Here is a 117,660-nt window from a genome sequence, read left to right as displayed (position 1 = left end):
AGTTCATGTTAACTAATGTAGTTAACTAATGTTAACTAACGAACCTTATTGTAAAGTGTTACCATTATTTCTAATACTTTTATTACAAGGTTTGATTAATCAGTTATCAGAGAATGATAAACAGAGAGGAGTTGTGGTGGCAATTTTATGATATTCATTGATCTTTAGTAAAATATAGATGATTCAAAGAATGTCATGTGTGTCTCTCACTTGTAGTGAGAGAAGATTCTGCGTATGTACCTGGGGAGGCAGAAGGGGGAGACACTCCAGAGAACAGACGAACAAGGACCTCTGACCTAGATGTCAGAAGGCCATTTGGTGCAGGGGGGCTTAATGGGCCAACTAATGACGTAAACTAGATATGGTTCCTGTGTCTATGGAAAACTACTGGGAGGAAGGCTCTGGGGGAAGACCACCTTGGAAGAGCTATAATAAAAAGGTGGGTCAGTCTGTCTGGGGGTGTGTCACTCTTCTGCACAGGGTAACAACTGTGTATTAGACTGCTCCTATTCTTGCAAGAATAAATACTTCTCTTTATATAATTTGACTCTGAGTGTCTCTTACGCAGTGATGTTTGTTTGATGAATTTTTGCCACAACAATAGTTTTTCTCAAAACGGTAAAATGCTCATGAAGTGACTTTCAGAGCGGCTCTGGAGATGAATTTCATCATGTCATCATATCGTGAGGCAGCAGAGACTGAAAACAGCGTGAGCGTCACTCGTCTTCAGTGTGTTTGTGTGTGTGTGTGTGTGTGTGTGTGTGGTAAATGAAACCGCGTGTCTGCGCCATTCATTCACACAGAGACAAGCAGAACATGCAGGGTTAATATTTAAATAGTCTTTTTGCAGTTTAATATACACAGACACTATATCGTGGTATCGGCTACATTGCTCATAGTAAAAAAGTTAGTCTGGAGCCCCACGCTTCGATAAACACGGGAGCGACTGAAAGCAACGCCTATTAGTGGGTACCGAATATACCCGGTACTACAGAAATGTAGAAGTAGAACCTCGGATTCAGGAGGAACAGTGCGATTTTCGTCCGGGCCGTGGAACACTGGACCAGCTCTATACCCTCTCCAGGGTGCTGGAGGGTTCGTGGGAGTTTGCCCAACCAATCCACATGTGCTTTGTGGATTTGGAGAAGGCATTCGACTGTGTCCCTCGTGGCGGCCTGTGGAGGGTGCTCCGGGAGTATGGGGTCCGGGGTCCTTTGCTAAGGGCTGTCCGGTCCCTGTACGACCGAAGCAGGAGCTTGGTCCGCATTGCCGGCAGTAACTCAGACTTCTTCCCGGTGTATGTTGGACTCCGGCAGGGCTGCCCTTTGTCGCCGGTTCTGTTCATAATTTTTATGGACAGAATTTCTAGGCGCAGCCAGGGGCCGGAGGGTGTCGGGTTTGGGAACAACACGATTTTGTCTCTGCTCTTTGCAGATGATGTTGTCGTGTTGGCCCCTTCAGACCAGGACCTTCAGCATGCACTGGGACGGTTTGCAGCCGAGTGTGAAGCGGCTGGGATGAGAATCAGCACCTCCAAATCCGAGGCCATGGTCCTCAGTCGGAAAAAGGTGGCTTGCTCTCTTCAGGTTGGTGTTCCTGCCTCAAGTGGAGGAGTTTAAGTATCTTGGGGTTTTGTTCACGAGTGAGGGAAGGATGGAACGTGAGATTGACAGACGGATCGGTGCAGCTGCTGCAGTAATGCGGTCGATGTACCGGTCTGTCGTGGTGAAGAAAGAGCTGAGTCGCAAGGCGAAGCTCTCGATTTACCGGTCAATCTACATTCCTACTCTCACCTATGGTCATGAGCTTTGGGTCATGACCGAAAGGACAAGATCCCGGATACAGGCGGCCGAAATGAGCTTTCTCCGCAGGGTGGCTGGGCGATCCCTTAGAGATAGGGTGAGGAGCTCGGTCACTCGGGAGGAGCTCAGAGTAGAGCCGCTGCTCCTCCACATCGAGAGGGGTCAGCTGAGGTGGCTCGGGCATCTGTTCCGGATGCCTCCTGAACGCCTTCCTGGGAAGGTGTTCCGGGCACGTCCCACCGGGAGGAGACCCCGGGGAAGACCTAGGACACGCTGGAGAGACAATATCTCCCGGCTGGCCTGGGAACGCCTTGGTGTCCCCCCGGAAGAGCTGGAGGAAGTGTCTGGGGAGAGCGAAGTCTGGGCATCTCTGCTTAGACTGCTGCCCCCGCGACCCGGCACCGGATAAGCGGAAGAAGATGGATGGATGGACTACAGAAATGCTGGTACCGTCACATTTTCAGTACCGACCTGATACCTAAGTACCGGTACTTTGACAACACTATTGCGAATTCTGTGAAGAGGTGGCGGTTTCGTCCTCCATTCTGCAATGTTTCGGTCTCCCACGTGTGTGTGGCGAGCTGTACCTCCGGGAACGGTGCAAAAAATAAATACATAAATAAATAAATATATAAATTAGTGTCGATGCAAAAATATGACGTCGACGTAATTTTGACGTTGAATCATTGACGCGCCACTACAGCACTAATTCTATATAATTACATGTCACTGTTTATAACACAGAGCGTTCCTCCTTTGCTGGGACGCTTAAAAAAAATATTGGGGGCCTAAATTAAGAGTATACCCACTTCTCCAGGCAACACTACATCACTGGTCATCATGTTTAACTGCTGCTGAAAACCTCTTTGTCTCCAAAAGTTCCTGTTTTCAGCTCATTCATTATGGAGATGTCTGAGATCTACTGTAAATTGGCACATTAAGCTCATTTTATTGGTGTCAAGAGGCCGAAACAAACGACAGCATCATTAGCCTACCTTTGAAATTTCACTTCAGTTCTTGTCTTTGCTCTTTCACTTCCATCGGGTCTGAAACATATTAAAACATTAAGTTGTTAGAATGAGTTCAAGGAGGATTAATGTGAATTTTCAAGTGAACCCTGATTTAATAACAGAAAACAAGTGAGATCCGCTGATTAAATATTATATTTTTGATGTACCAAAGTTTAGTTGTCATCCTCTTGTTAATAGTCAAAATGTGAACGACAAATGCTGTACAAGATTATGATACAAGTGCATTTATATTCCTAGATTTGCTAATTTTTCAGCTCTTATGATTGGCAGCTAACAATATATTAAGCAATTGAACTAATTGAAAAAGTTCATAAAATCAGCCATGATTTTTTTTTTTGTGTGTGTGTAGAAAGTAACTATAGAATTAAACAAGAGATTCTGGTTATTCAGATAATAGGTTAATGTTTTGTCTTTAAACTTTAATACAAATCTAAATTACACACCAGCGAATTTAGTCAAAAAATGTCTTGTAAATAATATATATAGCAGATCTCACCCAGCAACACAAATTAACCACATCTGCAGTTTATTGACAGAGGACAGACAATAAACACACACACCTTCAGATTCATTATCATCTAACAATAACTGTAATCTATACACAGGTCACACATATGGCTATTCTTTCCATCGGGTCTGAAATATATTAAAACATTAAGTTGTTAGAATGAGTTCAAGGATAAATGTGAATTTTCAAGTGAACACTGATTTAATAACAGAAAACAAGTGAGATCTGCTGATCAAATATTATATTTTTGATGTACCAAAGGTAAGTTTTGACATCCTCTTGGTAATAGTCAATATATGAACGATAACTGCTGTACACGATTATGATATAAGTGCATTTATATTCCTAGATTATTTTTCAGCAAAAAATAATAAAATCAGCCATGATTTTTTTAACGTTGAAAACAATGTTTTGTGTAGAAGGTAACTATAGAATTAAACAAGATAATCTGGTTATTCAGATAATAGGCTAAATGTTTTGTCTTTAAACTTTCATACAAATCAAAATTACACACCTGTGAAATTAGTCAAAAAATGTCTTGTAAATATATAGCAGATTTCACGCAGCAACACAAATGAACCACATCTGCAGTTTATTGACAGAGGACAGACAATAAACTCACACACCTTCAGATTCACTGTCTTTCAGCTGAAGATGCATGAGAAAATACACATTAATTATCGTCCTCCCTAACAATAACTGCAATCTAATACACAGGTCACAGATATGGCTAAAAACATACATTAACATCAAAATAAAAGCTAAACCCATTTAAATGATATTTCCACAGACTCAAAATTAAACTGTTGGCAGAAAAACACATACATAACCTTATTACGGTTTTATGGCACTTCCATAATATCAACTCAAAACTTGTAACGAGGCTTCAGCAAATGGAGGATTCATTTGCAGCTTTATTGTAATCTTGCTCGTACAATCAGGGTCAATAACCAGCAAACACAACATAGAGACAAAGCAACTCATAATCTGAAAACAGGCATAAAGTCAGACAGCAAACTTACATAAATCAGTCCACAATAGAAAGCAGTTCAGGACAGCAGCAAACAATCACGAAGAGAATAAACAGTCCAAGAGTAATCCACGGGAAGACTAAACAACGGGAAGAAACGCTCAGAGATGTTCACCAGGGAAAAACAAAACTTCACAATGAGGAACTTCTTCTCCTTCTTCTTCTTTTTAATTGGCGGTTTGCAACTATTTCTTGTGCATTACCGCCACCACTGGACTGGAGTAAGGCACGGGAATTACTTGCTATTCTTTACTGTTATAAACAAACTAAATATACCAGCAATTAAACTAATATAAAAAAACAATAAAAAAATAATAATAAAAAAAAACACTTATATCCTTTTTAACAGGCCTGTACTTTTCAAAAAAAATAAAAATAAACCAAAATTTTCCCTTAAGCTTCTGTTCAATAGTGTTTTAGTTTCTAAAGACATTTTCTTTGTTCTCAACTCATTAACAAGCCTTTGCCTTGCCTCATTGTATTTATGACACTGCATTATTACATGCTCTACTGTTTCAGGTATCTGGCAATACTCACAATTTCCATCTCCATGCTTTTTTATTAAGAACATTGTACTATTTAACTTTGTATGACCCAACCTCATCCTAGTTAGTACAATTTCTTCCTGTCTTGTTCCGGTTATGTGTGTGTCTTTTCCCACTTTCCCCTGTATCCTATAAAGATGTCTTCCTGTGTACCCATTATCCCAAATATGTTGCCACTTTTTAATAGTTTTAGCCTTTACTATACTTTTTAATAATAATAATAATAATAATTCATTACATTTATATAGCGCCTTTCTGGACACTCAAAGCGCTTTACATAGAAGGGGGGAATCTCCTCAACCACCACTTTTATTTCTGCTTTACTGTACTTTACATCTACATCTATATTGCTTTTGTCTGTTGCTCTCTTTGCATGCTCATCGGCCAGTTCGTTACCCTCTACTCCTATATGGCTCAGAGATGTTCACCAGGGAAAAACAAAACTTCACAATGAGGAACTCCTTCTTCTTCTTCTTCCTTGGGTTTTTACGGCAGTTGGTATCCAAAAAGTTACATTACTGCCATCTGCTATCCATTATCACGTCACATACTGTTTTATCCTTCTTTCCAGTCCTCTTCAAAAAATAAAACAAATATTTCTTTCCTTGTTCACTCTTTCCACATTCTAATATACTTTTTACATTGTAGGGGAGAGGCGGGACAGTTGAAACACTTTTCAGATAAACGTCATTTTCTACGATAAGGTTACAGATAGATTTTGTGTGTGTGTGTGATCAACAACTCACATATGTGTTCTCTTAGTATCATGTGTTATTCCGTACAAATATAGAATGATTTAAGTAAAAATTGACTTTGATCGGTAGTTGTGCTTTGTTTCAAACGTCCCGTCTGAGCGGGACAGTTGCAACACAGGGACGGATGAAACATAACAGTTTAAACGGTAACTATTTATCTAATGCTTGTTTTTATGAACAATACCTGACAAGTAACTTATGTACATATTGTTACAACCATATTTTGTAATTTATTTTAATTTAAAGGCTCATTTTAACCATTTTTGTTCTATCACCCATTAAACATAGGCGATAAGCCTATGCGCATTTTGTGTAATCTTTCTAATAGGCTATTTAGACGAAGACAGACAAATCCGTTTTACAATTAACTATCTTACACTTCTTCCTTGAGTCATATCGAGTGTTTACTAGTTGAATAGCCGTAATAACGGTTTTCCTATGACCAGGTTTAACTGGCAGGAGGCGCTGTTTCAACCGTCCCGACGGCGCCTCCCGCCAGTTAAACCTGTTTTGCCCTTAAACTAAAAAACGTTAATATTGCTCACTTAAGGGTGTGTTACAGTACTAATACACCTGCCGTATTATCATTACAATGGTACATGAAACCATAAATACAACTTGTCAGTCAAAAAAAGTACCGCATGAAAGAATTCACTTACTGCACTCAAAAACAGCTTTCCGGATTTAACGGCATGACGTAAAGAAGAAATGTTTTCGCGGGTCTGGTAGACATTGTGTGTTATACGTGCTGACGAAATTTGACGTACATGACGTGAGTGGTTTTCAAGGAAATCTCAATGTTTCATCCGTCCCGCGTTTCAATCGTCCCGGCTCTCCCCTACTGTCCTATACCAATTTTTCAAGCTATTTTTCAACTCTTGTCTTTCTTTTGAAAAATTTCCTGCATGATATAAAAATGTGACTAACTGTTTCCTCCTCTTGACATTCATCGCATTCATGGCCTGTTGGATGTTTACCTAACATGCGAAGAGTTCCATTTAACTTACAATGTCCAATCCTAAGTCTTGTTATTACCACTTGTTCTTTCCTTCTATTTGTCATCTCTCTTATACTGTCTACTTTATTTTGAATCATGTATAGTTCACAATGAGGAACTTCTTCATCTGTTGTTTTTATTGGCAGTTTGCAAACGAGACACATTACCGCCATCTTATGGATTGAAGTGTGAACTCATTGGGATGTTGTTACTAAACAAAACAAAATAAAATAAAATAATAAAACCTAAATCTTATTTGCAAGCTGAGTTTCTTTCATTAAGATCATCCTTAGTTATGGTGTGCCAGGCAAACTCCATAGGTTTTTTAAAACTCAATCCATTTTCCGTTGCCCTCTCTAGTTCTTTTCCGTTTGTTGAGTTAATCTAAAAAAATTATTTCATCTAAAAGATCTTGCTTACATATAGATTTTCCACTCTGAATACTTGATAGCGAGGACATGGAATCTGAGAAGATGACTATCATATGCGGTTTAACTTCCTCTAAAATAATGGCCATTATTTCAACTTTTTAGGATGTTAATGTTGTATTCTGGGATGAATACAGATGCACCCGTCTTGCCAGTTATTGGATCTTTGGGTCCGTCTGTGTAAATCTGTATTGAGTCATCATACCTGGTTTCAGGGGCGAAGTGGGACCAAAAAATCTACTGGGAAATTTCGTAGACCACCGATGGTCAAAAAAAAATATATATATATATATATATACACTAACGTCATATAACCCTTGCAAAATGATTTTAAATAGATTAAGAAAGCCACCGCTACTGGTCACATCTATGGTTAGATTGATTTGTTTAGATCCAGTGAAATTGCTACTGTGGCATTATTAATGAAATAAATAAATGTAATCACCACACGCATCATTTTGAAATATATATTAGGCTATTCGTCCGACTGTTTGCACTGTATTTTTATTTATTTTCTTTTAATTATTCTTATTTCTTTTGATTATTTTAATTTCTTCTATGTAAAGCACTTTGAATTACCACTGTGTATGAAATGTGCTATATAAATAAACTTGCCTTGCCTTGCCTATAATACATTTTAATTAAAATAAAACACAAGGCCTATCATAAAACTCAGAAGATTATGTATTTTAATATCTCTGATAGTCAATCTGAATGACAGTTAATGCGTGAACGTTAGGCATATTATATACCCAAGTCAATGCATTATTCTTTCCTTTTTGTATTAGTGTTTCAAATTTCAATCAGGTAGCAGAAGGCCGCATCTGCTTTAACCGAATACTCGAGCCAATCTCTTTTCTGAAACCACGTGTGTAAAAATGATCTATTTCTGGTGCCAAGTAAGTGTGTGGGATACGAACATAATCTGACTTGCAAAGGCCCATCCGTAGCTCGTCTGCCGTCGCTGGGCTGGGGCTCTGTCACTGGCGTGTCGACATCACTGGTGCTAGTGCTAGTGCTAGCCATGACAGTTTTCACTGTTGTCGAGGTGGTGGTAAACCATTTCCTTAAATCCATTATTGCTTTTGATCAAGCACGTTCAGTGTTTTAGACGAATACAGATTATGAATAAAGAGTAACGTTATAAGTTGCTGACTGAAAAAAATACTTAACCTCATGACGTACAGTCATAATCAACCAATTACATACAAGCTGCTAGTGACGTAATTTAGTTAATCGCCTGTCGCGAGTGCATGTGCAAAGTTGCAAAGCTGATTTAATCATGGTAAAACTAAATTAATTTACAAAATCGTTTTTTATTATTATTATTATATATATATGTAGTTAATTATAATATGTCAGGAATAAGAGGGCACAGTGGTAGCGTGCCTGTTGCTGAGTCTCAGCGGCTGAAGCCGCGTTCGGAGGCAGGGTGGTGTGCTGACCAGAGGTGAGGGGGCACAGTGACCTAGGTGGCCGGGCCGACCCTGAATTAGCAGCAAAAGATGGACAATTTGGTCTCTAAAGTTTGTTTCACACTATAAACTGCTTTGATTTGGAGTGAGAGATACAGGGGGAGTGGCTTTATTGTGTCAGATTCATGTCACTGCACTGATTGGTCCAGTTTTGGTCAGCGATCTCTAACCCAGAATAAAACTTGCTCCGGAGGACAGGTTAGCCGTGTAGCGCAAGTTACCATGGCGATGAACACAACTAAAAACCAATCCACTTTATTGTGCCTGAAAAAGCCAGAGTTTGCTCAAACTAATCTCGAACTTTACCTGTTAGCAACTGAAACCGGCTTTGTGCAACAGGCCACAGGACGTTTTTATTGTTTTACTAAGAACTGCCGTACACTGACAGCTAAATGACAAGTCAGAAAGTTACAACTCAAAAACAACTGTGTTTGCTCACTGTGACGCAGAACAATGCTTTCTAATACGATACACTAGATTACTTGATTTAGTGAAACTCTTTCCACACTGAGTGCAGTCGTACGTCTCTAGCCAGTATGAAGTCGCTCGTGTGATTTCAGAGATCCAGACCGAGTGAAACTCTTGTCACAATATGAGCACTTGTGAAGTTTTTATCCAGTATGAATTCTTTGGTGCAGTTTCAGATGATCCTCTGTAGTAAAGCTCTTCCCACAGTCAAAGCACATAATCTTTCACTTCATTATGTGTTTTCTGGTGCAGTTTAAAAGTGTTCAGCCTTGAAAAACTCTTTCCACAGAGAGAACACACATAAGGCATCTCGTCTGAATGAACTTTCAGGTGTGATTTTAGATCTGATGATCACAGTTAAATGTTTTTTCTCCAGAGTGACGGAGCAGATGACGACTGAGAGTTGATGCTTGAGAAAAACTCTTTCCACACTGAGTGCATGTATACGGTTTCTCTCCAGTGTGAACTCGCTCATGTGATTTCAGGTTTCCAGAATCAGTAAAACTCTTTCCACACTGAGTACAGTGATAAGGCTTCTCTCCAGTATGAAGTCGCTCGTGTGATTTCAGAGATCCAGACTGAGTGAAACTCTTGTCACAATATGAGCACTTGTAAGGTTTTTCTCCAGTATGAATTCGTTGATGCAGTTTCAGATTGTCATCTCTAGTAAATCTCTTCCCACAGTCAAAGCACATATAATCTCTCACTTCATTATGTGTTTTCTGGTGCTGTTTAAAACTGTCCAGCCTTGAAAAACTCTTTCCACAGAGAGAACACACATAAGGCTTCTCGTCTGAATGAACTTTCAGGTGTTGTTTTAGATTTGATGATGAAATAAAATCTTTACCACACTGATCACAGCTAAACTGTTTTTCTCCAGAGTGAACGCGCAGATGATGAGTGAGAGTTGATGCATGAGTAAAACTCTTTCCACACTGAGTGCATGTATACGGTTTCTCTCCAGTGTGAATTCTCATGTGTTGGTTAAGGTTTACTTTCTGTGAGAAACTCTTTCCACACTGAGTGCATGTATACGGTTTCTCTCCAGTGTGAATTCTCATGTGTTGGTTAAGGTTTACTTTCTGTGAGAAACTCTTTCCACACTGAGTGCAGGTGTGCAGCTTTTTGGCTTTTGTTCTTTGAATTGTAAAGTTACGATGTTCCTCCTCTTCATTCAGTTCTTGTCTTTGCTCTTTCACTCTCACCTGGTCTAAAATACACAGAAATACAGTTTCAATATCAGTTTAAGTGAACCCTGATTTAGAAAGCAACAGAGATAATGTATTAGATATTTAATGTGGCAAAGTTTTGTTCTGTCATTCACTTGTTTATGTAGTTAAAATATGTTTGACAACTGCTATATACAAGGTTATGATCATTTGGATGTATTTCTCTATCATTTATTATCCATATACTGCTTATTCATTTACATCTACCAAAGCAGTCAACAATGAAGAATCAAGAATGGACACCAACCTATTTGTTCCTCAGTATCTTCATGTTTTATTCTGGATGGTTCTGGATCCCTCATGTCTTCAATCTCCTCTTTAATAAACTCCATCTTTAACAGTCACACAGATTTCAGCTGCTACTCCTGGAGTTTGTCCTCTTGTAGGATGATGGGAATATTCCCAGTATTTATTGGTGAATTGTTGTGGGAGGGGCTTCACTGCAGGTGTGAACTGTGATCACTGTGTTTTTATCCAATCTGCAAAAGTACAGAGTCATCATCACTGGTGTAGTGCAGGGTATACCCACTTCTTTTTCAGTCAGCATTGCGTATTCCCTTTTCTAAATCCCCTCTGATGCGCATCATTTAGTAGCTAGTCCAATCTCATGTGAATAAAAAACACCCAGTCAGGGTCGTACCCAGTGGTGTAGTCTACGTGATACGCAGGTATACGCCGTATACCCACTATGAAATGCCAAGTATTTCCGTATGCCCACTTAAAAAAGCGTGAGGATACGCAACAACTTCGTTTTGTTTCAGAACTTTCACACTTTCATTCTTAAATTCACCGCGTCTGTGTTTGCGAAGCGACACGGATCGAATCGCGTAATCCACTCACATATGGAACTTACTGTCTAAAGAAGAACGTCACGAAATTTGGTCATTTTTTAATGATTAATCAAATCTCGATATGTCTGTGAATATTAAAGCTCAAAGAGACTGCAGCTGTTCTACGCGTCTCTGGGATGTTCGGTATAACTTGAAGAAATTATAACATAAATATATTACTATTGCACTGTGGAGTATACTTCAAGTAGGCCTAATAATAATAATAATAGTTTATTAAAACGCACAAACTCAAATGTCTACAACCCACCAAAATAAAAGTTCGGTCTAACTCAAAGAAATTATGAAAGAAATTGCACAGTAAAATGTAGCTACTTTAAAATATTAATAATAATGAAATCTAAAAAAATTTTTTAAAAAGGAATATCAAACAAGTTTTCATACTTGTTTTAATTTAAACAGTAAACTTGCCAAAACAAAAACACCATTTCTAAAAGTAAATATATTTGTGCCTATAATGTTTTAATTATTAGGCTATTTTTTATATATTTTTATTGTCAGCTGATAAAACCTGTGCTTCAGGGACCATATTCATATAGCATCTAAAGCCCCGTTCACACCGCCAGCGACACGCAGCGACAAAGCGACAAGATCCCATTCATTTCAATGGAGCGCTGGCGACTTCCGGCGACACGAGCGACAGTGACCGTTGGCGACAGAATGTGGGCGTGTCAAGCGACAGGAGACAAGCGACAAAAGTTCAGAAATTTCAACTTTATGCAAATGAGAAGCGATTTTCGCGAGCGACAACCAATAGGAAAGAAGACTTTCAGTGGAGCTCACGTTACGTCACCGTCTCGGAGTGCAGGCAAGACAGAGTTCGAGGGCGATTTCACTGTTTTATATGATTTGACTAACCACACTCATGGATATAATAAAATGATGCATGGAAAAGAAACTGTCGACAGTCTCAGTGAGTTTAATTCATTTATAGTTCGAGTGTTGTAAGTTTTTGATGCAAGTTTAGCACTGCTGCAGTTCACTTTACAGTTTCCCCTGCATTGTGTTGACTACTAGAGACAAGAAACTGTATTATTTGTAGGGATGGGACGATACACTTAAACTCACGATACGATGCACCTCGATATGCCAGGGTCACGATACGATACGTCACGATACGATATCAAAAAAAGGAAAAAAAAGGAAAAAATATTACTGTATAACAACAACTTTATTTATTTTTGTTTCAGCTGCACACAGGGAAACACAAGGCCTAACTGGCCAAACACAAACAAGAACAGTCCCTTAGTGCTGCTCTAATCCTAGGTTAAGTTATCTCAGGACTGGTTCTTCTTCAAAAAAACTAGCATATCAACATGTTCTGGTGTAATCAGTGATCTTTTAGCAGACACAATGTCTCCTGCTGTGGAAAAGACACGCTCACTGGGCACTGACGTAGCAGGAATGCAAAGGTAGGCTTTGGCAAGGGGGGCAAGTATGGGGTAAGCATATGCATTAACTTTCCACCACTCAAGTGGACTACTGTTGAGTGGGATAGGAATCCCATTTCTGTAGGAGAGTATCTCCATTTCAATCCCTCTGCTGGACTGCACTGTCTCAACAACAGTAGTGTAGGAGCTCCCAAGGAGATCTTCTAACGCTGTCTTTGTTGGTGGGGGAGGCTGTGTCACGTCCTGCATAGCCTTTCTCCTTCCACTGGCTCTTCCTGGCTCTGCTCTGCTCCCTGTGCTGCCTCAACCATGACCCTGGCCTGCTCTGCTGCTGCCCCTGATGTTGAAGCACTGGCCCTAGTGGTTCTTTCATCTATATCACTGGTCTGAAAAAAATAAAATAAAACTAGCTCAAACATTTCTGTCTTTAAATCCTTCACTCCCTCCCTCTCTTACAGACACACGCACACAGAGTCAGTCTCTCTCTCTCTCTCTCTCTCTCTCTCTCTCTCTCTCTCTCTCTCTCTCTCTCTCTCTCTCATCGACTAATAAAAAAACAAAAAAACAATATGATAAAATACGTTTTCGGGCTCTGGCCTACAGAGTTACACACACGCGCAGGGCACCTCGTTTTTTTTTTTTCAATAAAAGTTAGCCTACCTGGTTGCGTTGCTCATGAAGTGCTGAAGCTTTTTCACGTATTCGGGCATAGACGGACTCGCGTTGTTCATCATTCAGATGGGACAGGCTTCGGAATCGTGGGTCAAGCGCAGTGCACTCCTGCAGCATGTCATTACAGTCCCCAGAGTACCGGTCCGAGATGTCGAGTAGAATAGCGCTTTTCATGTTGGCGATGGTCTGTCTGTCATTTTCGTCTGGTGACATGCTTTGCTCGATCATGAACTTCAGTGGCATTATCAGTGAAACAGTGGGCTCTTTTTCATCACAGACAACTGTTGTGGCTGTCTTCAGTGGCTTAAGCAGTTTCACTATGTCCTCGACATCTGATATATCAGTGTTATCCAGAGTGTCAATTTCTCTCGCATTCCTTCGGATTCCTGGGCAGCTCAGCGCTGCTGAGACAGCTGCTTGTTGCTCCAGGTAGCGCGCCAGCATGTCGTAAGTGCTATTCCACCTGGTCTGGACATCGGTGATGAGTTTATGCCGAGGCAGCTCTAACTGGGTTTGCTTGTTGGTCAGGACGGCGGTGGCCGTGGTGCTCCTGTGAAAGAATGTAGTTATTCTTCGCACACGACCAAGAAGGCGCGCGACGCGGGATACAGCCAAGCCTCGCTTACTGGCCAGATTCACAACATGCGCTAAGCACTTGATGTGAGGATGGAGACCGCTCTCTCTCACAGCAATGTCCATGTTGCTTGCGTTGTCTGTGACACAAGCAATGGTTGTTTGTGGCCTCGTTAGCTCCCACTCACTCAGAGCATTTCTCAACACGTGAGCTATGTTAACACCAGTATGACTTTCACTCAGCTCACGAGTTTGCAACACAAAGCTTTTTCTCTCCCATTTCTCGTTGATGACTTCTGCCGTGATGGTTACATAACTCTGTGTTGCACGCGAGGTCCAGCTGTCGGTGGTCAGGGCGACACAGTCGGCATTTTTTAGATACTCTTTCACGCTTTGTTTGGTTTCATTGTAAATTTCTGGGATTACCTTCTCTGAAAAATGTCCTCGACATGGCATCTTAAACTTAGGCTCCAGCACATTGAACATTTGGATGAATTTTCTGTTCTCTACCATGTTAAATGGAGCCATATAGTCCGCTATGAATTCGCCAATGAGCCTGGTTATCTGTTTTGCACGCGGACTTGACGGAGGTAGAGTTGGTGTCAGCGCTTGTTTCATGGTCAGCTGTCCCTTCGGTAGGCTCGTTTTCTCCGGGGCCGTCTTCACATTTTTATGGTGACGTTGAAGGTGGTGGTTCATGTTTGATGTGTTGGATGTGGTGTACGGAATGACAGCATGGCATAGCTTACACACAGTCTTAGTCTTGTCAGTTACTCTATTGCCGTCTTTGTCTTTTTTAATGAGAAAGCCAAAAAATCGCCAGACATATGACTTGTATCCAGGCGGAGCATCCTCAATTTCGACCTCATTTAACTCCATGGTCGGCTGTTTGGGGGCAAGGCAGTTGGTGCTAATGATAATATTTGTTAGCTCGCTGTAGACTGCAGTATTGTTGTTGCAAGATGCGCTGTCTTGACGTGATGACGTACCGCACCGTACCCCGGATATAATTTTTTTTAATTTCGCGATCCATTTTTTTCGACCTCGATGCATTTCGTCACGTTTTGTATCGCGATATTTTGTCAAACGATATTTCGTCCCATCCCTAATTATTTGTCAAATACGAATGACGTTTTAGTCATTAATGACCATATGAGTGAGTTTAATTTGTTGCTTGATCGATCGTTAATCTAGTAAATGATTTAATCCACTGAATACTGCTATGGGAATGTAAAAACACTCTCCCAACAGCATACCGTTTCTTTTGAGCCTATAATTTCTAGTCAAATAAAATAATATAAAGTTAGTTATCACTTGTGATGGTATTTAGTATAGATATGGCCAGACGTCCAGTCAACCAATAACATTAGAGCGACAGCACTACCAACGCCCACAAGCGACTTCACAGTACAGAGACTAGCGACACACAGCGACAAAATCGCTGGCGGTGTGAACGGGGCTTAAGGCTAAATGTAGCTCTTAATTGGCTGAGTTAGATGGTGATTAACACTAAACAGTAGAAAATCAGTCCAGTCTGTAAATGTCATTGGCTGTTAAAGTCTTGTGTTGCTTATAATAAATTGACAGTATAGTACAGTATAGTATTGTACAGTATATGTAATCACAGTATACTCACTACAAAAAAATAGACTACACCACTGGTCGTACCCATCATTGAGGTACCCGAGGTCCGGACCGCAGTCATTTTTTTGAGTGTATATAAAGTTGTGAAATAACTCCCTAATATTAACTCTAATTTGGTGCTGCACTGATTCACTAATTGCTCATATGCCTCTGGACACAGAAGGATTGCATTGGAGTTTGTTTGAAATGTAACAACTATGCAAAATAATACTTGAATCATTTCTTATTTAAGGCCATTCCTGTTTCGAATATGTGATTGTGTATTTTCAACAATAAGCATAAACATTCAGCATTTCCATCTTGTAGAGTGGATCTAGAGTGGATATGCTTTTAAAGCTGCCGTTTTGCCTTCAAAACACCTTAAAATACTCATATCGAGATCAGGAAAATCTTGAAAAAAATCAGGAAAAAATGATATTGCTGGGGGGAGGGGGCGTCCCCGATAATGTATGGGACCTCAGTATTTATAAAACCCTGCGTACGGCCGATATGCAAGAATACTAGTAATTCTATATGTTCTATTTTATTAATTCTATATTCTTACATGTCACTGTTTATAACACAGAGCGTTCATCCTTTGCTGGGACGCTTAAAAAAATATTGGGGGCCTAAATTAAGAGTATACCCACTTCTCCAGGCAACACTACATCACTGGCCATCATGTTTAACTGCTGCTGAAAACCTCTTTGTCTCCAAAAGTTCCCTGTTTTCAGCTCATTCATTATGGTGATGTCTGAGATCTGCTGTAAATTGGCACATTAAGCTCATTTTATTGGTGTCAAGAGGCCGAAACAAACTACAGCATCATCACCTTTAACTTCAGTTCTTGCCTTTGCTCGTTCACTTCCATCGGGTCTGAAACATTAAAACATGAAGTTTTTAGAATGAGTTCAAGGATAAATGTGAATTTTCAAGTGAACCCTGATTTAATAACAGAAAACAAGTGAGATCTGCTGATCAAATATTATATTTTTGATGTACCAAAGGTTAGTTTTGTCATCCTCTTATTATAGTCAAAATGTGAACGACAACTGCTGTACAAGATTATGATATAAGTGCATTTATATTCCTAGATTTGGCTTATTTTTCAGCAAAAATTGTATCGTTGAAAATTATGTTTTGTGTAGAAGGTAACTATAGAATTAAACAAGATAATCTGGTTATTAAGATAATAGGCTAAATGTTTTGTCTTTAAACTTTCATACAAATCCAAATTACACACCAGTGAAATTAGTCAAAAAATTTATTTTTTATCAAACAATTTATTGTAAATATATAGCAGATTTCACCCAGCAACACAAATGAACCACATCTGCAGTTTATTGACAGAGGACAGACAATAAACACACACACCTTCAGATTCACTGTCTTTCAGCTGAAGATGCATGAGAAAATACACATTAATTATCGTCCTCCCTAACAATAATTGCAATTCATCTAATACACAGGTCACAGATATGGCTATAAACATACATTAACATCAAAATAAAAGCTAAACCCATTTAAATGATATTTCCACAGACTCAATCCACCAAAATTATATGTGGAGTTTTCTTTTTTTTTCTTTTTTATAATGAGCGTTAATTTAAGTCCAAAAATACATCAAACTGTTGGCAGAAAAACACATACATAACCTTATTCCGGTTTTATGACACTTCTATAATATAAACTCAAAACTTCACTTAATTGTAACGAGGCTTCAGCAAAGGGAGGATTCATTTGCAGCTTTATTGTAATCTTGTCGTACAATCAGGGTCAATAACCAGCAAACACAACATAGAGACAAAGCAACTCATAATCTGAAAACAGGCATAAAGTCAGGCAGCAAACTTACATAAATCAGTCCACAATAGAAAGCAGTTCAGGACAGCAGCAAACAATCACGAAGAGAATAAACAGTCCAAGAGTAATCCACGGGAAGACTAAACAACGGGAAGAAACGCTCAGAGATGTTCACCAGGGAAAAACAAAACTTCACAATGAGGAACTTCTTCTTCTTCTTCTTCTTTTGAATTTAATGGCGGGTCGCATACCAGCTTTATGATGCATACCGCCACCACCTGTGCTGGAGTGTGAAGTGATTTCATTCTAGTAGTATGTCAAAAGATGTCTATATTCTATTCTTAAGACCACTATGCTTAATGAATTTTAAAACTGCTCTTATACTTTCCCAATGTCCAATTCCCAGATTTAACATGTTGTTAATTGTTATTTCTTTGCATCCCATTTCCTGTATCTTTCTTATTAGCTCATTCCTTTCCTGTTCGTAATTGGGGCAAGATAATACCACATGTTCAACTGTTTCCTTTACTGGACAGAATTCACATAATCCAGTATCATGTTTTCCTATTATAAAAAGTGTGGAATTTAGTTTAGTATGCCCCATCCTTAATCTTGATAAAATAACTTGATCCATTCTACTTAAATGCATTGTTCTAGCTCTTTGTCTAACAAATTTGTGAATATTATAAAAATGCCTTCCGGTTTTGCATTCATTCCAGTATTTTTGCCAAATCTGGATGCAAGCTTCTTTTATAATACTTTTCCCTTCCATCCTACTTAATGCAACTGTAATCGTGGGAGTATTTAATTTCAGTGACTCTTTAGCCATTTTATCCGATCTTTCGTTCCCTGGAATATCTACATGAGCGGGTACCCAAACAAATTGAATTATTATTCCTGCTTGCCTTAATCTATACATTATATTCAATATTTCGAAATAAATATCTAATCTAACGGTTTGGTACGTTTGTAAGCTTATAAGTGATGCCATAGAATCCGAACAAATTACTACTTTGTTTGGCATTACTTCTTCCACCCAGCTAAGTGCCATCTGAATTGCCACCATTTCTGCAGTATACACTGAGGTCCCATCTGTTAGCCTACCATATTTTCCTATTTTAAATTCTGGGATATAAAATGCTGAGCCAGTACGACCTGTCTCTGGGTTTCTTGATCCATCTGTGTATATTGGTAAAAATGCAAAATACATAGTTTTAATATATTCGATTGTATGACTTTTAATGTCAACATTTCCGTTTTTAATACTTTCATGTATTATTAGATCTACATCAGGTTGACTAAATAACCAAGGGGGTATTGGGGAAGTGATTGTCGTTAGTGAAAATGATTTGTTATTTATTGACATCCCGGCAGCCCATTCCTCTACTTTCCAAGCAAAACCAGTTCCAGTTAAGTTTAAAGTCTCCCAACTCCCCTCTGCTATTACTTTAGTAAAATGTAATGAGGAACTTCTTCTCCTTCTTCTTCTTTCAATTTTATGGCGGTTGGCAACTAACTTGAATGGTGCATTACCGCCACCTGCTGGACTGGGGTGTGATACTGGAGTCTAATCTGTCCTATTATTGAAAAAAACAACAGCACCTAAATTATTTTCATTAGTCCTGTATTCTTCAGCAAGTTAAATATATATTTAAAACATATTTCACCTGAGCTTCTTTGTAGGATGTCTTCTAAATGTAATCTTAACTGGTTCCTTTGAAATTGTGAACTTAATCTTAGTCTTTCTTCCTGATATTTAGGACACTGTAGTATAACATGCTCAGACTCTGGAATATCACATAATTCACAATTACCATCAGCAGGCTTCTACATTATTACCAAAGACTTTTTTAATCTTGTGTGTCCATACCCAGCAAACACATTTACGTTGTGGCAACGTCTCTGGCACGTTGCATTTCTGCTATGGCAACGTCGCTGTCTACGTGCTCGCAACATTGTAACAACGTAGAATTGTAAGACGCGACAGAGCTGTAGCAACGTTGTTACGCGACATTTCAACAATACAAATTACCTCATTAGCCATGCATATATTAAAGGAGCAAGGAAATTAGTTTTTTCAGCGATCAGATTTAATCATTTACACCTTATCACATTAATCACATAATGAGTGATAGGCCTACATCCATTTAAGAATGGAAGTGAAAGAAATTAAATTTACGTACTTTCAGCATATAGTTCCTTTTATGTCCTTAAACTAAACATGTATCTTTAGGACCCATAATGGTGATTTAATGTTATTAAGTTGGCTTGAGAAAGTTGGCTTCAGAACTTACTGAAATCCTATGTAAACTTATTATTAATCTTCTTTTTCTTATTCTTCTGAGCGAAATTTTTTCAACTGTAACTCCTCCTAGAGCTTTAACTCTACAAACTCCAAACTCGGGTCAGACCTTCAGACTGTTCTGACTTGGTGTGCTATAAGCTGTAAATGTGCTATAAGCTATAAACTGATTTGACTTTCAGTTTTCTTAAAAATGAATATTAAAAATCATAAAAATCCCATAGACTTACATTGCAGAGTGTTCAAATTGAGCCAAGACTACGGTGGGCCATTAGTGTACAAGCCAAAAACTCACATCTAAACTCCCTGAAGCCCTATACTCAATTAAACTACCATTCTAAATATATCTATCTATCTATCTATCTATCTATCTATCTATCTATCTATCTATCTATCTATCTATCTATCTATCTATCTATCTATCTATCTATCTATCTATCTATCTATCTATCTGTCTGTCTGTCTGTCTGTCTGTCTGTCTGTCTGTCTGTCTAACTAACTAACTTATCTATCTTACTTTCTTTCTTACTAATCTATCTATCTATCAATCAAACTTTAACCTACTTTAAACATCAAACTACTTTAAACTTCTTCAAACTCTCTGGTCCGGCTTTCTCAAGCTAACTTAAAGTTTGTCTCAACAAACTTTTTTTTCTAGTTTGTATTTTTTGTTGTAACCGGGACCTAAGAGCAACTTGTAAATATTGTAAATATTGAAATATGTCAAACTTAATTTTGCCATTTTGCAAAGGGTTAATTCCCTTTATCCGCAGTCAGTTCCTCAACTGTTCCTCAAAATGTGCGTACGCATGGGTCAGAGTTTGCGTGGAGGTGCGCATATTTTCACGTCAAGTTTTTCTTTATAAATCCCACCTTTTGCGAAGGGACTGGCGTACGCATGTTTTCAGCCCCGTTTTGTGCGTACGCAAGCTTTATAAATGAGGCCCCAGGTCTACCCCAAAAACATTTCCAAATGTCATGTGACACATGAATACATGTATTATATTTATATATATTTAAAAGCAAAATGTAATATAACTTGTCAATTGATAAGGAAGCTAGCTGTCTTTGGTGGTGGTGTTTCCTTCACCGAGTGTTTTGCCGTTGGCACCTGCGTTTCCCTCACTTAGCGAGTGTGTGTGTTTGTGTGGAGTGGAATTTGGTGAGTGGTGTGGTTTTAGGATACTCACTGCCCAGCTAGCCGCCCTACTGGTAAGCCTCAGGGTGAAAGTCCTTTTTTTCTTTTCTTTTTTGTTGTTGTTGTCCGGTGCACACCGTAGTGTGTAAACTCTTGTGTAAACTTATTACATGAAGCAATAGCAAGGAGCAAAAGATGGACAATTTGGTCTCTAAAGTTTGTTTCACTATAAACTGCTTTGATTTGGAGTGAGATATACAGGGGGAGTGGCTTTATTGTATCAGATACATATCACTGCACTGATTGGTCCAGTTTTGGTCAGCGATCTATTTGTGTTACTTGATCTTAGTGCTGCATTTGACACCATTGACCACAACATCCTTTTAAATAGACTCGAACATTATGTTGGCATTAGTGGAATTGCACTAGCATGGTTTAAATCATATTTATCTGACCGTTATCAGTTGGTAGCAGTAAATGAAGAGATGTCTTATCGATCACAAGTTCAGTATGGCGTACCACAAGGCTCAGTACTAGGACCGCTGCTGTTCACTCTGTACATGCTACCATTAGGAGTTATCATTAGGAAACATTAAATTAGCTTTCACTGTTATGCCGACGATACTCAGCTGTATATTTCTTCAAAACCTAACGAAACTTACCAATTCACAAAATTAACTGCATAAAAAAATAATTTTTTATATCAGCATTGCTGATATAAAAAATTGGATGACTAGTAATTTCCTACTACTAAATTCTGAAAAAACAAGAGATTCTAATTATTGGACAGAAAACTTCCACACGTAATAACCTAGAATACTGTCTAACAATTAATGGCTGCTCTGTTAAGTCTTCGTCGGTTAGGAACCTGGATGTGCTCTTTGATACCAATCTTTCATTTGAAAGTCATGTGTGTAGTAACTGTAAAACCGCATTTTTCCATCTTAAAAATATATATAAATTCAGTGTTGGGGAAGCTACTCTGAAACTGTAGTTTGACAAGCTACAAGCTACTCGTAAGTTAAAGTAGTTAAACTACAGTCAAGCTACCCTTTTGGAAAAGTAGTTAGCTACACTACAAGTTACTATCAAAAAGTAGCTAGCTACATTGAAACTACTTTTGATTTTTTTGAACAACGTATATTATAAATAACTGAATAAGTGTCTGAGGAATGTTTTAAGTTAAATATTTAGTGTTTAAAACAATGCAATACAATTATGATTTCAAAGAGTATTGTTTTATTACACACTACACTCAAATATATCAGACTGTTTGTCAAAAGTGCAAAATTGCAACAAATATGAACTTGGAAAAATAAGGCCATGGGTAATAAACATTAGTTGTTTCTCCATCCTTCAAATCTGCCGCCACGTCTTGCTCCATCATGGATAATATGGGTGTGTCAACCCACTTCTGTACGTCAGTGAACCGTTAGCCGCAAGATGCGTGATCCGGATCTTGGCGATCTGTTTTTGGCTCTTTTTAAATATTTACCAGTAGTCAGTTTTAAGAAGTCAGCTTGGGGAAATCTCAGTTTAGCCTGGAAATAATCACTGGGAGGAATGATGAGGTGAGATTTGTAGTCAAATAATTAAAACTCAGATATCACACACCAATATCTGAGTTTGAATTATTCTGAAATATTGATTATTACCTAATTTGTCATATATGTGGCCATATAGGGTCGCACAACATCCCTCTGCTTAGACAGTGACATCACTATTTTGGATTTACCAAAATGTTATTTATACCTACTCACAAATAAACATCAAAAACAAAGCCGGCTGCAATGAATTTCTGTGCAAAACAGCTTTTACTAAAACACTTCCACACAAGAACATTGTTATCACACAAGAACATTTTGATAGAAAACAAAAAATATTTAAAGTTTTAAATATATACTGTAGATAAAATTAGAATAAATAAAATGGAACACAACTATCATCACACAACACCCTCTTATATACTGTCTATGCACAACACCCCTGCGCTGGGTGCGCCCCTCCCCCTATAACTGTTCTGTCTCGCGGAGGAGCTAATTTGTGTGCATCTGTGTGAAAAAAAGAACGACAGAAAGAACGGCTCCGCCTCCAGCCGCGACTCGGCTCCCATCGTTCATGTTTATGAGCCGTTCAAAAGAATCGGTTCGTTCGCGAACGTCACAACAACTCTAAAAGAAGAATATCCTGGCATCGCGCTGATTCGCGCAGGCTCGACAAAACGCAATGTAGCTTTTGCTCGCGCTACACCGCTACTTGCTGCAAAAAGTAGTTAGCTACTGGAAAAGCTACACTGTTTAAAAAGCAACTGAGTTACTGCCAAGCTACTGAAAAATGTAGTTAAGTTAGTAGCGTCGCTACTTGTAGTTAACTACTCCCCAACACTGTATAAATTACGCCATATGCTCTCATTGACAAATGCGGAACAATTAGTTAATGGGTTCATGACCTCAAGGCTATATTATTTTTAATACTCTACTGGGTGGTTGCCCTGCACGCTTAACAAACAAACTACAGCTAGTTCAAAAAACGCAGCAGCTCGAGTTCTTACCAGAACCAGGAAGTATGACCATATAAGCCCTGGACCCGATGACAACGCAGTGCTGAAGTGCCAACTATCCTCTCCCTATGGAGGATCCCTGTACCACTCTACAGATAAAGCATTGTGGAAAATTCACGTATCTACCCCGTAGTGATCAAATAAAATTCTGTATCAAATTTATAGGCAGGACAAGTAGTTTGTTTAGGCTTGGTTTGTAGAGAATTACAAACATGCGCACATATATTCAAACGCACATAACTATAGAATTAATTCTTGATGCGCATGTGAGCGCCATCAGCGTTTCTCACAGGTTCGAATTTAAAGTCTGTGTAGAGAGAACGGTGTCGTCTTAACGGCCCCTAATTTAATAACAAATTATCCTTTCGACCGAAGTGAATCAATCAAAACTAACTTTAGCTGCAAAATAACATTATTCAAGAACTGCTATAAAGACAAAACAATCTGTTACCTTATATTATACGTTTATCTCTATAAAGCAGCTTTGAAACAATCTACATTTTTAAAAGCGCTATATAAATGAAGATAACTTGACTTGATCTGTAGAAACCTTTTACTCACAAAATCACACATTGTCAGTGAAATTGTAATTTTATTTGTTGTTATTGTAGTTATTGTACTGGGGCCTGTTTCAATAAGCAGGTTCAACCAACTCTGAGTTAAAACTTGAACTCTGAGTTGACTTACCCTGAGATGGGAAACTCTGAGTTTTCGGTTACAGATCAGCTGAAATGAGTTAGTTCAATCAACTCTAAGTTGACTGACTCTGAGTTAAGCGCGTGCACCACAACTATAAAAAGCCATTATCAATGGAGCGCAGATATTATGAGTCACCATGGCAACAGCGCCAGACACAAAGAGGAATTACCGTTATACAGTGTTGGGTGTAATTAATTACCAAGTAATCTAAATATTGTAATTTAATTAAAGGGATTACTCTTAATTCTTCTGTAATTTAAAATAAAATATGATGTAATTACATTAAATAGGCTACTGCATAGACTATAGAACAATTCTGTATAAAACAACAGTGGATTTAACATACATTTTTAAAAGGTATATTTTGAATGTAACCTTCTCCCTCTACACACTTTGATCAATTCAAGAATAATTCATGCAATTGTATATTGTTCATTTTAAAAAAGCATTAAAAGTGCAGTTTCTTGTCTCTCCTTGTATTGTTCAAGTGGTTGAGGTTGATATGGGACTTAATAATTAATAATAAGTAGACCAATACTTTCTAAAGATAGTAATTACATTAATCTAATTACACTGTTGAAGATGTCATTTGTAGTTAGTAATTAATAACTATTTTAGAGTAACTGCTATAATATCAGGTGAAACTGGAAGAACAGTTATTCAACCTAATTTTAATTTTCATGAAGGCTAGGTGCAATCCTGCAGGCATTAAAAGAATGTGGCAGCAGCTGAAAATAAAAAATATATAAAAACAATTCAATCAGGTAAGGCTTGAGCATATCATGGGTAGGCTATCTGACTTTACAAACATTTGACATATTACATAACTAAATAGCATCCAGTGTCTAGCAGTGCAGCAGCATTTTTGGCTGAGGGAATTCCTTCATCAGAGCCGGTCACTCCCGGAGATCCAAGGGCCTTCATAAAATGTAAGAGGTCTTAGTGTTTTTTTTTTATAGGGTATTTTTGATATTTACATTTATTTTACTTTGGGTTGGGTTTTTCGTTGGTCCCACTCCCAATAGATTCTGATATCTATTGGGACTAATATCTATCTAGAGACTAATATCTGTCTTTTGGAGCCTCATGTCCCAACAGAACCCCAGACAGTTGTAAGTTGCCTACTCAATACACCAGAAATTATGACAAATAGTGTTATAAAGTGTACAAATGCTCATCTTCACAGGATGATGGGTATGAAGAAACAGTTTATGCGCCACAGAGAGGCCTACAGGGTAATGTTAATATTATGTGTCTACACATCAGACAATCTACACATTCACATTTGTATATGGCGTAGCCTATAGAATCGAAGTTTATATCTAAGTATAAAAGGACATTCTTATCCCCCAAGTGATTTTCAGTAAATGCCACAGTTTAATTCTGTAGAATTTGTTTAGAACTACATGATGTAACTCTAATGTACTGTATTTTCAGTTGCCAGTTAAGGAGTTAACGTTAAATATACTTCATCTTATTCATTTCTTTTTTAAAACAGCGGAAAAAACAGCAATAAATAAATGTACAGAAAGAATGAATGAAGTGTTTAAACACCACTTCCTCTTTAAAAAAGGGGAGGAGACCGCAAGAAACTCTGGGTTTACCGAAGAAAACCTGCTCCCGACCAGGTTAGGTTCACAGAGTAAGTTGCCATGGTAACTGACTCAGAGTATAAGTTACCCCTCTTTTAGAAACGGGCTTGACTTACTCTGCTTTCTCGGGTTTGACATACCTCCCATTCTGAAACGGATAACCCAGAGTTTCCCTCATTTCAGGGTTAACATACTCAGAGTTTTTACTTAACCTCCTTTCTGAAACAGGCCCCAGGTGTACGTCCTTATTGTGTATACATCTGTTTATGTAATAACAGGCTTCATGTAACTACAACAAAATAAACATTTTTTTTAAAATCAAATTCAGGGAATTGTTTCATATATTAACAAATAACTGATTGTTGTTGTTTTTCTACATTTGTTTCCAGTCTCTTTTAATTTTGGTATTTCTTTGAGTTATGAAATCGTTGAATTATTTTCTTTCTTGTTCTCGAACATGTAAAACACAAATCTTGTGGCATTTTACAGCAACACTAGTTCATTAGTTAAGTAACTACACATTTACTTAATGTGAATCTAACAAAACATTTGCTCACTGTGACACAGAACAATGCTTTCTAATATGATTCACTAGATTACTTGATTTGGTGAAACTCTTCCCTCACTGAGTACAGTGATACGGCTTCTCTCCAGTATGAACTCGCTCGTGTGATTTCAGAGATCCAGACCAAGCGAAACTCTTGTCACAATATGAGCACTTGTAAGGTTTTTCTCCAGTATGAATTCTTTGGTGCCGTTTCAGATGCTCAGATGTAGTATAGCTCTTCCCACAGTCAAAGCACATATAATCTCTTACTTCATTATGTGTTTTCTGGTGCAGTTTAAAACTGTTCAGCCTTGAAAAACTCTTTCCACAGAGAGAACACACATAAGGCTTCTCGTCTGAATGAACTTTCAGGTGTGATTTTAGATGTGATGATGAAATAAAAACTTTACCACACTGATCACAGTTAAATGGTTTTTCTCCAGAGTGAGTGCGCAGATGAACACTGAGATGTGATGCTTGAGAAAAACTCTTTCCACACTGAGTGCATGTATACGGTTTCTCTCCAGTGTGAACTCGCTCATGTGTTTTCAGAGATCCAGAATCAGTAAAACTTTTTCCACACTGAGTACACTGGTACGGCTTTTCTCCAGTATGAACTCGCTCGTGTGATTTTAGAGATCCAGAATCAGTAAAACTCTTCCCACACTGAGTACAGTGGTACGGTTTCTCTCCAGTATGAAGTCGCTGATGAAGTCTCAGATGATCATCTCTAGTATAGCTCTTCCCACAGTCAAAGCACATATAATCTCTCACTTCATTATGCGTTTTCTGGTGCAGTTTAAAATGATCCAGCCTTGAAAAACTCTTTCCACAGAGAGAACACACATAAGGCTTCTCGTCTGAATGAACTTTCAGGTGTTGTTTTAGATGTGATGAAGAAATAAAAACTTTACCACACTGATCACAGTTAAATGGTTTTTCTCCAGAGTGAACGCGCAGATGAACACGGAGACCTGATGCAAGAGTAAAACTCTTTCCACACTGAGTGCATGTATACGGTTTCTCTCCAGTGTGAATTCTCATGTGTTTGTTAAGGTTTGCTTTCTGTGAGAAACTCTTTCCACACTGAGTGCAGGTGTGAGGCTTTTTGGCTTTTGTTCTTTGAATTGTAAAGTTACGATGTTCCTCCTCTTCATTCAGTTCTTGTCTTTGCTCTTCCACTCTCACCTGGTCTAAAATACACAGAAATACAGTTAGAACCAGTTCAAGTGAACCCTGATTTAATAGCAGAAAGCAACAGAGATCAGATCTTTCATTTTTTGTTCTGTCATTCACTTGTTAATATACTAAAAATATGTTTGACAACTGCTACATACAAGGTTATGATAATTTGGATGTATTACTCTCATGTATCATCCATATACTGCTTATTAATTCACATCTACCAAAGCAGTCAACAATGAAGAATCAAGAATGGACACCAACCTATTTGTTCCTCAGTATCTTCATGTTTTATTCTGGATGGTTCTGGATCCCTCAAGTCTTCAATCTCCTCTTTAATAAACTCCATCTTTAACAGTCACACAGATTTCAGCTGCTACTCCTGGAGTTTGTCCTTCTCTTGTAGGATGATGGGAATATTCCCAGTATTTATTGGTGAATTGTTGTGGGAGGAGCTTCACTGCAGGTGTGATCATGTCATCATGTTTAACTGCTGCTGAAAAGCCTCTTTGTCTCTGAAAGTTCCTGTTTTCAGCTCATTCATTATGGAGATGTCTGAGATCTGCTGTAAATTGGCACATTAAGCTCATTTTATTGGTGTCAAGAGGCCGAAACAAACTACAGCATCATCACCTTTAACTTCAGTTCTTGCCTTTGCTCTTTCACTTCCATCGGGTCTGAAACATATTAAAACATGAAGTTTTTAGAATGAGTTCAAGGATAAATGTGAATTTTCAAGTGAACCCTGATTTAATAACAGAAAACAAGTGAGATCTGCTGATCAAATATTATATTTTTGATGTACCAAAGGTTAGTTTTGTCATCCTCTTGTTAATAGTCAAAATGTGAACGACAACTGCTGTACAAGATTATGATATAAGTGCATTTATACCTAGATTTGCTTATTTTTCACAGCCATTATGATTGGCATCTAACAATATATTAAGCATTTGAACTAATAATAAAAAAAAAATCATAAAATCAGCCATGATTTTTTTTTTTTTACGTTGAAAACAATGTTTTGTGTAGAAAGTAACTAAAGAATTAAACAAGATAATCTGGTTATTAAGATAATAGGCTAAATGTTTTGTCTTCAAACTTTCACACAAATCAAAATTACACACCAGCGAATTTAGTCAAAAATGTCTTGTAAATATATAGCAGATTTCACGCAGCAACACAAATGAACCACATCTGCAGTTTATTGACAGAGGACAGACAATAAACACACACACACACCTTCAGATTCACTGTCTTTCAGCTGAAGATGCATGAGAAAATACACGTTAATTATCATCTAACAGTAACTGCAATCTAATACAAAAGTCACAGATATCATATGGCTAAAAACATACATTAACATCAAAATAAAAGCTAAACCCATTCAGCTTTATTGTAATCTTGCTCGTACAATCAGGGTCAATAACCAGCAAACACAACATAGAGACAAAGCAACTCATAATCTGAAAACAGGCATAAAGTCAGGCAGCAAACTTACATAAATCAGTCCACAATAGAAAGCAGTTCAGGACAGCAGCAAACAATCCCGAAGAGAATAAATAGTCCAAGAGTAATCCACGGGAAGACAAAAACACGGGAAGAAACGCTCAGAGATGTTCACCAGGGAAAAACAAAACATAACAATGAGGAACTTCTTCTTCTTTCAATTTTATGGTGGTTGGCAACTAACTTGAATGGCGCATTACCGCCACCTGCTGGACTGGGGTGTGATACTGGAGTCTAATCTGTCCAAATATTGGGGGAAAAAAAACACCATCTAAATTATTTTCATTAGTCCTGTATTCTTCAGGAAGTTAAATATATATTTAAAACATATTTCACCTGAGCTTCTTTGTAGGATGTCTTCTAAAATTTAATCTTAACTGGTTCCTTTGCAATTGTGAACTTAATCTTAGTCTTTCTTCCTGATATTTAGGACACTGTAGTATAACATGCTCAGACTCTGGACTATCACATAATTCACAATTACCATCAGCATACTTCTACATTATTACCAAAGACTTATTTAATCTTGTGTGTCCATACCCAGCAAACACATTTACGTTGTGGCAACGTCTCTGGCACGTTGCATTTCTGCTATGGCAACGCCGCTGTCTACGTGCTCGCAACATTGTAACAACGTAGAATTGTAAGACGCGACAGGGCTGTAACAACGTTGTTACGCGACATTCAGCAACTGAGAGACAACGTTCTGACATTTTTTTAATATGCTGCTAGATATGCCTATATCCCCCATTTAGCAATTTGTTAGATAATTATATACTTTTAAAATATTGTTTATCCTTATTATTTAACGGGGCTATCAGTCAGCCTAAGTATAATCCACACTTGCAGGTGTACACTTTGAAGAGAAAAAATGACAGAAGGTTTCGCTAATTCAACTTTATTAAAAATGCAAATGGTAATCAAATTGCACTTCCAAAAGTCATACATTTTGTGAAAAAAAAGAAAAAAGAAATAAACGAATATAACCATTTATTTAAAGTATAATAAAAAAAACATAAAACCCCAGGGCAGTGACGAGTGACGAGTACATATGTAGTCCAGTGGTTGTCCAGACACCCCGCACAACCTTAAGCAATGGCCCTGAACGGTGGTTTAATGTCAATATTGTGACAACGTTGTAACAACCTTCACCACACAACGTAGTTAAAACAACCTTTTTTGTTGAAAAATGTCAAGATCAGGTCAATGAAGATGGCACTCTCAGGCTTTCCAAAACACCCAAACACCTTTCTCAGAGCAGCATCCTTCGCCCACCATCGTGTTTGCCCAATTGGACAAAGTCTTCTTTGACGGTTCCCGGATCCTGCAGTTATCTCGTGCCACTTCTGCATCCGTTTATACGACTCATGTAGGAAGACGGCAACATAATTTAGTAAACCGAACAGTGATGCACTCTGTAGTACAATGCCTGTTGTGTTCGACAACACTAAGTTCAGAATGTGTGCATAGCACCACACATTAATTTGGTTAGGGGTCTGCTGACTGAGAAAGGCAGAAAAACCTTTGTACAACTGTCTTTGTCCGTTTGGTGGTGGTGTTTCCTTCACAGAGTGTTTTGCCGTTGGCACCTGCGTTTCCCTCACTTAGCGAGTGTGTGTGTTTGTGTGGATTGGAATTTGGTGAGTGGTGTGGTTTTAGGATACTCACTGCCCAGCTAGCCGCCCTACTGGTAAGCCTCAGCCTGAAAGTCCTCTTTTTCTTTTTTTGTTGTTGTCCGGTGCACACCGTAGTGTGTAAACTCTTGTGTAAACTTATTACATGAAGCAATAGCAAGGAGCAAAAGATGAACAATTTGGTCTCTAAAGTTTGTTTCACACTATAAACTGCTTTGATTTGGAGTGAGATATACAGGGGGAGTGGCTTTATTGTATCACATACATGTTACTGCACTGATTGGTCCAGTTTTGGTCAGCAATCTTATAGTGTTACTTGATCTTAGTGCTGCATTTGACACCATTGACCACAACATCCTTTTAAATAGACTCGAACGTTATGTTGGCATTAGTGGAATTGCACTAGCATGGTTTAAATCATACTTATCTGACCGTTATCAGTTGGTAGCAGTAAATGAAGAGATGTCTTATCAATCACAAGTTCAGTATGGCGTACCACAAGGCTCAGTACTAGGACCGCTGCTGTTCACTCTGTACATGCTACCATTAGGAGATATCATTAGAAAACACGGAATTAGCTTTCACTGTTATGCCGACGATACTCCGCTGTATATTTCTTCAAAACCTAACGAAACTTACCAATTCACAAAATTAACGGAATGCATCGCTGATATAAAACATTGGATGACTAGTAATTCGTCTTTGGCTAAGCCACGCCCTAGAATGTAGATTGACCAATCACAGCGCAGCCAAGAACGAGCTCTCACAGAGGGTCCGACACTTTTTCACGGCGCTCCATTGACTTCAACGCAGGAGGCTCATATTTTGGGTCTCGGCAGGCTATTACGTCGTCGTTTTATAAAAAATATGGTTAAACGTTGTGCCTGGGGCATTTGTAAAACAGATACGCGTTTCCCAGAGAGGTTGGAGGGGGTGTCCGTTTTTTCCCCTTCCCAAAACCGAAGTTAAATACTGACAAGTGTCGTCTTTGGATTAAACTGTGTGGACGTCCTCAGTCAGCGAAACCCCTCAAGGATCAACAAGCTCACCTTTGCTCTAAGATACATTTACCTTTTAACCTTACTGTGTGTGAAGTTATACTAGTTAGACAGTTTTATGCTGTTTAGGTTATGATTTCGGTTCTCTACCCTAATTGTTGATACGCTAGCACACGCTGCTAATAAATACAACTTTATACTCGCGTAGTCCGTTTGCTTTGTAAATAATAACGATTATAGAAGTGAATAGAGACCTACCCAGCTTTGTATGAACAGTGTTTCTCCTGATATTGTGAGACACAGCCTCCGTCTCCATTAGGATATTCTGTGTTAATTTTTTGACTGTAACCGTTATGCTTTTGCCTGTATTTGGATGCCTTGTTGCTGCTTGCGTTTCACCGTATGTCTTGAATAAAGCCTTCAAACGCATACTGCAGCCCCTTTTGCCTACTTCTATCGGACACTTTATTTGCTGCTTTATAAAAGTTTGATAAAATTCCAGCAGGAAGAGCCGTCACAGCATAAGCCATGTTGATACCAAACCAGAGCCCAGATGAAGTTGTCGGAGGTAGCAACAGTAACTAAGGGGGGCGGGGCTTAGCCAAAGGTGAATTTCCTACTACTAAATTCTGAAAAAACAGAGTCTAATTATTGGACAAAAAACTTCCACACGTAATAACCTAGAATACTGTCTAACACTTGATGGCTGCTCTGTTAAGTCTTCGTCGTCGGTTAGGAACCTGGGTGTGCTCTTTGATACCAATCTTTCATTTGAAAGTCACGTGTGTAGTATCTGTAAAACCGCATTTTTCCATCTTAAAAATATATCAAAATTACGCCATATGCTCTCATTGACAAATGCAGAACAATTAGTTCATGCGTTCATGACCTCAAGGCTACATTATTGTAATGCTCTACTGGGTGGTTGTCCTGCACACTTAACAAACAAACTACAGCTAGTTCAAAACGCAGCAGCTCGAGTTCTTACCAGAACCAGGAAGTATGACCGTATAAGCCCTGGACCCGATGACAACGCAGTGCTGAAGTGCCAACTAGCCTCTCCCTATGGAGGATCCCTGTACCACTCTACAGATAAAGCATTGTGGAAAAATCACGTATCTACCCCGTAGTGATAAAATAAAATTCTGTATCAAATTTATAGGTAGGACAAGTAGTTTGTTTAGGCTTGGTTTGTAGAGAATTACAAACATGCGCACATATATTCAAACACACATAACTATAGAATTAATTCTTGATGCGCACGTGAGCGCCATCAGCGTTTCTCACAGGTTCGCGTTTAAAGTCTGTGTAGAGAGAACGGTGTCGTCTTAGCGGCCCCTAATTTAATAACTAATTATTCTTTCGACGGAAGTTAATCAATCAAAACTAACTTTAGCTGGAAAATAACATTATTCAAGAACCGCTATAAAGCCAAAACAATCTGTTACCTTAAATTATCCGTTTATCTCTGTAAAGCAGCTTTGAAACAATCTACATTGTTAAAAGCGCTATGTCACAGGTCAGGTGGGCCAAGCTAGACTGCACCCACCCCTGAACCAGGACCACCTCGAGGAACGTGTCAGAGGGAAGAGTCAGAGACAGAGAATAAAATTAACAAGTTTTATTTTGGAGTAAAAGCAAATTGGAAACCCTAATCTAAAATCTTCTCCCTTGTTGCCCTCAGGGATCGGGGGTGGCTGGTGCAGTGACTGGGGACTCTCCCGCCCTCTTCCCCAGTACAGACCCTGCAGCAGATGACCAGCGCACAGGTGGGGGCGGTGGGCAAACGAACGGTCGGGTAAGTCTCCTCTGGTAAGTAGGTAATTCCAACCTTCCTTCTCTCTTTCACAGGTGGGGGTGCGGTCAACGAACAAGCAGTCCGGTAAGTCTTCTCTGGTAAGTAGATAATTCTAACCTTCCTTCACAGGTGGGGGTGCGGTCGACGAACGAACAGTCCGGTAAGTCTCCTCTGATAAGCGGATAATTCCAACCTTCCTTCACAGGTGGGGGCGTAGTCGACGAACAAACAGTCCGGTAAGTCTCCTCTGGTAAGCAGATAATTCCAACCTTCCTTCACAGGTGGGGGTGCGGTCGACGAACAAACAGTCCGGTAAGTCTCCTCTGAGAAGCGGATAATTCCAACCTTCCTTCACAGGTGGGGGCGTAGTCGACGAACGAACAGTCCGGTAAGTCTCCTCTGGTAAGCAGATAATTCCAACCTTCCTTCACAGGGGTGGGCGTACGGTCCACGAGCGAGCAGTCCGGTAAGTCTCCTCTGGTAAGCAGATAATTCTAACCTTCCTTCACAGGTGGGGGTGCGGTCGACGAACAAACAGTCCGGTAAGTCTCCTCTGAGAAGCGGATAATTCCAACCTTCCTTCACAGGTGGGGGTGCGGTCGACGAACAAACAGTCCGGTAAGTCTCCTCTGAGAAGCGGATAATTCCAACCTTCCTTCACAGGTGGGGGCGTAGTCGACGAACGAACAGTCCGGTAAGTCTCCTCTGGTAAGCAGATAATTCCAACCTTCCTTCACAGGGGTGGGCGTACGGTCCACGAGCGAGCAGTCCGGTAAGTCTCCTCTGGTAAGTAGATAATTCTAACCTTCCTTCACAGGTGGGGGTGCGGTCGACGAACGAACAGTCCGGTAAGTCTCCTCTGATAAGCGGATAATTCCAACCTTCCTTCACAGGTGGGGGCGTAGTCGACGAACGAACAGTCCGGTAAGTCTCCTCTGGTAAGCAGATAATTCCAACCTTCCTTCACAGGTGGGGGTGCGGTCGACGAACGAACAGTCCGGTAAGTCTCCTCTGAGAAGCGGATAATTCCAACCTTCCTTCACAGGTGGGGGCGTAGTCGACGAACGAACAGTCCGGTAAGTCTCCTCTGGTAAGCAGATAATTCCAACCTTCCTTCACAGGGGTGGGCGTACGGTCCACGAGCGAGCAGTCCGGTAAGTCTCCTCTGGTAAGCAGATAATTCCAACCTTCCTTCACAGGGGTGGGCGTACGGTCCACGAGCGAGCAGTCCGGTAAGTCTCCTCTGGTAAGTAGATCATTTCAACCTTCCCTCCTTCACAGGTATGGGCATTGGGGCAAAGGGATATCAGTCAAGTACGTGTCCGGAGGGGACCCGGTCTTACGGGGGGTGGCTAGGGGAGTCTTCTGCGGACGTTGCTCCAGAACGAGGGGGTTTCAAAGTGGTCACGGACCCAACGCCGACAGCTAAACAGGGCTTCTTCCGACACAGACAGAATGGGTGTTCCAGACAGAGCGCGTCAACCTTACGTCCGTGACAGAGGGACAGTCACTTCTCCCAACACAGGTGGGCTATGAGGATACAGCAGACTCTGAGTCGACAGGCTGTACGGGGCTCCTGCTGAGACAGACAGAATACGTGCTTCGGACAAAGCACACAGTTTACATGCGTTGAGGGGAGCAAACACTTCTCACAATACAGATGGGCTGCGGAGATGCAGCAGACTCAAGTCAAACAGGCTGAACGGGACTTCTTCTGACGCAGACAGAGTAGGTATTTCAGACAGGGCGCGCCAACCTCACATTCGAGACAGAGGGACAGTCACTTCTCCTAGTACGGGTGGGCTACGAGGATACAGCAGACTCCAAGTTGACAGGCTGCACGGGGCTTCTACTCACATTCAGGGCAGGGGGACAGTCACTTCTCCCAGTACGGGTGGGCTACGAGGATACAGCAGACTCCAAGTTGACAGGCTGCACGAAGCTTTTACTGAGACAGGCAGTGAACATTACAACAGGGCATCTCCTCTCTTTTGACAGTAGACCAGCATAACACAGGGAGAGTGCACGGCAAAAAGGGAATGTATCTTCCACACACACAGCAATTCCACCTTGGGTCTCTGTGCGAGGGGACCGTGATCATCAATACTGCAGATAATATTTTGGGAGGTTTTTCTTCACATACACGGGCAGAGTTCACATCACCATTTCTCAATGGAGGGAGAGATAAGAGATCGGTAATGAATCAATACAATCCACTCAGTGACATTTATGATCGTGATCCAACACTCCAAGCCACATCCAATTCAGTGTCAAATGCATGCAATTACGAGAATCAGTTCTCAGTTACTTAGCTCCTCTCCAGTGCAAACGGGATATTTCACTCTTCCTCCGTTGTCCTCAAGTCCCTCATTAAGCCAGCACTCTCCTGTTCATTCACCAGTATTCCAATAACTGCAACCGCCCAATAAAACGACTCCTCACGGGGGAGAAAGACCACCCTTACTGACTCTGTCTCGTGCTTTTTATCCTCTCAAATGCTGACGGGGCTCCTTCCAAACTCTCAGAGTAAATTCCCCACACCTGTCGCCAATCTGTCATATGGGGTTGTCATGGCAACAGACGCATCCACAGACCTGGGGATGGAGTTTCACCCAAAAGTGTCCCACCTGAAACACTACTTCGGCGGAATTAAGTTCCATATGCTTTGTCACCTCGTGACAGCTATATAAATGAAGATGACTTGATCTGTAGAAACCTTTTACTCACAAAATCACACATTGTCAGTGAAATTGTCATTTTATTTGTTGTTATTGTAGTTATTGTACAGATGTACGTCATTATTGTGTATACATCTGTTTATGTAATAACAGGATTTATGTAACTACAACAAAATATATATATATTTTTTTTAAATAATCAAATTCAGGGAATTGTTTCATATATTAACAAATAACTGATTGTTGTTGTTTTTCTACATTTGTTTCCAGTCTCTTTTAATTTTGGTATTTCTTTGAGTAAGCGTTCAATCAAAAATAATTTTCTTTCTTGTTCTCGAACATGTAAAACACAAATCTTGTGGCATTTTACAGCAACACTAGTTCATTAGTTAACTAACTACACATTTACTTAATGTGAATCTAACAAAACATTTGCTCACTGTGACAGAACAATGCTTTCTAATATGATTCACTAGATTACTTGATTTGGTGAAACTCTTCCCTCACTGAGTACAGTGATACGGCTTCTCTCCAGTATGAACTCGCTCGTGTGATTTCAGAGATCCAGACCGAGCGAAACTCTTGTCACAATATGAGCACTTGTAAGGTTTTTCTCCAGTATGAAATCTTTGGTGCCGTTTCAGATCACCAGATGCAGTAAAGCTCATCCCACAGTCAAAGCACATATAATTTCTCACTTCATTATGTGTTTTCTGGTGCCGTTTAAAACTGTCCAGCCTTGAAAAACTCTTTTCACAGAGAGAACACACATAAGGCTTCTCGTCTGAATGAACTTTCAGGTGATCTTTTAGTTTTGATGATGAAATAAAACCTTTACCACACTGATCACAGTTAAATGGCTTTTCTCCAGAGTGAATGCGCAGATGAACACTGAGATGTGATACTTGAGTAAAACTCTTTCCACACTGAGTACATGTATACGGTTTCTCTCCAGTGTGAACTCGCTCATGTGTTTTCAGAGATCCAGAATCAGTAAAACTTTTTTCACACTGAGTACAGTGATACGGCTTCTCTCCAGTGTGAACTCGCTGATGCACTTTCAGGTGTGAAGACTGAGTAAAACTCTTGTCACAATATGAGCACTTGTAAGGTTTTTCTCCAGTATGAATTTGTTGATGCAGTTTCAGATGATCCTCTCTAGTAAAGCTCTTCCCACAGTCAAAGCACATATAATCTCTCACTTCATTATGTGTTTTCTGGTGCTGTTTAAAATTATCCAGTCGTGAAAAACTCTTTCCACAGAGAGAACACACATAAGGCTTCTCGTCTGAATGAACTTTCAGGTGTTGTTTTAGATCTGAGGAAGAAATAAAATCTTTACCACACTGATCACAGTTAAATGCTTTTTCTCCAGAGTGACGGAGCAGATGAACACTGAGACTTGCTGAACGAGAAAAACTCTTTCCACACTGAGTGCATGTATACGGTTTCTCTCCAGTGTGAATTCTCATGTGTGTGTTAAGGTGTCCTTTCCGTGAGAAACTCTTTCCACACTGAGTGCAGGTGTGCAGCTTTTTGGCTTTTGTTCTTTGAATTGTAAAGTTACGATGTTCCTCCTCTTCATTCAGTTCTTGTCTTTGCTCTTTCACTCTCACCTGGTCTAAAATACACAAAAATACAGTTAGAACCAGTTCAAGTGAACCCTTATTTAATAGCAGAAAGCAACAGAGATCAGATCTTTCACTTTTTGTTCTGTCATTCACTTGTTAATATAGTAAAAATATGTTTGACAACTGCTATATACAAGGTTATGATAATTTGGATGTATTTCTCCATCATTTATTATCCATATACTGCTTATTAATTCACATCTACCAAAGCAGTCAACAATGAAGAATCAAGAATGGACACCAACCTATTTGTTCCTCAGTATCTTCATGTTTTATTCTGGATGGTTCTGGATCCCTCATGTCTTCAATCTCCTCTTTAATAAACTCCATCTTTAACAGTCACACAGATTTCAGCTGCTACTCCTGGAGTTTGTCCTTCTCTTGTAGGATGATGGGAATATTCCCAGTATTTATTGGTGAATTGTTGTGGGAGGAGCTTCACTGCAGGTGTGAACTGTGATCACTGTGTTATTATCCAATCTGCAAAAGTACAGAGTCATCATCACTGGTGTAGTGCAGGGTATACCCACTTCTTTTTCAGTCGGCATTGGGTATTCCCTTTTCTAAATCCCCTCTGATGCGCATCATTTAGTAGCTAATCCAATCTCATGTGAATAAAAAACACCCAGTCAGGGTCGTACCCATCATTGAGGTCCCCGAGGTCCGGACCTCAGTCATTTTTTTGAGTGTATATAATGAAAGTTGTGAAATAACTCCCTAATATTAACTCTAATTTGGTGCTGCACTGATTTGCCCATCGCGACGATAACTGACCTTCTCATCTGAGCTGCTCCAGCACTCAAACACCCGCTCGTCAATGTCAAAATGTTTAAGACCAATCAAAGCAAGCAGGATTTTTGTCCACAGAAGCGCGAGCCGAGCGCGAATCCCAACGCGGCGCTTCACTTCAGTTAACGATCATACAGTGCGAGATAAGATGCAAGGAGCTAAACTAAACAGCTGTTCTTCGATAGAAGTTTTAAATGACCGACAGAAATAATCAGTTTGATCAAAGACAGTGGAAACTATCAGCTCAATTTAACAACACAAGCACCCTAATAAATATATTGGCATTATTATTGTATACAGTAGGTAGTCAACCAGAGTGCCTATTACTGCCACGCCAGCCACTGTAGCAAAACTACCGCGGTAAAAATAATCCAGTCGCATTTCAAAGTCATTCGCAAAATGACCGCCAGGTGGCGCAAAGGGACATTGTGCAAAATGGCAGCAATTGCCATATTTTGAAATGTAAGTGGGGTTAATGTCAATTAACAGATGAAATAGGCTTCTATAGAACATTGTTTAGGACAGAAAAATAGAATTATAATTTAAAAATAGAGACCAATATAGCCTTTATTTCATATTGTACGCTTAGACATCGGTGGGCGACAATAAGCCAATTGCGTGTTGGGAGCAGCGTGATAAAAAAAAAAACTTTTCATAATAATAACAAAAATAACAAACAAAAATAAATTAGGTGCAATGAAGCTGATTATTTTTGTACTATTCTATTGAGGAATGAGACAAATTAAGCTCTTCTCTGGAGAACACACACTGGAGAAACCGGGCATTTCTCAGTAAATTTCTGAGTAAATTCATGGCCGAGTGGCAGAACTTACTAGGGGTGTCACGATTCTCCAAATCCTCGATTCGATTAAATTTTCGATTCTAAGGTCACAGTTCGATTCTTTTTTTTAAAGCACAGGTTGCTATGCCATTTTTAGACCAAACTTTTATGCATAATATCTGACCTTTGTTCGCAATGTACCACAGTACATTGTCAAATTTAAAACATTTATTAAGAACATAATGTAACAATACATTTCCCCAGATATTTGTGACCGTAACATATATACACCCCAAAGCAAACACACAGAATGCTGCCGATATTATTCGCAAAGTGACTCAAAGACTACAATCTCTTTCTCCGGATGCCCCGTGTCTGCTTATGGGGGATTTTAATAACTGCAAATTGAGTAAAACCTTCAACCTTTATCAATACGTCACATGTCCAACTAGGAAAAATAAGACTTTGGACAAGTGCTATGGTTCAATTAAGGAGGCTTATAAGGCTTCCCCTTTGGCTCCGATAGGATCCTCAGATCACTGTACTATCAATCTCATCCCGGTGTACAGACCTGTGCTTAAAAGGGGAGAAGTTAAAGCTAGAGAGATTGAGACCTGGGAGGATGAGTCTGTTCTGAAATTACAAGGTTGTTTTGATTGCACCGATTGGTCTGTCTTCATTGACTCTGCTTCAGACATTGATGAGCTTGTTGACACTGTAGGTTGTTATATTTCTTTTTGTGTGGACTCAATTATTCCAAAAAAGTATGTTAAAGTGTATGCAAATAATAAGCCATGGGTCACTAGCTCACTGAAACAAGTGTTAATGAAAAAACATAGGGCTTTTCATAAGGGGGATGAGCGTGAAATTAGGGAGGCAACTAAGGAGGTCAGAGTAGAAACCAAGAAGGCTAAATTGCAATATAAAAATAAGATAGAGGAACGACTGGGCAGTAACAACTTGAAGGTAGCATGGGATGGTGTAAAAAGAATGATAGGTCTGCAAAAAACACAAAATAAATCAGTCCAATTGCCAATGTATAAAAATGATAGCGAGTTATCTGAAGCGTTGAACACCTTTTTTTCACGTTTTGATATTCATGATTTTTCAGACAAACTAAAGAAATTAACTGAGAAACAGGTTCAGGTAGAATCTATACCCTTCTCAATTACAAAGGAGGAGGTTAGGTCTGTATTTAAGAGAACTAAGGTAAATAAGAGTCCAGGACCAGATGGAATTACTGGGAGATTGTTGAAGTGCTGTTCAGAGCAGCTCTGTGGGGTGTTTGCTGACATTTTTGTGATGTCCTGGGAACAGGGAAGGGTCCCAACGGCTTGGAAGGAGTCTATCATAGTTCCGGTGGCAAAGTGCAACTCTGCAAGCACATTAAATGACTTCAGACCAGTGGCATTGACCTCACTGGTCATGAAGTCATTTGAAAGGATTGTAAAGCGGCTTCTGTTGTTCAGGGTGGGTGGGGCCCTGGACCCCAGGCAATTTGCGTACAGGGCCAGCAGGGGGGTAGAGGATGCCCAGATTACACTTTTAGATCTTCTGTACAGACATTTAGAGGGTCCTGGTACACATGCCAGGCTGTTGTTTTTGGATTTTTCTTCTGCTTTTAATACTATCCAGCCACATGTTTTAGTTAGTAAATTATTATCAGAATTTAATATTGAGAGCAATCTTGTGAGCTGGATTATGGATTTTTTAACAAACAGAACACAGCGAGTTAAGGTAAACGGTTGTCTCTCTGAAAGGCGTGTCTCTTCCACTGGCTCCCCGCAGGGTTGTGTACTTTCACCTCTACTATACATCCTCTACACTAACGATTGTAGGAGCCAGTATAGAAATAGACACATCCTGAAATATGCTGATGATACAGTTATTGTTAGTTTACTGCAGAAACATGAATCTCAGCATGGGCCAGTGGTAGACGAGTTTGTTAGTTGGTGCGACAGGTCTTTTCTCCAGCTTAACACCTCTAAAACTAAGGATATGCTCATAGATTTTAGGAGAAAACAACCTGGTTCTCCTCCACCCACCTATATAAAAGGAATCAGCATAGAGGTGGTGGAGCAGTATAAATATCTGGGTACTGTGATAGATAGTAAACTCAAATTTGACATAAATACAGAGATGATATGTAAAAAGGGACAACAACGACTGTACTTCCTAAGGAAGCTTAACTCTTTTAATGTTGATAAGGTTATCCTGTCTTTATTTTATAAATCCTTTATTGAATCTGTCCTCACTTTTGCTTTTATTGCTTGGTATGGGGGCATCAGCCTGAGGGAGAAAAATAACCTCAGCCATATTGTGAAAGTGGCTGGTAAGTTAATAGGGTGTCCACAGGTTTCCTTGACACATATTTATGAGAGGCAGGTTATGAGGAAAGCAGATGCCATATTGGACTGTGTAAAGCACCCCCTTCATTGTTCTTTTGAGGTCCTCCCCTCAGGCAGGAGATTCAGAGTCCCTGGTTTTAAGTCCAATAGGACAAAGAACTCTTTTATACCAAGTGCAATTCGGTTGCTAAATTTGCACAATTCGTTGACCTAAATGAGTAGTGGTGTAACAGTGTTTTAATTAGTAGTTTTTGTGTTGTTTATTTGTCTGTATATTTGGTGTTTACTTGTTGTGCTACCTTTATGTTTACCTGGCTGCAAGACAAGTTTCCCTTAGGGGACAATAAACTAAACTGAACTGAACTGAACTGAACTGATACTTACATCTTCAGTCAATAGGAAACTTAAGCAAAATAACCTGCATTCTAGTTTCTCTTTTGTAACTGCAGTCTTCTTCACAGAAGATGACATTCAAGTTCACAACAAAACAAACAAACAGTATAACAGATAAATCTATGCGTCGCGCATTCTTTAAAATTCTAACACTTTATTCTCTGAGAGTAAACACACACACACAGGCAGCGTCTGTCCGTGGCGCCCGCCACAGTTGAGTAAAAAAATATAATTCTGTAAGTCATTATTACGAGATGTTAAGTCATTATTACGAGATGTTAAGTCATTATTACGAGATGTTAAGTCGTTATTACGAGATGTTAAGTCATTATTACGAGATGTTAAGTCATTATTACGAGATGTTAAGGTTGTATTCAGACCAGGAAAGTCCGATAGTTCACTTGCTTTGGTCCGGACCAAATAATTTTTTTTGTTTTGTTTGGTACGGTTCGCCTTCACACTACTCTTTTTGCAAGTGAACCAAAATGTGTAAACAAAACCACACGTGTGCTAAGGTCGTCCATTCATTGGACAAGGATTCTCAAGTAGGGAAATCAGGAAGTGCAAAAAAAAAAACGGCTCGGAGATATAAATAAAATAAAATAAAAATAAAAATAAATTTGGAGATATTTCGTACTGCAATAATTGTTCTTTTACTGTTTTTGTGTTATTCTCTACAAACGCAATATGAAGAAACTAATAAGTATCATATGACACAATGTCATCTATACGATGTTACAATTCGGATTTTGAGAAGACGATGATGTGCTGCAAGAGGTTCAGGCGGAGAGAACATGCTCTCATGGGCGCCTACCATGGGATGCTGACAGTGGATATAAAGTATAAAGTTTAGATTCATAGAGAGGGGCTATGTTCACACATTCAAATAATGAGATTCTTATTGTATATACTGCTAACAAGTGCTGTCAACGTTAACGCTTGCGATTAAGTTTGACCAGTTTAACGTAAATTAACGCAGCACCCCCCCCCCCCCCCCCATCCTTGTATTGTAACTATCGTTACATTATATGAACTCGCTCGTATTCATGCAAATGCTTTTAAAGCATTCATGCACGATTAGACTAAAGAGAACGCTCTGTATGTGAGTGTCCTGATGCGCACACACATTCATTCATTCCATTCCAATGATGCACACACGACGCGCAGAAAGACGCGCAACAGTATCGTGTGGCCAGACAGCGCGCCGGAATGGAATTCTCTTTCGCACTTGAACGAACAATATTGGGTCGATATTGATATTGGGCCGATAATGGGTCGGTTCATGTTCACATCGTAAACAAACCGTACCAGAGTTCGTTTGGAACCGTACCTTGGTCCGCACCCGAGTTCGATTGCTGTATTCACACCTACCCAAAAGGTCCGCACCAAGGGGGGAAACGAACTAGAGTTCGATTCAATTGAACCAAACAAGGCAGGTGTGAATGATTATTATGAGAAAGTTTCTCATTATTAAGAGATACTAAGTCATAATTATGAGAAACTTTCTCAATATAATGAGATACTAAGTCATAATTATGAGAAACTTTCTCAATATAATGAGATACTAAGTCGCCCTTTCGCCAATATCATTTATGGGACCTCAGTATTTATAAAACCCTGCGTACGGCCGATATGCAAGAATAGGTAATTCTATATGTTCTATTCTATATTCATTCTTACATGTCACTGTTTATAACAGAGAGCGTTCATCCTTTGCTGGGACACTTAAAAAAATATTGGGGGCCTAAATTAAGAGTATACCCACTTCTCCAGGCAACACTACATCACTGGTCATCATGTTTAACTGCTGCTGAAAACCTCTTTGTCTCCAAAAGTTCCCTGTTTTCAGCTCATTCATTATGGAGATGTCTGAGATCTACTGTAAATTGGCACATTAAGCTCATTTTATTGGTGTCAAGAGGCCGAAACAAACTACAGCATCATCACCTTTAACTTCAGTTCTTGCCTTTGCTCTTTCACTTCCATCGGGTCTGAAACATATTAAAACATGAAGTTGTTAGAATGAGTTCAAGGATAAATGTGAATTTTCAAGTGAACCCTGATTTAATAACAGAAAACAAGTGAGATCTGCTGATCAAATATTATATTTTTGATGTACCACAGGTAAGTTTTGACATCCTCTTGTTATTAGTCAATATGTGAACGACAAATGCTGTACAAGATTATGATATAAGTGCATTTATATTCCTAGATTATTTTTCAGCAAAAATTCATAAAATCAGCCATGATTTTTTAACGTTGAAAACAATGTTTTGTGTAGAAGGTAACTATAGAATTAAACAAGAGAATCTGGTTATTCAGATAATAGGTTAATGTTTTGTCTTTAAACTATCACACAAATCAAAATTACACACCTGTGAAATTAGTCAAAAAATGTCTTGTAAATATATAGCAGATTTCACGCAGCAACACAAATGAACCATATCTGCAGTTTATTGACAGAGGACAGACAATAAACACACACACCTTCAGATTCACTGTCTTTCAGCTGAAGATGCATGAGAAAATACACATTAATTATCATCTAACAGTAACTGCAATTCATCTAATACACAGGTCACAGATATGGCTAAAAACATACATTAACATCAAAATAAAAGCTAAACCCATTTAAATGATATTTCCACAGACTCAATCCACCACAATTATATGTGGAGTTTTTATTTTATTTTAATGCACGTTAATTTAAGTCCAAAAATACATCAAACTGTTGGCAGAAAAACACATACATAACCTTATTCCGGTTTTATGGCAGTTTCATAATATAAACTCAAAACTTCACTTAATTGTAACGAGGCTTCAGCAAAGGGAGGATTCATTTGCAGCTTTATTGTAATCTTGTCGTACAATCAGGGTCAATAACCAGCAAACACAACATAGAGACAAAGCAACTCGTAATTAGGGATGGCTGACGCGAAACAGTCGTTCCGAAGCTTTGCGAGATCCCGAAGCGCAGATGATTCGAAACACTGATTCGAAGCGTGATTCAAAACACCCATGTCACGTGACTATGGCCAAACGAAGCCTCGAAATGTTTCACTAAGTGTTTCATCAGGTGTGATCCGCCGAATCAGCGTTTGATTGACAGGGTCGGGAACAGACCACACAAGCGCACATCTGTATAAAAGTGAAATTAACGCATATTGACCTCGTGGGTTTTTGTGAGAGGAGTTTGATTTTGAGATAGCGGATTTTTGGTGATATAGTGACATTTATAGTGCGATTTGTTTAGTTATATTTAGGCTTACATTTAAATTTACTCAACTCATTGACTGATAGGCTAGAGGCACAGAGTATACATATAGTGACACATTAATAGATACATAGATATAAATATAGACAGCTAGATTAATAGATAGATAGATACATATATAGATAGATTAAAGATAGGCTACATATATAAATACATAGGCTAGATAGATTATAGATACATATTATATATCTAAATACATAGATAGATTGTAGATACATATATCTAATTACATAGATAGATTGTAGATACATATTATATATCTAATTACATAGATAGATTGTAGATACATATTATATATCTAAATACATAGATAGATTAGAGATACATATCTAGATAGATTTGGATAGATAGATAAAATGGAGGCTCCCCAGAAGAGATGCCGTACATCTGTGGTGTGGGAGCATTTCCATTTAGAAACCCCAAATAAAGTGAGATGTGTGTATTGTGATCGGCAGCTTGCCTACTGCAACAATACATCATCCATGATGCACCATTTGAGGAGCTGATGCCACAGTGGAAGTGAAAAAATACATCAACGATGCGTATTTGCCCAGAACTCATGATCCACTAACTTACTGGAAAGAGAGAGCAGTAATCTTTCCTCATTTGTATGTCCTGGCTAAAAAATGTCTTTGCATACCAGCAACAAGTGTCTCTTGTGAGGATTTTTTCAAAGGCTGGAGAAATTATCTGTAAAAAAAGAAGTAGGCTAAGTCCTTCCACAGCAGAGAAATTAATATTTTTTAATAAAAATATCTAAAAAAGTGAGACATTGTGGCTTGATTTATTTTATTAATATTCATTTTGCAGGACCAAAATAACATTATGCACAGTGAGGAGCCTAGGTTACAAGCTTCACATATTAGAAAAATACAATAATAAAAAAACACCAAATTTTTTTTAATGGCTCGTCAAGGTTGTTTCAGGATCAACACCTGCAAGTGACCACTAGGTGTCACCGTGGAGACGGGTGTCGGATTGATTCGAAGCCTCGAAACAATATGAACCATTTGGTTCAACTGCTTCATTGCTTCACGAAGCCTCGATCTGCCCATCACTACTCGTAATCTGAAAACAGGCATAAAGTCAGACAGCAAACTTACATAAATCAGTCCACAATAGAAAGCAGTTCAGGACAGCAGCAAACAATCACGAAGAGAATAAACAGTCCAAGAGTAATCCACGGGAAGACAAAACAACGGGAAGAAACGCTCAGAGATGTTCACCAGGGAAAAACAAAACTTCACAATGAGGAACTTCTTCTTCTTTCAGTTTTTGATGGCGGTTGGCAACTAACTTGAATGGCGCATTACTGCCACCTGCTGGACTGGGGTGTGATACTGGAGTCTAATCTGTCCAATTATTGGAAAAAAAAAACAGCACCTAAATTCTTTTCATTAGTCCTGTATTCCTCAGGAAAATAAATATATATTTAAAACATATTTCACCTGAGCTTCTTTGTAGGATGTCTTCTAAATTTATTCTTAACTGGTTCCTTTGCAATTGTGAACTTAATCTTAGTCTTTCGTCCTGATATTTAGGACACTGTAGTATAACATGCTCTACAGACTCTGGAGTATCATATAATTCACAATTACCATCAGCATGCTTCTACATTATTACCAAAGTCTTATTTAATCTTGTGTGTCCATACGCAGCAAATACATTTACGTTGTGGCAACGTCTCTGGCACGTTGCATTTATGGCAACGCCGCTGTCTACGTGCTCGCAACATTGTAACAACGTAGAATTGTAAGACGCGACAGGGCTGTAGCAACGTTGTTACGCGACAGCAACTGAGAGACGACGTTCTGACATTTTTTTTATATGCTGCTTGATATGCCTATATCCCCCATTTAGCAATTTGTTAGATAATTGTATACTTTTAAAATATTGTTTATCCTTATTATTTAACGGGGCTATCAGTCAGCCTAAGTATAATCAACACTTGCAAGTGTACACTTTGAAGAGTAAAAATGACAGAAGGTTTCATTAATTCAACTTTATTAAAACTGCAAATGGTAATCAAATTGCACTTCCAAAAGTCATACATTTTGTGAAAAAAAAGAAAAAAAAAGAAATAAACGAATATAACAATTTATTTTAAGTATAATAAATAAAACATAAAACCCCAGGGCAGTGACGAGTGACGAGTACATATGTAGTCCAGTGGTTGTCCAGACACCCTAGGCACAACCTTAAGCAATGGCCCTGAACGGTGGTTTAATGTCAACATTGTGACAACGCTGTAACAACCTTCACCACACACCGTAGTTAAAACAACCTTTTTTGGCCATGAGCTGTGAGAGTGGTCTCGTATTTCAGGAGGCCCTCCATGAATCCTGTAGCCTTAACCCTAGCAGTTTTTTGTCCTCTACGATCGCTGCTAATGTCAAGATCAGGTCAATGAAGATGGCACTCTCAGGCTTTCCAAAACACCCAAACACCTTTCTCAGAGCAGCATCCTTTGCCCACCATCGTGTTCGCCCAATTGGACAAAGTCTTCTTTGACGGTTCCCGGATCCTGCAGTTATCTCGTGCCACTTCTGCATCCGTTTATACAACTCATGTAGGAAGACGGCAACATAATTTAGTAAACCGAAGAGTGATGCACTCTGTAGTACAATGCCTGTTGTGTTCGACAACACTAAGTTCAGAATGTGTGCATAGCACCACACATTAATTTGGTTAGGGGTCTGCTGACTGAGAAAGGCAAAAAAACCTGCACCGTCCGTTGCACTGCGTACACAACATGTTATATCTAGATTGAGTTTTTGCAGAATTTTTTTCAGCAGTTCCACAAAATACTGATTGTTAAAATACAGCCCTATGTGCCATATTACTAGAGAAGAGCGGCACCATCCCAGGAGGGATGAATACAATCTCTTCTCAAGAGGTCAGGTCTGCCCCAAAAACATTTCCAAATGTCATGTGACACATGAATACATGTATTATATTTATATATATTTAAAAGCAAAATGTAATATAATCCTGCACAGAGTGTTTTGCCGTTGGCACCTGTGTTTCCCTCACTTAGCGAGTGTGTGTGTTTGTGTGGAGTGGAATTTGGTGAGTGGTGTGGTTTTAGGATACTCACTGCCCAGCTAGCCGAGATATACAGGGGGAGTGGCTTTATTGTATCAGATACATGTCACTGCACTGATTGGTCCAGTTTTGGTCAGCGATCTATTAGTGTTACTTGATCTTAGTGCTGCATTTGACACCATTGACCACAACATCCTTTTAAATAGACTTGAACATTATGTTGGCATTAGTGGAATTGCACTAGCATGGTTTAAATCATACTTATCTGACCGTTATCAGTTGGTAGCAGTAAATGAAGAGATGTCTTATCAATCACAAGTTCAGTATGGCGTACCACAAGGCTCAGTACTAGGACCGCTGCTGTTCACTCTGTACATGCTACCATTAGGAGATATCATTAGAAAACACGGAATTAGCTTTCACTGTTATGCCGACGATACTCAGCTGTATATTTCTTCAAAACCTAACGAAACTTACCAATTCACAAAATTAACGGAATGCATCGCTGATATAAAACATTGGATGACTAGTAATTTCCTACTACTAAATTCTGAAAAAACAGAGATTCTAATTATTGGACAAAAAACTTCCACACGTAATAACCTAGAATACTGTCTAACACTTGATGGCTGCTCTGTTAAGTCTACGTCGTCGGTTAGGAACCTGGGTGTGCTCTTTGATACCAATCTTTCATTTGAAAGTCACGTGTCTAGTATCTGTAAAACCGCATTTTTCCATCTTAAAAATATATCAAAATTACGCCATATGCTCTCATTGACAAATGCGGAACAATTAGTTCATGCGTTCATGACCTCAAGGCTACATTATTGTAATGCTCTACTGGGTGGTTGCCCTGCACGCTTAACAAACAAACTACAGCTAGTTCAAAACGCAGCAGCTCGAGTTCTTACCAGAACCAGGAAGTATGACCATATAAGCCCTGGACCCGACGACAACGCAGTGCTGAAGTGCCAACTAGCCTCTCCCTATGGAGGATCCCTGTACCACTCTACAGATAAAGCATTGTGGAAAATTTGCGTATCTACCCCGTAGTGATAAAATAAACTTCTGTATCAAATTTATAGGCAGGACAAGTAGTTTGTTTAGGCTTGGTTTATAGAGAATTACAAACATGCGCACATATATTCAAACACACATAACTATTGAATTAATTCTTGATGCGCATCTGAGCGCCATCAGCGTTTCTCAAAGGTTCGCGTTAAAGTCTGTGTAGAGAGAACGGTGTCGTCTTAGCGGCCCCTAATTTAATAACAAATTATCCTTTCGACGGAAGTTAATCAATCAAAACTAACTTTAGCTGCAAAATAACATTATTCAAGAACCGATATAAAGCCAAAACAATCTGTTACCTTAAATTATACGTTTATCTCTGTAAAGCAGCTTTGAAACAATCTACATTGTTAAAAGCGCTATATAAATGAAGATGACTTGACTTGATCTGTAGAAACCTTTTACTCACAAAATCACACGTCAGTGAAATTGTAATTTTATTTGTTGTTATTGTAGTTATTGTACAGGTGTACGTCCTTATTGTGTATACATCTGTTTATGTAATAACAGGCTTTATGTAACTACAACAAAAAATTTTTTTTTTTTTTTTAAATCAAATTCAGGGAATTGTTTCATATATTAACAAATAACTGATTGTTGTTGTTTTTCTACATTTGTTTCCAGTCTCTTTTAATTTTGGTATTTCTTTGAGTTATGAATACGTTGAATTATTTTCTTTCTTGTTCTCGAACATGTAAAACACAAATCTTGTGGCAATTTACAGCAACACTAGTTCATTAGTTAATTATCTACACATTTACTTAATGTGAATCTAACAAAACATTTGCTCACTGTGACACAGAACAATGCTTTCTATTATGATTCACTAGATTACATGATTTGGTGAAACTCTTCCCTCACTGAGTACATTGATACGGCTTCTCTCCAGTATGAACTCGCTCGTGTGATTTCAGAGATCCAGACCAAGCGAAACTCTTGTCACAATATGAGCACTTGTAAGGTTTTTCTCCAGTATGAATTCTTTGGTGCTGTTTCAGATGAGCAGATGTAGTATAGCTCTTCCCACAGTCAAAGCACATATAATTTCTCACTTCATTATGTGTTTTCTGGTGCAGTTTAAAACTGTTCAGCCTTGATAAACTCTTTCCACAGAGAGAACACACATAAGGCTTCTCGTCTGAATGCACTTTCAGGTGATCTTTTAGACTTGATGATGAAATAAAACCTTTACCACACTGATCACAGTTAAATGGTTTTTCTCCAGAGTGAATGCGCAGATGAACACTGAGATGTGATGCTTGAGAAAAACTCTTTCCACACTGAGTGCATGTATACGGTTTTTCTCCAGTGTGAACTCGCTCATGTGTTTTCAGAGATCCAGAATCAGTAAAACTTTTTCCACACTGAGTACACTGGTACGGCTTTTCTCCAGTATGAACTCGCTCGTGTGATTTTAGAGATCCAGAATCAGTAAAACTCTTCCCACACTGAGTACACTGGTACGGTTTCTCTCCAGTATGAAGTCGCTGATGCACTTTCAGGTTTCCAGACTGAGTGAAACTCTTGTCACAATATGAGCACTTGTAAGGTTTTTCTCCAGTATGAATTCGTTGATGAAGTTTCAGATTGTCATCTCTAGTAAAGCTCTTCCCACAGTCAAAGCACATATAATCTCTCACTTCATTGTGTGTTTTCTGGTGCAGTTTAAAATGATCCAGCCTTGAAAAACTCTTTCCACAGAGAGAACACACATAAGGCTTCTCGTCTGAATGAACTTTCAGGTGTTGTTTTAGACTTGATGATGAAATAAAATCTTTACCACACTGATCACAGTTAAATGGCTTTTCTCCAGAGTGAACGCGCAGATGAATACTGAGACTTGATTCATGAGTAAAACTCTTTCCACACTGAGTGCATGTATACGGTTTCTCTCCAGTGTGAATTCTCATGTGTTTGTTAAGGTGTGCTTTCTGTGAGAAACTCTTTCCACACTGAGTGCAGGTGTGCAGCTTTTTGGCTTTTGTTCTTTGAATTGTAAAGTTACGATGTTCCTCCTCTTCATTCAGTTCTTGTCTTTGCTCTTTCACTCTCACCTGGTCTAAAATACACAGAAATACAGTTAGAATCCGTTCAAGTGAACCCTGATTTAATAGCAGAAAACAACAGAGATCAGATATTTCACTTTTCTGTCATTCACTTGTTAATATAGTAAAAATATGTTTGACAACTCCTATATACAAGGTTATGATCATTTGGATGTATTACTCTCATTTATCATCCATATACTGGTTATTAATTCACATCTACCAAAGCAGTCAACATTGAAGAATCAAGAATGGACACCAACCTATTTGTTCCTCAGTATCTTCATGTTTTATTCTGGATGGTTCTGGATCCCTCATGTCTTCAATCTCCTCTTTAATAAACTCCATCTTTAACAGTCACACAGATTTCAGCTGCTACTCCTGGAGTTTGTCCTTCTCTTGTAGGATGATGGGAATATTCCCAGTATGTATTGGTGAATTGTTGTGGGAGGGGCTTCACTGCAGGTGTGAACTGTGATCACTGTGTTTTTATCCAATCTGCATTTAAAAAGTACAGTCATAATGTTTAACTGCTGCTGAAAAACCTCTTTGTCTCCAAAAGTTCCCTGTTTTCAGCTCATTCATTATGGAGATGTCTGAGATCTTCTGTAAATTGGCACATTAAGCTCATTTTATTGGTGTCAAGAGGTCGAAACAAACTACAGCATCATCACCTTTAACTTCAGTTCTTGTCTTTGCTCTTTCACTTCCATCGGGTCTGAAACATATTAAAACATGTTTTTAGAATGAGTTCAAGGATAAATGTGAATTTTTAAGTGAACCCTGATTTAATAACAGAAAACAAGTGAGATCTGCTGATCAAATATTATATTTTTTATGTACCAAAGGTTAGTTTTGTCATCCTCTTATTAATAGTCAAAATGTGAACGACAAATGCTGTACAAGATTATGATATAAGTGCATTTATATTCCTAGATTTGGCTTATTTTTCAGCAAAAATTGTATCGTTGAAAATATGTTTTGTGTAGAAGGTAACTATAGAATTAAACAAGATAATCTGGTTATTCAGATAATAGGTTAATGTTTTGTCTTTAAACTATCATACAAATCAAAATTACACACCAGTGAAATTAGTCAAAAAATGTCTTGTAAATATATAGCAGATTTCACGCAGCAACACAAATGAACCACATCTGCAGTTTATTGACAGAGGACAGACAATAAACACACACACCTTCAGATTCACTGTCTTTCAGCTGAAGATGCATGAGAAAATACACATTAATTATCATCTAACAGTAACTGCAATCTAATACACAGGTCACAGATATGGCTATAAACATACATTAACATCAAAATAAAAGCTAAACCCATTTACATTATATTTCCACAGACTCAATCCACCAAAATTATATGTGGAGTTTTTTTTTTTTTTTTTTTAATGAGCGTTAATTTAAGTCCAAAAATACATCAAACTGTTGGCAGAAAAACATACATAACCTTATTCCGGTTGTATGGCACTTCCATAATATAAACTCAAAACTTCACATAATTGTAACGAGGCTTCGGCAAAGGGAGGATTCATTTGCAGCTTTATTGTAATCTTGTCATACAATCAGGGTCAATAACCAGCAAACACAACATAGAGACAAAGCAACTCGTAATCTGAAAACTGGCATAAAGTCAGGCAGCAAACTTACATAAATCAGTCCACAATAGAAAGCAGTTCAGGACAGCAGCAAACAATCACGAAGAGAATAAACAGTCCAAGAGTAATCGACGGGAAGACAAAACAACGGGAAGAAACGCTCAGAGATGTTCACCAGGAAAAAACAAAACTTCACAATGAGGAACTTCTTCTCCTTCTTCTTCTTTCAATTTTATGGCGGTTGGCAACTAACTTGAATGGCGCATTACCGCCACCTGCTGGACTGGGGTGTGATAATGGAGTCTAATCTGTCCAATTATTGGAAAAAAAAACAACAGCACCTAAATTCTTTTCATTAGTCCTGTATTCCTCAGGAAGTTAATATTAATATTTAAAACATATTTCACCTGAGCTTCTTTGTAAGATGTCTTCTAAATTTAATCTTAACTGGTTCCTTTGCAATTGTGAACTTAATCTTAGTCTTTCTTCCTGATATTTAGGACACTGTAGTATAACAAGCTCAGACTCTGGACTATCACATAATTCACAATTACCATCAGCATGCTTCTACATTATTACCAAAGACTTATTTAATCTTGTGTGTCCATACCCAGCAAACATATTTACGTTGTGGCAACGTCTCTGGCACGTTGCATTTTTGCTATGGCAACGTCGCTGTCTACGTTGTCACGGCCGGCTCACAAGCCGCGACAAAGAAGGAGATGACACGTTAATTCGTATGCAAAAAGGAATAACATTTATTAAAGTAAAAGTAAAAGACTAGACAGAAACGGGAATAAAACAATAACTAAGACGATGACGACGACAACATGGCACGAGAGGAGAGCGCCCCGTCACGACTGAAGGGAGCTGCTTTATCTGCCGGCATCAGCTCTAGCACAGGTGTAAACCCTCAGTCATCATGACGTCACTCACTCCAACTCCAACCTACAACACAAGAGACAAACAGACAACCAAACCCACACAATATGACCCATACTGGGGTCGTAACACCCCCCCCCCATAGAAAAAGGGTGGACATTTATGAAACCCGTCACCGGATAACTCCCCATACTGGAAAGACCCACCGCTCTGTAATACTCTCCAATATCCTCAGCAACCACGGGCCCTGTGGAAGCAATTTAAGAAAGACAAGTAGAGCAAAACAAAACAGTTAGTCAATCAGTTAAAAGGAATAAGGAGCTCTAGACAATGCGTCAGCAACCACATTGTCTGTCCCCTTGATATGCCGGATGTCAAGTGCGTATGATTGCAAGAAAAGACACCAACGAGTCAATCGTTGGTTTGGGCACCGCAAAGAGTGTAAATAGATGAGCGGGTTGTGGTCCGTATACACAACCAATGGGTCTGACACAGATCCCACATACACTTCAAAGTGATGCAAAGCCCAAATCAAAGCTAATGCCTCCTTTTCAACCACAGCATAATTCAACTGATACGAATTAAACTTCTTTGAGAAGTAGCTAACTGGACGGTAAACTCCTTCCTCATCAGCCTGTAACAACACTGCTCCAGCACCCACATTGCTAGCATCTACGCACAACTGAAAAGCACGATCAAAACGAGGCGCTGCCAACACAGGAGTGGAAGTAAGCAGTGATTTAGCTGCCTCAAAAGCGTCCTGACAGACAGATGTCCAAACAAAAGCTGCTTTTGCTTTCAACAAATCAGTTAGTGGGGCTACCACGGTAGAAAAATTCCTGCAAAATCCCCGGTAGTAACCTACTAGCCCCAAAAAACGCATTAACTCCTTCTTAGTAGTAGGAGAAGGAAATCGATCAATGGCCTCCACCTTGGCCCGAACTGGTCGCACACAACCTTGTCCAACTATCTTACCCAAGTAAGTCACAGTGGCTTTGGCAAACTCGCATTTAGCCAGATTGACGGTCAGACCAGCATCTACAAAACGAGAGAACAGGTCTGCAATATGCTTCAAGTGCTGCTCCCATGAATCACTAAAAACTACTACATCGTCTAAATAGACGGCCACTCCCTCCAACCCAGAAACAACCCTATTCATAAGCCGCTGAAAGGTTGCAGGCGCATTTCTGAGGCCAAAACTCATAACGTTATAAGAGAATAACCCCTCCGATGTAATAAAAGTGGAAATCTCTTGAGCTCTTTTGGTCAACGGGACTTGCCAATAGCCTTTAAGCAGATCGAACTTGCTTACAAATTTCGCTGACCCAACCCGATCAACACAATCCTCAATACGAGGCAGTGGAAATGAGTCTGGTTTTGTTACTCTATTTATTTTACGATAGTCGGTGCAAAACCGATAAGTACCGTCTGATTTATTTACAAGCAAACAGGGAGATGCCCAACTGGAAAATGAAGGTCGTGCAATATCATGATCCAGCATATACCGGACTTCAGCTTTAAGATGCAGGAGTTTATTTGGGGACACCCGATAAAAATTCTGGCGAATGGGCACCGAATCCCCGACATCAATATCGTGCTCCAACCAATGTGTACGCGAAGGTACATCACCAAATAAGGAAACATGATGATTAACAATATCAATCAAATCACCACATTTATCATCAGGCAAATGGGCCAACATTTTATTCAAATTTTTAAGAGTCTCTGAATTTTTTAGACGACCCAACAGAACTGTATCCTCTGGAAAAGAAACTCCCTCATCTATTCCCTCCCCCATAGGAATAAGCGAGACTCTCTCAACTAGTAATGCAGATTTTACCTCATCCTCTGGCATCTTGTGAGAACGGCAATAATATGGCTTCAACAAATTAACATGACACAACTGGGTGGACTTTCTTCTCTCTGGAGTGGCAATCAGATAATTTAAGTCAGTAACTTGTTTTTCTACCACATACGGACCTGTAAACCGAGCTTGAAATGGTGAGCCCTCCACAGGTAACAGAGCCAACACCTGATCACCAGGCATGAACTTACGTTCCTCAGTTCGTCGATCGAAAATGGTCTTCATACGCTTTTGCGAAGAATGCAATTGTTCTTTTGCCATCTTACCTGCTTCATATAATCTACGCCTAAAGTCATTCACATAACTTATCAAGTTTTTTGGTGGTGTACTTTCAACCCACTGGTCTCGGAGTACAGCCAGTGGTCCCCGAATTGTGTGCCCAAACACCAAATCATTGGGACTAAACCCAGTACTTTCCTGACATACCTCACGTGCTGATAACATCAACCACGGCAATCCTTGTTCCCAATCACCTCCCATCTCAGTACAATAAGAACGCAGTAAAGACTTCAGCGTCTGATGGAAACGCTCCAAAGCCCCCTGGCTTTGAGCATGATAAGCACTAGCTTTATTGTGCTTAATGTGCAGCAGTTTCAAGACCTGAGAAAATAAATGAGAAGTGAAATTAGAACCTTGATCACTTTGCACAATCTTCGGAATGCCAAAAATGGAAATGAACTGAGTCAAGGCTTTCACCACTGATCTGGCAGTGATCGTACGGAGAGGATATGCTGCAGGGTACCGAGTAGAGGAACACATCACAGTGAGTAAATAAATGCTACCTGACTTTGACCTAGGCAGCGGGCCTACACAATCAACAATCAGGTGCTCAAATGGCGGACTGACAGCAGGAATAGGAAACAATGGGGCAGGTTTGATCTTCTGATTTGGTTTGCCTGTTAGTTGACAAGTATGACAGGTCTTGATATACTGTGACACATCCTTCTTCAATTTTGGCCAAAAAAATTTACGAAGGATTCTGTGATAGGTCTTTTTTACCCCTAAATGACCTGCAAGTTTATCATGGGAAATCTGCAATACCAGTGAGCGATACTTCTCTGGAACGACCACCTGCATGATAGGATCCCCAGCAAAATCACTACCATGAGGAATCCATTTCCTCACCAACATTCCATCCTGCAAAAAATAACCATGAGCAACATTTCTAATTTCATCAGAAGACATCACACTCTCAAATAATTGCTGGAGAGAAGAATCAAGTTGCTGCTCCTGGAGCAACTCAGAAGGAGAAACAGAAAAGTCATCAGGCAAAGAGAAAGGTTTGACTACAGCAGAATCAGAGGTCACCCTGGGCTGAGCAGAGGTCATGGAACGAGTTACCGCACATGCCGTAAACACTTCCGGGTAGTTCTCGTGACTCTCGTCAGGACCTGAAAGGGGAACAGATAAAACCACAGGAGGTGAAAAGGTATCAGGCCACACCCTACCCCCTGCCAAATTATTCCCCATGATTATATCCACCCCATCCACGGGCAATGATGGACGCACTCCAATCACCACTTCACCACTCACAAGCTCAGATGACAACGTTACTCTGTGTAAAGGAACAGACACCACATCCAACCCAATTCCTCTAACAAGAACACTAGTACCAGTATCACTAAAAAATGAAAATGGCAACACATCCTCCAATATAAAAGATTCCGAAGCTCCCGTATCTCTTAATATTGTTACTGGAATTTTTATCTCCGTACCAGTCATCGACACATGTCCATAGGTGATAAAAGGCGCATAATCACCATTTTCTAAAAGGTTACCTGCCTTAGGAAATCCTTCACACAATGAATTAACAGGAGTTAACACGGGTGCCACAAGAGCCGCCGGTTTGATGCGAAGAGCCTTTCCGCCTTTACTCTTGGCTTTAAGCACTGGGCACTCACTTTTCCAGTGCCCTCTACCATGGCAGTAATTACAGATAAGAGACGAATTTCTGGACATACGATCCCCTTTATCTTCGAAAAATTCATCCCTTTTCCGAAACTCAAAACTCTTGTGTGTTAACACATAATCATCAGCTAACTCGGCAGCTTTAGCATCTGTGTCCGCTTTCTGCTCATTTATATACGTTGCAATACGAGCAGGTACAGAATTCTTAAACTGTTCCAGCACGATTAAGTCAGTCAACTCCTCAAATGTGGTTACGTCAGATGCCATACACCAGCGATTAAATGCAGTACTGAGCTCTCTAGCAAACTCAACATGAGCAACATTAACACCTCTGGACAATGTTCTAAATTTTTGTCTGTACGCTTCTGGTACTAACTCGTACGATTTCAAAACGGCTGCTTTTACGATGTCATAATCGTTACAATCTGAGAGGGGAAGAGAAGAATAAACTTCCTGAGCCCTGCCAGTAAGCACGCACTGTAAAAGTAGTGTACGTTCCTTGTTGGGCCAACCTCTCGCTTCCGCAATCCGTTCAAACAAGGTAAAAAATGTATCCGGATCTCGTTCATTAAATTTAGGCATTAAACGCAAGTTTCCCACCGTGTCAAACACTTTAGAAGTACCCTGAAAAGCATAATCTGAAGTTGAACCATCATCTATTTTGCCTTCTCTTAACATCTCCAAGCGGTATTTCTGCAGCTCTATATCTGACTGTTTAGTTCTATTTTTCTCACGCTCCGTTTCAAGCTGTAACAGCAATAACCTTTCTTGTTGTTCAAAAGTTAAAGTGCCAACAGTTGGTTTAATGTGAGCAGTAGCTGTATCAGACATTTCAGTCAATATAGCTTGTTCTATCAATTTTGCTTTAAGTGTTTCTCTAATTGTACTCTCTTTTAATCTCTTATCCTCAAAGTCGATTCCATAATGATCCGCAATCATAAATAACTGATCTTTTGTAAACGACTCAAGTAATGCTCCAGAGGGAGAAATAATGAACTTTTCTACAAGTTTAGACATACTTCCTCTAAAATATGTTACAATTAATATAAAGTGACTTACAAACCTCACGTGGTAGGAATAAAAGGTTCCCTTTCCCTATCTATAGGAAAAAACGACTAACTAACTCACCCCTAATCTTTGTGTGGTTACTGGCGAGGGGTATTTAAGCACCAACTCCCGCTGGTACAAGAAAAGCAACCAGCACGCTGGCGACTACCTCATACCACGGCCATGCTCCCGAGACAACTGCTCTACTCACGGTCACCACACAAAAATAAAAAAATTACATTACCTACTTGTTCCAAAAGGGACCAAGCAGCTACACCTAACAAGGGAACATCCACAAAATTCTCCCCACGATAAGATTTGCAAAGTCACTTACCTCTTAGAAACAGCATAGAATAGCTAACTGATGATACAGCAACATGTCCTCAAAACAAATAATTTCAACGCGCATTTCCTTCCAAACGACGAATTAGACACAATAGCGTTACCCAAACAACATTCTTCCGGTTTTACGTTCAGTTAATGAACGTGCCAAGTTCATTACAAAGTAACCGAACGCAACAAAAACGCTTCCAAATCATGCCGACAAATAACAGGAATTTGCACAAGTTAGCAAACGAGCGGCCGAGCCCCCATTTTGTCACGGCCGGCTCACAAGCCGCGACAAAGAAGGAGATGACACGTTAATTCGTATGCAAAAAGGAATAACATTTATTAAAGTAAAAGTAAAAGACTAGACAGAAACGGGAATAAAACAATAACTAAGACGATGACGACGACAACATGGCACGAGAGGAGAGCGCCCCGTCACGACTGAAGGGAGCTGCTTTATCTGCCGGCATCAGCTCTAGCACAGGTGTAAACCCTCAGTCATCATGACGTCACTCACTCCAACTCCAACCTACAACACAAGAGACAAACAGACAACCAAACCCACACAATATGACCCATACTGGGGTCGTAACAACGTGCTCGCAACATTGTAACAACGTAGAATTGTAAGACGCGACAGGGCTGTAGCAACGTTGTTACGCGACATTCAGCAACTGAGAGACGACGTTCTGACATTTTTTTATATGCTGCTAGATATGCCTATATCCCCCATTTAGCAATTTGTTAGATAATTATATACTTTTAAAATATTGTTTATCCTTATTATTTAACGGGGCTATCAGTCAGCCTAAGCATAATCAACACTTGCAAGTGTACACTTTGAAGAGTAAAAATGACAGAAGGTTTCGCTAATTCAACTTTATTAAAACTGCAAATGGTAATCAAATTGCACTTCCAAAAGTCATACATTTTGTGAAAAAAATTAAATAAATCAACGAATATAACAATTTATTTTAAGTATAATAAATAAAACATAAAACCCCAGCGCAGTGACGAGTGACGAGTACATATGTAGTCCAGTGGTTGTCCAGACACCCTAGGCACAACCTTAAGCAATGGCCCTGAACGGTGGTTTAATGTCAACATTGTGACAACGCTGTAACAACCTTCACCACACAACGTAGTTAAAACAACCTTTTTTGGCCATGAGCTGTGAGAGTGGTCTCGTATTTCAGGAGGCCCTCCATGAATCCTGTAGCCTTAACCCTAGCAGTTTTTTACGATCGCTGCTAATGTCAAGATCAGGTCAATGAAGATGGCACTCTCAGGCTTTCCAAAACACCCAAACACCTTTCTCAGAGCAGCATCCTTTGCCCACCATCGTGTTCGCCCAATTGGACAAAGTCTTCTTTGATGGTTCCCGGATCCTGCAGTTATCTCGTGCCACTTCTGCATCCGTTTATACAACTCATGTAGGAAGACGGCAACATCATTTAGTAAACCGAACAGTGATGCACTCTGTAGTACAATGCCTGTTGTGTTCGACAACACTAAGTTCAGAATGTGTGCATAGCACCACACATGAATTTGGTTAGGGGCCTGCTCACTGAGAAAGGCAGAAAAACCTTTGTACTGGCCCTGCATGTTGGCTGCACGGTCTGTTGCACTGCGTACACAACATGTTATATCTAGATTGAGTTTTTGCAGAATTTTTTTCAGCAGTTCCACAAAATACTGATTCTTAAAATAGGGCCCTATGTGCCATATTACTAGAGAAGAGCGGCACCACCCCAGGAGGGATGAATACAATCTCTTCTCAACAGGTCAGGTCTGCCCCAAAAACATTTCCAAATATCATGTGAAACATGAATATATGTATTATATTTATATATATTTAAAAGCAAAATGTAATATAACTTGTCAATTAATAGGGAAGCTAGCTGTCTTTGTCCTTTTGGTGGTGGTGTTTCCTTCACAGAGTGTTTTGCCGTTGGCACCTGTGTTTCCCTCACTTAACACGCACTGTGTGTTTGTGTGGACTGGAATTTGGTGAGTGGTGTGGTTTTAGGATACTCACTGCCCAGCTAGCCGCCCTACTGGTAAGCCTCAGCTTGAAAGTCCTTTTTTTCTTTTCTTTTTTTGTTGTTGTACGGTGGACAAAAGATGGACAATTTGGTCTCTAAAGTTTGTTTCACTATAAACTGCTTTGATTTGGATTGAGATATATAGGGGGAGTGGCTTTATTGTATCAGATACATGTCACTGCACTGATTGGTCCAGTTTTGGTCAGCAATCTTATAGTGTTACTTGATCTTAGTGCTGCATTTGACACCATTGACCACAACATCCTTTTAAATAGACTCCAACATTATGTTGGCATTAGTGGAATTGCACTAGCATGGTTTAAATCATACTTATCTGACCGTTATCAGTTGGTAGCAGTAAATGAAAAGATGTCTTATCAATCACAAGTTCAGTATGGCGTACCACAAGGCTCAGTACTAGGACCGCTGCTGTTCACTCTGTACATGCTACCATCAGGAAACATGGAATTAGCTTTCACTGTTATGCCGACGATACTCAGCTGTATATTTCTTCAAAACCTAACGAAACTTACCAATTCACAAAATTAACGGAATGCATCGCTGATATAAAACATTGGATGACTAGTAATTTCCTACTACTAAATTCTGAAAAAAACAAGAGATTCTAATTATTGGACAAAAAACTTCCACACGTAATTACCTAGAATTCTGTCTAACAATTAATGGCTGCTCTGTTAAGTCTTCGTTGTCGGTTAGGAACCTGGGTGTACTCTTTGATACCAATCTTTCATTTGAAAGTCACGTGTCTAGTATCTGTAAAACTGCATTTTTCCATCTTAAAAATATATATAAATTACGTCATATGCTCTCATTGACAAATGCGGAACAATTAGGTAATGCGTTCATGACCTCACGGCTAGATTACTGTAATGCTCTACTGGGTGGTTGCCCTGCACGCTTAACAAACAAACTACAGCTAGTTCAAAACGCAGCAGCTCGAGTTCTTACCAGAACCAGGAAGTTTGACCGTATAAGCCCTGGACCCGACGACAACGCAGTGCTGAAGTGCCAACTAGCCTCTCCCTATGGAGGATCCCTGTACCACTCTACAGATAAAGCATTGTGGAAAATTTGCGTATCTACCCCGTAGTGATAAAATAAACTTCTGTATCAAATTTATAGGCAGGACAAGTAGTTTGTTTAGGCTTGGTTTATAGAGAATTACAAACATGCGCACATATATTCAAACACACATAACTATTGAATTAATTCTTGATGTGCATTCATTGCTTTCTGTTTATGTGGTCGTGGTGTAACATTATACAATCTCAATTCAGTGAGGTAGATTAGATTATGGTAACTTTAGTGTCCAATTAACGTTAAAGCAGGATTAGACTACCGGTAGTTCAATTGGGACATTCAAGTAGCTTGGCTATAGTCTGATTACACTGTATTCAACAGGGGTGGGAGTGCAATGATAAAACGATTAATGATGCATATTTTTTTCAAATCATATACCCCTAAGTATGCTCTTTTTAGATATAATATTGTTTAAACAAAATAAAATATTTAAAAAAAATTCACCATAAAATACTGTGTTTGTTTTCACAGGATCCTCCACACCCAACCCCAGCCATCATCCTAAAGGACTGCGAGAATGGGAGCCCTTTAGCCAGTGGCAGTATTTCCATTAGGATGGATGGAGAGGACATGGTTGAAGATGATGAGGGCATTGACGTTTCCCTGGCTCTACTCGATGTATCAAATCTACAATGTTGCGTACCCAAAGTACCTGAGAGAGACAATGGCGTTTTTGGAGGCTTTTGTTTTTAAAAGGAGTGGACCTGTCCCTATTTGTGTGAAGAGAGTTTATAATTCCTGTAGTACAGTTCTGTCTTCTGCTGTTAAAGGGATAGCTTACAATTAAAGAGATAGCTCACCCAAAAATTAAAAGTGTCATCATTTACTCACCCTCAAATTGTTCCAAACCTGCACGTGATTCTTTCTTCTGTTGAACACAACAAATATTTTGAAGAATGTCAGTAACCAGGCAGTTGATGGTAGCCATTGACTTCAAGTATTTTTTTCTTTCTATTGTAGTCAATGGCTACTATCAACTACCTGGTTACTGACATTCTTCAAAATATCTGTTGTTCAACAGAAGAAAGAATCGCGTGCAGGTTTGGAACAACTTGAGGGTGAGTAAATGATGACAATTTTCATTTTTGGGTGAGCTATCTCTTTAATTGTAAGCGAAACAGAAACCAGGCATTAACCATGTTCTCTCCATCCATCCAACTATCTCTTTAACACTTTCATTTGCACTGTTTTCATTTGGAGTGGACTGTTTATTGTACAGTGGTTTGAGTCTGGTTTCTGCTGGTTTATAGTTTATAGTAGTGCTTCTAATGTTTTTATGTTTTAAATTAAAACGTCTGATTCATTGAAATTAAATATATAATGAAATGTTTGTCTTGATTCATGAAATGAAATGTTCGTCTAATTCATGAATTGTTCATCTGATAAATTAAATATATACATTTGGCACAATGTATGAAGGCCATAAAAATAAAATGGTTTACTATGGGTGTCATAAAGAACCTTTTCATAAATGGTTCTTAAAAGAACCTAATAAAGTGACATGAAGAACTGTTATAGGTTCTTTAAAGAACCCTTGATATGTGTTCTTTGCAGTAATGAAAAAGGTTTGTTATGGCACTAAAGAAAAATAGGTTCTTCATGGAACCTTTCAGTGAAAAGTTCTTTGAGGAACCAATAAAGGTTATTCTATGGTATCGCTGTGAAAAGTGTGAAAAATGTAAATTTCTTGAGTCTCACGGTACTGATCCACTTGTCCAACACGAATGTCGTGTGGTGTCGCGACGCCTCCCCACATTTGTACGTTGATGGGCGTTCTTCTAGTTTACCGCTATGGGCGTGGTTTTGAGCCAGCGGCCAGTCTAGAACAAAGGACACTTCTGTCGCGCTGCACTCCACTATATTCCTATGGGTGACGTCAAGCGACTTTGACGCGCTCGCAAAGAATTCCGGGAAGGCGGCGCTTCATTTGAAAAAATGCTGCGCGTCAAAAAGCTGGCCGATGCCCATCTTTATGCAAATGAATTCCGTTGAACGCGACGCGGCTATCCAATAGAAGCACGCACATGGAGACGGGGGGGAAGTCTCTCGCGGGTCCTTTGTTCTAGATTGGCCGCTGGCTAAAAACCACGCCCATAGCGGTAAACTAGAGGAACGCCCATCAACGTACAAATGTGGGGAGGCGTCGCGACACCACACGACATTCGTGTCGGACAAGTGGATCAGTACCGTCAGCCAGCTTTTTGACACGCGGCATTTTTTTAAATGAAGCGCCGCCTGCCCGTAATGCTTTGCGGGCGCGTCAAAGACGCTTGACGTCACCCATAGGAATAAAGTGGAGTGCGGCGCGACAGAAGTATCGCACGGACAAGTGGATCAGCGCCGGCACACTCACTCAATGCGTGAGTGTTGGCAGCCCTGCAATTGTTTGGCCTTCCAATATCTTAAAATGCACATATGTAGATCTGTGAAACTTTAGTAAGCTCAGATTTGGAACCTCAGTATATCTTATAATTTGAATTTTCATTCAGACCGAGCAGTGGATCGAATTATAGAAAAGTTTTAGAACATTTATTATAGCCTACTGAGTTTATGGATGACAATTTGTCATAACATTCTTTCATATAAATTTCTGAATTTAGAAATAAATTACATATAAAAAAAATCTTTCATGTATACATTGAAATGAAAGTGACAGCTAAATGACAATTAAGAAAGTTACAACTAAAAATGTTTCCATAAAATGAAAGCTTAAGCGTAAGTTCTGCTGGGAAGACTCAATTGTTGCGTCACTCATTATCTTCTCATCTATCCAATCACGTTTAATACTAGAAGTATAAAAGACCCGTGCTTACACTTGTCTGAGTTCGCAGATGCTGACGCTTCACTCACCTCCATCCACCCCACCACCACCACCAAGAAGATTTCTCCCCTCCATCAACGAGATGGGTTCCTCCGTCCAACCTCCCTATCACCATAGGATTTCCCCTTCAACCTCCCCACCACCAGGATGGTCCCTTCCAATACCGCACCAGGGGTCGGCTGCGCCCCCGCCATCTTCAGGCGGGAAATGCTGAATCCGTACCCTCGGATTGCGAGTGACGGACGGGGCCTACGCCAAAGAACTTATTGCATGTGGCTTGCTGGGCTGTTAATAAATGCGTATAATTATCGAGTATCTATTCTCCGAGTCTTTCTGGTAGAACTAATGTTTTTTTCACTTTACATTTGCTTTATATAAATCTCATTATTTATTTGAAGTATTGGATGTGTAGAATCTTTACTCACAAAATCACACATTGTCAGTGAAATGATCATTTTATTTGTTATTTTGCCGAGCTTAAATACAACATTTATGGTGCAGAGAAATGTGTACTTTTAAATAAATCTGTTTATGAACTGACAGGTTTTATGTAACAAAAGCTTTAAAAAAATTAAATTGAAGAATTTGCTTCATATATTGAAAAATATTTTTTTCTTACATTTGTTTCTAGTCTCTTTTAATTTAGGTATTTCTTTGAGTAAGCGTTCAATCAAATAGTTCAATAATTTTCTTGTTCTCCAACATAAAAAACAAATCTTGTGGCATTCACAGAAACATTAGTTTATTAGTTAACTAACTACACATTTACTTCATGTGAATCTCATAAAACATTTGCTCACTGAGACAGAACAATGCTTTCTAATATGATTCACTAGATTACATGATTGGCTGAAACTCTTCTCACACTGAGTACAGTCGTACGGTTTCTCTCCAGTATGAAGTCGCTCGTGTGATTTCAGATGTGCAGACTGAGAGAAACTCTTGTCACAATATGAGCACTTGTAAGGTTTTTCTCCAGTATGAATTCTTTGGTGCAGTTTCAGATGATCCTCTCTAGTAAAGCTCTTCCCACAGTCACAACACACATGATTTCTCACTTCATCGTGTATTTTCTGGTGCCGTTTAAAACTGTTCAGTTCTGAAAAACTCTTTCCACAGAGAGAACACACATAAGGCTTCTCGTCCCAATGAACTTTCAGGTGTTTTTTTAGATTTGATGACGAAATAAAGTCTTTACCACACTGATCACAGCTAAATGGCTTTTCTCCAGAGTGAACGCGCAGATGATACTTGAGTCCGGATGAAGATGTGAAACTCTTTCCACACTGAGTGCATGTATACGGTTTCTCTCCAGTGTGAATTCTCATGTGTGTGTTAAGGTTTTTTTTTTTTTGGAAACTTTTTCCACACTGAGTGCAGGTGTGCAGCTTTTTTGCTTTTGTTCTTTGAGTTTTAAAGTTACGATGTTCCTCCTCTTTATTCAGTTCTTGTCTTTGCTCTTTCACGCTCACCTGGTCTAAAAGACACAGAAATACAGTTAGAATCAGTTCAAGTAAATCCTGATTTAAAGAGATAGTTCACCTGAAAATAAAAAAAGCCTGTCATCATTACTCATCCTCAAGTTGTCCCAAACTTGTATGATTTTGTTTGTTCTGTTGAACACAAAGGAAGATATTTGGAAAAATGTTTGTAACCAAGCAGATCTCACCACCCATTGACTACCATAGTAAGAAAAATAATTACATTAATTCATTGGTTACAAACATTCTTCCAACTTGACATAGTTTTTCTCCATCACTTAATAGCAGAAAGCAACAGAGATCAAGTACCAGATCTTCCACGTTTTGTTCTGTCATTCACTTGTTAAAATAGTTAAAATATGTTTGACATCTGCTAGGTTATGATCATTCAGATGTACGTATATCTCCATCATTTATCATCCATATACTGGTTATTAATTCACATCTACCAAAGCAGTCAACAATGAAGAATCAAGAATGGACACCAACCTATTTGTTCCTCAGTATCTTCATGTTTTATTCTGGATGGTTCTGGATCACTCATGTCTTCAATCTCCTCTTTAATAAACTCCATCTTTAACAGTCACACAGATTTCAGCTGCTACTCCTGGAGTTTGTCCTTCTCTTGTAGGATGATGGGAATATTCCCAGTATTTATTGGTGAATTGTTGTGGGAGGAGCTTCACTGCAGGTGTGAACTGTGATCACTGTGTTTTTATCCGGAGCCATCATGTTTAACTGCTGCTGAAAAGCCTCTTTGTCTCCAAAAGTTCCCTGTTTTCAGCTCATTCATTATGGTGATGTCTGAGATCTTCTGTAAATTGGCACATTAAGCTCATTTTATTGGTGTCAAGAGGCCGAAACAAACTACAGCATCATCACCTTTAACTTCAGTTCTTGTCTTTGCTCTTTCACCTCCATCTGGCCTGAAATATACATATTAAAACATATTAAGTTGTTAGAATGAGTTCGAGGATAAATGTAAATGAAGAGCCAATTTTATATGTCAATAATGTTTAAATTATTATTGTTTGCTTAGAGTGGATTTAGCAGGTAATAACTGAAAGTTAATGTTTGTAACTTTGTTTGTAACTTTTTTTAGAGGCAATTCTGACATTTCCTGTATTTATATTTTTCAGTATAATTTCCTTTGTTTTTTTAATGTATAATATCTGTTCTGTTTCTTTAATGGTTACGCACACTTTTTGTGACGGAAGATTGAACTTGAACTGGTTTGCGCAAAACTTGTGTTCAAACGATTCAGGTAACACAAGATAAAGGTTTAATATCATAGGATACAGGATCCAACAGGAATTTTGTATATTTTTGTGTGTTTGATTAAACTTGCATTTGACTTCTGTGACGAGTAAGAACTCATTTGTTTCTGGACAATAACAAACTATCGCGGCTGAGATTCTACTATGGCATTTGGATTACGCGCTCTACAAATTTAAATATGGGACTTTGGTGAACTTTCACAGTCTTTTTGGACGTTTTGGGGATATTATTGGACATTGGATATTATTGAACTTTACTGCGTCATGAACCCGCCATGTTTGCGCCTTCACTCAGCATCGCAAGAGGGCGATCTCATCTGCTTTCATGAGGAACGCAATGCGCGCTTTGAACACGGACATTGATTACTATGTAAACAGAGGAATTGAATGCGACTACTAAAATAGTGCCGAAGATGACTGTTAAAGCACAAGAGGAACGCCTTAACCAGTTAATGGGAACTATAAAAGCCAAGCTGGGACATTTAACAAGACAAATGAGAGAAATATAATCTTTGCTTGAGGACTCTGGTAATGCTGACACTGTGTAATGCATAAATGGTGAGTTTGCACAGTCCTTTATTTCATTTTTAAGACATTAATAATGCAACCAGAGAACTTTTGGCAGATGATGAGGCATATTTGGATCAGTTACACTGGTTTGAACCAAAGTCTCAAGCAGTTAAGTACTTTGTAGACAAGGTCAATGACTGGATTGAAAGAGTTAAACTCCAATACAAAGAGGCAGAGCAATGTGATGTAGAGGTTGAATGTACTGACAGTGCCTCAATGGTTATTTCTTCTTCACAACTGCCTCTCTTTGGTAAAAAATCTAGTAGTCAAGTGGCCTCAGGTGTTTCATCTACAGCTTCTTCTAGGCTGAATTTTGAAACTGAAAGGGCAGAGCTGTTGGCGCGAGCTAATTCTTTGAAGCAGAAACAAGAGCTTGAGAGGGAGGAAGCTGAGCTCAAAGCAAAGCAAAGCAAACTGCTATTGCTGCAGCTGAAGCCAAACTTCAGCTTGTGTCCATGTATGAACCAGCTCGTTCCACTTTTGGCAATATTCAAGATAACAAAAGGGCACAAGACAATCTCAAATTCAAACCAAACAAATCAAGTAGCTTTCAGGTCAAAGAAAGGAAAACCACATTTGCTTGCAACAAGTGTGACACCTATTCCAGAACTCAAAAAACAAAGAACAAAGGAAAAGGATGGAACAAAAGCAAGCCATTGAACCCTCTGCTTTTACTGTAATAAAGACCATGGATTGGATGTTTGCAAAGTTCTGAAGCCACGGAAAGAAAAACTTGACTTTCTGAAATCTAAGGGCTATAATCTTGTGCTATGGTTGCTTATTACCAGGTCACATGAGTAAAGCTTGTGTGCAAAGACTTACTTGTCAAAAGTGCTCACTAAAGCATCCAACCATACTTCATCTCCCAGACAAGCCAGTGCTTCCAGGGTCTCAAAACCGAGACAGCTCCATTACTGTCACAGATTCATGTAACGTAACCAGTGAAACTTGTGGTTGTACTGGGGCTGGTAATTTAGTGTGGCCATTGTACCAGTTAGAGTTAAGTAAAAAAAAAAAAAAGTGATCATGAGGTTACGACCTACGCCTTCTTGGATCCAGGAAGTTCTGCATCATTTTGCACAGAACAGCTAATGAAGAATTTAAAGCTAACTGGTAGGAAAACAAACATCCTGCTTTGTACCATTGGACAGGAAAGGTCTGCAAGTACACGTTTTCCCCAAACTGGAAATAAGCGAACTGAATGAGAACAATATTGTTGATCTCCCTCAGGTGTTCTCACAAAAAGAGATTCCAGTTAAAAAAGAAAACTTACAGCAACAGAAGGATGTTAAGAAATTGAAAGGAGGTACATCTTCCTCAGATTGATGCAGGTATTGGCTTACTAATTGGAAAAAATGTACCCAAGATTCTTGAGCCATGGCAAGTCATCAGAGAAGATGGACCTTATGCTGTCAAGACCATCCTGGGCTGGATTGTAAATGGACCTTTGGAAAGAGAGGACATCCAAACTAACAGAAACACAGGATGGCCACAGGTGACGCAAACAGGATTTTAGTGGTAAGCCTGGAGAACTTAATTCAACAGCAAATAAGTAATGATTTTCCTGAATGTAAACAAGCTGAAAACAACGTTAGAAATTGCTGACTGAAAAAAAATACTTAACGTCATGACGTACAGTCATAATCAACCAAAAAAAAAAAAAAAAAATGGCTGAAATCGCGTTCGGAGGCAGGGTGGTTTGCTGACCAGAGGTGAGGGGGCACAGTGACCAAGGTGGCCGGACCGACCCTGAATTAGCAGCAAAAGATGGACAATTTGATCTCTAAAGTTTGTTTCACACTATAAACCGTTTTGATTTGGAGTGAGAGATACAGGGGGAGTGGCTTTATTGTATCAGATTCATGTCACTGCACTGATTGGTCCAGTTTTGGTCAGTGATCTCTAACCCAGAATAAAACTTGCTCCGGAGGACAGGTTAGCTGTTTAGCGCAAGTTACCATGGTGATGAACGCAACTAAAAACCAATCCACTTTATTGAGCCTGAAAAGCCAGAGTTTGCTCAAACTAATCTCGAACTTTACCTGTTAGCAACTGAAACCGGCTTTGTGCAACAGGCCACAGGACGTTTTTATTGTTTTACTAAGAACTGCCTTACACTGACAGCTAAATGACAAGTCAGAAATGTACAACTCAAAAACAACTTCCACAAAACTAACGTCACAGAACTAAAGGATATTTCACTATACATTTGCTTTATCTGTGTTACGTTATAATTAAGAAAACTGGGTGAGGACTCAAATGCAGAAAGAATAAAGATTTATTGTAAAAAAGGAAAACAAAGTAAAACAAAAACCCACAAGGGGGAAAAACAGAACCACAACTTCAAAAACAAACATACCAGAGAGTCACGGGAAAAGCAGGAGACGTATACAAGACAACGATCCGACACAGACTGCAAACATAAAGGAACTTATAAAAGGGACAAATCAGGCAGGTGATGAGGGAACAACAGGTTGGGCAAATTAAACCAATCATGAGATAACAAGGAGGGTTGGGATCGAGACAGAGACAGGAACACAAAAACCCACATGTGCTACACGAGTCAGGACAGGCATGTGACAATCTGAATCTCATTTATTTTAATTATTGGATCTGTAGAAACCTTTTACTCACAAAATCACACATTGTCAGTGAAATTGTCATTTTATTTGTTGTTCACGAGTTCACACTTACATATAATTTGAGGGGGTAAAGTTTAATGTGTATTTGGCGTGCTGTCCAGGGGGGTGGGGGGGGGGGGGGGACGGACAACCCCCATTGTTACTTTGTGAAGTCTTGTTTTGCCCTGCTGACATTACAGAGAGTTATTCCCTGTCTCTAGTTATTATCTGTCCCTTTGATCCCCGTCTGGACTCTGTTCTGTGAACCTTGCTTTCTGCCTCAACCTTCGTCTGTGTTTCGTTACGAGTTTTGGATTGTCCCTTAAACTATGTATGCTTCCCTCTGCTTTATTACTTGTGTGAATGAAATACTGCAAATGGATCTCCAAGCCTCTGACTCACCCTTACAGAAGACTTCGCCAACAAAGGATCCAGCAGATTTTCACCGCCTAGCCCACGAAGTTTCATCGCAAGCATCGGAGCTGGTCACACATCGCCAGCAACTGGTTAAACTGACTAATCTCACTGAGGAACTGGTAAAATCCGTTCAAGCACTCATCCCAGCAATCATGGCCGCTAATCAAGCTCTTGCACTTGCCGCGCCAGCTCTTCCTCAGCCTGTTGTGAGTACCTCTTCCAACAATCTCAGAATGTCACACCCCGAAAAATTCAATGGATCACCTATCACTTGTAAAGGTTTCCTGATGCAGTGTGAGATTTATTTTAACCAGTCACGGGAGCACACCACCGACGACAGCCGTATCTCCTTTGTGTGTTCGCTCCTCACTGGAAAAGCGCTGGAGTGGGCAACAGCGATGTGGTCAGGAGGCCGGCTCTCTACTTTCTCTTATGATGTGTTTGTTAAGCACTTCAGAGAGGTGTTCGAACATCCAGCGGATGGAAGGGATCCGGGGGAACTTCTTCTTTCGTTACGCCAAGGAAGCTCTACCGCGTCTGACTACACTCTCACTTTTCGGACACTCGCTGCTCAGACGAACTGGACCGAGGAACCTCTCAAGCTCCTGTACCGAAAGGGTCTCATCTCGTAGCTTCAGGGAGAGCTAGCCTGCCGCGATGATGGAAAGACTTTAAATCAGATCATGGATCTCGCCATTCGTCTCGACCACCTCATCCGGGCTCGTCGCTCATCGTACAAAACTAACCTCTTTGTTAATCCCTCTGTCAGCACAGAACCCGAGCCTATGCAGATCGGCTTCACACACATCTCTTCAGCCGAGCGTGAGAGGAGGAGGCGGAATAACCTATGCATGTATTGCGCTGAACCTGGTCATTTGAGAGCTTCCTGTCCAGTGAGACCTTCTAGGAGATCCACATCCACAGATTCTGTTGCGGTGAGTCCTCATGTTTCCACTTTAAATTCACTTGTGTTGGAGATTACCTTGCATTCTAATGAAGAGAGTGTTAACACTACCGCTTTAATTGATTCAGGAGCGGCAGGGAGTTTTTTGCTAAAACTCATCGTCTTTCTCTTGTTCCTTGTGAGCATCATATGGCTGTGGCAGCACTGGACGGGCGCCCCCTGGGGACAGGAAGAGTGCAGTACATCACGCAACCCCTCACTCTTAACATCGGTTCGCAGCACACAGAAACTATACAGCTTTACACCATTAATTCACCTCTACACCCTGTAATTCTAGGATTTCCCTGGTTGGAGAATCACAACCCACAGATTTCCTGGTCAGAGAGAGGGATTTCCCAGTGGTCTTCCTTTTGTCAGAAAAACTGCACACCCGCTGTCCAAGGTCCAAGGCCCCTTTATCATGATTTAAGCCTGGCATTCAGCGAGAGAGAAGCTGATCTACTACCTCCTCATCGAGCTGGCGACTGTGCCATTGAGCTCTTACCTGGGGCAGTACCACCTCGCGGGAGAGTTTACCCGCTATCTCAGCCTGAGACGGAGTCCATGAAAACTTACATCGACGAGCAACTGTCCAAGGGCTTCATCACTACCTCCACTTCCCTGGCTTCAGCTGGATTCTTTTTTGTAAAAAAAAAAGGACGGTGGTCTCCGGCCTTGCATTGACTTTCGGGGTCTAAATGAGGTGACAGTTAAATATCGCTATCCTCTGCCTTTAGTTCCTGCTGCCTTGGAGATGCTTCGCACAGCTCGGTTCTTCTGTCCCTTTATCTGGACTGTCTCCCCCATTGTTACTTTGCGAAGTCTTGTTTTTCCCTGCTGACATTACAGAACGTTATTCCCTGTCTCCAGTTATTATCTGTCTCTTTGATCCCCGCCTGGACTCTGTTCTGTGAACCTTGCTGCCTGCCTCGACCTTCGCCTGTGTTTCGTTACGAGTTTTGGATTGTCCCTTAAACTATGTCTGCTTCCCTCTGCTTTATTACTTGTGTGAATAAAATACTGCAAATGGATCTCCAAGCCTCTGACTCACCCTTACAGTTCCGAGCTCGGAGTTCAGAGTTTATGTAATAGCAGGCTTTATGGAACTACAACAAAAGTAAAAAACAAACAAAAAAACTGATCAAATTCAGGGAATTGTTTCATATAATAACAAATAACTGATTGTTGTTGTTTTTCTACATTTGTTTTTTACATCTTTGGACCGAGCCGCACAGAAATGACCAAACAGATTTTTGAAAGTTGCCACTGTTCCCAAGATATTCCTCTCTGAAGTTGACTTAGCCTGTGTTTGTTGCCTTATGCTAGTTAGCTTAGCATAATAATTGGTTAGCATGCTAACCAGATGCCATTCTTTCTAATGTGGCTCTTCAGCTATCAGGATAACCATAAGACTAATTGGCATTAAGCTAGCTTAGCATGCTAATCTCGTTAACATGATTTTGTGTGCTTATTCTTACACTGAAGCCTATCCTCTGCAGCTTTGAAATTTACGTCCTCTGAGTGGCACAATTTGATAAACCACGTGTCTCGAAAGTATACACATGTATACGGCATGTATTCGGTTTCGAATCCCGTGTGACACATGCCCAGACCGCAAGAGGTACTGTGGCCTTAAGTGGTGGAAAAGTTGTTTCAGTTCTGCACATGATGTGCATCTGAGAAAGGATCTCCATAAATATAAAATGCAGCAAATTTATATAAAAAAATCTTCATTTTGAGTACATTTTCATAACTCTCTGTAAAATTAAGCAAACCACAGTGTATGAGTATAAAGCAAATGCTGAGTAAAGCAAAAGGCTATAACTTTGAATATTGTTTAATCAAATCCGATGTGTAGCAAAGCATTAAACCATGTGAATTGTGGAATGTTCAAAAGATTCCTAGTAAAAAATAAATTAAAAATCATGTAGCCTATCCAAACCAGCCAAACATCCAGAAGGGCTTGGCCCCGGAAAGGCTGCTTGCAGCTTTAATAATTATTGGATCTGTAGAAACCTTTTACTCAAAAAATCACACATTGTCAGTGAAATTGTAATTTTATTTGTTGTTATTGTACAGAGTTATTGTACAGATGTACGTCGTTATTGTGTATACATCTGTTTATGTAATAACAGGCTTTATGTAACTACAAGAAAAGTAAAAAAAAAAAAAACTGATCAAATTCAGTGAATTGTTTCATATATTAACAAATAACTGTTTTTTTTCTTCTACATTTGTTTGCAGTCTCTTTTAATTTTGGTATTTCTTTGAGTAAGCGTTTAATTATTTAATTCATTAATTGAAATAATTTTCTTTCTTGTTCTCGAACATATTAAACACAAATCTTGTGGCATTCACAGCAACACTAGTTTATTAGTTAACTAACTACACATTTACTTTATGTGAACCAAACAAACCGTTGCTCACTGTGATGCAGAACAATGCTTTCTAACATGAGTCCCTAGATTACATGATTGTGTGAAACTCTTTCCACACTGAGTACAGTGATACGGCTTCTCTCCAGTATGAACTCGCTTGTGTGATTTCAGAGATCCAGAATGAGTGAAACTCTTGTCACAATATGAGCACTTGTAAGGTTTTTCTCCAGTATGAACTCGCTTGTGTGATTTCAGAGATCCAGAATCAGTAAAACTCTTTCCACACTGAGTACAGTGATACGGTTTCTCTCCAGTGTGAAGTCGCTCGTGTGATTTCAGATGTCCAGAATGAGCGAAACTCTTGTCACAATATGAGCACTTGTAAGGTTTTTCTCCAGCATGAATTCGTTGATGCAGTTTCAGATCACCAGCTCTAGTAAAGCTCTTCCCACAGTCAAAGCACATATAATCTCTCACTTCATTATGTGTTTTCTGGTGCAGTTTAAATTGATCCAGCCTTGAAAAACTCTTTCCACAGAGAGAACACACATAAGGCTTCTCGTCTGAATGAACTTTCAAGTGTTGTTTTAGACTTGATGATGAAATAAAATCTTTACCACACTGATCACAGTTAAATGGCTTTTCTCCAGAGTGAATGCGCAGATGAACACGGAGACCTGATGCATGAGAAAAACTCTTTCCACACTGAGGGCATGTATACGGTTTCTCTCCAGTGTGAACTCGCTCATGTGTTTTCTGAGATCTAGAATCAGTGAAACTCTTTCCACACTGAGTGCATTCGTACGGCTTCTCTCCAGTATGAAGTCGCTCGTGTGATTTCAGGTTTCCAAACCGAGAGAAACTCTTGTCACAATATGAACACTTGTAAGGTTTTTCTCCAGTATGAATTTGTTGATGCTGTTTCAGATCACCAGCTCTAGTAAAGCTCTTCCCACAGTCAAAGCACATATGATCTCTCACTTCATTGTGTGTTTTCTGGTGCAGTTTAAAACTGTCCAGCCTTGAAAAACTCTTTCCACAGAGAGAACACACATAAGGCTTCTCGCCTGAATGAACTTTCAGGTGTTGTTTTAGATCTGATGAAGAAATAAAATCTTTACCACACTGATCACAGTTAAATAGTTTTTCTCCAGAGTGACGGAGCAGATGACGACGGAGATGTGATGCTTGAGTAAAACTCTTTCCACACTGAGTGCATGTATACGGTTTCTCTCCAGAGTGAATTCTCATGTGTGTGTTAAGGGTTCCTTTCCGTGTGAAACTCTTTCCACACTGAGTGCAGGTGGGCAGCTTTTTGGCTTTTGTTCTTTGAATTGTAAAGTTACGATGTTCCTCCTCCTCTTCATTCAGTTCTTGTCTTTGCTCTTTCACTCTCACCTGGTCTAAAATACACAGAAATACAGTTAGAAAATTAGTTCAAGTGAACCCTGATTTAAAAGCAGAAAGCAACAGAGATCAGATCTTTCACTTTTTGTTCTGTCATTCACTTGTTAATATAGTAAAAATATGTTTGACAACTGCTATACAACGTTATGATCATTTGGATGTATTTCTCTATCATGTATCATCCATATACTGCTTATTAATTCACATCTACCAAAGCAGTCAACAATGAAGAATTAAGAATGGACACCAACCTATTTGTTCCTCAGTATCTTCATGTTTTATTCTGGATGGTTCTGGATCACTCATGTCTTCAATCTCCTCTTTAATAAACTCCATCTTTAACAGTCACACAGATTTCAGCTGCTACTCCTGGAGTTTGTCCTTCTCTTGTAGGATGATGGGAATATTCCCAGTATTTATTGGTGAATTGTTGTGGGAGGGGCTTCACTGCAGGTGTGAACTGTGATCACTGTGTTTTTACCCAATCTCCATGTAAAAAGTACAGAGCCATCATGTTTAACTGCTGCTGAAAAGCCTCTTTGTCTCCAAAAGTTCCCTGTTTTCAGCTCATTCATTATGGAGATGTCTGAGATCTTCTGTAAATTGGCACATTAAGCTCATTTTATTGGTGTCAAGAGGCAGAAACAAACTACAGCATCATCACCTTTAAATTCAGTTCTTGTCTTTGCTCTTTCACCTCCATCTAGTCTGACATATACATATTAAAACATATTAAGTTGTTAGAATGAGTTCAAGGAGGACAAATGTAAATGAAGAGCCAATTTTATGTCAATATTGTGTAAATTATTATTGTTTGCTTAGAGTGGATTTAGCAGGTAATAACTGAAAGTATAATGTTTGTAACTTTGTTTGTAACTTTCTTTGAGAGGCAATTCTGACATTTCCTCTATTTATATTTTTTAGTGTAATTTCCTATGTTTTTTTAATGTATAAATCTGTTCTGTTTCTTTAATGGTTACGCACACATTTTGTGACGGAAGATTGAACTTGAACTGGTTTGCGCAAAACTTGTGTTCAAACGATTCAGGTAACACAAGATAAAGGTTTAATATCATAGGATACAGGATCCAACACAAATTTTGTATATTTTTATATGTTTGATTAAATTTGCATTTGACTTCTGTGACGAGTAAGAACCCATTTGTTTCTGGACAATAACAAACTATTGTGGCTGAGATTCTACGATGGCATTTGGATTACACGCTCTACGAATTTAAATATTGGACTTTGGTGAACTTTCACAGTCTTTTTGGACGTTTTGGGGATATTATTGGACTTTGGATATTATTGAATTTTGCTGCGTCATGAACCTGCCATGTTTGCGCCTCCACTCAGTATCGCAAGAGGGCGATCTCATCTGCTTTCGTGAGGAACGGAAGGATTTTAGTGGTAAGCCTGGAGAACTTAATTCAACAGCAAATAAGTAATGATTTTCCTGAATGTAAACAAGCAAAAAACAACGTTAGAAGTTGCTGACTGAAAAAAAATACTGAACGTCATGACGTACAGTCATAATCAACCAACTACATACAAGCTGCTAGTAATGTAATTTAGTTAATCGCCTGTCGCGAGTGAAAAGTTGCAAAGCTGATTTAATCATGGTAAAACTAAATTAATTTACAAAATAGTTTTTAAATTATTATTATATATATATATGTAGTTAATTATAATATGTCAGGAATAAGAGGGCACAGTCTCAGCGGCTGAAATCGCGTTCAGAGGCAGGGTGGTGTGCTGACCAGAGGTGAGGGGGCACAGTGACCAAGGTGGCCGGGCCGACCCTGAATTAGCAGCAAAAGATGCACAATTTGGTCTCTAAAGTTTGATTCACACTATAAACCGTTTTGATTTGGAGTGAGAGATACAGGGGGAGTGGCTTTATTGTATCAGATTCATGTCACTGCACTGATTGGTCCAGTTTTGGTCAGCGATCTCTAACCCAGAATAAAACCTGCTCCGGAGGACAGGTTAGCCGTGTAGCGCAAGTTACCATGGTGATGAACACAACTAAAAACCAATCCACTTTATTGAGCCTGAAAAAGCCAGAGTTTGCTCAAACTAATCTCGAACTTTACCTGTTAGCAACTGAAACCGGCTTTGTGCAACAGGCCACAGGACGTTTTTATTGTTTTACTAAGAACTGCCTTACACTGACAGCTAAATGACAAGTCAGAAAGTTACAACTCAAAAACAACTTCCACAAAACTAACGTCACAGAACTAAAGGATATTTCACTATACGTTTGCTTTATCTGAATCTCATTTATTTTAATTATTGGATCTGTAGAAACCTTTTACTCACAAAATCACACATTGTCAGTGAAATTGTCATTTTATTTGTTGTTAATGTAGAGTTATTGTACAGATGTACGTCATTATTGGTTAGTGTTCCATAGACTAACTGTTCCATAGACAGTCTATGCGCATGCGTCGCGACTGAGCGCGTTGTTTGTGTTTGGAGCTCCGTCGAATTGATTCATAAATCCTAGATTTATCTTTCCAGCGTGTGAACATATCTCCGATACTACTCTTTATAAAAAAGATTGAATCAGATTGCTTTGATATCACTAGTTATATCCAACTTTCCGAACTTCCGTTACTATCTTTAAACGTTAGCCCGCTAGCATTGCCCGCGTGGTCTCACCTATCGATCGTCTTATTTACACTCGTATCACTGAAAGGATACGGGTTCTATCCATGATTTTTAAGTCATAAATTAGTAGTGATATTGGTAGTATCACTGCTAATTTATTGTTCATCTGTCATAATGGCAAATATATCGGATGTGAGTCTACCTCTGAGTGCAGGTGAGGACACGTTTGAGCTGCATTCGGTGCGGCTGGAGCTGGAGTCCGTGGAGAAGCAGATCCGTGATCTGCTGGGGAGGCAGGCCGAGCTGCGGTATGTTTCTCTGCACAGGACCCGAGCATCCCTGGTTTCATTCACTCCGGCACCGACACAGCACCATGGACCCTGGATGATTCCACAACGGAAGACGCGAGCCAGGACCAGAGCAAGGACCTCTCCGCCCCTCCCGGTCTTCGAGATCTCCACCCGCAACCGCTTCTCCCCCCTTCGCGACGACGCTGTGATCATCGCCAGTTCCATGGTCCGGCATGTCCGCGCTACCTCAGGTAAAGGTATGGTGCGCACTCACTGCTTTCCTGGTGCTCGTGTTCTCGATGTCGCTGCGCAGGTCCCCAAGATCCTGAACGGTGACGAGCGCGTCGGAGCTGTCGTGCTGCACGCGGGGGTGAACGACATCAGGCTGCGGCAGACGGAGGTTCTGAAGAGGGACTACAGGAGCCTGATCGAGACGGTACGCAGAACATCGCCTGAAGCAAAGATCGTCGTGTCTGGACCGCTTCCCACGTACCGACAAGGACAAGAAAGGTTCAGTAGATTGTTTGCACTAAATGAATGGTTAATGTCATGGTGTAATGAACAGAGACTGCTCTTTGTAAATAATTGGAATCTGTTTTGGGAGCGACCTAGGCTCTACCGTGCTGATGGCCTGCACCCCAGCAGAATCGGAGCGGCTGTTCCGTCGGACAACATCTCCAAGACGTTACACACCATATGACTAGTAAGTCAAAGTCCAAATCACATTCTTTGCTGTCCCAAATTAAGTAATATAAGTACCAGTGTAGAACACTATATAGAAACTGTGTCTATTCCTCGTTTAGTGAGGCCAAACAATAAAACTACTGCAGGATCTAAGAAAAATCTAATTGTGATTAAACCAGAAAATCTCAATATTAGTGAACAAAAACAATGTCTAAAGCTAGGTCTTCTAAACATTAGATCGCTTACACATAAGGCGGTTATTGTAAATGAAATGGTCACAGATAATAGCTTCAATGTACTTTGCCTTACTGAAACCTGGCTTAAATCGAATGATTATTTTGGTCTTAATGAGTCTACTCCACCAGGATACTGTTATAAGCATGAGCCCCGTCTGATTGGTCGTGGCGGCGGTGTTGCAACAATCTATAGAGATATTCTTAATGTTACTCAGAAAACAGGTCACAGGTTTAATTCGTTTGAAGTACTTGTGCTAAATGTGACGCTTTTAGATGTAAGAAAGAAATCCCTATTATCTCTAGCCCTGGCTACCGTATATAGACCTCCAGGGGCCTATGCGGATTTCCTAAAAGAGTTTGCAGATTTTCTCTCAGATCTATTAGTCAATGTTGATAAGGCAATAATTGTTGGAGATTTTAACATACACGTTGATAACACAAATGATGCATTAGGGGCTGCGTTCACAGATTTACTAAACTCCTTTGGGGTCAAGCAAAACATTAGTGGTCCCACTCATCGTCTTAATCATACTCTAGATTTAATTATATCATATGGAATCGATCCAACCGATATAGATATTATACCGCAAAGTGATGATGTCACTGATCATTACATGGTAACTTGTATACTACGTACGGCTGAAATGTGTCATATTGCGCCACGTTATCGACCAGGCAGAACAATCCTTCCAACCACTGTAGATAGATTCTTGAATAGCTTACCTGATCTATCTCAGCTCCTCAGTGAACCCAAACTAACAGGTGAACTAGAAATTCAGAAATAGAAATTGTTGCACCAATTAGATTAAAAAAGGTTAGAGAGAAAACTAAAGCACCATGATACAACAGTCCTACGCATGTTATCAAGAGAGAAACTCATAACTTAGAGCGCAAATGGAAACAAACTAACTTAGAGGTCTTTAGAATTGCGTGGAAAGACAGTATGTCACGTTATAAAAAGGCTCTAAAAGCAGCCAGGGCTGAGCATCTCCGCAAACTAATAGAAAATAACCAAAATAATCCAAGGTTTTTATTTAACACAGTGGCTAGACTAACAAATAAACAGACGTCACCTGACCAAAACATTCCGTTACATCTTAGTAATAATGATTTCATGAATTTCTTCACTGAGAAAAAAGAAAGCATCAGAAACACAATTGTAAATGTACAATCTTTGACAGCGTCTTATGATTCAGCCTCAATTATTGCCCCTCAACAACTACAGCGCTTTACAACTATAGGACAGGAAGAGCTAAATAAACTTATCACTGCATCTAAACCAACAACATGTTTATTAGATCCAATACCCAGTAAACTACTGAAAGAAGTGTTACCTGTAGTGGAAGAGCCTCTTCTCAATATTATTAACTCGTCTCTATCTTTAGGTCACGTTCCAAAAACGTTCAAGCTGGCAGTTATAAAACCTTTTGTTAAGAAATCACAATTAGATCCAAATAACCTAGCAAATTACAGACCCATTTCAAATCTTCCATTTATGTCTAAAATACTAGAAAAAGTTGTGTCCGCTCAATTGTGCTCTTTCTTGCAAGAAAACAATATCTATGAAAAATTTCAGTCAGGATTCAGGCTACATCATAGCACAGAAACTGCACTCGTTAAAATTACAAATGATTTACTTTTAGCTTCTGACCAAGGCTGCATCTCAATACTAGTTTTACTCAATCTTAGTGCTGCGTTCGACACTATAGATCATAAAATTCTCTTAGATCGACTTCAAAATTACACTGGTGTTCAGGGACTGGCATTAAGCTGGTTTAGATCGTACCTATCAGACCGTTACCAATTTGTCCATTTAAATGGGGGAAAATCAAAGATAACATCAGTAAATTATGGAGTGCCGCAAGGATCTGTATTAGGCCCTCTGCTATTCTCAATTTATATGCTGCCACTTGGTAATATTATAAGAAAACATGGAATAGGTTTCCACTGTTATGCTGATGACACTCAATTATATATTTCATCAAGACCAGATGATAACACTAAATTATCTAAAATGACAGAGTGTGTTGAAGATATAAAATATTGGATGACGTGTAATTTTCTTCTATTAAATTCAGATAAAACGGAGGTATTACTGATTGGTCCAAAAAACTGCCCACAAAACCTCTTACAATACAACCTTAATCTAGAAGGACGTCCTGCTACTTTATCCTCTACAGTAAAAGATCTGGGTGTTATACTAGGCCGCAACTTGTCTTTTGAAAATCATATTTCAAATGTCACAAGAACAGCCTTTTTCCACCTTAGAAACATTGCTAAGCTACGTAACATGCTCTCTGTTTCTGATGCAGAAAAGTTAGTTCATGCATTCATGACCTCGAGACTAGATTACTGTAATGCTTTATTAGCTGGTTGTCCTGCATCCTCCGTAAACAAGCTACAGTTAGTCCAAAATGCAGCCGCTAGAGTTCTTACTAGGTCAAGAAAATATGATCATATAACACCAATTTTATCATCTCTACACTGGTTACCCATTAAGTTCCGTATCAATTACAAAGTATTGTTACTGACTTATAAAGCCCTAAATTGTTTAGCTCCTGTGTATTTAAGAGATCTTCTATCGCCATATAATCCATCGCGCTCTTTAAGATCGCTAAATTCGAGGCTTCTGGTCGTACCTAGGATATCTAAGTCCACTAAAGGAGGGAGGGCGTTTTCACATCTAGCTCCTAAACTCTGGAATAGCCTTCCTGATACTGTCCGAGGCTCAGACTCGCTCTCCCAGTTTAAAACTAGACTAAAGACGCATCTCTTTAGCCAAGCATTCACATAATGCATCTCATACCTTTTATACTACAGTTAAATCAGATCAAATGTATTCATATTATGACCAGCAGATACGCTAATTATTTCCCATCTGCCTTTTTTGTTGTTATCTCGGGACGCCTGTCCAGAGATAACTCAAATAGAGTTCGTCAGCTCCAGTTATGTATCCAGCCTCTCATGGAGACTTCAGATGCCCCAACGCCTGTGATGAGACGACTCGATGCCTGTGAAGAGACGACCCAAATGCCTACGATATGTGATGCCCTAAATTTATGATTAACTAACTGTATTTTTGTATGTACATTTCAGAAATGCATTTTCTGTAAAGCTGCTTTGAAACAATATGTATTGTGAAATGCGCTATACAAATACATTTGAATTTAATTTAATTAAATATGTGATATTTGGTTTTAAAAGAAAGGTACCTAATCTGGGGCTATATATGTATGGGTCTCCATTGGAGAAGGTAAATGTTTTTAAATTTTTGGGTGTTTGGTTTGAAGAGCGTATGACTTGGGCTGTGCATGTAGGTAAAATTGTGCTGAAGTGTGAAAAAGTTTTGAATGTAATGAGAAGTTTGGCTGGGTGTGAGTGGGGGCTAATAGGGAGACGATGCTACTAATTTTTCAGGCCATGATCAGATCTGCTCTTGATTATGGGTGCTTTGTGTATGGATCTGCTTCCAGAACTGTTTTGGCTAGGTTAGATGTGGTGCAGGCAAGGGCTTTGAGGCTTTGCTGTGGGGCCTTCAGAACTTCCCCAGTCCCTGCCCTGCTCATTGAAATTGGAGAAATGCCCTTATGGTTAAGACGCATTAAGTTAGGGTTACAGTACTGGGTAAAACTTAGTGGGTGTAATCATACCTTCCCAGCAAGGTGTCTGTTGCAAGAGGTTGCTGGAGCTAATAGATACAATACTTTTTTTGTCATAATAAATCAGTGGGCAGGGAAGATGAGTATGGATCAGGGATGTAATTGTAGAGCACACAAGTTGGTTACCTATGCCCTATTGGGTGATGCCTGAACTGAGTATTAATCTTGCTTTTCTTCGGGACAAAATAAGTGGGAGGTGGGACCAAAAATAGAGGAATATCTTAATTCAATTAGTGAGAGCACAATGATTGTTTTTACAGATGGATCTAGAGATCCAGTTAGTGGGAGAGCTGGGGTGTATGTGGAGTAGCTAGGGTTGGAAATTGGTCGGCGTATCTCTAATGGAAGCTCGGTTCTAACTGCTGAATTAATGGCAAATTTGTGGGCTCTATGGTGGATTGAGGATGTAAAACCTAGAGAAGTAATTATCTGCTCTGATTCTGCAGCTGCTTTAGAAATTTTAAAAGTATGAAAATCTAAAGCTCGCCCTGACATTGTCAATGACATTTTGATTGTTTTTTAGAATTAGTTTTACTTGTAACATCAGTTTTTGCTGGGTCCCTGGACACGCTGGGGTGAGGGGAATGAGCGGGTGGATAGCATTGCAAAGGAGAGCTCAGGAAGAGAAGTAGATGTCCATGTATTATTAGGGAGAGTGGAACTGAGAGAAAGAATTAAAGAGGGTTTAATAAAAGAATGGCAGAGAGGGTGGGAAAAGGAATTTGGGGTAGACACTACTTTTCTATTCAACCTAGAGTTAGGAAAAGATGTTCATGTAACATTTTATTTTGCAGGGACTCAGTTAAAATGTGTAGATTGAGGTTGGGGCACTGTGGGTTAAATTATTCTCTGTGCATTGTAGGAAAGCATGTTTCTGGCTTGTGTGAATGTGGGAGTCCTGAGACAGTAGAGCATGTTTTCTTGGAATGCAGAGGGTATAGGGCAGAAAGAAATTACAATTAAGTGAACAATTACAATACAGTTACAATTAAGTGAAGTTTTGAGTTTATATTATGGAAGTGCCATAAAACCGGAATAAGGTTATGTATGTGTTTTTCTGACAACAGTTTGATGTATTTTTGGACTTAAATTAATGGAAATTCTGTGGAAATATCGTTTAAATGGGTTTAGCATTTATTTTGATGTTAATGTATGTTTTTAGCCATATCTGTGACCTGTGTATTAGATAGCAGTTATTGTTAGGGAGGACGATAATTAATGTGTATTTCCTCATGCATCCTTCAGCTGAAAGACAGTGAATCTGAAGGTGTGTGTGAGTTTATTGTCTGTCCTCTGTCAATAAACTGCAGATGTGGTTCATTTGTGTTGCTGCGTGAAATCTGCTATATATTTACAAGACATTTTTTGACTAATTTCGCTGGTGTGTAATTTTGATTTGTATGAAAGTTTAAAGACAAACCATTTAGCCTATTATCTGAATAACCAGATTATCTTGTTTAATTCTATAGTTACCTTCTACACAAAACATAATTTTCAACGTTAAAAAAATCATGGCTGATTTTATTATTTTTTATTTTATTAGTTCAAATGCTTAATATATTGTTAGATGCCAATCATAATGGCTGTGAAAAATAAGCAAATCTAGGAATATAAATGCACTTATATATCATAATCTTGTACAGCAGTTGTCGTTCACATTTTGACTATTAACGAGGATGACAACTAACCTTTGGTACATCAAAAATATAATATTTGATCAGCAGATCTCACTTGTTTTCTGTTATTAAATCAGGGTTCACTTAAAAATTCAAATTAATCATCCTTGAACTCATTCTAACAACTTCATGTTTTGATAGGTTTCAGACCCGATGGAAGTGAAAGAGTAAAGACAAGAACTGAAGTTAAATGTGATGATGCTGTAGTTTGTTTCGGCCTCTTGACACCAATAAAATGAGCTTAATGTGCCAATTTACAGAAGATCTCAGACATCACTATAATGAATGAGCTGAAAACAGGGAACTTTTGGAGACAAAGAGGTTTTTCAGCAGCAGTTAAACATGATGGCTCTGTACTTTTTAAATGCAGATTGGATAAAAACACAGTGATCACAGTTCACACCTGCAGTGAAGCTCCTCCCACAACAATTCACCAATAAATACTGGCAATATTCCCATCATCCTACAAGAGAAGGACAAACTCCAGGAGTAGCAGCTGAAATCTGTGTGACTGTTAAAGATGGAGTTTATTACAGAGGAGATTGAAGACATGAGGGATCCAGAACCATCCAGAATAAAACATGAAGATACTGAGGAACAAATAGGTTGGTGTCCATTCTTGATTCTTCATTGTTGACTGATTTGGTTATGTAAAAGCAGTATATGGATGATAAATGATAGAGAAATACATCCAAATGATCAAAAGTTGTATATAGCAGTTGTCAAACATATTTTATATTAACAATTAATGAAAGATCTGATCTCTGTTGCTGTCTGCTATTAAATAAGGGTTCACTTGAACTGATTCTAACTGTATTTCTGTGTATTTTAGACCAGGTGAGAGTGAAAGAGCAAAGACAAGAACTGAATGAAGAGGAGGAACATCGTAACTTTACAATTCAAAGAACAAGAGCCAAAAAGCTGCACACCTGCACTCAGTGTGGAAAGAGTTTCTCACGGAAAGGAAGCCTTAACCAACACATGAGAATTCACACTGGAGAGAAACCGTATCCATGCACTCAGTGTGGAAAGAGTTTTTCTCATGCATCAACTCTCAGTCGTCATCTGCACATTCACTCTGGAGAAAAGCCATTTAACTGTGATCAGTGTGGTAAAGATTTTATTTCATCATCAAGTCTAAAAGATCACCTGAAAGTTCATTCGAATGAGAAGCCATTTGTGTGTTCTCTCTGTGGAAAGAGTTTTTCAAGGCTGAACAGTTTTAAACTGCACCAGAAAACACATAATGGAGTGAGAGATTATATGTGCTTTGACTGTGGGAAGAGGTTTACTAGAGAGGATCATCTGAAACTGCACCAAAGAATTCATACTGGAGAAAAACCTTACAAGTGCTTATATTGTGACAAGAGTTTCACTCGGTCTGGAAACCTGAAATCACACGAGCGACTTCACACTGGAGAGAAACCGTACTACTGTACTCAGTGTGGAAAGAGTTTTCCTCATTCATCAGGTCTCAGTGTTCATCTTCTCTGTCACTCTGGAGAAAAGCCATTTAACTGTGATCAGTGTGGGAAAGATTTTATTTCATCATCAAATCTAAAAACACACCTGAAAGTTCATTCAGACGAGAAGCCTTATGTGTGCTCCGTTTGTGGGAAGAGTTTTTCACGACTGGATCACTTTAAACTGCACCAGAAAACACATAATGAAGTGAGAGATTATTTGTGCTTTGACTGTGGGAAGAGCTTTACTACATCTAGTTATCTGAAACTTCATCAACGAATTCATACTGGAGAAAAACCTTACAAGTGCTCATATTGTGACAAGAGTTTCACTCAGTCTGGAACCCTGAAATCACACGAGCAACTTCATACTGGAGAGAAGACGTATGACTGAACTTGTGTTTCACACAATCAAATAGTCTGAATCATATCAAAAAGCATTTTCTGTCACAGCGAGCAAAGTTTTGTTTGATTCACATAAAGTAAATATGTAGTTAGTTAACTTATAGACTAGTGTGGCTGCGAAATGCCAAAAGATTTGTGTTTTTTATGCTGGAGAACAAGAAAATGATTGAAAATTATTTTGATTGAAAGCTTACTCAAAGAAGTTCCCAAATATGATGTTTTATAAACAAAGTTCGGGAGGAGCACGTTCAAATAATTGATCCAATTATCACATCATTCCAACCAGCTGCTGTCAACAATCAGTAATTAACATTTCTGTCCAATCAGCATGAGTGGAGACCTATATACATACTCATTCGACTCACCAACGTTCCTCGACAGTTTTTCAGCATCCCTCCACCACCCCGTCTCCTCACACTCGCCTGGTTACTTCCTAAACCAGCAATACGGGGGAGTACTCTGGGTTCGGGCCGAATACCGAGCCCGGAGCCCTCTCCTCGGACAGCACGCCAAATATGCATACCATTTATTCCATCTGATTTATTTGTGAGTGTGAACTCGTGAATTAAAGATACTGGAAACAAATCAGTTATTTGTTAATATATGAAACAAATCTTTGAGTTTGATTAGGTTTTTTTTTACTTTTGTTTTTTTAGTTACATAAAGCTTGTTATTACATCAACAGATGTATGTACAATAACAACAAATAAAATGTCCATTTCACTGACTGTGTGATTTTGTGAGTAAACAGTTTCTACAGATCCAATAATTAAAATAAACTGTGAGATTCAGATAAAACAAACATATAGTGAAATTAACTTTAATTCTGTGACGTTAGTTTTGTGGAAGTCGTTTATCAAGCACTAAGATCAAGTAATACTAATAGAGAGATACAACCACGATCGGATGATAAGAGCAAATCAGTAACCGATTCGTTTTTTTTTATCTTTATTTTTTATGTCCCGTTTAGGGTTGTCATGTCCCCATCTTGTCATATGGATGGGTGAATTTCAAGTACCATGCGTGGTCGACACTAGCTCTATGGTATCTACTGTTACTGAGAGTTGTATTCGTAAACTTTTGAACTATGGGGCCTGGACAGACTTTAGTCGTGCCAGTGGTTGTAGCAGCAGGCTGTTTAGGGGCCTTTAATTACTTATATTGGTTATTTGGGATTGGATAATATGGCTCTGCTGTTTTCGGTCTGTCATTAACCCTTGAAGCTCCTAGTTTTGTTATACAGGCATGAGGTTCTGTTTATATAATGGCACATGTAAGATGATTTTAAGTACGGTGAACCATATTCATCGTCCCCTGTAAATGATTTTAATTACGGTGTCACTCTGTGTCTAATTCTGTCTCTGCCCTCTTTAGGCCCCGGCACTAGGTCATTTCTTGGCTGTAGTGGGAGTTGGTCCATTGTCAGGGCGACGATGCAAGAGCTAGGGGTAGATTGTGGCAGGGCGGGTTAGATCACGCCCTATTATTTGTGGTTGTCGCCTGAGTGATGGGTGTGACAGCCTATCGGCAGCCATCCCTGGCCTATTTAAGCCGAAGTTCAGGCCACCTGGTATGCGTCATTGTCACAGCCGTTCTTGTGTGGGTGTGAGTGTAACCCCTCCACCCGGGTCCTTCTCACCCCGCTCCGTGCGGGTCTCGAACCCGGGTCTCCGGCATGAGAGTCAGGCGTTCTAACAAGGAGGCTAAAGACTGCAGCCTCTAGCGTCTGTCGCTAGAGCGCCTATTGAGATCAGAGGAGTGAGGTTTACTCGCACAGCAACTAGGCCTGCACGATAAATCGTTATAAAATCGCGATCTCGATTCACCCTGTTCATGATTTAATTTTTAAATGACTTCGATTTAATAACGTAATATTGACGGAACGCAACAGACGGAACTCTGAAGCGTGGAAACAATATTGTCAAAGCTTCCACCCGGCTCGGAAAGGGAAAAGCGCATTACACAATCAATCGCAACTTTTATTGCCAAGGATTTGCATCCAGTCGTTGAGAACCAGGGCTTTCGCGCTATGTTGCACACTTTGGAGCCGAGATACAACGTCCCATCTCGGAGATATTTTACAGACACAGCGATCCCCACACTCTACAACAAGACCAAAACTGAAGTCATGGAATCACTGAAGAAAGCGGGTAGGATAGCTGTAACATGTGATGCGTGGACATCCGTATTTTATGTTAATAGAGATTCAGAATATGTTGAAGTTTGTTATAATTTGTTATTGTTGTGATTTTTACTGTAGTGAATTTACTGTTGTGAAATGGAAAATCAATAATCGAGAATCGAGAATCGTTAATAATCGAAAATCGACTGTAATCGAATCGGGACTTCAATAATCGTAATCGAATCGGGAAATCAGACAGATTAACCACCCCTAGTCGTAACGTTACAAGGCAAGAGGTCCGAAAGTCGTCCAAAAATGCAGACATCTATTACGGACACCTTGCACAATGCGACGCCATACCCACATAACTCCAGTAAGAGTAAGGAAATAACAGAAGCCATTGCTTACCATCAAGCAAAAGATATGGTTCCGATATACAACGTAGAACGTGACGGATTTAAAAAGATGATCCATACATTGGACAAACGCTACTCAATACCATCCCGCAACTATTTTTCATACGTTGCACTGCCAGCTATGTACAAGAAAGTGCGCACTGTAGTCGAGGCAGAAGTGTAGCAAGCGGATTATTTTTCAGCAACTACGGATTTATGGTCCAGCCGAACAATTTACATGAGCCTAACTGTCCATTTCATAGCGACTGTTTTCACAATGAAGAGCAAGTGCCTACAGACTGCTTTTTTCCCCGACGACCACAAAGTGTGTGTGTGTTTAACTAGTCTGTGACTGTGTGCCTGTCTGACTGACTGTGTGTGTGCGTGTGCGGAACTGTGACTGTGTGTCTGTCTGACTGACTGTGTGTGTGTGTGTGTGTTTTTAACTGTTTGTGTCTGTCTGTGTGTGTGTGTGTTTAACTGTGATTGTGTGTGTCTGTCTGACTGACTGACTGTGTGTGTGCGTGTAACTGTGACTGTGAGTGTGTCTGACTGTGTGTGTGTGTGTGTGTGTGTGTTTAACTGTGATTGTGTGTCTGTCTGACTGACTGTGTCTGTCTGTCTGTCTGTCTGACTGAGTGTGTGTGTGTGTGTGTGTGTGTGTGTGTGTGTGTGTGTGTGTGTGTGTGTGTGTGTGTGTGTGTGTGTGTGTGCGTGTGAGAGACTGTCTGCATGTGTGTGTGTGTGTGTGTGACCAAGTTAGCCCTTGTACTGTTTTGTTTTGTCATGGTTCATGTGTGCAATAAACTACACTTCATGAGAAAAAAAGTTGTTGCAGGGAATCGTGATATCAATTCTAAGCTAAAAAATTGTGATTCATATTTTTCCCAGAATCGTGCAGCAACTACTAGCTGGCCTCAGTTACACTCATCCCCCTAAACCTCACTCCCATCTGGGTCACCGCACCAATGTAACCCCTCCACCCGGGTCCTTCTCACCCCGCTCCGTGCGGGTCTCGAACCCGGGTCTCCGGCATGAAAGTCAGGCGTTCTAACAAGGAGGCTAAAGACTGCAGCCTCTAGCGTCTGTCGCTAGAGCGCCTATTGAGATCAGAGGAGTGAGGTTTACTCGCACAGCAACTACTAGCTGGCCTCCGTTACATGCGCGCAGCTCTGCGGGAGCCAGGTTAGGGTCCGGATTTGTGCGGCGTTGCTTTTGGGTGCAGGCTGTCCTCATCACAGCTCAGATGGAACACCTGCACATTTGCGGTTTGCCAATTATGAACGAGGCTGTGAGTAACTGAATATTCTGTGGGTCTAGCGATCTACCATGGTGGTGTCAATCCACTCGTGAGCGGCTCATCTCTGTGGACTGCGGGGCAAATGCTCCCTAGACAACGTCGTTAGACTGCATTGTTTGTTCTGCTGCCATTTTAACCTACGGTGTGACCGTTTCCCGTTGTTAGTCCCAGAGCTCTTAATTAAAGCTATAGTCTACGATGTTCAAAATCGGTCGAGAAAGCCTGAGACGGTTGGGAATTTTTAAAAAACTCATCCCGCCCCTCCACACACACACACACACACACCCCTCCCTTCTGTGCTACCTGATCCCTCCCACCGGGAAACGACCTGAACAACGTCACTCAGTCAAGCTGTGATCACCGGTAGTAAACATCGAACAAACTTCAATGTAATGACCTCGCTAATGACCAATCATATGTAAAATTGCCTTTCGACACTTGAACTTAGTTGCTTCATCAACAATTCAATGTCACGTTTGAGTTCACGCCAACGCAAGATTACCAACACATGAAATGTTCTAAACTCCCCACCACCATTAGTATAATACTACTAGTATTGCTAAGGTTTTGAGTAATTGTTATAGCAGCAAACAGCGCATCTTGTTCAAACTCCGATCGGCTCGAACAGAAACCCGCTAGGCCTACTGAAATATATTCAAGCACTTCAAGAAATATAATTACTTTGACCCGTGATAGGCGATGCTAAACGGCTAACATTCCAATGCCGACCGGCAGCATGAGCATGTTGTCAGCCTGATAAAAAGCTATTTATGTAACACGTCACACCATAAAAGTATAAATAAATGTTTACAGTGCCGGCCCGAGCCTTTTGGGGGCCCTAAGCAGAATTTGATTTGGGGGGCCCCTCCCACCACGCGGAGTCACCTGTGCTTGACGATTATTGACACAAATGTCACGCTATAATGCTACATTATAAATGAATACAGTGAGGTTATGTGTTAATACAAAATAAATACTTAATAAAAAATAGATACTTAAATAAAAAGGTTTTAACTTTTACTTTACTCTTTTACTAATAACTCTTTAAAACTTCTGAAAACAAACGGTCACAAAACATAAATAAATGATTTGCAAATGTGCAATAAATGTGCAAACTTCAACTACAAAATAAAACCAAAATAAACAAACATGGATATAATCAAAAATAGAATGTTACAAAAAAATAGATAGGCTACTTAAATAATGAAAGTGCATCAATTTTTCACTTTTGTTTTAAAAACTTTTAACTTTTACTTTACTCTTTTACTAATTCTGTCAATTTTTTGCTAAAATAATGACAAAACTGAGAAATCAGAAACATAATAACAGCAACAACAATGACAATTATTGACTGTAACTGTCCTCAAAATCTTTTTTTATATATAGATTATTATTGTAACAGACTGTTGGATTGTACAGGCATCATGACAGAATCCAACAAAGTCTGTTACAATAATAATGATGTACTGGCGCTAGTTGTATATGTGTGCATGCAATGTATTTTTCCCCTCGGGGCTTGCCGTAGATGCGCACTTGGTACTGGAGTGTCGCGGGGGTTTGGAATATAATAAAGTGGAGAAGAGTTCAAACTGCTATCGTTTATTATTTTCTTATTTTTGTTATAGTGTTAGGTGAACCCTGTACGAACGCTCGGTTACATTATTAAGATTATTAAAACCATATTAATAAAGTTGAAGTCTATTTTCATCACAGAAGTCTCCCCACCCACGAATTGTCTATGCATGCAAGGTGTCTAGATTATGCGCATGACTCAAACGCTGGCAGACACAGCAGCAGTTGTAGGCAGGTATATCGATCATAAAATCAGAATTCGCTTGTCATGAATTATTCATTCATTCATTTATGTCACTTGTTTAAGTTATCTAATATGTGTAAAAAATAAAAAATAAAAACTCGACCAGGGGGCCTCAAGCAGCCGCTTAGTTCGCTTATGCCTCGGGCCGGCCCTGAATGTTTACCTGCTCAACAAAAAGTCAGCCGTGTCAGCGTCGGTTTTCAGTGCCAGATCTCCCTGAAGCTTCCACCAACGGTCAATGGTGGACCCCTATATTTATCCTACTTAGAGTCCAGCGTTCTTCACATTTTTTTTAAATCTCTGCTCTTTCCTCTACAGACTTTCTCTTTCGTCCAAACTTTACAGTAGGGGCAAGCAGAGGCCGCTTGCTGCTGTCGTTTATTTTTTATCCATTGCTTTATCCATTGCTGATCTGATGCTACTTAGCTAGCTACCATAGACTGTCAGCTGCTTGCCCGCGCAATTTCATGTCGCAGGAGGGGGCGGGGGCGGGTGCGGTGGGGTGGAGACGCGAGCGCCAGGCGGAGTTTCAAGTGGAGCTGGTGATTGGATGAGAGCTGTCTGGCCGGACAGCTTACATTGGTCAACTTCTCTGCAGCTGTACACCCAATAGAGTGAATGGATTTTTTTCATTCTTTTTTCTCTTCATATTGTTAGGATTGTTCCAGCATCTAAACGAGGTTATTAATAATGAACAATCTTTGAAATCGTAGACCATAGCTTTAATGTGGATGACAACTTTTGTAAAAGATTATGATCTATGGATCCGATGACAACGCAGTGCTGAAGTGCCAACTAGCCTCTCCCTATGGAGGATCCCTGTACCACTCTACAGATAAAGCATTGTGGAAAATTCACGTATCTACCCCGTAGTGATAAAATAAACTAAAATTCTGTATCAAATTTATAGGCAGGACAAGTAGTTTGTTTAGGCTTGGTTTGTAGAGAATTACAAACATGCGCACATATATTCAAACACACATAACTATTGAATTAATTCTTGATGTGCATGTGAGCGCCATCAGCGTTTCTCACAGGTTCGCGTTAAAGTCTGTGTAGAGAGAACGGTGTCGTCTTAGCGGTCTCTAATTTAATAACCAATGATCCTTTCGACGGAAGTGAATCAATCAAAACTAACTTTAGCTGGAAAATAACATTATTCAAGAACCGCTATAAAGCCAAAACAATCTGTTACCTTAAATTATCCGTTTATCTCTGTAAAGCAGCTTTGAAACGATCTACATTGTTAAAAGCGCTATATAAATGAAGATGACTTGACTTGACTTGACTTCTAATTGGTGGGAAATTATCTCATTTAATGGTCTTATCCCAAATGTAGTTTCGAGAAGTTTCTTCCCGCTCCTTCACCTCAGTTCAACGACAGAGAGTCCGTTATTTTTGGGAGTCTTCACAAAAATCTAATGGTAAGTGAATTCATTGAATAATTATCACATGAACTAAAATAAAACAAATAATTGTTCATTGCTTTCTGTTTATGTGTTCGTGGTGTAACGTTATACAACCTCAATTCAGTGAGGTAGATTAGATTATGGTAACTTTAGTGTTCAATTAACGTTAAAGCAGGATTAGACTACCGGTAGTTCAATTGGGACATTCAAGTAGCTTGGCTAAAGTCTGATTACACTGTATTCAACAGGGATGGGAGTGCAATGATAAAACGATTAACAATGCATCTTTTTTCAAATCATAGGCCCCTAAGTATGCTCTTTTTAGATATAATATTGTTTAAACAAAATAAAATATTTTACAAAAATTCACCATAAAATACTGTGTGTTTGTTTTCACAGGATCCTCCACACCCAACCCCAGCCATCATCCTTAAGGACTGCGAGAATGGGAGCCCTTTAGCCAGTGGCAGTATTTCCATTAGGATGGATGGAGAGGACATGGTTGAAGATGATGGGGACATTGACGTTTCCCTGGCTCTACTCGATGTATCAAATCTACAATGTTGCTTACCCAAAGTACCTGAGAAAGACAATGGTGTTTTTTGAAGGCTTTTGTTTTTAAAAGGAGTGGACCTGTCCCTATTTGTGTGAAGAGAGTTTATAATTCCCTGTAGTACAGTTCTGTCTTCTGCTGTTAAAGGGATAGCTTACAATTAAAGAGATAGCTCACCCAAAAATGAAAAGTGTCATCATTTACTCACCCTCAAGTTGTTCCAAACCTGCACGTGATTCTTTCTTCTGTTGAACAAAACATATATTTTGAAGAATGTCAGTAACCAGGCAGTTGATGGTAGCCATTGACTTCAAGTATTTTTTCTTTCTATTGTAGTCAATGGCTACTATCAACTACCTGGTTACTGACATTCTTCAAAATATCTGTTGTTCAACAGAAGAAAGAATCGCGTGCAGGTTTAGAACAACTTGAGGGTGAATAAATGATGACAATTTTCATTTTTGGGTGAGCTATCTCTTTAATTGTAAGCAAAACAGAAACCAGGCATTGACCATGTTCTCTCCATCCATCCAACTATCTCTTTAACACTTTCATTTGCACTGTTTTCATTTGGAGTGGACTGTTTATTGTACAGTGGTTTGAGTCTGGTTTCTGCTGGTTTATAGTTTATTGTAGTGCTTCTAATGTTTTTATGTTTTAAATTAAAACGTCTGATTCATTGAAATTAAATGTATAATGAAATGTTTGTCTTGATTAATGAAATGTTCGTCTAATTCATGAATTGTTCATCTGATAAATTAAATGTATACATTTGGCACAATGTATGAAGGCCATAAAAATCATTTTTATTCCTGCATTTTCTTTGTATGTTTGTTTACTATGGGTGTCATAAAGAACCTTTTCATAAATGGTTCTTCAAAGAACCTAATAAAGTGACATGAAGAACTGTTATAGGTTCTTTAAAGAACCCTTGATAAGTGTTCTTTGCAGTAATGAAAAAGGTTCGTTATGGCACTAAAGAAAAATAGGTTCTTCATGGAACCTTTCAGTGAAAAGTTCTTTGAGGAACCAATAAAGGTTATTCTATGGCATCGCTGTGAAACCTCCTTTTTGGATCTTCCTGGCACCTTTATTTTTAAGAGTGTATGGTCATTAAATGGCTTTCCTGCGGTAAATGTAACGTTATGTGACATTGTTCTCTACCTGTTTTACTGACCTCTTACCGCGGCTGAAAAACACTGAATAATCCGAGACATATGCATTTCGTTAAGTTGTAGGCTAGGCTACTATATCTTTCAACATGCCTATTGTTCATTCGGGTTTATTTACTAGTAAAGAAGAGTAAAAGATGATCGGTCATGTGCCGCTTGAACTGAGGCGCTACAGAGATCCGTCACGTCACATCTACAAGTGCCAAAATGGCCTTTATTGTTTGAATATCGTAATAAAATTTACAGAATCTGAGAGCTGGTAATTTGTTTTATATCAGAAGTAAACTGCTCTGTCTTGTGTCAGTGTCCTCTTTGCGTCGCGATTTTTCTTTGCGTGAGGAAATGGATGTGTGGCGTGAGAGCGTGTGAAAATTGTAAATTTCGTGAGTCTCACGATACTGATCCACTTGTCCAACACGAATGTCGTGTGGTGTCGCGACGCCTCCCCACATGTGTACGTTGATGGGCGTTCCTCTAGTTTACCGCTATGGGCGTGGTTTTGAGCCAGCGGCCAGTCTAGAACAAAGGACCCGCGAGAGACTTCCCCCCGTCTCCATGTGCTTGCTTCTATTGGATAGCCGCGTCGCGTTCAACGGAATTAATTTGCATAAAGATGAGCATCGGCCAGCTTTTTGACGCGCGCAGCATTTTTTAAAATGAAGCACCGCCTTCCCGGAATGCTTTGCGGGCGCGTCAAAGACGGTTGACGTCAACCATAGGAATAAAGTGGAGTGCGGCGCGACAGAAGTATCGCACGGACAAGTGGATCAGCGCCGGCACGCTCACTCAATGCGTGAGAGTTGGCAGCCCTGCAATTGTTTGGCCTTCCAATATCTTAAAATGCACATATGTAGATCTGTGAAACTTTAGCAAGCTCAGACTTGTAACCTCAGTATATCTTATAATTTGAATTTTCATTCAGACCGAGCAGTGGATCGAATTATAGAAAAGTTTTAGAACATTTATTATACTGAGTTTATGGATGACAATTTGTCATAACGGTCCCACTTTATATTAAGTGGCTTTAAGTACTATGTACTTATTTTTCGATGTAAGTACAATGTACTTATTGTGTTCATGTTGTATTGTAAAACACTTTCTGCTATTGCGGTGTGATACGGGTAAGGTTAGGGACAGGTGTGCTGGTATGGTTAAGTTTAAGGGTGGGTTAAGGTATAAGGGAAGGGTCAACAGTGTAATTACAAATGTAATTAAAGCTGCAAGCAGCATTTGTCGGTGTTCAAGCAGTTAAGGCCTTTGAGCACATTTAAGCATTTAAGACATTAAGATTTATTTAGCAAACTTTTAATCACTAACATCATAGATGGAATAGACCATGTTTTAGCATGATTTAGCATGATATACCATATTTTAGTGTGATTTTTCATGATTTACCATGTTGTTGTATGATTTACCATGAATCTAGCATGATTTACTATAGTTTACCATGATATACCAAGTTCTATTATGATTCAGCATGATTTACTCTGTTCTATTATGGTTTACAACAATTGAACACATTGTAGTATGATTTAATATGATTCTAGCATGATTTACCATAGTTTACCATGATTTATCTTAGTTTACCTTGATTTACCATGTTATAAGATGATTTACCATGATATACCACATTCCAGAATGATTTATCAGGAATCTAGCATGATTTACCTTATTTACTGTGATTTACCATGTTTATAGCGTTATTTACCATGATTTACCACGTTTCTAGCAATTATGTGAAGCATCAGAACAACTGAAGTGATAAACTCTGACAAAATATGATTGTGTTATAATAGTAATTGTTATATAAGGGATTTTTTAGTGTCTAAATGAATGCAAAAGCACATGTGAAAAGACTATTAATAAGTAGAATGTCCAGCAGAGGGCAGTAGAAGACCACTTATTGGCTCACTTTCATTTTGAACTGCTTGGTTTCACCAGTATTCTGCATTAAAGCAAAACATTTTTTTCATGTTAACTCCATGATGCATGTTTACACACACACATTTGGGATATGTTATTGTGAAAATCTCTTTTATTGCTGTATAATAAGCATTTCAGGATTCCCATTTCTCTATGTGACACAATTGTCAATAGTAATACTCCAATAGATGAATTTTGACTAAATGTGATTGTAAATGTTAAAATAATTATTTTATAAAGTCTAAATATGACTTATATAACAATATTAGGGAGTAATATGATTAAATGACAGCAGGGGGCAGTATAATACCACTTATTGGCTTAATATACCATGTTATTCATATCATTTTCATCTTTTTTAACTGTTAAAGAGGCAAATTTTGTCCGATCTATCTGAAATTTTCATGCTTCTTTATCATGTTATTTCACATGTTCTGACCTGTTTTTAAGAAGATCTGATCATTCATTGAAGAGATATAGGCTTTCGGGGACACTTGGTCAAGGCTACATATTGAAGTGACCCTATTATAGCCATCCAAATACAGAAGTTCAACTTTTTCTGATAATCATTGATCTAGAGAGTCCAGATAATTATTCTGCACAGGTTTTGAACATTATGATATGAACATTATTTGATCATAGATGGAAAACACCATTTACAGCCAATACAGGCAATTTACCATGGGAAATATATGGTTTTTAACTGTTTCTAACTGTTATAGCGCCACCTATAGTCCGATCTCCATATAATTTTGCATGCTTGTTAATTATGTTATTTCACATATGCCCACCAATTTTCGTGAAGTTCTGAGTTTTTTTTATAGGATTTATAGGCTTTTGAGTGTATTTTGACACACCCCTTTTCTAAATGAGCCAATTATAGCCATCCAAATGCAAAATTTCAACTTTTTTTCGATAATTATTAATCTAGAGAGTCCAGAGAATTGTCCTAGACTGGTCTGATTCCGATCGGGCGAAAAACCAGGGACTAGTTCGCAAAAGTAGGTTTTTAACATATTCTTGAATATTTAATGAACGGTTTGATTGACAGCAGTGGTTCTAGAGGCAAAGTTGTTCAACATGAGGAGATCTATCAAATGATATGCATATTGTGATGATATTTGTAACACCACGTGATTACAGAGCCATAAAACTCGTTAGCGCCAACTAGTGGCCGATTTCTTTCAAAACTCTTACAGACCTCTAGGGCCATGAGTTGAACATGCCCACTGAGTTTCGTTCTGATTGGCAATCGTTAACCTTGTCTTAAACTTCATTGGCCAATGGCGGCCATGTTTTTTTAGATACGCCAATATCCTTTTACACATATATGGGGCCTTGAGCCAAGACACTGCATACCAAATTTTAAGTCAATCGGACAAACGGTCAGGTGTTTATACGTTTTTTCTGTGTTATAGCGCCACCATGTGGCCAATGGACGCGGTTTATTTATCGTGACCTCAGATTGACCTCCTACACATGTGTACCAAGTTTGGTAAAGTTATCTCATTTACTACTTGAGTTATAGGCGTTTTAGTAATATAGGCTCCGCCTACAACGTTAATTTTACGCCCCCTAGCGACCGTTAATCAATAATTCAACTTTTTTTCGATAATTGTTGATCTTCAGACTCCAGAGAACATTTCTGCACTGGTTTGGTTCCGATCGGGCAAAAAAACCTAGGGCTAGTTTGCAAAAGTAGGTTTTGAACAAAATCCAAAATGGCCGAAAAATTTGCATACCGGAAATGAAAAACCTCCGCGAAGTTTTCTTCGTCTTGAGCCAAGGATTCCAATGATATAAGACACTTGAGTCTAGGCCAAAGGGTTATTGAGATATAAGCAAAATAGTGTGATTTTTTAGTTTTTTGCGCTATAGCGCCACCTATGGGCCAATCGGGCTCATAATTTGATAACCTCTCCTCGATTTTTGTACTACCTTGTGGCAAAGTTTCAAGTCTCTAGCACTTACGGTTTGGGCTGCACGATGCGTTTTACAGGAGAATAATAATAATAATAATAAAAATCGGTACAATTACAATAGGTTTTCAGCACTTCGTGCTTGAACACCTAAATACATTTATTACAGCTCTAATTACATGCAGGTATTTAAAAAATATAAGTACAATGTAAAAACATGTATGTACAAAATATGTCCATTGTATCAAATGATTAGTTTCAATGTAAGTACATAGTACTTAAAGCCACTTAATATAAAGTGGGACCGTCATAACATTCTTTCATATACATTTCTGAATTTAGAAATAAATGACATATAAAAAAAATCTTTCATGTACATTGAAATGAAAGTGACAGCTAAATGACAATTAAGAAAGTTACAACTAAAAATGTTTCCATAAACTAATGTTTTTTTCACTTTACATTTGCTTTATATAAATCTCATTATTTATTTGAAGTATTGGATGTGTAGAATCTTTACTCACAAAATCACACATTGTCAGTGAAATGGTCATTTTATTTGTTATTTTGCAGAGCTTAAATACAACATTTATGTTGCAGAGAAATGTGTACTTTTAAATAAATCTGTTTATGAACTGACAGGTTTTATGTAACAAAAGCTTTAAAAAAATAAAATTTAAGAATTTGCTTCTTTATTGATTTTTTTTTCTTCTTACATTTGTTTCCAGTCTCTTTTAATTTTGGTATTTCTTTGAGTAAGTGTTCAATCAAATAGTTCAATAATTTTCTTGTTCTCCAACTTAAAAAACAAATCTTGAGGCATTCACAGAAACATTAGTTTATTAGTTAACTAACTACACATTTACTTAATGGGAATCTCATAAAACATTTGCTCGCTGTGACACAGAACAATGCTTTCTAATATGATTCACTAGATTACATGATTTGGTGAAACTCTTCTCACACTGAGTACAGTCGTACGGTTTCTCTCCAGTATGAAGTCGCTCGTGTGTTTTCAGATGTGCAGACTGAGAGAAACTCTTGTCACAATATGAGCACTTGTAAGGTTTTTCTCCAGTATGAATTCTTTGGTGCAGTTTCAGATGATCCTCTCTAGTAAAGCTCTTCCCACAGTCACAACACACATGATTTCTCACTTCATCGTGTATTTTCTGGTGCCGTTTAAAACTGTTCAGTTCTGAAAAACTCATTCCACAGAGAGAACACACATAAGGCTTCTCGTCCCAATGAACTTTCAGGTGTTTTTTTAGATTTGATGACGAAATAAAGTCTTTACCACACTGATCACAGGTAAATGGCTTTTCTCCAGAGTGAATGCGCAGATGATAACTGAGTGCGGATGAAGATGTGAAACTCTTTCCACACTGAGTGCATGTATACGGTTTCTCTCCAGTGTGAATTCTCATGTGTGTGTTAAGGTTTTTTTTTTTTTGGCAACTTTTTCCACACTGAGTGCAGGTGTGCAGCTTTTTTGCTTTTGTTCTTTGAGTTTTAAAGTTACGATGTTCCTCCTCTTTATTCAGTTCTTGTCTTTGCTCTTTCACGCTCACCTGGTCTAAAAGACACAGAAATACAGTTAGAATCAGTTCAAGTAAATCCTGATTTAAAGAGATAGTTCACCTGAAAATAAAAAGTCTGTCATCATTACTCATCCTCAAGTTGTCCCAAACTTGTATGATTTTGTTTGTTCTGCTGAACACAAAGGAAGATATTTGGAAAAATGTTTGTAGCCAAGCAGATCTCACCACCCATTGACTACCATAGTAAGAAACAAAATACATTAATTCATTGGTTACAAACATTCTTCCAACTTGACATAGTTTTTCTCCATCACTTAATAGCAGAAGGCAACAGAGATCAGATACCAGATCTTCCACGTTTTGATCTGTCATTCACTTGTTAAAATAGTTTAAATATGTTTGACATCTGCTAGGTTATGATCATTCAGATGTACGTATATCTCCATCATTTATCATCCATATACTGCTTATTAATTCACATCTACCAAAGCAGTGAACAATGAAGAATCAAGAATGGACACTAACCTATTTGTTCCTCAGTATCTTCATGTTTTATTCTGGATGGTTCTGGATCCCTCATGTCTCCAATCTCCTCTTTAATAAACTCCATCTTTAACAGTCACACAGATTTCAGCTGGTACTCCTGGAGTTTGTCCTTCTCTTGTAGGATGATGGGAATATTCCCAGTATTTATTGGTGAATTGTTGTGGGAGGAGCTTCACTGCAGGTGTGAACTGTTATCACTGTGTTTTTATTCAATCTGCATTTAAAAAGTACGGAGCCATCATGTTTAACTGCTGCTGAAAAGCCTCTTTGTCTCCAAAAGTTCCCTGTTTTCAGCTCATTCATTATGGAGATGTCTGAGATCTGCTGTAAATTGGCACATTAAGCTCATTTTATTGGTGTCAAGAGAGGCAGAAACAAACTACAGCATCATCACCTTTAACTTCAGTTCCTGTCTTTGCTCTTTCACTTCCATCTGGCCTGAAATATACATATTAAAACATATTAAGTTGTTAGAATGAGTTCAAGGAGGATACATGTAAATGAAGAGCCAATTTTATATGTCAATAATGTGTAAATTATTATTGTTTGCTTAGAGTGGATTTAGCAGGTAATAACTGAAAGTATAATGTTTGTAACTTTGTTTGTAACTTTCTTTGAGAGGCAATTCTGACATTTCCTGTATTTATATTTTTCAGTGTAATTTCCTATATTTTTTTAATGTATAATATCTGTTCTGTTTCTTTAATGGTTACGCACACTTTTTGTGACGGAAGATTGAACTTGAACTGGTTTGCGCAAAACTTGTGTTCAAACGATTCAGGTAACACAAGATAAAGGTTTACTATCATAGGATACAGGATCCAACACGAATTTTGTATATTTTTGTATGTTTGATTAAACTTGCATTTGACTTCTGTGACGAGTAAGAACTCATTTGTTTCTGGACAATAACAAACTATTGTGGCTGTGATTCTACAATGGCATTTGGATTACATGCTCTACGAATTTAAATATTGGACTTTGGTGAACTTTCACAGTCTTTTTGGACGTTTTGGGGATATAATTGGACTTTGGATATTATTGAACTTTGCTGCGTCATGGACCCGCCATGTTTGCGCCTCCACTCAGCATCGCAAGAGGGCGATCTCATCTGCTTTCATGAGGAATGCAATGCGCGCTTTGAACACGAACATTGATTACAATGTAAACAGAGGAATTGAATGCGACTACTAAAATAGTGCCGAAGATGACTGTTAAAGCACAAGAGGAACGCCTTAACCAGTTAATGGGAACTATAAAAGCCAAGCTGGGACATTTAACAAGACAAATGAGAGAAATGTAATCTTTGCTTGATGACTCTGGTAATGTTGACACTGTGTAATGCATAAATGGTGAGTTTGCACAGTTCTTTATTTCATTTTTAAGACATTAATAATGCAACCAGAGAACTTTTGGCAGATGATGAGGCATATTTGGATCAGTTTCACTGGTTTGAACCTAAGTCCAAGTTAAGTACTTTGTAGACAAGGTCAATGACTGGATTGAAAGAGTTAAACTCCAATACAAAGAGGCAGAGCAATGTGATGTAGAGGTTGAATGTACTGACAGTGCCTCAATGGTTATTTCTTCTTCACAACTGCCTCTCTTTGGTAAAAAATCTAGTAGTCAAGTGGCCTCAGGTGTTTCATCTACAGCTTCTTCTAGGCTGAATTTTAAAACTGAAATGGCAGAGCTGTTGGCGCGAGCTAATTCTTTGAAGCAGAAACAAGAGCTTGAGAGGGAGGAAGCTGAGCTCAAAGCAAAGAAGGAAAAATTATAGCTCCAAACTGCTATTGCTGCAGCTGAAGCCAAACTTCAGCTTGTGTCCATGTATGAACCAGCTCGTAGTGTTTCTAGTGCCTCTGGTAGAGCGGCAAGGGCTGCCACAACTGCAGAGAACCTTAAAGCTACATCTGATAAAGTAGTAGGGCAAAATAACTTTTTTTCGTAAGTTAGCACCTGATGCTGATGCAGTATCAATAGTCAGTGATGGGCAACAGGATTTCGCTGAATCACAGCCACCAAGGACAGATGTGAGCATTCCTTCACATGTTGATACAGGAATCTTGTTCAACATCTTGCAACGTCAAAATTACATTGCTGCTATAAAACAGCCGTCTTTATCTGCTCTCGCGCCTATTCTCTGACTTGGTCAGTTTTGTAAACAAACAGGCAAAGATTGTTTCTTTTCCACTGTTTGGCAATATTCAAGATAACAAAAGGGCACAAGACAATCTCAAATTCAAACCAAACAAATCAAGTAGCTTTCAGGTCAAAGAAAGGAAAACCACATTTGCTTGCAACAAGTGTGACACCTATTCCAGAACTCAAAAAACAAATGTGGCAGAATTAGGTAAGTGACTGACAGTCCTGGTGTCCTATCAGGAAAGAGTACGGTCTATTTAACGCTGGTTGGCTGTACTCTGAGATGCGTCATGTCTTGTCCTCCCCCTCCTGCGTCATCCACTATCGCCTCAGGTATGTGCTGGTAGCGGGTGGTTTAAATCATGTGTTTAGAACGCCACTGATATGTTATCTTTTTAATTGTAGCGTTTCATTTAAGCACTTGTCCGACGGTGCATTTTCATCAGCTCAGAATAGGTGTTTGCCCACCCTTCAGGTATGTAAACTGTCCCTGTATTGAGTGGTGGTTATGATGGCGTGTGGTATACTGAGTCGCTATGTCACTGTTAATGCGTTGCTTCCTGTACCCCAGTTAATCGGTGGTTGTGATGATCGCGGTAAATAGTAGCCTGTGGGGATTTCATGTGGGGTAATGTCGTCTTTTGGTAAGTGTCATGTAAGATGTTTGTAAGGTTGTAGTGGAAAGAGAGGCACTAACATCCCGCTGCTTCTCTTTAAGGCGTTCGTGAGGCGCAGGTCCTCCCTTTCGTCCTCCGGACCATTGTGCTGGTTCCCTGCACAATCTCCCTCTCGTTCGTCCGTGTTTCTACGAACTCGAGTCCACCTGGATAACCACGGTGCTTGCGCTGCCCTCCGTGTCGCGCTGATCGTGCCGGCGGGAATTCATAAGGGCACAGGATTATACCGTCTACTTCTACTTCCTTTCGTTTTTTAGTGTGATTAGAAAAGTTGATTAATAATAATTGACTGTTATTTGTACGAGAACCAGTGTGTGTGTGCGCACGCGCGTGTATGTGTGTGTGTGCTGCACCAGCTCTATCTGCTGTGATTCTTTTCTCTTTCTTTTGGTCAGCTGTGTTTATTGTTTAGATTTTGTTTCTGTAACTACTGTTGTGTGTTGTTGTGGACCTTGATTATTATATATTTTTTTGGATTAAACCAATTCAGCTGTTTATCTTGTTTCTCCCAGGAACTGAGGTGACCAGGCGGGAGGACCTCCGAGTGCATTTGTGGTGGTGGTAGTGTTGCACTGAGTGACACCTTTTGGAGTGCTTGCGTGTATGATCCAAGTGCACGGTGACGTGTGTGTGTGAGTAGAATTACGCTTTTGGAAAAGCCATTAAGTGGTCCTTCCGCCGGTAAGCTCAGCCTGGTTTTGTTTTGTTTTACTTTTTGTTTGACAAACTCCTCCTACCCTCGTGGGTAGAGGACTATGTCGGTGTGTGCCACTCATATTGCCCCCTTGTGAGCACCTGTTTTTGTGCCTTGACATTTGTGCATTGAGCGCTGTGCGCCTTTGTTTTAAAAGAAGATACTGTTTTTAACTATTTTTGTATGTCAATAAAAGACCTTTTTTTAATTATGTGTACTCTTGTCTCTAACCTCCCTGACACACACGAACCTGTGTGACCTAATGCTAACCGCTGGGTTACTTAGATATTCCCTGATTTATTCAGGGTGGCGTAGTCGACAATTATCACCATAAGCAAAGTAACTTATTGAAATCCTGCTCCGCTCCGCCACACAAAGAACAAAGGAAAAGGATAGAGCAAAAGCAAGCCATTGAACCCTCTGCTTTTACTGCAATAAAGACCATGGATTGGATGTTTGCAAAGTTCTGAAGCCACGGAAAGAAAGACTTGACTTTCTGAAATCTAAGGGCTATAATCTTGTGCTATGGTTGCTTATTACCAGGTCACATGAGTAAAGGTTGTGTGCAAAGACTTACTTGTCAAAAGTGCTCACTAAAGCATCCAACCATACTTCATCTCCCAGAAAAGCCAGTGCTTCCAGGGTCTCAAAACCGAGACAGCTCCATTACTGTCACAGAGTCATGTAACGTAACCAGTGAAACTTGTGGTTGTACTGGGGCTGGTCATTTAGTGTGGCCATTGTACCAGTTAGAGTTAAGTAAAAAAAAAAAAAGTGATCATGAGGTTACGACCTACGCCTTCTTGGATCCAGGAAGTTCTGCATCATTTTGCACAGAACAGCTAATGAAGAATTTAAAGCTAACTGGTAGGAAAACAAACATCCTGCTTTGTATCATTGGACAGGAAAGGTCTGCAAGTACATGTTTTCCCCAAACTGGAAATAAGCGAACTAAATGAGAACAATATTGTTGATCTCCCTCAGGTGTTCTCACAAAAAGAGATTCCAGTTAAAAAAGAAAACTTTCCGCAACAGAAGGATGTTAAGAAATTGAAAGGAGGTACATCTTCCTCAGATTGATGCAGGTATTGGCTTACTAATAGGAACAAATGTACCCAAGATTCTTGAGCCATGGCAAGTCATCAGAGAAGATGGACCTTATGCTGTCAAGACCATCCTGGGCTGGATTGTAAATGGACCTTTGGAAAGAGAGAACATCCAAACTAACAGAAACACAGGATGGCCACAGGTGATGGCAAATAGGATTTTAGTGGTAAGCCTGGAGATCTTAATTCAACAGCAAATAAGTAATGATTTTCCTGAATGTAAACAAGCAGAAAACAACGTTAGAAGTTGTTGACTGAAAAAAAATACTTAACGTCATGACGTACAGTCATAATCAACCAATTACATACAAGCTGCTAGTAACGTAATTTAGTTAAACGCCTGTCGCGAGTGCAAATGCAAAGTTGCAAAGCTGATTTAATCATGGTAAAACTAAATTAATTTACTAAATAGTTTTTTTTAATTATTATTATATATATGTAGTTAATTATAATATGTCAGGAATAAGAGGGCACAGTGGTAGCATGCCTGTTGCTGAGTCTCAGCGGCTGAAATCACGTTCGGAGGCAGGGTGGTGTGCTGACCAGAGGTGAGGGGGCACAGTGACCTAGGTGCAGTGGCGCCTCCAGGATTTTTTTCATGGGGTGGCCGAAAGGGGCCAGCAAAAATGTTAGGGTGGCACAATACTGTTGCATGCCTAAATCTAATGACAGACAAAAAGTTTGGCGTTTTCATTACTTTTGAAGCATATAACATTATAGGCTTCAAAACTTCAGTAGCCTACTACTATTCATAGAGCAAAAAAAAAAAAAAATGTTGCTGTGCAATTTACCTGGAGGTAGCCTGTTTATTTCGAGTACTCATTCATTTCAACAGAGAATAAAAGTAAACAAGAAAGCGTAGATTGTTAACTCATCACTTTATTAAAACAATTGTTACACTGCTGCAAATGTAATGCAATGTAAAAAGTTGAAAGAATCGCTAACCGTAGACATTTTACAGTTAACAAAGAAACTTTAAGAAAGTTATATTGCATATTATTCTTAGTCACATATTTATACTACAATTACTAATTACAAAATAATATTTTAGAATATTATTTAAGAATATAAAAGCAGAGTAAGAAGATATACTAATTCATATTGAGTTGTGTGCATAGGGTGTAAGAAGGCATAGGTTATGTCAATGCATTTTATATATGCAACAACCTAATAAAATAATAAAGCCCTAACAGCCCTAACCATAACAGCACATTAGCTACTTTGTCTATTAATCATTTCCTTTGTCTGTAGTCACAGTTGTCTTTGCCTGTAGTCGCTCAAAATCAAAACAGCTTTATTCTCCTGTTTCCATGTCTTCTTGCAAATAGATCAACAAAATCTTCCAGGTTAATGGCCCGAGCTCTTTCTGATTCTACACTCAGAATTCCTAAATTACTCAGTCTTTCATCACTCATGGTGCTTCTTAGGTAGGTCTTAGTTCGCTTAAGTACAGAAAAACTACGCTCACAAGCTGCTGTGCTGACAGGCAATGCAAGTGCAATTTTACAGAGTTTGAAAAACTCATTAAACACCTCTTTAAAAGGCTCAATAAACACTGTCATTTCCTGTAGATTTTCTGGTGTTTTTAATCCATTTTTCTTCTTTCTCATAATTAGTCTTTTTATCTGAGGAACTTCATATTTCAGGTCATCAACGCTGCAGTTGTATTTCGAAGCAAACACAGAAATAGCATCTTGATCACAGAATGTTGGGCTGGAAGGGTTTACAGCCTCTATTCCAATCAGCGTGTCACAGTTGTCTTTAGAAAATCTTCTCTTTAATTCACAGAGCAGAACATCAAGGACAGGTATAAATGTGGATGTATGAAAGGTGTCTTTGTCCATTTCCATTTGTCTTTTTACTATTGGAGAGGTAACCCAATGTCCATCTAGTCTGGAGCTGACTTTTACTTCACGCTTTGGAGTTAAAGGTGAAATGTTGCACTGTTGGGCAAGATTCATACTATTGTCCCAGATCTGCTCAAAGTGTGATCTCTCTCTGTAGTCAGTAAAAGTCTCCATAAGAGAACCAACAAGGGCAATGGCAGTGCTAAGGTTAAGTTGTGGGGACTGTAAAACATCAGACAAGTGTTTTGCATCTCCAAAAACTTGAGTGAAGATTACGAGCAGTCCAACAAATTTCAAATCAATTTGAGCTAATATACCACGTGCCTCAACAGCCCTCTCTCCATTGGATTCCTGTGAAATTTCTTCAAGGACTTTGATGATAGCCGGTAGTCTGTCTTTCACAGTTTTACAGGCTAAATATCTACAAGCCCATCGAGTGTCTGATAGTCGTTGCATTTCACGAGGTGGCCCCTCATACATTTGCTTCTGAACATCTAACCACTTTTGGTGGACGTAAGACCCTGATATAAAGACATACAGCTTTTGAAGCAGTGAAAAGAAACAATGCGCATCAGGGACTGTTTTAACAGTGTCCACAAGTACAAGATTTAGGCAGTGCGCATTGCAGTGCACATAGAATGCCAAAGGAGCTTCCTTTTTAATCCGTGCTTGTACCCCAGAGTTTTTCCCACTCATTACTGAGGCACCGTCGTATGCTTGGCCTACTAAATTATGTTTGTAATCAAGGCCATAAAGCTGAAGCTTTTGAATGATTTTGTCTGTTAGAGCCGCAGCATCCAAGTGTTGCGCAGCCTCAAAATGTAGTAAGCTTTCATGTACTGTGCCGCTGTAGTAATATCTTAAGACCATCGACATTTGCTCTTTCTTACTCACGTCTTTTGTCTCATCAACCATTACACTAAAGCATTCACTCTCTTTAACCTCCCTTATTATAGATGAACGGACCATTTCAGCAAGACAATCCAAAATTTCATTTTGTGTCCCGTGACCTGTGTAAGTTGCATTGTGTTGTTTTGACATCTTTCTTTTAACCGTTTCATCATGTTTAGCGATCATTTCCATTATAGCAAGGAAATTACCCTTATTACCATCCGTATCTCTGTGGCCTCGCTGAGCTATATTCTGTGTTGCTGTAAGTAGCAATACCTCAGCAACTGTCTTTATATATTCACGATTTGCCTTGACCAGTTTATCGTATTCATTACTTAAAGAGTTCAGCAGAGAAGAGCTGGTTGTAGCTGATCTTTTATACTCTGTCCATGCTAGCATTGCATTGACATGAGATTCAGATTTTGTGTGCGCTGCAAACCCTCCGTCTTTGTAAGTGGCCTTTTTCCAGTTTCGAAAACCCTCAACAGATGTGAAGACTGAATCACCAGATTTTGGAAGACAGAAGTGTCTGCAGGCGTAGCAGTAAGCAGAGTCCTTACTTTGAGAGTATTCAAGCCATGTGTGAGTCTTAAACCATTCTGCTTTAAAACAGCGTCTTCTATCCCCCTGGGCAGTTCTTGGAAAGAGCTTTAGATGGGGCTGTTTAGGATCCTCATCTCTTGATTTTGATATATCTATAATGAAGCAAAAAGCAGCATTAATATTGCAATTCGTTAAGTATATGATCATTCATTATATGATTTATTTAATGCTTATGTTAGACAGATACATCTCCCCAGTTTACTTAAAGGCCATGTTGCAGGTTTTTTTAAATATTATTATTAATATATAACCTTGTATGAAAATACCATATGAAAAGTTAATGCAGGATTTTAAATTGTTTTTCAAAACATACAGGCACAAATTTAGTAGAAATCTTGACCGTGTTGAAAAAGCACCATCGCGTCATATTACGTCACGTGAGGGAGTCGTTTTCTATATATTGGCTCACTGGGTACTCTAACTGGGTACTCTAACCTGCAACATGGCCTTTACAATATTTACAAATGATATGAACAATTTTAAAGTCTAAATAAAGTAGTGCTTACCAATCTTTTTAAATTCAAGGCCCAATTACAATTTCTACTCAAAATTGTCTGTCCGTCTCTTCCAGCTGCTGTCTGTCCGTCTCTTGTCTGTCCATCTCTTCCAGCTGCTGTCTGTTGCATTCTGTACTCTCTTGGACTTGGTCCTCCATCCTAACTGCCTCATTACCTTTCTCAGAATGCACAGACCTTTTGCTGAAGAAGGTGGATATGTTGACTGCCTTCCTCTTCATTTTTATTAATCTTCATAAACCCTATATTTGTGTGAAAATATCCAGTCAGAGTTTAAATTGCATATTTTCTGTTTCTGTTGTTTAGACATACATTAATAAAATAGTACTTGTCACAATAGTCTAATAAATTAATGGGAAACACTGACTAACTGTTCTACATTTGTAACTTTAGAGCAAATGACAGTGCATTACATGTTACCCAAATCTGCAATAATTTATAGACAAATTGATGCAGTAATATTAAGGGTTAATTAACCCAAAAATGAAAAATCAGTCAATAAATATTCATCCTCATGTTGTTCCAAACCCTTAAGACTTTCGTTTATCATTGGAACACAAATTACGATATTTTTTATGAAATCCGAGGGCCATAGACAGCAATTGATCATTAAAACTGACATCTTGTTTGGTTTAGCTACTTACATCTGACCATTAACTGAAGCGTCGCGCTGGAATTCGCGCTCGACTCGCACCTTCTGTGAACAGTTTTTCCGTAAGCGGGAATGGAAAACCCGGAGTGGATTCCGGCGGCGTGATAACAGAACGCAGTGAGTGCAGAGAGGAACGTGCTTTCGCTCCACTCCAGGTTTTGATCACATTCCCCTCAGAAGGGTGAATACACCTCGTCCTTCCTTAATTTAAGACCCATTCAAACTAAAATGAGGACATTTATTACACTATTTGATAAATGTGAGCAAATTTACGGCCTTAAAATTATGAAAAGTGGATTTAAGACACAAGGACAGGGGGGAACTCTGATATTGACGGAAATCCGTCATGGACTCTCTGCAATTAACGAGTCGGTCACCACACATGCAAGTCACGCAGACAGAGATGAAAATGTGGAATAAAGCTGTCATTTTTGTTTTATTTGAGCAAGTACTCGTAGCTTCGTAAAATTACAGTTTAACCACTGATGACACACTACTTTTTCGATCATCGGATCTAGGAACTTACTGGGCCTTGAACGTCATACTCCGCTGTATTAATTTGCATTCTGAAGATGAACGGAGGTCTTACACGTTTAGAAATGACACGAGTGTGAGCAATTAATGACATAATTTTTATATGACATACGAAAACCAAGTTTTACTTACATTATAAGTTTCCTCTCCTGCGTTGCTTGATCCTCCTGAACTTGAACGAACCAAACGCTGCTGCTGCATGCTTCGAGTTTGCGGTATTGCGGCTGCACGTGTTTGCGCGAAGTTGCCGCAATGCACGTAAAGAGGGGGAGGGGTTGAGAGCGTATTATACAGTTCATACAAGTTTATTATTTTATTTTTTAAATATAGTGTTTCATTAATGTCTATGTTAATTTATAAAATAAAATCACTATACTAAAAACTCCACTCTTTCTGGTTGGGGGGGCCAATGGGGTGGCCAGTGTCATTTTGGGGGTGGCCGTGGCCCCCCCTGGCCCCCCCCTGGAGGCGCCACTGCCTAGGTGGCCGGGCCGACCCTGAATTAGCAGCAAAAGATGGACAATTTGGTCTCTAAAGTTTGTTTCACACTATAAACCGTTTTGATTTGGAGTGAGAGATACAGGGGGAGTGGCTTTATTGTATCAGATTCATGTCACTGCACTGATTGGTCCAGTTTTGGTCAGTGATCTCTAACCCAGAATAAAACCTGCTCCGGAGGACAGCTTAGCCGTGTAGCGCAAGTTACCATGGTGATGAACACAACTAAAAACCAATACACTTTCTTGAGCCCCAAAAAGCCAGAGTTTGCTCAAACTAATCTCGAACTTTACCTGTTAGCAACTGCAACCGGCTTGTGCAACAGGCCACAGGACGTTTTTATTGTTTTACTAGAACTGCCTTACACTGACCGCTAAATGACAAGTCAGAAATTTACAACTCAAATACAACTTCCACAAAACTAACATCACAGAACTAAAGGATATTTCACTATACGTTTGCTTTATCTGAATCTGAATTTATTTTAATTATTGGATCTGTAGAAACCTTTTACTCACAAAATCACACATTGTCAGTGAAATTGTCATTTTATTTGTTTTTATTGTAGAGTTATTGTACAAATGTACGTCATTATTGTGCATACATCTGTTTATGTAGTAATAGGCTTTATGTAACTACAACAAAAGTAAAAAAAAAAAAAAAGATCAACTTCAGGGAATTGTTTCATATATTAACAACTAAGTGATTGTTGTTGTTTTTCTACATTTGTTTCCAGTCTCTTTTAATTTTGGTCTTTCTTTGAGTAAGCATTTAATTATTGAATTCATTAATTGAAATAATTTTCTTTCTTGTTCTCGAACATATAAAACACAAATCTTGTGGCATTCACAGCAACACTAGTTTATTAGTTAACTAACTAACTACACATTTACTTTATGTGAATCTAACAAACCGTTGCTCACTGTGACGCAGAACAATGCTTTCTAATATGAGTCCCTAGATGACATGATTGTGTAAAACTCTTTCCACACTGAGTACAGTGATACGGTTTCTCTCCAGTATGAACTCGCTCGTGTGATTTCAGAGATCCAGACTGAGAAAAACTCTTGTCACAATATGAGCACTTGTAAGGTTTTTCTCCAGTATGAATTCTTTGGTGCAGTTTCAGTTTATCATCTCTAGCATAGCTCTTCCCACAGTCAAAGCACATATAATCTCTCACTTCATTATGTGTTTTCTGATGCAGTTTAAAATTATCCAGCCTTGAAAAACTCTTTCCACAGAGAGAACACACATAAGGCTTCTCGTCTGAATGAACTATCAAGTGTTTTTTTAGATCTAATGATGAAATAAAATCTTTACCACACTGATCACAGTTAAATGGTTTTTCTCCAGAGTGACGGAGCAGATGAACACTGAGAGTTGATGCTTGAGTAAAACTCTTTCCACACTGAGTGCATGTATACGGTTTCTCTCCAGTGTGAATTCTCATGTGTTTGTTAAGGTTTCCTTTCCGTGAGAAACTCTTTCCACACTGAGTGCAGGTGTGCAGCTTTTTGTCTTTTGTTCTTTGAATTGTAAAGTTACGATGTTCCTCCTCTTCATTCAGTTCTTGTCTTTGCTCTTTCACTCTCACCTGGTCTAAAATACACAGAAATACAGTTTCAATATCAGTTTAAGTGAACCCTGATTTAATAGAAGAAAGCAACAGAGATCAGATCTTTCACTTTTTGTTCTGTCATTCACTTGTTAATATAGTAAAAATATGTTTGACAACAGCTATATACAAGGTTATGATCATTTGGATGTATTTCTCTATCATGTATCATCCATATACTGCTTATTAATTCACATCTACCAAAGCAGTCAACAATGAAGAATCAAGAATGGACACCAACCTATTTGTTCCTCAGTATCTTCATGTTTTATTCTGGATGGTTCTGGATCCCTCATGTCTTCAATCTCCTCTTTAATAAACTCCATCTTTAACAGTCACACAGATTTCAGCTGCTACTCCTGGAGTTTGTCCTTCTCTTGTAGGATGATGGGAATATTCCCAGTATTTATTGGTGAATTGTTGTGGGAGGGGCTTCACTGCAGGTGTGAACTGTGATCACTGTGTTTTTATCCAATCTGCAAAAGTACAGAGTCATCATCACTGGTGTAGTGCAGGGTATACCCACTTCTTTTTCGGTCGGCATTGCGTATTCCCTTTTCTAAATCCCCTCTGATGCGCATCATTTAGTAGCTAATCCAATCTCATGTGAATAAAAAACACCCAGTCAGGGTCGTACCCAGTGGTGTAGTCTACGTGATACGCAGGTATACGCCGTATACCCACTATGAAATGCCAAGTATTTCCGTATGCCCAATTAAAAAAGCGTGAGGATACGCAACAACTTTGTTTTGTTTCAGAACTTTCACACTTTCATTCATAAATTCACCGCGTCTGTGTTTGCGAAGCGTGTAATCCACTCACATATGGAACTTACTGTCTAAAGAAGAACGTCACGAAATTTGGTCATTTTTGAATGAATTAATCAAATCTCGATATGGACTAGTGTCTGTGAATATTAAAGCTCAAAGAGACTGCAGCTGTTCTACGCGTCTCTGGGATGAGCGCTCAATGTACACACACACTCACTGAAGCGCGCGTGGCGCTCGTGGTGGACTTGATGTAGCTACACATGTGCACTTCATCGCAGCTGCTATGAGAGTCACTACACAATAATTTCACCATTTAATTTGATAAAACTATCGTCATTCATCCGTATCATATACACACAGAAACTGTAATGTCTTTACAACCTGTCAAAATAAATGTTGGGTGTAACTTGAAGAAATTATAACATAAATATATTACTATTGCACAGTGGAGTATACTTCAAGTAGGCCTAATAATAATAATAATAGTTTATTAAAACGCACAAACTCAAATGTCTACAACCCACCAAAATAAAAGTTCGGTCTAACTCAAAAGAAATAATGAAAGAAATTGCACAGTAAAATGTAGCTACTTTAAAATAATAATAATAATGAAATCTAAAATTTAATTTTAAAAAGGAATATCAAACAAGTTTTCATACTTGTTTTTATTTAAACAGTAAACTTGCCAAAACAAAAACACCATTTCTAAAAGTAAATATGTATTTGTGCCTATAATGTTTTAATTATTAGGCTATTTTTTTTTATTTTATTGTCAGCTGATAAAACCTGTGCTTCAGGGACCATATTCATATAGCATCTAAGGCTAAATGTAGCTCTTAATTGGCTGAGTTAGATGGTGATCAACACTAAACATGAGAAAAAATCAGGAAAAAATGATATTGCTAGGGGGGTTCGGGGGATTCTAGTAATTCTATATGTTCTATTCTATTAATTCTATTCTATATTCATTCTTACATGTCACTGTTTATAACACAGAGCGTTCCTCCTTTGCTGGGACGCTTAAACAAATATTGGGGGCCTAAATTAAGAGTATACCCACTTCTCCAGGCAACACTACATCACTGGTCATCAGGTTTAACTGCTGCTGAAAACCTCTTTGTCTCCAAAAGTTCCCTGTTTTCAGCTCATTCATTATGGAGATGTCTGAGATCTTCTGTAAATTGGCACATTAAGCTCATTTTATTGGTGTCAAGAGGCCGAAACAAACTACAGCATCATCACCTTTGAAATTTCACTTCAGTTCTTGTCTTTGCTCTTTCACTTCCATCGGGTCTGAAACATATTAAAACATGAAGTTGTTAGAATGAGTTCAAGGAGCATAAATATGAATTTTTAAGTGAACACTGATTTAATAACAGAAAACAAGTGAGATCTGCTGATCAAATATTATATTTGTGATGTACCAAAGGTTAGTTTTGTCATCCTCTTATTAATAGTCAAAATGTGAACGACAAATGCTGTACAAGATTATGATATAAGTGCATTTATATTCCTAGATTATTTTTCAGCAAAAAAATCATAAAATCAGCCATGATTTTTTTAACATTGAAAATTATGTTTTGTGTAGAAGGTAACTATAGAATTACACAAGATAATCTGGTTATTCAGATAATAGGCTAAATTTTTTGTCTTTAAACTTTCATACAAATCAAAATTACACACCAGTGAATTTAGTCAAAAAATGTCTTGAAAATATATAGCAGATTTCACGCAGCAACACAAATGAACCACATCTGCAGTTTATTGACAGAGGACAGACAATAAACACACACACCTTCAGATTCACTGTCTTTCAGCTGAAGATGCATGAGAAAATACACATTAATTATCGTCCTCCCTAACAATAACTGCAATTCATCTAATACACAAGTCACAGATATGGCTAAAAACATACATTAACATCAAAATAAAAGCTAAACCCATTATAAATGGTATTTCCACAGACTCAATCCACCAAAATTATATGTGGAGTTTTCTTTTTTTCTTCTTTTTTTTTAAGGAGTGTTAATTTAAGTCCAAAAATACATCAAACTGTTGGCAGAAAAACACATACATAACCTTATTCCGGTTTTATGGCACTTCCATAATATAAACTCAAAACTTCACTTAATTGTAACGAGGCTTCGGCAAAGGGAGGATTCATTTGCAGCTTTATTGTAATCTTGCTCGTACAATCAGGGTCAATAACCAGCAAACACAACATAGAGACAAAACAACTCATAATCTGAAAACAGGCATAAAGTCAGGCAGCAAACTTACATAAATCAGTCCACAATAGAAAGCAGTTCAGGACAGCAGCAAACAATCACGAAGAGAATAAACAGTCCAAGAGTAATCCACGGGAAGACTAAACAACGGGAAGAAACGCTCAGAGATGTTCACCAGGGAAAAACAAAACTTCACAATGAGGAACTTCTTCTTCTTTCAATTTTATGGTGGTTGGCAACTAACTTGAATGGCGCATTACCGCCACCTGCTGGACTGGGGTTTGATACTGGAGTCTAATCTGTCCAATTATTGAGAAAAACAACAGCACCTAAATTATTTTCATTAGTCCTGTATTCTTCAGGAAGTTAAATATATATATAAAACATATTTCACCTGAGCTTCTTTGTACGGATGTCTTCTAAATGTAATCTTAACTGGTTCCTTTGCAATTGTGAACTTAATCTTAGTCTTTCTTCCTGATATTTAGGACACTGTAGTATAACATGCTCAGACTCTGGACTATCACATAATTCACAATTACCATCAGCATCCCTTACGAAAAAGAAGTTTATTCAAGTGTGCAATTAGTATACTTCTTTTAAACTAAAAATAAGAAAGTATACTTTCAGTCTAATTTTTATGTACTTCTCAGAAATATACTTCAAATGGCACTTAAGTATACTTGACTTATACTAACAAAAGTCTAAGTATATTTGGCCTATACTTGTTGATAGATAGATTTAGATTTATTTATTATTGTAATTGTAAAAACATTATAAAAAACGTTGTCACAACGAAATTAAGAGTGCTACTCCTAGTGCATATATACAAACATACATTCATACACTTATTCATGTCATACTCTAACACAGAATCATACCAACACATACACATAATAAGACAGGTCACATGGTGGAAAGTGCAAATGCAGTGCAAACAGATAATACAATCATTCATCATGGTAAAAGTCCTATTTCAGTAAGTGAGTATTTAGAGTTGTGATGGCTGTGGGGAAAAAGCTGTCTCTGAATCTGGATGTGCGTGTTCTGACCGACCTGTAACGCCTTCCGGAGGGGAGTAGTTGAAAGTGTTCGTGGCCTGGGTGAGTGGGGTCGTTGATTATATTTTTTGCCCTGCTGAGGTAACGTGATGAGGCAATACTGTCCAGTGTGGGTAAAGAGCAGCCAATGATTTTTTTCAGCAGACCGGATGACCCGATTATGATTGAGTAGCTTATCTAAAAAAACATATTACACACTGTCTTATAAA

General features: G+C 39.1%; 3 protein-coding genes and 1 long non-coding RNA gene across 10 annotated transcripts; all 4 read right to left on the bottom strand.

Annotated features, from left to right (window-relative positions):
- Positions 1 to 7,067: 7,067 nt before the first annotated feature.
- Positions 7,068 to 17,435, bottom strand: LOC306997132. The gene is made up of 5 exons (XR_013797274.1): positions 17,231 to 17,435; positions 16,208 to 16,251; positions 10,516 to 10,747; positions 10,142 to 10,249; positions 7,068 to 10,058 (listed from the first exon to the last, which is right to left on the bottom strand). It is a non-coding gene; the product is annotated as an uncharacterized lncRNA (long non-coding RNA).
- A 4,554-nt stretch (positions 17,436 to 21,989) lies between these two features.
- On the bottom strand, positions 21,990 to 66,977 carry LOC306997097 (uncharacterized protein). 5 transcript variants are annotated; one of them, XM_079610176.1, is made up of 4 exons: positions 46,132 to 46,304; positions 43,702 to 43,745; positions 37,689 to 37,923; positions 21,990 to 27,209 (listed from the first exon to the last, which is right to left on the bottom strand). In XM_079610176.1, the coding sequence occupies exons 3-4, from the start codon at positions 37,771 to 37,773 to the stop codon at positions 26,092 to 26,094; spliced, it is 1,203 nt and encodes a 400-aa protein (XP_079466302.1). In that variant the 5' UTR covers positions 37,774 to 37,923; positions 43,702 to 43,745; positions 46,132 to 46,304; the 3' UTR covers positions 21,990 to 26,091. The 5 variants fall into 5 exon arrangements, with proteins under 5 accessions (XP_079466302.1, XP_079466303.1, XP_079466300.1 ...); XM_079610177.1 differs by lacking the exons at positions 37,689 to 37,923; positions 43,702 to 43,745; positions 46,132 to 46,304 and adding exons at positions 27,463 to 27,763; positions 27,851 to 27,875; positions 28,697 to 29,278; XM_079610174.1 differs by lacking the exons at positions 37,689 to 37,923; positions 43,702 to 43,745; positions 46,132 to 46,304 and adding exons at positions 27,463 to 27,875; positions 28,697 to 29,278.
- On the bottom strand, positions 33,803 to 116,623 carry LOC306997088 (uncharacterized protein). 3 transcript variants are annotated; one of them, XM_079610159.1, is made up of 4 exons: positions 52,851 to 53,037; positions 51,453 to 51,907; positions 50,391 to 51,203; positions 33,803 to 37,130 (listed from the first exon to the last, which is right to left on the bottom strand). In XM_079610159.1, exons 2-4 carry the CDS (start codon positions 51,535 to 51,537, stop codon positions 36,316 to 36,318), a joined length of 1,713 nt encoding a protein of 570 aa, XP_079466285.1. In that variant the 5' UTR covers positions 51,538 to 51,907; positions 52,851 to 53,037; the 3' UTR covers positions 33,803 to 36,315. The 3 variants fall into 3 exon arrangements, 2 of the variants coding, with proteins under 2 accessions (XP_079466285.1, XP_079466286.1); XM_079610160.1 differs by lacking the exon at positions 33,803 to 37,130 and having other exon boundaries at positions 49,569 to 51,203; positions 51,453 to 51,687; positions 51,864 to 51,907; positions 52,851 to 53,022; XR_013797259.1 differs by lacking the exons at positions 33,803 to 37,130; positions 50,391 to 51,203; positions 51,453 to 51,907; positions 52,851 to 53,037 and adding exons at positions 112,306 to 113,376; positions 113,634 to 113,868; positions 115,405 to 115,455; positions 116,443 to 116,623.
- Positions 74,384 to 75,710, bottom strand: LOC306997117 (uncharacterized protein). Its single transcript, XM_079610231.1, has one exon. The coding sequence runs from the start codon at positions 75,450 to 75,452 to the stop codon at positions 74,529 to 74,531; it is 924 nt and encodes a 307-aa protein (XP_079466357.1). The 5' UTR covers positions 75,453 to 75,710; the 3' UTR covers positions 74,384 to 74,528.
- Positions 116,624 to 117,660: the final 1,037 nt, after the last annotated feature.

This window comes from Phoxinus phoxinus (genome assembly GCF_949152265.1).
Source record: "Phoxinus phoxinus genome assembly, chromosome: 4".
Classification (NCBI taxonomy): Eukaryota; Metazoa; Chordata; class Actinopteri; order Cypriniformes; family Leuciscidae; genus Phoxinus; species Phoxinus phoxinus.
The sequence above is the reverse complement of the archived record's forward strand: the minus strand, read 5'-3'. Positions and strand labels throughout refer to the sequence as shown.

Excerpts from the sequence above, each read along its gene's own strand:
- LOC306997088 (XM_079610159.1), bottom strand. The coding sequence starts at position 51,537 with ATGGAGTTTATTAAAGAGGAGATTGAAGACATGAGGGATCCAGAACCA. Across the intron at positions 51,204-51,452 it reads AGATACTGAGGAACAAATAG|ACCAGGTGAGAGTGAAAGAG; the intron begins GTTGGTGTCCAT and ends TGTGTATTTTAG. Across the intron at positions 37,131-50,390 it reads TTCTCAAGCATCACATCTCA|ATCTAAAACAACACCTGAAA; the intron begins GTGTTCATCTGC and ends TTTCTTCCTCAG.
- LOC306997097 (XM_079610178.1), bottom strand. The coding sequence starts at position 66,851 with ATGGAGTTTATTAAAGAGGAGATTGAAGACATGAGTGATCCAGAACCA. Across the intron at positions 27,210-66,766 it reads AGATACTGAGGAACAAATAG|ACCAGGTGAGAGTGGAAGAG; the intron begins GTTGGTGTCCAT and ends TGTGTATTTTAG.
- LOC306997117 (XM_079610231.1), bottom strand. The coding sequence starts at position 75,452 with ATGTGCTTTGACTGTGGGAAGAGCTTTACTAGAGCTGGTGATCTGAAA.